The sequence below is a fragment of the Melozone crissalis genome, unplaced genomic scaffold (genome assembly GCF_028551555.1).
Source record: "Melozone crissalis strain CALT ecotype California unplaced genomic scaffold, PUWL_Pcris_2 ptg000041l_1, whole genome shotgun sequence".
NCBI classification, from domain to species: Eukaryota; Metazoa; Chordata; class Aves; order Passeriformes; family Passerellidae; genus Melozone; species Melozone crissalis.
The window spans coordinates 4,367,280-4,485,278 of NW_026535819.1; the positions used below are offsets into that span (position 1 = coordinate 4,367,280).

At 42.3% G+C, this 117,999-nt stretch overlaps 1 protein-coding gene across 1 annotated transcript; it reads left to right on the forward strand.

The window, feature by feature from the left end:
• The first annotated feature begins 3,665 nt into the window (after positions 1-3,665).
• On the forward strand, positions 3,666-88,838 carry MED27 (mediator complex subunit 27). Its single transcript, XM_054284212.1, has 8 exons — positions 3,666-3,880; positions 6,432-6,576; positions 36,594-36,724; positions 60,965-61,058; positions 71,151-71,258; positions 78,515-78,556; positions 85,605-85,682; positions 88,405-88,838. Exons 1-8 carry the CDS (start codon positions 3,675-3,677, stop codon positions 88,537-88,539), a joined length of 939 nt encoding a protein of 312 aa, XP_054140187.1. The 5' UTR covers positions 3,666-3,674; the 3' UTR covers positions 88,540-88,838.
• Positions 88,839-117,999: the final 29,161 nt, after the last annotated feature.

Consider the following 117,999-nt stretch of genomic DNA (forward strand, 5'->3'; position numbering starts at 1 on the left):
ATGTTCATCTTAATTACACACTCCCCCAGCCAAGCTTCTTCTTGAGAAGGGAGCTGAACTTCTCTTGCTGCATGTGATGCCAGGTTGGATTGTTACTTTTTACCCCTCCCTTCTCTCCAAGTGAGTTCAGAGCTTATGCATGATCCGAGACTGACAGTGCCCAAAATGAAATTCTCTCTTTAGCCACAGAACAGATCCAGACCTGGCAGCTCAGAGCAGCTTTCTCTCTCCCATCTTGTAGAGTCTCTGCTCGTGGAGCAGCACTGATGGGGAGAGCTGAGCTGGCTGGAGCATCACTGTGTTAGCACAGGGGTCTGCCACAGCTAATTAGCCAGGCTGAGACACAGGGTTAATTAATGTGGGCAGGATGCTGCACTAAGGGAGCACCTCTCCACATGACACCGAGTTGTGCCATGTTGATTTACCCCCTCTGCTTTAAATGTGATTTTTTTTTGGTGGGAGATCACCAGGTCCTTGAACTTCTGGTGGAGAGGATTAAAGATACCAGTTGTGTTACTTGCTCAGGTGAAACCTGCCCATATTGAGCCACCTAGGTAATTTTGCAGGAGCCCACTCAACAGCTGTCAGATAATAAGATTTTTGGATGTTCCGAACATCAGCTGGATTCTTGCTTTTATGTTTTATTAATGACTTTAAGGCAAGAAGATTTTTATCAGTACCTTGGAGATATCTTGGTTCCACATATTTTTTCTCCATAATGCCCCCTTACAATGCACCTATAATGAAGATGAAATGAACATACTGCCTTGGCTTGGGCAAGCTGCCAGTTAAGGAATTTTGCTTAAAAGAAACGAGCAACATCGGCACGGCAATGCCCTACAAATGAGCACACAAAATGATGCAGCCTTTTCCTTCTAGATGTGGCAGAACAGGAGGAGGAATAACAAGAGGAAAACGAGCTCCTGCTCTCTCCTTCAGCCATTATCTGTAGGTGTTGAAGCAGCGCCTGCCTTAACTCCCCACAGAGCCAGTGGAGCTCTGAGTGCTCTGAATTGCCTGTTGTCTGTTCAGGAGGACTTGGCTCCTCATTTATGCAAGAAAAAGCAGATCCCTGGAGCAAAAAATTGTGAATGCCCTCCTTTGAGTTTCTAAGGCAAAGCTATGTGGTGCACTTTGTTCTATAGGGGCAAGTTCCAAATGGTTCCTTATATATTTATGGGTTTGTTTTTAGGCCACTGTTTTGTCGTTTGTTTAAAAATAGTAAAACAACTGTCAAACCTTTTTTGCTGTTCCAGGTAGGATGTGAAATCAGAACTCCTTGCATTTGGGCACCACAATGACAGGGCTCTTGGAGATAATTAAAATAAATGCAGTATTGACATGTAGGAATATATGTTTTAAAATAGTAACTATTAAATGGAAAAGAATCATCCACTTCCAAGTAATAACACATAAAATAAGTTACAGACATCTGAAATGTGCACTGAGAGTCTGAACTTTGTTGGGAAGAAAAAAAATCAAGTCATGCAGGAATGATCTCTCAGCCTGCAAGTATTCCCTAATAACACAATACTTTCTTGATCAATCTATTTTAGTCCAAAGAAAGGAATTTTATGTTTAAAATAACTAGCATTACAGATCCATAAACAGTTTAGGTTGCTGGTCTGGCTGAGATAGTCCTGTCCTTTCTGCCTCTGGCTGCTTTTCTTTGATTCAGTATTTTTTAACACAAAGAACTATTCCTACCTTGTTCCTATTTACTTTACTAAGTGTGCTCAGTCTGTTGCTGATTCTTTGAAGCACACTGCTATGCATTTCCCTGGCTGTGTAGGCTGAACTCCATTGCTTCAGACTACATTGCTTCCAGGTTTGCTTTACCCCAGTGCTCAGATAGAACAGCATCCCTCAGCTCAAGAGGAACCGCAGCCCTTTCATTTTCTCATTCTTCATGCTAAGTAATAGGGCTTCACTTTCCAATACCTCACACGGTGCTCTGAGAACATTTAATTGATTGGGTACAATTTTCAGAATCCATCACTTGACAGACAGAAAGTGTCACTGAGTGGAGGGCGAAGCTTCGCTTCACTTGGCCACTGACACCTCGGCTGTTCCTTGTTGTATTCATTTCCATTTTACATACAGAAAAAGAAAGATCTCCCATGGCCGAAGAATCTGTGTGGATTTTACTGAATTTAATTAATACCTTTATGAAAGGAGTTGTTATTTACTTTAGAAGCTGAGAAAACAAAGGACCCATCCCTGTGCTGCAGTTTACTTTGTGTGGTGTGACTATTGGCCTGTGCAGTGCTTCATTTATTTTAGCTCTATTTATTTTAGCTGCATTCTGAGGGTGAAAAGAGCTGGCAGTGGCATGGGAAACACAAGCAGCTCCTACAAAATCAAACCAGTACTGTTCAGTGCTGTGAAAGCACTCCTGAAGGACCTGAAGGATGTGGAGCTGTGTCAGGGGAGGTTTAGATTGGATTTAGGAAAAGGTTCTTCCCCAGAGGGTGCTGGCACTGTCCAGGATCCCCAGGGAATGGGCACGGCCCCAGGGCTGCCAGAGCTCCAGGGTGTTTGGATAACATGGTGGGATTGTTGGAGTGTCCATGCAGGGCCAGGGGCTGGACTGGATGATCCTTGAGTCCCTTCCAGCTCAGGATATTCTGTGATTCCATGATTCTGTAATTTTGTGATTCCAGGCATCTGGACATGGCACGGGGCAGTGAGGTTTATGGTAGTAGTACTGGGTGGATGGTTAGAATTGATGATTTACAGATTCACAGAATATTCCGAACTGAAAAGGATAGAACTGACAAGGATCATCAAGTCCAACTCTCAAGTAAATGACCCACACAGGAACTCACAATCCTGGCATTATTAGCACCATGCTCTGTCCAATTGAGCTAATCCCATGATTTCACAGAGCTCTTCAAACCTTGCCAACTCCGTGATTGTTGACCTAAGTGTGAAAAAAGCCAGTTTTTAAAATTTTAAAAGTTTAATAGTGATAAAATGGTTATAAAAATAGTAATACAATCAGAGTAACAATAATTTGGACAACTCGAATTAGGACAATATGAGACAATAGAAACAAAGAGTTACGAACGTCCGGGTACCTTTTTCTGGGCTTGAAAAAGGACACATGTTAGCAGAGGATTAACCCTTAAAAACAACAGCTTGTTGCATATTCATACACCTCATACATGATGCATAAATTCCATTCAAACACAGGATTCTGTCTGGTCAGTGTCAATTTCTTCCTCTGAATCCTAATGGCGTCATCTTGCCCAAGCGAGGTGGGAAGAAGTTCGTTTCTCCTGATAATGGAGCAATAAATTCTCTTTCTCTGAAAGATGTAGGTGTGGTGTGACTGCTATCTCAGTGCGAGTCCTTTGTCTAGAAAAACAAGTATCCTACATAGCATAGTTTCTATTTTAACATTTTCTTATAACCTAAAACTATATTTAACCCACTACTTAAGAGAATTAACACAGCATTACTTTCTAACACCATACATATAACATTCATTTTAATATTTGCGAAAGGCCAATCATAAAATACACATTTTTCATATAAGCGATCCAGGAAAAGAGAAAATTTTTTAAAAATCGCTTCGTGGCGATCAACACCCGGCCGCCCCCACACACGCCGGGACTACATTTCCCAGCGTGCACCGCGGCGGCGCGGCGGGGCCGGCGGCGCCGGCCAAGATGGCGGACGGGGCGCTGAGCCCCGGCGTGAACCTGGAGGCGTTTTCGCAGGCCATCGCCGCCATCCAGGCGCTGCGCTCCAGCGTCACCAGGGTCTTCGACTGCCTCAAGGATGGGATGCGCAACAAGGAGACCCTGGAGGGCCGCGAGAAGGGCTTCGTGGCCGCCTTCCAGGAGAGCCTGCACTCCGTCAGCCGCGACCTGGGGTGAGCAGCGGCCCCGGCGGGGCAGCCCCGGTGGGCAGGGAGGGGGTCCCGGGCTGTCCTGGCTGCTCTCAGCGTCCGGCGGGGCCGTTCTCACTCCACGGCAAAGTTTTAGGCAAATAAATGCGAAAATGCTTCGGTTTGTTTCCCCCCCTGTACCGTACGCGTTAACCCCTTCGTGGGGTTCTGCTCCAGTCTCCAAAGGGTTCAATATACTCATAATATTTACCTGGTTTTGGTCCTGATTTTGTTTTCACGAAGGACCTGTCGGTGAGGTTGCATTGACAAGGTGAAGGTGTTCGGCTGCAGTGAGATTTATCTCTATATTTGAAGTTTTTCGTTAAAAATTAAGACACTTTCTAGGTGCAGATTACCCAGTAGCATCTAAGGGGTTCAGGAATGATCGTTTTATTACCCAAACTTGTCAGGCTGGAAAGTTATCCCAGGTAAGTGTAGCTGCTTAGTGCCAGCAGGTGTGTTTTGTGTAAGTAGAGACAAACTGCTGAGGCTGAAGACGAGGAGGAAAGTTATGAGCAGAAGAGAGAGGTGGACACACAGTTTCATTCAGCAATTTTGTGTATTTAAATTGAAAACTCCTACACAGACACAGGAACTGAGAACTTTGTGTACACTTAGGGACCAGGTTTAGTGGTGGACTCAGCAATGTGAGGTTTATGGTTGGACTTAACGATCATAAAGTGTCTTCCAACCTCACTGACTCAATGATTGTCCGTGTTGGTCCCACCACTGCGTTGGATTTGGTTGATTCTCCTGGGACCATCAGCACTGTCCAGGGAAGTGTCCCCAGGTGTTTAACCACCCTTTCCCAGGACATCTTCTGCTTCAGGGTCTCGTGTAAGAGAATTTCTTTCTTGTCAATTACAAGGCCTTGCTGATTTGAGAATTTCTTTCTTGTCAATTACAAGGCCTTGCTGATTTTTAGCTGTGAGAATTTCTTGTCAATTACAAGGCCTTGCTGATTTTTTAGCTGTGATCATGGTAGTGTAATTTGTTACCCACTTCTCTTCGGTTGGGAAAGGTGGTGGATAACCCTTCTCATGAATGATGCTGTACCCAGCTATAGAAGTAGGTGTTTTATCCCTTTGGTTTTCAGTTTTCAAGGCCTCACAGTTTGCTCCATGGAAGCTGAGCTATTCCTTTGGTTCTCCTTATTGCCTCTGTGGCCTCCTAAAGAGTAATCAGTATAACCCCAGAATCTCATTCCCAGACAATAATAAATAACAACTCAGGAGCTGGAATTGCATCCTTGTGGGTCCCTTCTACCCCAGGGTATTCCATGAACTGGCCTGGTCAAGGAGCAAGGGAATTCTCCAAGGTGTGCTGAAGTTAATATTACCAGTGCACTTTTATGTAGTGAAAATATTGACTGGTATCTCTGTTCAGCAAATCCTCAGTTATTATGCCTAGTCACACTTGTTTTATTGTATTCTTCTGTCATTTAGCAGCAAGTCATTTAGCAAATTAAGCAGATTTGCAAGTGTTCACAGCACCAGAGGATTGGAAAGAATGTAGGCCATGAAAACTTCAAGGAATGATGATTAATAAAGGAGAATTTTGTGTTAGTGAAGTCTGGAAGTCTTTTAACTGTCGGTTCCCTGATTGTTGGGAGTTTATTTTTGTAACCTTTCTTAAATGTAAATGGAGATATTTTGGATTTCTCTTTGCAGATGTTTTCATAAGCTGCCTTTTGAGTGCTGCATTTAATTTGGTGTAGCTTCTGAAGTTCAGGCTTGGGTGTAGCACTGGGCAGTCAAAAGGAAAAGCACTTTAGTCATGTCACTTGAAAAACTGCTTTTTATATCTGTGCAAAGTGGCCAGCCTTTCTTCTACAGCTGATTAATGCAAGTTTGAAAAATTGCTTAACTTTTGTTATGATTAAATGTTGTGTTTGACAAATGAGATATGAAGCAATGATAGATCATTTCACAGCGAGGGAGTTTTTCATGGGAAAATGGTGCTTATTATGCTTCATTTGAGTATTTTACACTACAGATATACAAATTGCTCATGCAAATCAGAAGATCCTGAAAACTTGGAAGGCAGATACTTGATTAGAGTGATCACAGCCTTTGCAGGATTGTCTCCAGGCTTAGGACTAATACCAGTTCTTGTGTGTATTTATATGAGGACAATGATAATTTGGAGTTTAATGAAATGATGAGGCATCTGTTTGCTTGGTGGGTAAAAAAATAACTTCTAGTATTTCAGGCAGTGCTGAAATCAGAATTTTGTGGTTTCTGAGGAGGTGCCCTGGGTTGTGAGTAGGACCTGCCATAGTCTGACTCTTCCCAGGTTGTTTTCAAAGACTCTTTGGCTTGTACTTTCTCTCCAAAGAAGAACTGAGCTTAACAACCAACAAACTGCTTCAAATTGCTTGGGTAATAAGAGAGATTATGTTTTAAATCAAATTTGGGACATATTTAAAACTCATTTAGCTACTAAAATAGAATTGGTGCGTGCTGCTGTCCGTGGAGGATTGCACATCTGTGATTCCCAGCTCTGACTCTGAAATTGCCCTTCTGCTTCCTCCCAGGGAACTGGAACGCCTGAGCAACCTCGTTGGGAAGCCCTCAGAGAACCATCCCCTGCACAACAGTGGGCTCCTGAGCCTTGACCCTGTGCAGGACAAAACCCCCCTGTACAGCCAGCTCCTGCAGGCCTACAAATGGTCAAACAAGGTAACAGAGCACACCTGGGTGACTGAGTTGTGAATTCCCATTGCATTGGCCAAACAGCTGACTTCTGAGTGTTAAGAGCTGAATTTTTTAGACTTGAGGAGCATAATGCATACCTAAATGTACTTTCAAGGATAAAATGTTGTTTTAATTAAGAGGAGACTTTTCTGTGATACCAAGGCGTGCCCTTGATCTCAAAGGGGGTATTAGCTCCCAAGCATTTCCACATTTAGCATCTTATGTAGATATAAATTAAAAGTATGTTGTGTCCTTGCATCTGGCAGCAAACACTGCAGTGGGATATTAGAACAGAGAATCAACAGCTTATGTCACCTCCAAATTATTTCTAGGAAAAAGTCCTCTAGGGAAGTTGTCATCATCAGAAATCTTGAAGCTTTTTCCCTACCATTTTCTGCCCATGGTCTCAAAAGCAGCTTTGTATTCAGCAGCTTTGGCATCCCTCCTGTTTTCATATCGTATATATGGCATTGAATTTTAAGTAGTGTAAAAGAAAAAGGCAGATCATATTAATGTAGCATGTTACATTTAAAAAATTTGTTTTTGCTGAAAAAAGCTTCTTTCTCAACAGCATAATTCAGTTTCATAAACCTGTATATTGAATATGTGTAGGATTTGGGCAGGTATGTTTCCTTTTGTACCCTGAACCAATCTACTTGTAGGTCAAAAAATACTCCTTTCCTCACCTAATTTTCTTGAGTAAGTAAACATGGTATTCCAATTATTGCTGGCCTCTGAGCACTGTTATATTTCAGGTTGCCTGTTCCCATCCTGATTTTTTTTGAGCATGCCTATTACTTTTTATAGAAGTATGAAGACGAGTAAGTATTTGAAAGCTTTCTTAAAGTTATGTTTGAAATACTGTAAGCTGTTAAGAAATATAAAAGATGGATTAATTTCTGTTACAATAATTATTAGTAGTAAGTGTAGTCAGAGTTGTAGCTTTTAATACCCTTATGCAAGACAGCAGGGGTAAGCAGGAATAATAAATCTGAAAATATTTAGAGCATTAAAAGAAACAGTTCCACTTTAAATTATTTATTATGATACGTGAGCCAGGAAGACTTTGAGAGTGCACAAATACTTTGTAGGCAAATTCTTGTTATACATTGAGCCAACCATTCTAATATTATTCAGATTGAAGACAGGATTCTGCAATAATGTTTGTATAAATACCACAGTAATATTGGTACAGTAATGGGTCAGAATACAAATATCTGTTTTTTAAAATCAGCAGGATTTGACATTGAGAGAAATTTGGTATGATTGGAAAAAAGGGGGACAGGAAAAATTTTTAAGTGGAGATTTAGTAATTGAGAAAATATTTCATGTTTGCTTGTATCCATTGCTGTTAGCAGCAGATCATTGGCGCTGAAGAAAGAATAATTAATTTGCTACTTTCAGCAAAAGTAAAAGTAGGAAAACTTATAAACTTGTAATACAGTTAAGTCCTCAGGGATTTAATTACTTCTTTAGGTCATTATCAGGGTAAACTCAGGCAGTAATGAAATAGCTTTACAGAGCTGTTCTAATGTAGTTTTTTATTAACTTAGAGTGTTATGGAGCTTTGAAGAGCATTTTTTGTAATCCTGGATTCTGATTTCAGAAAGCTGGAAGTTTCAGTATCCTGTGCACTCGTATTCACAATGAAATGTTGCAGGAGAAGAACAGTACCTTTTATTTTAGCTATGAAACTGAAGAAAGAGACAACAGAGAATAAAGAAAAACACTGGCTAAGTTGCAGGAAATGTGTTGCCTGTGTGAGGGTGTGAGCTGCTGGCTTTACCACCACAGATCCCTCTGTTCCTGCTTAATTCTTCATTGCTAAATACACTTCTGGAATAAGAGTTATTTCATTACTTCTTCTGGCTGCCTTCGATTCTTATTATGTGTCTCCTGTTTCCAGCTGCTTCTCAGGGATGGTTTCGAAGTGATGGTCTGTCAATACACTTTAGATCTGCCTGCATTTAATTTTTAATTTGTGACCCCTTTGTGGCTTGCCTGCTTGTATTTTTGATGAGCTGAGATAAGGGCATTTTCCTCTGCCTTTGATTGTTCATGCATTACTGATGGCATGAACAGCCCCATGGCTGCCAGGGGAGGAGACTTCTGGGGCTGTGGTGCCATTCCAAAAGAACATTCATGAAATACAAGGAAAATGAGTGCACAGCCTGTGCTGCATGTCTCAGTGCATTCTGCTTACTTTTAAGACATGAGGAGACTGTTAAAAGTCACTTTGAGGACAATAATCAGTAAAGTTGGTAATAACTGGGCTACCTATGAGAAGCAAATAAGTGTTCAGTATATCAAAGCACTGTCCTGTGGTTCATGAGGTACTGGATGTTAGAATAGCTGGTTCTTGCTGTTTGCAGCTCTGTTTTGATGCTGGGTCCAGCAAATGCCTGATTTTGTTCTGGTGTTGGATGCATGGACAAGTTTTTGGTTTAAGTAGCAGTACTGGATGTGAAATGGAGTGAAGATCATAGTCACAGACAGAAATGGAAAATGCTGTGTTTAAGATGTGAGTGTTGACATAGGAGGTGAGACTAAGCTGGCACTGGTTTGGTTTGTTTACCATGATGAATTCTTGTAGCTGTTATGTATTTGGAGAGGACCCTCTTCCAGGTGTAGATTTACTGACCCCTTTGGCTGAGGGCAGTAGAGATGAGTTGCATTTAATTGTGATTTCACAGCTTCTTGCCCTGAACCTTTTTTTACTGCTCCTGTGGTCACAGCACTGATTCCTCCATTTCTAATTGTGAGTTTACCTGCTCCAGGAGTAAGAAGTCATCCAGTGGGGAGAATGAAAAGTTCCCTTACAGAAGTGTGTTATCTTGGCAGCGTTTGTTATTTATGAGCACCTGCTCTCCTGATATTTACTTACTGTAGTTTATCCAATAGTTTTGCAGATGGTAAAGTTGTCTGTGTAATGGAAGCAGCTGTTTGGGAACACAACAGCTTGTCAAATGCATTAATTGCATACACACACAGCTGTAAAGGAACTTTCCTTTTTCAGGTGTTTAACAGCTCTCACCAAGCCATAACTGAAAAACACAGGAAGTTTATTTTATTGCAAGTAACGGCTAAGTGGGTTTTCTTCTTTGCTTTAACCTATTTTATGTATCAGTAGAAATCATGGAAGTGATTTACTTTGCTGCCTGTGGGGTGCATGGAGACATGGAGTAGCCATGGAACTGTATTTAGGTCTAGTTGATAAATTTCTTTTCCCCTCCTCTTCAATTTTATTTAAGAAAAGAAGTTATCTTTATTACAATTGAAGTGCTGTTTCCCAGAAGGATCCATATGTACCCTCTAATGTAATACTGAAGATATAATATTAGATAAGGTAAAAATGAGCTATCATTCTGCAAGGTTAATGCAGAGAGAGTATTATGGGTAAGGTAGGATGTGTGTAGATAGCAGTAGTTGTTTTTCTCATGGACTGTCTCTGTTGAGTCATTGCACTTGAATTCTGGGTTTAGGAGTTATGTACATCTTGGCAGTTGATTTTTTTTTTTTATTTTGTAATATACTGCTGTGTCTGAGCAGGAGCAATCTGAGCTGACAGCAGCAGCCAGGAGGGCTCCTGGTCAGGGTGTGTGAGCCCTGGTGCTGCCTGGAGCAGTCAGAGGGGGTCTGCAGAGGCTCTGCCTTGTCCCTCATTACCAGCTGCCTGCTCCTTGCATTATCTTGGAATTTATCACCAGGGAGCAGAAGGCATCAGCTAAGCTTAGACTAAAGGAAGTTTTGAAAGTCACTTTCTACACTGAAATACTGATTGAGTTTTGTTGGTTTTTTTTAAGAGATGTGATTTGTGGTAGATACTGCAAGAACTCTCTTCTCTTGCTCTTCAGGTCACTTTTGTGCCAGGGCTCTCGTGCCACCCTTCCCTGTTCCCAGTGCTGCTTGTTTCCTGCAGGAGATGAGACCACCAACTCATGAATATCAGCTTCCTTACTAATCAACTGCCTGTTTCTCCATATTTGTTCTCAATACTGGGCAACAAAGAGGTTTTGTAGGGGGAGAAGATGCTTGTTGGTGCTGTGATTAATCCAATGTCATACTTCCCCACACATGGAATGTTCACTGAAGCTTTTGGTGGTGTGGTCACTTATCCAGCTACAGTAATGCTGGTGGTCAGAGCAGGTTTTTAGACCCCAGGAGTGTCAGCTCATTCTTTGAGTGGTACAAACTGTGGATTTATCCATCTGCAGCTTCACTGAGGTTATTTATGGCCTGCAGTGTGCCCTGGCTCATCCTTTGTCCTTGGTGAAGTGTTCCATGCCCTCGCCCTGTGGGTGCCCGAGGCAGTGCCTGGTAAGGGGTTTCCACTGGAACAGAAAATAAATGTATTTTATGTCCACTGAGCAAGGCAAATGCTTTTTTGGGCAGGTTTCCCCTCTCTTGCTGGGATGCTGTTAAGTAGTTCATGCCCCACACTTGAGTTTTAACCACTATAGAGATTTTTTGCTTGTTTGTTTAGGTGAAGGGTGTGTGCAGATTGGATCAACTCCCAAACCAGAATTACTTTCACTAAAGGAAAGCTGTGTTTGCTGGAGAGCAGCAAACTCAGTCTCCCCTGCATTGCTGAGTGACAGCAGCATCAGCTGAGTTCACTTGCTCAAGTAAAAATAGTCTGCAAGTCATCTTTCCTTCTCCCCCTTCCTTTGCACTGAAGGGTTTGTGTTCAGACCTTCAAATTATTTTATTAACAGCAGTACAGGTGGGGAAATTGAGTGCAATTGTAGTCTTGAACAAGTGATGTTATTTTAAATTTTCTCCTTGATTTTTAACTTCACTGAAGTGCAGTGTTGTATCCCCTGCTGTTTCCAGAATTGCATTTATCCATGTGCTTTACTCCAGTTCCAACTCTTGTTGAACCCACGTGTGGGGGTGTGTGAGGGGTGGTGGTATTGTTTTATCTTCATGAGATGCTGCTTACAAAACGTGATAACCACGTGTTTGGGAAGGCTGTTTTCTACTGCTTCAAGCAGGAAGCAAAAAATCAACTTTTCTGACTTTGTAACTTTTTGGGAAAGTAGGATTTATATCAAATTATTTCATTTACTCATCTGTGAAAAGATTATTCTGGCAACTTGGATAAACTTTATAATATCTGCATTATAACTTTTCTAAATGAACACAACTGGACAGGAGTTGTCATAAATTTATTTGAAAGTAATATGCTGGCAATTACAAAATGAAAAAAAATTACTGTTGATCTGCATGTGGAAATAGGCTAAAAATATTTGGATTTAAATTTGTTGCTTCATAGCTTCCTCTTGTTTTTACATAAATTTAAAATCGAACTGTTAAGATTACCATTAATGAGTTAAAATGATTTTCTGTCACATGACTGAAGAGAAAAGGTATAGATAGGTTTTGTTTATTAAATTATTTTGGTATGTTCCCTGATAAATTATTTGTATAAACTGTGTTTATTGTAGGGCTCAAAAAAAATCAGTCAATAGAGCATGTAGAGAAAGACCAGACTTGTTACAGCTGCACTTGGTAGCTTAGTATTGATTAGACACAAATACTGAGTTTAATGACAATAAATGACATTAAATGTTAACCATGATAGTAGAGAAGCACGGCAGAACAGGAAAAAAAAATCACTTCATCTTGATTGGAAAAGGATGTGTTCATTGCAAGGAACATTAATTTTGAATTTTGTGTGTGCTCAAACATTGTGACTTCGATGTAGTTTTACAGCAGCATGGACAATGTAACTGGATTATTGTGTTGGTACTTCTTGGGAATTTCAGGCAGGTGGCCAAAATGTCCTTTCAGGACTTTTTTCCCTACAAAAATGCAGCATTGTAATACTGTGACATGTGTTGATCCTCAGATTGTGGTGGAATCTGATTTGTAAGAGCAGAATCAGAGCATCCTGGAGGGAGCTGCATAGGGAGCTCCAGCTGTGGGCTCCTTTCCTGTGCAGATCAGCCACAGGAATTGATATTCCTGTCACTGGAGTGCCACAGACGGGTGGGTTTTGTACACTGGACACAAAATAGGAGCTGGGCCACTTGGATTCTATTCCTGCTTTTCTCACTAATTGTTGTAACCTTGAACAGGACACGCTAATTTTTACTGTGCCTCATTTTTGGTGCAGATAAAAGAGGATAATATCACTTAACCTACTTCTTGGGAGAGGTTCTAGTCTAAATGTGTCCCAAGTGCATTGGGTTCTTTGGGCAGAAATGTTTTTCATGTGCCAAGTATTATATAGCCAGTGACTAATGTTGTTTGCCTGGCAGTCTGGAAAAATGTCCTTTATGGGCTTTTAATTCTGTGTGGTTTTGGGCAGATATTTGGTGAAATGCCCTTGCTGTTCAGAATTACATTAATGCATTAATGTTCAGATTTTTTTTTTTAATTTTTTTTAAAGTATGACTAGGAAACAGTTGGTTACCTCTGTGCTTCCAACTCTGCAATTATTAATTACTGCTCAGTTGTCTGCTTGGAGAATACTCACTTTTCTTATTGCAGGGTTGATTTTAGTGACCAGAGATGGAAAATTCAGGTAGTGTGGAATTGATCCTTGATATTATAATGATGGGGGGAAGAAGCACTGGAAAAGCTGTGAGGAGGATGAAAGTGCTTGCACCAAAATGCAATTTCAGTAGTCCACCTGTGTTATACTGGAGAAGGAAAAAGGTGGGACATGAAATTTTTCTGAGGGTCTTTGAGCTCTGCATTGATAGTTTAGAAAAAGAACGTGAATATAGTGAGAGGAGAAAATGCTGAAAACCATAAGGAAAACAGGGAAGCTTACAATAATAGGAACATAAAGGCAGAATCACCATCTACTGCTTGTTAGACAGGGCTTGTTTTCCCTGGAGATCCTGCCTCAAGCAGTGTCTGGGGCATTAGGGATGGATAGCATCAGTTTTGTCTTCTCTTTGGAAATGTATCTTCCCTCCTCAGCTGTGAGTTCGTGCAGTCTGCAGCTCTTGGGCTCTTTCTTTGCCTTTCATTTTTATGTTGCTTTCTGACAAAAGTTCAAGCCAGGGCTATTGTAACTATTTTATTGTCAGGTATAAAAGTGGTTTTGACACCTGATAATGTGGCTGAAAGGAAATGAAAGTTGCCAGTGTGGTTTTTTCCTTGCACTATGGAAAGTTATCATGGCAGGTGAGAATTTCCTGCATATGCTGACTTGTGCTAGTAGGGAAGTTAGTTGAATTTATTTGACATTTTAGTAGACTGAGGTTATTCTGTTTCTTCAGGAAGAGAAGAGTTATGAGGAGTAACTTGTTGCTTAAAAAATGAGAAATAATTAGCCATTGGTTCTGACTTATTTTTGCTGCATAGTTTGAATGTTTTATATCTGTGATCCTCCCAGAGTTATCATAGTAATAATTCACACCAGGATGCTGTTGTGAAATAAGGTTATGTGTCCAAGCAGAATTGCCTTTCTTGCTGAATTTTTTTTTTAGAATATTTTGTTTCAAATCTGAAGCAGCCTGAGAGCAATGTTATGGTGTTTTTCTATTGTTATGCCTAGTGTTTGTTATTATTCAACAGTATTTTTCAAGGCTCTGATCAAAATAATGCTGTAAGCAGTACCTGTCTCACTTTTCCTAATTATGGGAAGTGATCTATCAATAACACACTATTATAAATCACAGCCCCCTTGTCAGCTGGTGGGAATTATTTAATGCTTTGCAACACCTTTATTTGCTAATGAGTGGGTTTTTTCCCCTGTTCCTTTGATAAGTATTAATGTCCTAGCTGTTAGCCTATTTCAGGATGGAAATGATTGATGTGGCTCCGTTTTAACCAAAACACTTCTGCCCACTCCTGGTTCCTCCTCCCCGAACTCCTTTCCCTCTGCAAGAACTCCTCATACATTTCATGCTGGATGGCTCAAATATGTAATTTATAAGACAGTGATCACTTTTTCTTTCTAAGTTGTATAATGTGGCCATCAAATCAAATTAAAGCTGCCTTGCATTTATTGAGTTTGAGTGCAGCTAAGCCAGGCACAGACACAGAAATGTGGCCTGGGTAACTCAGTACAGCCAGCAGAGCAGCAGAAAGGGCTTTACTTGCACAATCTGAGGAGTACAACAAAGTAGAACTGGAAATCCATGTTGTCTGGGGATTAATTGATGAATATTCAGGACTGCAGAGCAAGAGCAGCTTTGAGAGAAAGCCTCAGCTTTGCTTTGAATTTCCAGTTCTGCCTCAGCTCTCCATGGCTCAGGCTGACTCTTGCTGGTGAACAAGCCTGACCATCTTGTGGATGGTGGCACCGTGAAAACACAAAAGAATGTTTTCAGAGACTCAGTGTCCTTTCTTGCTTTCTTTGAGGCAAATAAAAGTTGTTTGTAAAGCATTCTCTGACCTTCATATGAAGGGCATTCAAGGAATATGAACACTAATATAAAATAACTGATGCAGGTGATAAAAATCCCACAGGTATTCTTCATATGGAAAAGATTTTTTTGTAGCTTCTAGAGGAAATCAAATAAAATGGAAAATTTAATGATATCACCCTGTTGCTCTCTACTTTTGTTGTTGTCAGGTCTTTTATTGTGCCTGTTATTTGGGTTTTTTAATGCAGAAGTGTACTCATCTCTGTTCTTCTTTGAGTTCTCTTTTGAAGTTACTGAAGTTCCCCCCCCCCAGACAGTTCACAGTGAATTTATTTGCTTGAATTGCACATAAACAATGCTCAGTTCTTCCCCATTGTATCTTAATCTCATGCAGTTGATAATTGGGTAACAAAACATGGAGATGGTTTAATTGCTAATAAAATTGAGCTTAGTCTGTGTAAGGAACTGTGTAAGCATAAAATCAAAACTGCATTTCTGACCACTGGTTGCTGCTTTGTGGAAATGTGCATTTGCAGAAAGGTGCCCACAGTTTTTTGTTCAGCAGGAGCTAATACTGAGCTGCTGATGTTGGAGCTGTGCAAAGCAGAGGGTCTGTGGTGATCCTTGAATTCTCTTGGGGTCAATGAAAACTGATTTTTATTTTCCTGGGAGGGAAGAGTAATGCTGGCCTGGACAGAGGGTGGTGCTTTGTGGCTGTGTGACAGCTGAAAAATGTGAAATGGGCTTTTGAAGAAGAGGTATCTGAGAACAAGCAAATTCATGAGCATATAAAAAATGTACACCCCAAGAAATGCATTTTTAACTCTCTAGAAGAGCAGGCAATCATACAACTGCAGCCATGTGCCATTTCTCCTCTCAGATTGCTCACCCAGTCCAGATTTAGGCATTTTAACTCGAGGGCTTAAATTTTCAGCACACACAGTGCAGCTGAATGAGCAGGACAGACATCAGGACCATTGCTGGATAAGAGCTGCAGGCTGTGTAACTCTGTGCCTGCTCTCTGGCTTCTTGAGTAGTTCCAGAACCTGTCTTGGCTCTCCTGCAATCTCAGTGGTGCCATGGTTGGGATAGGAAAATAGAGAAGAGATCAGAATATGATCATTACACTCAGAGCTGCTTCACTCCCAACCCCATTTGCTGCTGGTGTATTTTCTTGGTGTGAGCTAGCATTTAAATCTACTAGAGCTGTCAAATCCTGAAGTTCTGGAAATAAAGACACTTATCAGTACATGTTATCATGTCCTTTGCTGATACAAGATTAGCCCAAGCATTTATAGCAGTTCATTTAATCTAATTTTAAAGTGCCTGAATGTAATGATTCTTGCAGAAGAAACAGAAAACATGAATAAATTTTTTAACCACTGACACTTGTTCGGTTACAGTGTGTATGGAAAAAGATGTCCTCTGAATTAATAAAAGAAGATTTAATGAAAGCTGATTGATTCTACCAGGTGCTAGTCTTTCACATTTTTGATCTTTTCGAAGAAAGATCAAAAGTTTCTGTATCCTGAGCAGCAGTTTCCTTGTTGTGCTCTTTTGTGAAGTTCTTGGCTTAGTGTGAAGCGTTCAGTGCTTTGGAGCTGCACTGTGTGTGCTGAAAATTTAAACCCTCGAGTTAAAATGCCTAAATCTGGACTGGGTGAGCAATCTGAGAGGAGAAATGGCACATGGCTGCTGTTGCATGATTGCCTGCTCTTCTAGAGAGTTAAAAATGCATTTCTTAGAGTGTACATTTTTTTATATGCTCATGAATTTGCTTGTTCTCAGATACCTCTTCTTCAAAAGCCCATCTGCTGACAAACTGACAGGAATAACTAATATCCTTATTAGATGGAATTAGCATGAATCATCATTATGAGAAGTAATGACCATGTTGAGATGCTGAGGGTGTTTTCAACATTACCTCAGGCTTGGTTGGCAAGCAGGGTATAATGGCTCCATCTTACAGCACATAATAAAATCACAGAGGTCTTTGATGTTCACAGTTGTGCTTTGCAACAAATAGTTCTAGTCAAAACCAGCAGAGTCTTGATTAATTTGGTTGTATCTGGATTCTCTAAGCTCCTGTAACTGGTAGTGGCAGAGTGTTAAGGTGCTCTGTGTACTGCATGGGCCATTAGACACAAAGGAATTGTTTCTTCATGTGACATTTTACAGTATAGTCTAAAATAGATGTATTTACTTCTCATTACATGAAACTGCAATTCCTAGGGAAATCAATATTGAAAATACCCACTGAAAACCTCCCAGGATCTGCAAGTATGCACAAAAAGGAGCTGGATGCATGTGCTATTACCCACAAGTGGTGGGTTAAAGTGAATTATTTTAATCTTTTCATGTCAACATCGATTCAGAGTATTTTCCTTATTGCACCAGCCTGTTACTGCAATTGAAGATGCAGAGAATGTGGACTGGAGCAGCAAGAGTCCTCAGGTGTCTTTAAACTGTTTTAAGCTGCCCATGGTTTGAAAATATTCAAGAATCTGTGATATGAGCTGTTTGACATTTTTCCTATTCCAAATGCTCAAAGGAATAAATCTACATAAAGAGTGTTAAAATGAGAGAGTCTTTGCCACAACGTCTGGATCTCAGAATGTTACTTTATTTCTCTTTTGGCTGACCACCACGATAAAACAGCTGAATCAAATACATTCTTTTATGTATAAAATATATTTTTTGGGTTTTGACAGCTTGTTTCCAGTTTTAGTCTAATTCAGTTTGAAACAGCTGTTCCTGATCTCTGCAAAACAGTTTTCTGATGGAAATCATGACATTCTCAACTACTGCAGCGTTACTGGGCTCTGTCTCATTTCAGATGGTGACTTTTCTTTCTGGAAAAAGAATTCCTCATTCAGAGAAAATGTCACTTTTGTATCAAATAAGCTGCAGTTAAAAAGATAATAATGGCTTCCTCCTCCCTCAAGGTTATCCCTCAGTGAGGGTGGATATATGTTTCTCTTCTGAGAAAAAACATCCCTGTGTGTTTTACCATTAGTTAGATTTTTATTCTAATGTTCCCTGCCCTACCCATCTGCTTTCAGTTGGGTTCTATTTAGAGTCTTCTCTGCAGTTGTCTCTGCACTCAGACTTAACAAGTTCTCTGCTTTGCCGTCTGCTTCAGTTTTACTCTGGAGTCAAATCTTGTATTTTCAGAATTTTCAGTGTAGCATTTTCAGTTTGCTCAGTGCCATCTTTTTTTTTTCATTTTCTTTTTTTTTTGGCTGCACTATTTGATGCTCCTTCCAAAGCTGTTTGTAGAAATATCATAGATCACGGAGCTGATCAGGTCTGTAAGCTCTCTGGTGCCTGATAAAGCACCAGCCAACCTTTCATTTCCAATTTTCTGGTTCTTTTGGGCACCCTGCATGTAATATGGAGTGAAGTTAATAACTTTTAGCTTAACAACTTGCTGTGTAGTTGACTCTGTGAACACGAGTGTGTGATGTGGATGTCCCAGAACACTTCTGGTGGGGAGGATTAAGATTTTGGGAGCAGCAGCATTGCCAAGTTTGTCATGGGACTGGAGAGATCCATCCTCCTCTTTCCTCTGGCCTTAACTTGCTGCATGAGTTTTCACAAGTGTCTTTGTTGTGCATGTCTTTTTCCATCTGTAAAGTATCTAACTATAAAATAAGGGTTGTGCTGCAGAGTGAGTGCTCAGAGAAATCTGAGGGAGATGCTGCACGTGAGCATCTTATTGCACCAAGCCCACTATGGACAAACACCATCCTGAAGTCTCTTTTGGGTTGTTTTTCCTTTTAAAGGACAATTTATCAGCTGAAATAAAACTCTCATCCAACACAACAGGAAAAAGCTTTAAAGCTTTACTTCCTAAAGAGCTGTTAAATATGTTTTCCGTTCCAAATTCAATGTTTTGCCTGGCAAATACTTTGGAGTGTTTGTAGTTTCCCTTGTATTTATTTTTTTCCCACAGTCTAAAAAAGCAGACTTGGGGCTGCATTAGGATTAAGTGAGATTAGAAACGTCTTCTTTCCATCCCTCTTGTGTGCCTCATATGGATACATCCTAATTGTATTGATATTGCATTCATCCTGCAAGAATCTAAGACCTTTAGTGTCTGCTGATGCTGCAGTTTTGATGGTGTGTTTTTCTTGCAAGTAAAATCAATTCAGACAAATCTTGGTAACTTTTACAACAAAATAAAATGACTATGCCAGGCAGGCACAGGAAGTTTTTTAAGCATGGGCATTGCTCTTAGATCACACACAGGGTTGTTCCAGCAGAATCGATTGGTTGATCTACTAGATTTAAAGGTCAACTGTAATCACATTTCAGGAAGATTGAAGAAGATATAAAATTGCTACTGTGCTTTTCTGGGTCACATACCTGCTTGTGGTGCTCTTTGCTTTTCCCCTGTACATCTTCATTTACTCAGCCAGGGCATCAATACAGAAAGGGCACAAGTCAATGCGCTCGCTTTCTGCTGTCGATGAGGGAGCTACTTAGTTGTTATTTCCTCCAAGCCAGTCCTTTCCCTCTGAAAGAGCTGAAGCACAGAGTTCACTGTACCTGATGGATTTGGAAGGAACAAATCTCTCTTCCAGGGAAGGGCTGTGAGGAGAGCTGCAGTCTGGCTGTCTTGTTAGATAATCCATGCAATTGCTTGAGCTGATGCATCCCAGGGAGGATTCTGTCCCTTCAAAGGGCAGCACAGGTGCACAGAGTCAGCAAAGCCCCTTTCAAGTGTGGGACCTTCAAAAGAACTTCTCATTGCTCCTGTTTTATGCTGCACTTGGCGTTGTACAGGTGTCCATAGAGACCAGGCAGCTTTGGAATATTCTGTTTTGTAAATATGGTGTTTCAAAGTGGTATTTCCATGTAATAGGCAACAATATCTACACACACAGGTGAATAAATTTCCTGCTAATTTTTTGCAAGAGCCCAAGTGAAACAACTGTGTTGTCGTAGAAGGTTGCATGAATTAAAAGCAGCCAGGACATGGAATATTCACCTGCTCAGGTGAAATTAATTTTCCCTGGAGAGTAAAAGAGTCTTGAAATGAAAAAGGGGTTGATGGGGAAAAATTTAGGTTGATAAACCAAAACACATTGCTGTTAAAGTTTGTTCCCTCATGAACCATATTCTTGCTATATCAATTTGATAGGACTTCATTAATGAAGTTTTTCTCTTTTCCTGTACTGATAAACTTCTGTGGATCTTCCATGGAACAAAAGAGAAGACGTTTAAAATGGAATAGACTTTATTGGCATAGGAGCTGTTCCTGAATCAGAGAGCGCAGCATTGCAGATACTTTTAGCTAATCTTCAAATAAATTTCAAAATAACTTTATGATTTTTTTTTTTTTTGTTGTGGCTAGTAAATGCATATTTGCTGATGGTCAGGCTATGAAAAGGGTTTTTTTGTGTTAGCAGAACATGGAAAGATGGTTCTCTTTGAGAGTCTCATTCCTTCAAAAAATCTGTTGTAGGTCGTGCTAACTATTTTACAAAGGTTATTTGGAGTAGAACTCTGTGAGCCTAAATGAACTCAGAGAGTACTGTCCTTAGTGCATTTTCATATGTGCTAACTTGCAAAATGCAGCAATTCCCAGATGGATGGAAATCAGGGTCTGTGGCTTTTCTCTAAGCATCCATGACCTGCTTTTAAAGCAGACATGGACATACAGCAGTGGCTGAAGGCTCTGCTTGAGTGGGCTGAGGAGACATTTATTGTGCATTTATTTAAGGTGCCCTTTTTCAGAGATTCTTGCTCTGCTGGCTGCCTAAATTCAGTCTGTGTTTTGCTTTGTCAGCCACTGTGAAGTCTGCAAAACTAATGTCTCATGTTCACTACTCTTATGGTAAAGATGGAAAGGGTTTTTTTCCTGAATAAATAATGGACCAGGGAAAGTTTTCAGAGCCTTGGATGATCAAACTGGAGCAGCAGCACGTCCTTTGTGGTTTTGTCAGTGGCTGATAAAGTCAAACATGCCTTGACTGAGTGATTTGCTTTTTCTTTTCTTGCAAGTTGCTTAAATCTATTTCTTTAACCTTTGTTGGTGTTTGTTTGTCTTCATTAAAAAAGTTCTTAGGGAAACAATGCATCTTGTAAAGGGCAGAAGTAGTTCAAGAAGGGTAGTGCAGATGTAGTTATTAATTTCATGTCTGCAGTTGGATGTCATCCTGACCAGTAGGTTAGAAAGATTCTTGCAGGAGCTTCAGAGAGGTTGAAAACAAAAATCTGTGACATGTTCATGAGGTTTTCTGGCTACAGGGAATTGTCAGGTTATAAAAGAATGCTTCTGTGTGAAAGGAAGTTTGCAAAGTCAGAAAAACCTGTCAGTGGGACTGTTAGTGTCATGTAAACTTTATGCCTATTTCTCTTCTTGTTTTTCCTTCAAATCACAGAGCTTTATATCCCTTCTTCAGTTTGGTAATTGTAGCAGCAGATGCTGTTTGGAATTGAAACAGTTTAATATATGATCCATCAGATGCCAGAATAAAATACCCATTAGAAAGGAGAAGAATAATCTTTTTGAATTATCAAAAGTGCTTGAACAAAGGTGTTTAATTAATATTTCCTTTCTTGAGAAGTGGCCACAGTCCTGGCAGGAGGGTGCTGGGACACTACACTGCAGGTTCTGTTCCAATTCTTGTACAATGTCTCAGGCTTAAGTCTGGAAAAATAAATATATCTGAAAGCATCTTCCTTAAAACGAACTTGCTTTGATTTTCTATTTGATTATTACTTTAAAGAACAATAATATTTGGTTACTCCCTGAGAGTGATGATAAACTTGTGCTTTTGAGTTTTACAAGCCTACCCCAAGTTCAGGCAGTTGTGTCCTCATGCTGAATTCTAAACCATTTGTAAAACTGTGTGCAGAGGCCTTTTACCAACATCAGCAACTGTGTCAGTGAGTTTTGATTTAAGAAAAATAATAGACAATATTCTACAGTACAACACTTGTTTTAGTGGATTCTTTTTGAATTAAAACAATCCTGTAGGTGAAACAGGAATATGTCAGCATAATCTGTAGCCGAACAGCATCACCTGTCATGGTGTGCAAGGCAAGATGATATTTTCTCTCCTAAATCCAGCTACTGAGCTTGCCCTTTAAACAACCTGATTTATCACAGGAAACTTGCAGAGGAAGAAGGATCTTATGCTTGGCTTTAAATTGAGGCTTTCACCTGTGCTCTGGTTCCACAGTGAGTATATATTTATTTTAAGAGGTTCTTACGGTCAAAGAGTTTATAATGTTTTGGCCTTTCTGAAAAGTTTTGTGCTAGATTTTTAGCTTATTTTAAGTCCTTGCATAACTGGTATATTGCTTAGTCACGATGGCCTTGAAATGCAATACTTGAAAAAAATGAGTCTGAGGTCCTTACGCATTTGTCAAGAACTCCTTCGCCCTCTCTTCCTGCGTTGATGTGTCTGTTGATGTGTTCCCTGCCATTGCCTCTGGGTTTGTCCTCAAGGCTCAAACAGGGCCATTTCCATTTGGAACCAGCTTCTTATCTCCTCCAGCACAGAGTTGGAAACTTCCTTTGGCAAATTTTGGGTTTGTTCCGTGTAAATAAATCTGCCAGCAAGAAAAGCAAACCCTACAACCCCCTCAGCTTGGTGATGCTGCCCGGTGCAGTCTGTGCCATCTCCATGGTTTTGAGCCTTCATTATGCAGCTTGCACTCCACACACTTTTTATTTAAAGCAGAGCTAAAAGTAGAACTAAATAGCTGACGTTCAGAGACGTTGGGTGTGATGCAGAATTCCTGGAGGGGGCCGGGACAGGAAGAGGAGCTGCTCTGGGTGGATGGAGCTCATTTATTTGCACAGAACTGTGTGTGCAGGACTCTTGGAAAAACTCTGGAGGAGCCCACGCTTTATCATGGAATATAGGCCAACTGTAATAAGAGCTTGTGTTTTCTTTTACTCTCGTTTACTTTTCTTTTGTTTTATCCTGTGAAATGATGGGATTTGCTTTGCTTTGCTGTTACAGCCAGGCAAACTATTGCTGCTGAGCTGTTGCAGCATCCCTGTGCTGACTGCTTTTCATGGAGCCATCTCCATATTGCAGAGCCATCTGTTTTCCTTACTGTCCAGGCATTGGGCTCAGTAGTATAAATTACTGACTGCTCCTCAGCTTTCAATTGTTCCTGTTTGTTCAGCGTGCCGCCAGCAAGGCTTCAGCTCTCCAGCACCATTTTTAAGTTTTTCTTGCTCTTTTATGTTTTTGTGAACGCCTCAGGCAAAAACTATAGTTGAGTGAATTGTCAGTTGTTCGTGTTGCTGAATTACTGGCTTGATAAAATAAACTTTGTGTTTATTTTGTGAGGTAGGTAGGTAGTGTCCTCATTAAAAAAGATTTTGTAGCTGGAGAAGTGATGGAAACAAGTTCAAAAATCCTAATTTGTGAGAAGCAGTGTCTGGCTCCCCCACCGCCCCAGTTTCCTTAAATGCACACCAGTTTGTCATATTGCTGGTGCTATGAGCTCATATAGAAAGATCCTTTTTGGTTGTGTAAGTACATGCACTGCTGAAGAGTTGAGAATACTTTTAGAAAACTTAATGCTGAATTTATCAGCTCATGTCTACTTCAAAATTGTATTTGTAATGGAAAATTCCAACTATAATGTAAGTTGCATCGGGTTTTTTTAATACAATTTCCTTTTCTGTTTTCAAGACCAAAAGATACAGGTTTGGGTTTTGTTTTCCTTTTTCTTACATGTATGATGCATTTTTACATTCCCACTTGCAGTGGTTCTCCAGTGTTCTGCACTGATAGGCACCGTGCTGTGCTCAGCTCCATAGGGAGTTTGCTCCTGGCCAGCTCAGAACTGGTGGAGAAGGAGTTACTTTGGGTTTTGAGGTGAAGAAAAGAAGAATAAGTTAGAATATAAGGTATTCTGTGGCTGTTCAGGACTGGCAAGCTTTGGAAAGTGGCAGACCGTATATATGGGATGTATTGAGGTCTTTATGGGAAGCAGTCAATAGGATGAATTTGAAACCAGTGCACAATAGGGTGGTGTTGAAATTTTGGTACCACACAAACCATGTCTAGGGAGGTCAGTGCTGTTTCCTGGAGCCAGCTGGACTTTTTGGAGTTACCCAGTTCAGGGATGGGTGTGATAACAGCTGTGAACTGGGTGATGCAGATGCAGGGAAGGAGAACCCTCTCAGAGCCTCACTGGTTCTTTCAAGGGATTAAAGAATATTGTGATGATTTTTTTTTACTTTCCTGCCTTTCATTTTTTCTTCATACTGGGGAATATTCAGAATAAAATGCCAGTAGTGTTCATTTCTTCTGTAGGGGCTTGTAGGCAGCATGGCCTTCAGCAGAGATGGGTGAAGTAATTAAAACATCACTGATAGTTGTTTATCTTAAGATTGAGGGAGAAAACACAGCCTTGGTTGAATGAAGCATTGTAGAAGCATTTTCTATTCAAATCCAATGTTATTCCCTCGCTTGTTATACTCTGGTCATTAGTGCTTTTAATTTACCTTCCAGTGAATGTGCCAGATGAGCCACTGTGAGCAGCCACATTCCTGTTTATTTTTCTGATGATGGCCATCTGAAGCAATAGATTGATGTCTGCAATTTTTACTTCATTAGTAATGAAGTCCACAGAGCAATGAGAGCAATGTGTGTTTACTTGGTGCCTTGAACTGAGCTACTGATAAACTGCTGGGCTTTGATCTGGTAGGATTTTCATAGTGATTATCAAGATACAGAAATAAGGTATGTCCAGGTTTAAATGAGGATCTGAAATGTCTGTGGGCTAGATGGGCAACATTTAAGTAGTAATTGGATTGTTGAAGAGTGCCTGCAAGACAGCCAGTGCAGGGAAAATCAAATATATGTCAGTCTCCTTTGAAATCCATGAAAAATAATAATTTCTATTTTCCTGTAGCTTTAACTGTGTCCCACAGCAACATAAAAATGCCTCAATCTCCAAGTCTTAAAACCCGGTGATAACACCAGTGCAAATTCCTGGCTAAGTAATGAATCCCAATGTTTGTAATTTCCAGAAAGTATTTTCCCAATTCTGTAGTGGCAGTCGGTGTTAGGAATCCTGTAGGGCTCGTGTGGGTGGGGACATTTTTTGCTCTGTACAGTGACAGCTGCAAGTCTGGTCTTCAGAAACCTGGGTTTGGCCCTGAGTTTGATTCTCCTTCCCCTCTGTTCCTATTTTGAGCCCAGTAAAAAGAAGCATATGTTTTCTTGCATCAGCTACCTCAGTGTTACCTTGTGAGGCATGACAAGGTCATGTGTTTGCATGGCAAAAGAGGAAATCTCAAATTGTCTTTGAGCTGTCTTAGAACTGCTTTTTTCTTGTGATCTATTAAAGATTTCCATGATGTACATGGTTAAATTTTGATTCATGTAGGTATGCATGTGTTGATGCTACAGTGCTGCTCCTGAAATTGGTACTGTTATATTATTAATATTGCAGATCATGCCAAGGAGGTGTCTTGCATTTGATACAGAACATAAGAAGGTTTGCCTACCCCATATGAAAATCTCAAATTGGAACTGAAGATGCTATAAAAATTTAAAAGGAACAAGGTCAGCCTGAAAATTGCATATTTTAAAAAGCAGAAAATCATCTATTTTTTACAGCAAATTTCCTTACCTGTTAGTACCTTTACTAATAACATTTTCAGTTATTAACACTTGAAAATTATTTTAAGCATCATTTTAATTGTAAAACTACCTAGTTACCATTTGTCTAGTGCTCATTAATATGGGGTTTTCTAGTTGAGAGATGTGAGAACTGAGCCAGGAGCATTTGGGTTCCTGTGCTCTTTCTGTATGATCAAACAAGTCAAGAAAGAAAAGATAATGGATGGGTCACCTGCTTTTTACCAACATCTACTGGGGGGAAAGTGGGTAAGAGGGTTCTTTATTATAGCAAGCAAAAAAAAATCAGTAATTGAAGATAAAAGTTTAACAAATCTGGACTGCTGCTGAGGTGGATGTTTTAAACACCTGTGGTAATTAAGCATGAGAAGAATTGGAGAGGAATAGTCTGGGACCTGCCTGAAAGTTGGTTAACTTACAATTTTTTAAACTTGATTACAGAGGATATCTGGCAGGATGTGCTTTTTTTCCAATTAGTGGCTGGTCCAGACAGAAAGTTACGATGGGCTGCTCCAGATTATTCCTTTATTTTTATAAGTGGGGATAGAGATTCCAACCTTGCCACGACCTGGTGAAAGCCTCCTCTAGCTGCTTCAAAGACTTGCTCAGCACCTGACTGCAGTCATTATCTATGGAAACTCTACTACAAACATAGTAAGTATGTAGTAAAAACATTTAGTGTTGTTAAAAATCTGAGATTTCCTCAGATCCACACCCAGCATGAATGGAATAAGAATTGTGAAGGTAAATTTAACAGTATTTGTAAAGAAGCAGAATAAAGCAGGAAAATATGGTAGAAGGCATCTGAGAGGAGAAGTGTGGGCATTGTGTGAGATGCTGCAAATAACATTCTGTGCATGAAAACGGTGCTGAGTAAATGCCTCTTCATCCATGAGATCCTGCAGGCTGTGCTTAATTTGAGGTCTGGAAAGAAGCACATAATGAAAGTCTGAATCCTTAGCACAGGCAGACTAATTTAGATTGCACAGGCATTATGAAGCATTTCCTCGTTACGGAATTCTTCATTTGTAACCTTAATTTTAATGTAATTTTTTTAGCATACCTAAAAATACATTAAAAATTACTACTTTTCTCCTCAAATACACAACGTTTCTCTGGTCAGCACAAAACCTCCCACCTCCCTGTAAAACGGTGTGTTATAAATCCCTAAATAAACACAATAAACAGCTTTTGGAGAGGATCTCTTCCTTTTGGTTCCAACAGGAGAGGAGTAAATAAAGTAATTGATGTGCCCTGTTAGCTGTGAGCAAGTTTCATGTCCAAGTTTCGTGTGGTGTCTTTCCTTTGGCATGCACAGAGAAGCAGAGGATTTTAGCACCTCGCCCACAGCATCCACCTCCTGACAGCAAAACTTGTCAATAGAGAAGCATTCAGCACTTCATTATTTCTACAACCTGAGCACATTTGCAAATTAATTGATGTGTGGGAGGAAAGGCATCTGCTATTGTAGAAGCCCTTAACTGTTGCAGCAAAACTAGAAATAAACTGGTTAGCTGTAGTGAGCTGATATGCTGCTGCAGGTGTTGGAGCCTCTAAAGTGGATCTTGTCCTTTTTTCTTTTTGTTTTTGGTATTAAAAAAACCCTCAGACAACCCAAACTTCTCACTGAATTGTGACCAGCATAGTAAAGGTAATACCTTGTATACTTCTATATGGTTGCTGGTAAGTAATTTCATATTTCTTGCTGGCTCAGCACCAAAAGAGAGTTTTAATTAGGCCTGTAATGAATGACTGGGAGCGTTTTAAAGGCTATTAATCTTGTGGTGTAATTGAGTTAATTATAATATCATTATAAGCTCCCATGAAAATAGGATGAAGTGTATTCCATTTGTTTTACTCTTTAAGTTATTTCTGAGGTCCCCCAGCTTCATCTCAAATGCTCCCACTGCAAGTCTCCAACAGAGAAAACTGTAAAAGCATTTAATGTGTCACTGCACCAAACCTTCTGCTGTGCATCATCCCAGTCCTGGGCTCTCTGAGCTGCCCCTTTTCTGTAGCTGCAGGTATCTCCTTGCAGTGCAGAATGCCTTTAATTTGCATTTCCCAGAGTAGTATTTCCTTGTTTTTCTGGTTTGCTATCAGTAACTCACCCGAGTGTGGCAGATGAGAGTAAGAATATGTGATCTATTTTCAGAAATAAAGATTACAGCAGCTTTCGAACTGTTACTCTTTGTGCTGTGGCAAAAAAATGTGTAGCAAAAGAGGTGTTTTTTTGCAAGGCATATGGCTCTTCACTCGTTCAGACTACTGTAAGTTTGGGATTTCGTTGTAAAACATCTCTGCGCTTTTTGCACTCTCTAGTCAGAGTGTGACATCTCCAACAGATGGACACATAAACTTTCCATAATCCACTTCTTTCCTTTCAGAAGAAGAGATGAGATTCTCATCTGTAAAATTTGTTGAGGGAAACCTAATCTGTTGAAATCTGTTGTGTGCATAGATGTGGGGATGTGAAGATGTGATGGATACACAGCTCAGCACTGGATTTCTGGGGCTCTCTGCAGTACAAAGCCCTGTTTTTGTACTTCAAACCCCCTTAGAGCATTGGCCAGGGAGGTTCAGGTTGGACATGAGGAAGGATTTCTCCACAGAAAAGCTGCTCAGACATTGGAAAGGGCTGATCAGGAAAGTGCAATCACCATCCCTGGACATGGTACTCAGTGCTCTGGTCTAGTTGTCACCAGATTTTGGCTGATAACTCTATACTGTTTGCTTTTTGCAGCCCTGCATTATCAGGATTGTCTTGGTTTAATGGTTTTAAACTCTACAGTCAAGAGTTTCCAACCCTTACCCTGCTGGGATGGCAGAAGTACCTTTTTTCTTTCAGGAACTTTGCTGGTCACAGTTTTGTGTTTTCCATCCTCTTGACTATAACAGATTTTGTAAATAGTTTAGAAATGCCATCTTGTGATGTATGGGCCTCTTTAACATTTCTTTGATTTATGTGCACTATGCTGGAAAAAAGCAGAGGAAGCATATTATTCTGGAAAAGAATGTTGCCAGTCTTCCATTTGTTCAGTCTTAGTTAAAAGCTACACTTTTATCAATCAAACCTGATAGATTCTTTTTGCATTCCCAAAAACATTCATAACTTAATTCTTTGATGTCTGAAGAGGTAATTTGCCTAAGACTTTTATAAATGTCTACTGATTTTTTGGATGTCTTACTTGAAATAGCTTTTAATCAGATTTTTCAGAATTTCCAGACACCTGGGGTGATTCCAGGGTTTGTCTCTGTAAAAGTCTCTGGTGTTACATGGGAAGGATGAGAGTTAAAACCTCTTAGTTTAATTAGTGATAATAATGATCTTAAATTTAAGATTTGCTCTTATTTGTGGATGAATATTTTCTGTGGGTTACTTCATAGTGTCTAGAAAAGATGGATAAGTCAATCTGGTCATGAATATCCTGCAGCTGTTGTAGGAATAGGGGAATAGGCCTCTTGCATTCTGTTCCAGAAGTCTCCAGCTTCAAGCTTTAATTGCTTGTCACTGGCAGGCTGGAAATCAGCATCCCCTGCAGCCTTGCTTCAGGATGCCTGCTGGATGTAAAGAAAGATATTAGCAAAAGTAACCATTTAAGGAAGAATTAGCTCCTAATTTGGCAACTTCAGCTCAGTTTAAACAATATTCCTTCAGCCCTTTCTGCTGTGCTGGTACAGTGGGGTGGTCACAGAAGAGAGTGGTGATGTCTGGTGTAGCTTGGCAGAGCCTTGGGATGGAGCCCGGAGTTGTGATCTTCCAATTTCCCCTTCAGGAAAGGCACAGGAGACTGAGGAAAGCCCTCAGCTGGGCTGTTGTCAGCCATTAGTATGGGTATCTGCCTAAAGTCTAAAGATATTGTGCATTTTAATTATTGTGCAAGTCACCAAAGCTAAGGAAAGGCATTCAGCAGAAGTTAAAATAATTAAATTGAATGAGTTAGGGAAAGAATAAATCAGCACAAGTACTGAGTGTTGTTATTACTGTTCCACTGCTTACCCACTAATGGATTTCCCTCATCTCTGCTTTGCCTGTCTCCCCTTTGTCTGATTGTGCACTGTACTGGTTGGATTTACATAACCTGTACCGTGTAGAAATTTTATTGAAGAGTATTAATTTCTTGATTTGTCTGTAAAGCACTTTGTTTGCTGTGGTAAATGCCCCCTCAGAGCTGCAAATCCTGGCAGGGTGCTGGACACTTTGGGGAATGTTTCTGTACCTGATTGCAGCCCTTTATTCTGCCATTTGAGCTTTATCTTCCCATTCCTTGTGTAAGCACCTGAGCACGCCCTGTCACAGAGGCAGCAGGTCATCCTTCATACTGACACAGCTGCCACCTGAGCCCCTGACACCAAAGATTTAGTCTTGGGCTTTAGAAAATACTAATTTTAGCAGGAGAGCAGTGTCTCCAGAGTCCTGGTGGCTGTTTAAGGGAGCACAGGGCTCTGGGGGAAGGCAGTAATTGTGTCCTTATCTTGGAGTTTAATGATGACTTTCCCCTGCTACAGATTGTTTGTCCTATACAATGATAATGCTTCTGTCAAAAAGGAATTAGGATTTTCTGTCAGCTATTGATCATGTGCACTTCTTGGGTCTTTAGACTTTAATGAAGTCCATTAAAGGAGCACACAATTGTGAATACACCTCACAGAGTGACATGAGACCATTTACCTATTCTGGAAAACCTCTGTACCCACCACCTGCCTTCAGGGTTACTCAAAAATAACCTGCTGCTGCTGTTTGTTACTGCACCTGGGTTTATTTTGTAATTTACATGCAGAACACAATGTAATAATTCTACTTTGCTTTTTGTAATTCTGTTATGTGTTCATGTTGTAGCTGCATATGCAGGGAAATAAATGCCAGTTCATTTAGTTATCTTTCAGTAAATATGTATGTTCAAACCCTTCAGAATACCTGGAGGTATAAACATTTGAAGCATAAAATACAGTTATTCTTCTAAAGAGTGCATAAAGTAGCTTGTAACCCCAGATTATGATTACTCTGCCTCTTTATCCATTTTCAACACTAGATCCCTTTCAAATCCATCCTGATGGCTGTGTAGTGTCCCTTCATGTTGACATTATCTGAAAAGCAAGAATATATCACTTCTGTAGCTCTTAAATGGGTTCCAGAACATTTTTTAAAAGGTGGAGGAGGAGGAGTGGCTTTTGCAGGGACTTTGAACAGTGCTGGTCATTTTATTGGCAGCAAGGATGCAGATGCTGAAGTTTTGACCAATTCCTTGAAGAAAGTGCCGTGAGATTTGCTATCTCTGCATGGTTAAAAGCCAAAGACTTGCAAGCAGTATTGGAGTGAGGGAGCATTCATCAGCAGTCATTCATCAGCAGAACCTCTGTGTTTTCAAAAGAAAAGTAGGAAGAACACACTTTAGGGCTGAAATCTGACACTAATTAAAACAGCACTCTCAGCAAAAATAGGAATTCAGAGACAATGGAATAAAACCTGTAGCAAAAACAAGGCATTAAAAGAAACAGGGATGTATATCAATGCATTTCCTACTATTGTGTCATTATAGATAGAAATAAATAAAAATGTCTCAGCTTGTTTTTGAACTCCCTAGGTCAGGGAGGGAGGGAGGAGAGAGCCCTAAGGGAGAACCCCTCTGCAGGGTGATGTTCCCAGCCTGCTCCATATCCCAGTTTATTGACCTGGCATCTCACAGCCCAGGCATGAGAGGGGACAATAAGAGAAGTGTGAGCTCATAATTGTCACATTTTAGTCAGATCAGGGTGTTTGGCAAAAGGGGCAATAACTTCCACAGGGATTTAAAAAAGAATGGGATGGGAGCAGCCTTTGTTCCTCTCATGGATAGATGTTTCTTGCTTAAATGTTGTTGTAAACTGGAAAGAGGGCATAAATGCTTTTTAAAAAATAGAATAAAATGTCCTAATTAAATAGTAAAATAGAGCAAAGACATGCTGTCTAGTTTTTCTGTTAATTGAAAAGCCTGCAACCCAGCTCAACAAGAGGAAAACCAATGAGTAAAGAAATTGGAGACTCTCCTTTTGGCTTATTGATGCTGTTTTGGTCAAGTCAAGAATTCAGCTGTCCTGAAATGATCAAACGTTGTTGGGAGAAAAAGAGAATTTCCAAACAGGCCTCATTATCTGAAAAAAGCTTAAAAATATCAATTAAGGTAGTATAATTTCTCTCTTGCCTGCTTTACTCTGCAGAGATGAAACTGTGGGAGTGTCCTGCTTGCTTGTTGGTTGCTCTTTCAAAAGAGCAAGTAGAGTTTTATCATAATAAACAAATCCCTTTTCATCTGCAAGGGAGAAGTTGTTTAATGATGAGGGGCAGAGCACTGTGCATCCTAAAGGAGGCAAATGTGCATCCCCAGGATTACAGTGAGTTTCTGTCAGCCACCTCTCTAAAAGGCATTCCTTGGAGGAATGGAAATAAACTTTACGTTATCTGGATCTGAGAAAACGCTTTTCTGTTTATATATATGATCACTAAGGATTTACATAAGAATGGAATAATAAATAACAGGGTAATGTGATTACAAAGAAAATTATTCTTCTGATTTCACTTTTAAAGTGTTGGTGCTTAGAAAGCTTTAATTAATAGCAAAATGTAAATGTAATGTGCAGCTGTAGCTGATGTGATCAGTTGCTAATGCTCCAATTGATTGCTTTTTTTCTTTTTTTTTTCCTTGATTCTTACCTTCTTTCAACCAATTTTTGCAACTTTGGATGGCCTTGTCAGTAAGTGCAGTGTGCTCACTTGTTTGGGCAGCAGTCAGCACATGCAAAATCTCCAGCCCATGAATTATTTAAACTCAAGACCTCTAGACCCAGCTTGATTCTAATGATGAAGCTTTAGTTTTCAAAGTTTTAAATGAGCACTGTGCCCATGTTTGTGGTTTCATAACATTCACTGCAAAGTAACCCTACAGGCTAAGATGGAAAGCTGTCACAATATGGTCAGTGCTGCTCAGCTGAACAAAGGGACCTTTCCTGCAGGGTTCTGGCTATAACAGAAGTTTTCTGTCTGCTCCAAATCTTAAAGATCATCTGCACAAGACAGGATTTTTGGGGGATGTAGAGATTCTTTTTGATTATTTTCATTGTTACCTTATTTCTGGTAAGAAGGGTCACTGGAGTAGAGTAAGGAAAAGATATGTGATTAAGTTCTTTAAAAATATTAATGCTTTCAGTGCTGAATCAGATCTGTAATTCTTTAATACACCTTTTTTTGTTTAAATAGTTCCTGTGAAAGCCAAAGACATCTTATGTAGATGAAGAAATTGCCCTCCTTACAATTCAGCTGTGAGAAAAGTAACTCCCAAGTGCTTTCACTGTTGATGCTTTTCACTTAGTGAGGAAGATTAAGAGCTGTTAATACAGAAATATAGTTTTAATATACTCATGAGCACTGAAAATGTGAAATATTAGTGATAGCATTTTGTGCTAGAAAATCTAGCCATGTGGCCATTAACGTAGAAAAATAATTAATCTTTAAAAGGTAATTTAAAGTAATCCAAGTTCTGTTTCTATTTAGCATCATGTAAAGCCTTTGTATGTATTGAAGTGTTACTTTCATTACCTTTCCTACATTCCTAAGCAGAATTCACACATCTGCTTGGAACTGCAGTTTTTAGAAAAATATCAGCTATCATGAGATTCATCATAAACCTGTACAAGTTGGCACTGGGGTTTATCCTGGCTGCTAAATGTTGTAAATTGATTTTGTTGTTGCTGGTTTTGATTTCTTGCTTTTCTGAAATAGATTTTCTGTTTCATCTGCATGTATTGGGGAAAACGGATCAATTTTATTGATATTATACAGAAAAATATTTCATTAGGGAAAGCTTAACCTCACACAAGCCAGGTGGAATTCCCCAAAGCTGGAAAACATGGGTGCTTGCAGTAGTGATGGGGAATTCCTTTGCAGCTGATAGGGGAATGATTTGCACGACTGCCTGGTGCAGTGCTCAATTCAGTGAGTATTCACCACTGGGCACAGGGGCCAGGAGCAGAGGGGAGGTTGTGGGGGACGTTGTGGGGAACGCTGTGGGGAACGTTGTGGGGAGCGCTGTGGGGAACGCTGTGGGGAACGTTGTGGGGAACGCTGTGGGGAGCGCTGTGGGGAACGCTGTGGGGAACGCTGTGGGGAGCGCTGTGGGGAGCGCTGTGGGGAACGCTGTGGGGAGCGCTGTGGGGAGCGCTGTGGGGAACGCTGTGGGGAACGCTGTGGGGAACGTTGTGGGGAACGCTGTGGGGAGCGCTGTGGGGAACGCTGTGGGGAGCGCTGTGGGGAACGCTGTGGGGAGCGCTGTGGGGAACGTTGTGGGGAACGCTGTGGGGAACGCTGTGGGGAACGCTGTGGGGAGCGCTGTGGGGAACGCTGTGGGGAGCGCTGTGGGGAACGCTGTGGGGAACGTTGTGGGGAGCGCTGTGGGGAACGCTGTGGGGAACGCTGTGGGGAACGCTGTGGGGAACGTTGTTGGGAATGCCCTGGGTAGGGCAGGTTTGACCATTGGCGTTTCCGCAATTTTTGGCCGTGGGGCCTCAAACCCCCCAGAGGTGCTGGAACACAGCAGCGCTGCTGCTCCAACCCAAGCTCTGTCACCTCCTGTCTCCATGTGCCCACAACCTTCTCCCCATATTCTTGCAGCCACCAGCATTCCCTGGATTCAGGACTCCTTGAGCTTCTGTGTGCTCATTAACCCCAAACAGGATTTGTGTCCCATGAGCTCCTCTCAGCCTCCCTGCCTGAGCCTTTTAGCACCCACAGCATCCTCTGACAGTGCATTTCAGCACTTTTCCCTAAAGTGGAGAGAATGTGTTTGGAAATGGCATTCTCTTGTTAGTAAGCAAAAATTTGCTGGGGGGGTTGGTGTGTTTTTAGCTGACATTTCTCTCATGGTTGGTGCTGGCAGACAAAGGTGTTGATTTTGTAAGAAGAAAAGGGAACTGAATGGTTCCTGTATTTTCTATCCATCAGACCATGAATCCCCTGGCCATAGTTCTGATACCTGTGGTCCTGCTTTGGCACTATTTTCAGTCTTGCTTCTGCTCCTCAGAAAAATGATTAAGAAACAATTTCCTGGTCCCTTCAGTGAACACCCCCTGTCCCCAAAAAGGAGAGCACTCTGTGCAGTACAGTGTGATGCTTTAATAATGTATAAATCAAGCTGGACAGAAGCTGCCTGTCAGTTTTATTAACTTTGACCTTTTCTCCCATTATAAAGATGGTTTGGTAAATATTTAATGGCCCTTACAGGTTTTGACAGTTGGACCTGCATTCCTAAGAGCAAAGGTAGATTAGGGAGAAATACTTATAATTAATAAAAATAACTTAATCACTTGGGAGTCAGTCTTGAAGGAAAAAATTTTGGTTTAGAATCTGTTTCTTTTTTTATTCCTTTAGTAGCTTTTTGGTTATTTTTTTAATGCCTGACCACTAAATGTCACTAGCTGGGAGGTTATGAAATGTTTTTAAGAGGTTACCTTTAAAATCCATCTCTGATTAGTATCAGTGATTACCTCCATCTCTGAGCAAGTGTCCAAATGATGTTGTTTACCTGAAACACCTGCACAGGGCACATCAGTGGATGGTGTCACCAGCACAAAAAGATACAGAAAGGAAAAGGAAAGGCATATTCCTGGAGTCAACAGGCTCTTCTGCCAGAGCTGTCTTTGCCTTTAATTCCCTGCATATTGCACTCCCTGCACATTCAGGTAGTGAAGATTGAAAACTAAGCCCTGACACTGAAACATGGCCTTTCAAACAGGGACCCTCCATCGCTCTCATTGATTTTTTTTCATTTCAGAAAACTGTCGGAAAAAAACAAATTTGAGCAGAATCCATTGGTTGGGGCAGTAAAATCCCCCCCTTCCCTGGCAGAGCACAGCTCCCTTCCCATTAGCAATGTGATGTGTCTTCATGTTGTGCCAGGCTGAGCTCACGTGGCGCAGCAGCCAAGGGAACCCAGAACCTGTTAAAAATCCTTCTGGATGTGCTGAGCAGGGACATCTGAGTCCAGCTGGTTCAGGGCATTGCTCCCCTCCTGTTCACAGGTGGTTTTGGGTACATCATTCCAAGCTTTTCATCCCCCTTTTTCACTCAGCCCCTGTAGAACAGCTTGGTCTAAGACCATTTCGTTTTCTGAACATTTTAAAATCATACTTTCCTGATGAACCCATTTTTTGTGTGCAGACCATGGAGTTAGAGGGGTTAACTGTGAAACAATTCATCTTTTTCAGACCAAATCTTGAGACAGTGTAGTGAACACATAGATCCAGGTACTGGAATGATGCAGGAAATAATATTTGTCTGACAATGAATCTTCCTCCCCCTTCCAGTTCAAAATTGGGGCACTCAGAATGTAATTGGAAGTGTTCAGAGGAGAACCTGTTGCACTTGGAGGTGGTTGCAGGACAGGCAGAGCCCTGTAGCTGTTCTTAAATCTGAGAGCTCAAAATCCTGCAGATTCATGTTATGTCCTTCAAAAATTTGTCTTTTATTGGCAAAGGAAAAGAGAAGTTTTGAGGAGAAAGCTGCTGAATGTGAATTGTTCTGCAGTGCTATGGAGATGTGCAAGCAGGTATTTTAAAAACAAGATTTTTCTTTACAGTGATAGAAACTCCTTTGCAAATGTTTTGTGGTTTTATGTTTAAGAAGAAAAAGATGAGTGTTATTTCTAAAAAGCTGGTTTATATTGTGAAAAGGTTGCATCTGTCTTCCTCTTATCTTCTTCCTAAAGAGAGAATGTTTATTCCCTAGAGAGGAGAAACAGTGTCAATGTTTAGAAGCAAGCCCAAGTTTCAAGAGACGTAGACTTGAGAGGAAGTCCTTGATTCACCATCCTACTTGCCCTAATGCTCCCATTTCACAGCAGACTTTTCCCATGTGCTTTTGTCCTTATTGTCTTCCACCCAGCAATATATCTGAAATACCACACACCAACTTCCTGACTGGCTGTAATTTGAATCGGGTGCCACAGGTAGCAGAGCTCTGACACAGACAGAGTACTGCAGAGGTGTGTATTTTAATATATATATGTTTTTTCTTATCCAGTTGCAGTACCATGCTGGGCTGGCATCTGGCCTTTTGAATCAGCAGTCTCTGAAACGTTCGGCCAACCAGATGGGAGTCTCTGCAAAGCGCAGACCCAAAGCCCAGCCAACAACTCTTGTCCTGCCTCCTCAGTAAGTAATGGAATATTTGGAAGAGTTTCCATGCTTGGGGGGGGTGAAATATTTCTTATTAACTTATTGGTTTTTTCGTTTAATTGTCAATCATAATAATAATTTCAGTCATCGTAATAAGCGACCTCGTGCTTGCGTTTTTGTTCCGTACACATTCTCTTTGTAGCAGGTCATTAAAAAACTTTTTGCAACACGAGCTTGTCATTGAGGAATGATGTTCACCTGATTGTTATGACTTGGAGCTTCAAGCAGGACTTTTCTGAAGGTCCTAAAAGACTGAAGCCAAAAAGTCTTTGGTGTGAGTACTTTCTCGGCAAACGTCTGTTCCGACTCCATCTGTTCACCATATGTTAATTTTGCATCGGATCTGAACCTCTTTTACAGGTGACAAGCAATTATGAGGACACTTAGAAACTGTTTGAGGACAGAGAGTATCAACACTTTGAGCAGCCTGTGTGTAGTGATGCCAGAAACACAGAGATGTGCACAACAAAGCTTATAAATTAATAAACTACCTGAAATATATTTAGTTACATGTAAGAAAATGATTATTATGTAGGAAATGAAGTGCTAAGCAATTGTTCATTGTGCTCAGCATCCTTGTAGTTTGTGGAAACTGCCTGCTTTTCTTCACAAAACAAGAGTCACTGATGTATAAACACTGTGCTACCAAAAACCTTGTAGCTGTAATAATAAAAGTCCCTGTTGTCACCAGATTTCACAGGTCAACATTTAGAGGGTTTCTTCTTACAGGAAATGTGAAAAAAATCAGAGTCAACAGAGCTTTCCCCTTGTATATTAACTTTAAAGTGCTGGTAATCCAAGAATCCATAAAATGCTCTATTGTTTTACCAATATATCAGCCAAAGGAGAATGGTTTGGAGGGGACTCCAGCAGTAGTTTCAAAACCAGATGTTGTTTCTCTGAGATGTGGGATGGAACAGGAGTATCTTGTGACAAACTGGCTGGTTAGTTTTCCTTCTTTGTTGGGGTATCTGGAACATCAAATGGATTTCCTTCTCCAGGAAGTCTATAAACTGGAATACTGATGTATCAATTAACACAGGTTTTTCAAAGGTCTTAAGGTATTTTTTTCTTTTATTTCTTAATCGTGGCATCTCTAATTACTAGATATGTGTATAAAGAGCTAACTTGTACTTTTGCATAGAAAAATCTGTTCCTTAACAGCTGCAGCTGTATAAATCTTAATGTGAGATACATAATATACATATTTAAAGGTATTATATGTCTTGTTATCTGTAGATGATTTTCCTTCAGTGGTGCATTTACCTAGGATCTGCAGATAGACTGAAATTTTAGTGTGGTAGCTAAACTTTAAGCAGTAGTTGAATTATGTTTCAGTATCTTATTACCTCTTCCAGCATTATTCACAGGGAAAATGTGTTTCTGCTGAGCTGGCCCTTTATCTGTCACTGGTTGCCTCCTCTCTGGCTCCTCTCTGACCTTTCCATATTTGTTCTTCTTTGCTATCTCAGTGTCTTAAGAGAATAATAGTGATATTAAGGCAAATCAAATACCTGTTGGGCTCAGTATCTTGTTTCCAGCACAGGACAGAAGGAGATTATGAAAAGACTTATTGAAATAGGCTTATGAAAAGTATTTAGAAGGAAGAAAAAAAAAAGGTGTGACAAATGGATTTTAATATCTTGATTTTGCTGTAGTTTCATGCAAATAGTGATGAATCATGCCGTGGGTTTTTTTCCCTTCATACTTTATAAAATGCAAAAGAAGAAAACATCCAGATGCAAAACTACAGATCTCCTTGAAAGGGCATCCTGCATCCTAATATTCCCATGGCAATTCAAGGATTTTTTTTTTAAGCTTTATTAATTCATCAAGAAAGGGATAACTATTTCTTGGTCTATTTTTGCTTTGATGTATGCTATTAAAATTAAGTTCAGTGACAAGTCATTGGGCTGAGTAACAATGAGTCAAGTGTTTATTAAATGTTGTTCAGAGCAGCTATATTATCTTGAGCTTTTCTTAAACAGAAGGAGTTGAAACCAGCTGTATGCCAAAATGTCATTTCAGGAGAGCAGGTTGGAGTGAATATCAACACTGCAGTAAATCCTCTCTGCCAGCAAAGGAGTGCAGGAAACACTTGCTCAGGAGGTATCAGAGGTGATGATTTGGGCAAAGAATCTCCTAAAACAAATTTATTTATATGGAGATTTTGCACATGGCTGGTTTACTAGTAAACATGTCTGTATTTGAGTTACAGGTGTTATTAGAGGGCAGGTTACTATCTGTTTATTTATGGTCCTGTTCCCTGAAGAAACTGCATGAGTAACTTTTGCAATTGCACTTCACGTTCTCCATGGCAGTGGTGCAAGCTGAGCAATTTTCTTGTTCATCCAGTCTTTGATCTGTGCTGCTGGGGTGAGACTTGGGTTGTATTCCACAAACTAAAACTTCCCAAATGGTGTTTCATCTCATAAAAGCAGAAAAATCAAGTTTTGTTCAATTCACTGTTCACTTGAGCCTTCAGTCTCTATCCCTGCTCTGCTTTTCTTCTTTGCCCTCCAAAATGCCATTTTTTTAAAGAAACCAATCAAGCAAAGCAAACCCAGGCCTGTCTTGGAGGCTCAGCCAGTTCTTCCTATTTTATGCTCACAGCAGGAGCTGGAGAAAGGGTTTTGGTGATGGCAAAAGTGATTCTTGGCAGGTCCTCACCCCTTTTCCTCCCCAGCCTCAGGCCATCCTCTGATGTGCTTTGGTTTGGAGGTAAGAGCCTCTAATTCTTCACTAGTAAATATCTGAAACAGAGCAACAATTTTGAATCCAAAAGGTGGTTTTGAAAATGGCAGTTCTCTGCCCTATGAGGAAAATCTGCATTTTCTCCCTGTTTATTTGAGGACTTGCAAGGGTGCTGAGCAGTTTTGAAGAGCGGCCTTTTGGCGTTGGGTTTTGCTTTTCAGTATTGGTTTTCCCTGGCTCTGAAAGCGTAGAAAGGAAGCCTGGATTGATGTGTGTCTCATTCCCAGCCAAATGATGTGTGTGAGAAAATGACTAACTGCTGGCTGCTTTCTCTGCCTGCTTTGTCCCTCCTTCTGTCTTCTATTAACAAGACATCTCCCTGTACGTGCTAATGGATGCATTCCCTCACATGCCTCTCATCTGGCTGCGGGTTCCTTCCTTCTGTTCAGGAATCTCAAGGCAGTGTTTGCTGGAGTGCTGAGAGCTGTCAGCTCCTCCCAGAGCCTGGGGAAGTGTCTGTGTGCAGCCCTGCTGAAAAGCGGGGTGGCTGCTCCTGCTTGGGAATCAATAAATAAAGACAATAGGAAATGATGGTGGGGCTTTTCTTTTCCTCTTGAAGTGTAGGAATTGGTGCAGTTAATTAATCTGGTATTATTTTGCTTGGCACCACAAATTTGCAGTTAGGAAGTTGTCCCTGAGACCCTGATGCAGCAGAATTCTCTGGGGAGTGCTGAGAGCAGGGAGTCCACAGGGTAATCCTGCTGCTGGACCACTGTCACTGTAGGACACCAAAGAACACAAGTGCAAACAGCTGTTCTCAAGGGGAAGAAAAAATAAAAGTTTATTTTCTGACTCTTAACATTTATAGTTTTCTAAAAGTGACAGTGGATTGGAGGGTGGCAGTGCCACCTCTCCAACGACACTGGACGAACTAACAGTCTATCAAATTTCTCTTCCTCCATAAAAGAATGCAAAACAGTGAGTTATTTACAGAAAGTGTGTGAGAAAGCTCGCTACAAAAATGTCAACATCAGAAGGCTTAGAAAATCTTAAAAAAATCAGGTGACAGACCACCCTGCTGGGATCCCAGGGAATCTGGTGTGTCACTGTCCAGCTGGAAAACAACAGCAGTGAGCCACTGTGAGCTGGGGAAGGAGGAAAAGAGGAAGCCCAGGATGCTCTCTGTATTCTTGCAGTCTAGTTCAGTGGCACACACAAGAGTCAGTCAGTTTTAATGGGAATTTTTAGGGGTCTCAGTTGGAAACCTTGTGATTTTGATAGCTGTGTTGTGTGGGGCTTTCTCAGTGCTCCCAGAATGATCATCTGTCTTCTCTGTCTGGAAGAAAATTGCCGGAACAAGAACTTGATCACCACAGAAGGTACTGAGACTCTTGCCCTTTATGGTGCCTTTTAGGGTCATTTGTTGTCACTTTGTGGTTTTGAAGAAATAAGCACACTATAAACAATAAACAAGTGGAAGTCTTGTTCTTGTTTGACAACTTCAGGCTCAATGAACAGAGAGGTTTGAGTAAAAGAGAGTCCAGTTTCTTTGTTTTAAGGCTCTTCAACTTGTCTTGTAAACCTCTTGTGGTCTGATGTATGCCCTGACTTGACAGTGAAAATACTGTAATAGATTGAGTAAAAATCTCTGTAAATTTGTACTCCATTGCTAGGAGCACACCAGCAAAATTACTTTTTTTTTTAATAAAGGAAAAGACAGTGCTGCCCATGATACTGTTCTAGATGAATGAGCAAAAAAGAAATCTGTGGAGATAACTTTTCTTTTAGGAGATAACAAAGACTTGAGGATGTAGAGACTCTGGATGGACACTGTTTCTACTCATTATTCTGGGTGAAATTGAGGTCTCTGATCTGTTCTCTACACCTCAGGATTCATCTGGATGATTCTTCTAAAGAAAAAGGATATATTCAAAAGAAATCCATATTTTCTGCATCCTTTGGAACTGCATTACTAAAGATGCTGTATAGTGAGTGGATTCCCTAAAAAGTTAATTTCCTGGCTCAGCAGGTATTTGTTCATCTGGATTTGGAACAGAACTGTACAGATATCCCAAACTCTGTGTTTATTGGAGCTTAATTTAATACCAGCATACTTAAAGTGTTGTTCTGTCGCAGCATTAATGTCTTATCTGTTCAATGGTTCTGTCATATAATTAGTACTGTCAGATTCCATTGGGTTTCATCAAGAGCCTTCTTCAGGAAATTCAAAATTACTTTTAAGGAAGGATATAGTATTAAATTTAAAAGTTGCTGGTTTTAACAGCTATATATATATATATATATATATATACACACACACACACACACTATACACCCAGTCATCAGATGATGTGCCAGAATAAATTCTTTGGAACTTAACTTGTATAATTTATCATTTTTGCATTAAGGAAAAATCCTGAGCCCTTTGCCAAGAGTTTTTTGGAGGAAAGCATTTTTTCAGCATTTTGTTTTATAAACAGCATCTAATTGCTTCCTAAGTTCAGGGATTTTCAGTATGTAAGAAAGAGGCAGGTTTTTCTGAAGGTAATGGCAAAACATGCTTAAGCCAATAAATGTTCATAAGTTTTGTAATTTTTAAGAGAACTTGTTTAATTATGCTGTGTTAGTCCTTTCCAACCCAAATTCAGTGGTGAATCTGATTCAGTTCAGTGTGACACAAGGTGTTGGGGTGAGGTTATTTAACAGCCAGTGTTGTTATTGCAATAATTTAAAATAATAATAATAGTAGTAATAATAATAATAATAATAATAGTAATAATAATATTGCTGCAGTAATTCAGTATCAGGACTCCAAGCTTTGGGCCTCCTCCTGGAGTGTTCAAGAGTAGAAGAGTGAAGTGTGTGCCTGTATTTTCTGTTTTGAGAAAAGTCATCAGAAGTTTTGTGCAGTTCTGAAATTCTTCTTTGCCTGTACTGGCAAAGCTGCATTAAGTATCAATATTCATTAAATACCACGGAGATGATAATGTAATAAAGCAATAATCCTCAGACCCACATCTGTACTTCTCTCCAGAAGAGCTGAGGTTGAGAATATAATTAAAGATTAAAACTCTGTTTGCATTCTGGAACATGGAGATATCTTTTTGTACATGATGGGGAATTGTATTAATAAGGAGGAGATCAGTTTCCAATAACTTTCAAGACTGGGAGCTCATTTCATATCCCTGTTCATGTTTAAGTTTCTCACTGAATTCTTTAGCTTGGTTTTAGCCAGACAGTGCAACAGGAACTGTAGAAGAACATGTTGCTGAAACATGTGACCCTTTTGCTCCATAAATTAATCCCCTTTTATATGAAAAAAAAAGATGAAAAATTAGTTCTTTATATTGTAAGACAATAATATTTACAAGAATAAGTTTAATTACTTTGCAGCCGTGTACCATGTCAATGGAACATTAATTTTAGTATTTGATGTCTTGTGCACAGTTTGGATCACATCATTGTGCTGTTTTCTTTTTATTTTGAGTCAATTGTTGAACTGCTGTTGCAGAGCTCCTCTGTGAAGCTGTTTCAGTGGGAGTTGCAGCGTGTTGCCATTTACCCCTCAATGCCACACTGATTTCAGTGTGTTCAGGGGTTGTGGGGCCAGATTTGGCATCCCAGAGCTGGGGAAGCATCTCCCTTGACTGAACCCACCTGTGTAAGAAATGATCAGGGTCAGTTCCAGGGTGATGACAAATCATTAACCTGCTTTGAGCTCAGTTTTCCAGGGAACAGCCCTTGGGTGGATGTTGCATGGTCCTTTATGAATTTCAGGTGTGACACAAGTGAGTTACCCAGCCCTTGTCATTTGGATGAGAGATGATTCTAAGCTTTTAAAGACAGATATTTTCCCTTCCCAGTTGCCCATATCAGCAGCAGAAACAAATGTTCCAGAGCTCTGTGAGTGGATGTTGTTTTGTCCTGCTGCTCTGGGTGTGTTTTGTTAAAATGTGATGAGGGGAAAGGGTCTGCTGTTCAATGTAATGGCAATCTGTCTCAGTTAAGTGGTATTTACTGTTGAGCACTCAGAATAATGTAGCTGGAAAGAAAAAACTCCACAGTACAGTTTTAATCAATGAAGGGTTTCATTAGGCAGCTCCAGTGAGATGAAATCCAGTAACACAGCAGGGATATAACAGTGGTCATCTCACAGCTTGCAGCCAAAGGTACTTTACCAAACTCTGCTCCAAAAAAGAGAGGAGGGGTAATCCAGTTGAAATTTTATTTCAGTGTAACAGGTAAATTTTAAAACAGGTGCTCTTAAATTGTCTGATTTCTGTGGTTTGTTTTCAGTGCTGTTCACTTGGGTTATGTATCATGTTAACTTTGGGACTTTACAGATGCTTTGTGACCTGTGTAGGTACCAAAGATACAGAACATGAGCTTTGCTGCTCTGTGCATCTTTAGAAACACAATTCTTTTGAACATTTTAATCTTGATTTAATCTTCTAATATGTTGATATATCTGACAGCAGGGGTTTCTGCAGTAATCTTCTTTGTTTTGTTATGCCAAATCAGTGCTTTTTTTCTTTGGCTGCAGTTATATGCTGAATTGAATTTAATTCCATTAAGTACTATACAGCTGCATATTTTCTTACAAAGTAATTACAAAAAACCAGCAGGCATTGATTAACATAGATTGTCTGAAGGAAATACTTTGACTGAAACGAAATGTTCCTTAAGATATTCATTAACTGGAGAATAATTTCTATCCATACAATACAAAAGGATCTTGGATGTTGCTTTATCCATAGTAAATTACTGAAATATGCATTATAGAATCCCAGAATGGCTTAGGGGGGAAGGGACCTTAAAGCTGATCCCATTCCACCCCTGCCATGTGCAGGGACACCTTGCACTGTCCCAGGGTGCTCCAAAACCTGTCCAGCCTGGCCTTGGGCACTGCCAGGGATCCAGGGGCAGCCACAGCTGCTCTGGGCAGGAAACATTAGGAGATAAAATACATTGGGAGTTAGGAGATAAAACTTCACAGTGTATTTTAACATGGAGGAAAAATCTGTTCTATTTATTCACTTTTCAACAGCTCTTACAACCAAGTACTGTGGAAAGAGAGTGCATGCAATTGAGATTTCACAATTCCTTTACTGTGCATGGAGCTTTTTCTGCAAGAGTGTTGTGAGCCACTGTGGACTGATGTGATGAGCTCTGTGCACGTGCCTGTCATGGAGACACGAGCCAAAAAGCACCTGGGGCTGGTGGTTGTCGATGTTTTGTTGTCATATTGCACAAATAATCCCCCTTACAGGATTGCTGTGTGATGTGGAGCCCTGTGTGACCAAGCACAGCAATTTGAAATCATTGCCATCCACTTTGGGGACGATTAACTGGAACACTGGATTTGGGAAGTGAAAAAGATGAATCTTGTTGGAGACTCTGGGCCGTGTAGCAGTGTTGATCTGCTGTTTCCAAAACATGCACAGATCCAGAGCAGAAGACCCTTAGCGAGTTTAGAATTACTGGGGACCTCAGCTCTGTTGTAAAAGAGCAAATTTCTGACTCTTTGATGTATGTTTGCCTTAAAGGTAATGTTTGTGTGAGAACTGTGCCATTAAAAGGTGGCAATTAATTAAAAGTTGTTCCACAGTCCCAACCATTAGAAGATGCCCTTGCAGCATTTAGAGCAGAACATTAATATTGCACTGTAGGGAATCCCTGTACTTTCTGTAAAAAAGAAAGTCAAGGATGAAGATTTTAATGTGTAATTAAAGACTGCAAATACTAGTTTAACTGCTTGTTTCTGTGTCAAAAAAAAAGTGGAAAAGAACACAAACTACGTGTGGTTGAACTAATTAAGACAATGAAGAACAAACTAGATAAGAGAGGAAATTTGTATGAACCTAATAATGATATCAAAGCTTTTGCTAAAGCTGTGATTTTATAATAAGACTGCTTTAACCCCCTCCCCATTTCCTTTTTTTTTAGCTTTGCTATTTGGGGGATGGGGATTTGAGGCTGCTTTACTGCAGCAGACAGTCAGTCTGAAAAGAATAAATTAAAACTACCTCTTGCCAAATTCAAAAATGTATTACAGCAAGTGTTTCCATCTGCATTGGTTGTATATTCCCTTGTCAGAGAGGAGGAGCAGAGCTGGAATAAGGTGGAATGAAAAGGTCTTTATATTTTGGTGGCTTAGCCAGACCAGCTTTATTGTATAATTGCATTGTGTAGGGTGGTATAAGCCTATTGTGAATGTATTAATTAATAACTTTATTTCTGCATCTCTACAAAATAACCTTAGTCTATCTGAGAGGAAAACTAAACAGTTACACTAGCAGGGGGATAAAAGTGCTTTCAAATGGGACTCCTGTACCCTTGAGAAAGAAGCTCTAGGTGTGTAGCACAGTAAAAAACTTAAAAAATGCAAATCTTACCTGGAAATAAAGAAATTAAAGTAATTTCAGCAGTAACTCTAGAAAGGGGAGGGTTTTCCCAAGTGCTGAACTGCACCATGGAGGTGTCCTGGGAGCTCAGGGGCTGTTCCCATCCCTGGGGCCGTGGTGGTGCCAGGCTCTGGCCATGCTCCTGACATGCAGGGTCTGAGAGGGTGCCTGGCTGTCCTTTCTAACTACACAGAACTGCTTTGCTCTGCTTTCTTTACCTGCTGTTAAAAATAACTGTTATTACTTTTTAATTTCACTTTAGGGCATTCTCTGGGTATTCATGTGTTTACAAGGAATCCTATGGATGATTTAAATGAAAAAAGCTTGGGGTAGCAAATTCCAGCTGATGACTTCATGGTTTTCTCCTCTAAATATAATCTTCACTTTAAATGATTTGAAGTATTTTGGTACTTATTTTCTAGTCCCATTTTCCCAACGCACAGTGGGAAAAAATAAATAAAATGGAACCATTAGAAGTTTCACTGGGTAAAGTGACTCAGTTTTCATCTCTTTATAGATGCTGCTTTACTGTTATTTCCATTCTTGATGGGTTAATTTTGGAAGGCACTTGCTCTGTGCTGTGCAGGTTTTGCCTGCACAGGAGTAACACCAGCCTTTCAGTTTCACTGATGTTACTCAGCAGTATGTGCATGTTATTGTGAAAATAAGTGTATTAATATTGTGATACACATTGCTAATTGACATATATTCACCTCATTATTTGTGTATTTGCCTGATTCTTACCTTTGCATGGGTAACACAGGGAGAAAACCGCACAGGAAGACCTTGTTAACATTGGAGACTTGGGTTGGCTTTTTTCTGTGGCTGCACACTGTCTTTATTGTCTGTGAGTCATGGCCAGGGGAATCCTGTAGTAAGCCCTCTAATTTTAGCAACAAAAAGCTCCATGCAGCAAGTTTTGCATTGAAATTAAATTTATGCTTTAGTGTTGCTCAGGATTGTTCTTTGAAACTCAGTTTTGGGAAGGTAAGTTTGGCACAGAGTTGGTGGTAAAGTAGTGAATCATTTATTTAACGTTTGCTGAGCTTACCTGGAATGAAATGAAATAAAAATTGCATTCTGTGTATGATCATTATGCTCCACTGTTGCCTGTAATGCTTTGACTCCATCCCTCACAAAATGTGATTGTGGAGTGTGTTCAGCATTTTCATTCTGTGCTATGTGTGTTTGGAAGCACTTCAAGATACAGAGACTCCTAAACTCCTTCTTGCAGAGCAAATTACTGTTTTGTTGAGTGGTTCTGTGCCTCAGTTTCCCCATGGGAATGGTGAGAATTTTATCATCTGGAGGCTGTGCAGGAATGCTGGGAGTGAATGGAGCAAGAAGGAATTAACCACAAAGCAGCTGCCTTCATCCAGGCAGAGAGTCTGGACTTTTACTTTTTATTTTTGCTTGTTCAAGACCAGGTAATATTTTTTAAAATCCAGACTCTGGGAATGACACATTGTGAGGAATGAAGGAATGACCAGATAATTCCTACTTGCAAGGCCTGATAGGAAGCTCTCAATATCCACTGCCAGCATTTGTTGTGATAAATGAGTGGTGATGGATTATCCTGTATCCTTTGTGTTCTTGCCTTTAGGTGCTCATTTCAGTGATGGAAGGCAAAGTGCCAGCACATGAAATAATTCCACACAAGCCTGGCTGCAGCCTGTCAGTCTGTGTCAAGCTGCTTAAACTTCTGTGGCCTCAAATTGTTGAACTCTTTTGCTGATTGTTGTATTCAGTGTTTGGTATTAAAATCAAATGTGCTGTAGGAGTGGCAAAAAATACCCTACTGTTTTGATGTGTTTTAAGTCAGAATGTAATATCTGTGTCCAAAATAGCCCTGTAAAGCTGAGCTCCCTTGAAGCCAAACCCAGGCTTTTCTCCTTCCCTGTTTTACATGCAGAACCTTCTTTCATTTTGGCTTTTTGCATTTTGACAGTTGCTCAGCAGAGATGATGCCTTTGCTCGTGACAGATTTGTGTGTGCCATGTAGACAGGTCTTAAAAAGAGCTGAGCCCACTTCTTGTGAACCTTGAGAAGGACAGTTTGAGGGCAGTGGCTGATGGAAGGAGAAAACAGATATTTTTGAAGAAATTACATTAAGTAATAATGTAGATTATTGTAACCTGCTTAAAAATCCCACTTAAAAATTAAATGAGTTAATTGAAAGGAGTGCTACAAGGAGTGCTTGGCATTTAAAGTAATAGTTGCATGGTTTTTTTTAAATCTGAAATTTGGCTTAAAAACAGTTTCTGTGTTGATGCTTCCATGATCTTTTCTAGTTTGAAAGTTGCTCTTCATTTAAACAAAAGGTTCCTTCTTCAACAAGCTGATTTTACAGCATAGCAGATGATAAGCAAATTTACTGATTTCTAATCTTAGGTATTCCTAGGGAAGTGAAATGGATTTCTTGACATGACAGAGCAATGGTGGCCCCTGTATCCCTCTTGTAAAATGAGCTTGTGGACAGAAAATGCCAGGTGGAACTATTTTAACATGTGATTATGCTTTTAAAATTAAAATTTATTTTCAGAGCAAAGATAGCAACTTTAACACCACAGACAGAAAATCAATTATAATTTTTGCTAGTACAACTAAAATATTATCTGCTGCTGCTAATTTCTTTTTGTTGTTCTACAATTTCTGTCTTCCCTCGGTTTTTTATTAAGTCATCAATAGGGATAAAGATTCTGATATTGAAGCCTGAGTGTTGTAATATCCTTCTTTCTGTCCTGGTCTTTTGCATCTCTCAGCAGTGCCATGATTAAATCATCTCTTTCTGTCCTGGTATGTATTAAAGCCAGTTAATTTTTGTTGTCTTAGGCATCACCCTCTACTAAAAGACTCTTAATTCCAGTGAACAGTTTGCTTTTGCATTAATTGCTGTGTTAAAGTGTCAGTAAGTAAATACTGGATCATAAAGGTCTGCATTTTGCAAGTCTTTCAAATACATTCTGCAGAAATTCTCAAGATATCTTAAAATGCTGGTGGGAGGAAAGTACACAGAGAACCTGGTTATTGGATGGTCCTCAGATTTTTCAGGTTGTTTCAAATATTTCTTCATCTCTTAACCTGCTCTGGTTTGTTTTGGAGAGTTTCAAGGATGAAGTTGTTTTCTTTCACATAAGGTCTCTCCACTGTTGACTCCTGGTGTTTTCAGATCCTAAATAAATTGTTCGTTCCTGCCTCCTGAGTGTGGAGGAGAGGATGTACTGAGGGAAGTTCAGCTCTGAGTGAGCAGAGCCTGTGCAGGTGTCAGGGAGCACTAACTGCTGAAATACTGGGTCATGTTTGTACACACATGTCCCTTGGGTTTGTTTTTTTTAAACCCTTGAAAAGAACAAAATGAGAGATTTGTTTTGTTTCCCGTGTTTGGTTTTTATTTTTGCTGTTGCTGACTTCTCGCCACTTGACTCGGCTGGTGGGATGGGGTGCAGGACACCAGGCAGAGCAGGGAAGGTCTCAGTGCTGGATGTAATTTCATTTGTTTTGTTCTCAGTTTGCATTCTCTTCCAGCTTTCCCATCATCCTTTTCAGAGTTGTTGTGCAGTGTTTGTCTCATTGTTTCTTTTGCCAAATTGCCAAAGGAGGCAAATATTTTGTCTTCTTTTTAAAAATGCCTATGAAGTGCTCTTAAGGATGGGTGCCATTAGAAGAATGCCAGTGTAGTTCATGTTTTGAATCTACAGGAAACTTGATGATGGCAATTAGGCAAAAAAGTGAAAATAATTAAATGGTGAAAGAGAAATCAAATACAGAAATCCATGTTGTGCACTGAGTAGTGAATACAAAGTGGGCATGGCTGGGGAGCTCCCTTCAAACATCTGCAAGCTCACTGATGTTTGGGATGTAACTGCAGGAAGATCTGTGCAGCCAGTAGCTACCATTGGGTGATATTTTATCTGTTTCTGTAGGGCATCAGTTTCAACTGGTTGACTCACAGTAGCTGTGTGGGAGCTAATTAATCATATAATTTGCTGTCATGTTACTGGGTGAACCTGTATCCTGGTAGCAGCATGAATTGGAGATAATGGTTTCCTAATGATTGAAACTGCCCTAATAGCTCTGGCCCTCATGCTTGACTTCCACGTTCCTCTGGTGGCTTTTAGAGGAATCTTTGATGTGAGGTTACCCTTAATGAACATTCTGTCTGCTCATACAGGTAGTTTGCAGCTGTGTGGATCAGATACAGATGAGCCTCTTTCTCTTCTTTACCCAGTATATTTTTAATTAAAACAGCATATTAATAACAATAATCATTGATATATAATGTGCATGTATTCAATATCAGTCTGTTCTGCAGGTTTTACTTCCTCATGAAGAAATTTGAGTTGTTTTGTTGGGTTTTTCTAATTTTTAATTGGGTATGGGTTTTCAGACCTTTTCTTAGGAAATTGTAGAGCTCTGTGTTGGGTGGAATAGTTCAGGTTTGCCCAGAGAGTTTTAATCAGAAAATTATTGAACTCTTTCACAAGAAACCTTTCAGCTTGGACACTATAAATGTGTAATGAAAACAGCTATCTCAAAGAAAGGAAAAATAGAAACAGGGAGTTTGAAACAGAAAGAAAACAAAAGTAACCTTGCTTTAAAAGACACTGTCATTTATCTCCATATTTAAAATTTAGTGTGTGTGCAGGGAATGTCTTTAGTCAGTGTAAAAATCTAATTAAATCTTCTCATGGCAGTGATTCAGAGCTGACCCTCTCTTCATTGTAGCATCTTATTAGAATAATAAACCACTCCCTGCTGAGAGCCCCTGGCATTGACAGACAGGCCAGACACCGGGGCTGCTGATCAGAAAGGGTTCAGCAGGCTCCTGTTGTCTGCACGGTCTGCAAGAAATGTTTTATTGGCCCTTCTCTAGCAGCACTTTGGAGATGTTTGGCAGAGTACAAACCCTGGCTTTTGGCCAAGTCCAGACCCTGGGACAGGTGGATTATTTTGTACCACTCAGTCACATTACAGTGGACAGGATTTAGTTTTTCTTTGTTTTATATAAGGGACTGTGGATGCATAGACTGTCCTTTTTTATTTTTTTAATCTGTATCTATTTACTATTAGAAATTATCTGACAACTTGGAATTTCTTTACTTTGAATAACCAACTTGACATGCCTTAAAGGAATTTGCTCTTCACAAGTTTTGAGCTCGATATTCATGAAGAGGATTGGGAAATGTATTTGGAGCTAAGCTAGGCAGTGTTAATGATAATATTTGTGCTTACCTTGGGAGATCTTCATTCCTTGGATTTCACTTGGGCACTTTCCTCTCTTAGTCTGCCTACATAAACAGAATCATTTTTTAGTAGGCTGAGCTTTTCTCCCAGATTGCACCAGACATGGTAATTTTGCAGGGCTTATTCTACTTTAGATATATTTGGCATTAATGCTAGCTTAGGTTTTATTTTTTAGTGAAGCTCTGCAGGTCATATCAAGCAATGCAGCTACAGGACTACACTTCTGAATTTCTGTATTTCTTACTCTGGGTTTAGTCCAGCTCTCAGCCCCATGAAAGACTTTAAACTCCAGCTCAGAGGCTCTAACATTTCAAAAGCCACAGTGAACTTCAAACCTGTGTGATCTCTGCTGGGGCTGCACGTGATCCTTGTGTGAATGGAAATAGCAAATGAGAGGAAATCTGATTACAGGAGTGGGGAAATGGCCAGAAAGGAGCAGTGAATTTCTGCTGTCACTTTGCTGCCATGTCTGCACTGTGCTCCCCAAGCCCAGCAGTTACAGCCATGAGGAGCCCTTTCCTTTAACCAACTTTCTTGTTCAAGGAGAGTTTTTCTCAGAGAGTTTCCTCCAGGGAATTCGCCCTCCTCCCCCATGCTGACTTTCAGCGGAAGCCATGCAATTAATTTCCATAAGCCCTATAAAAAATCCCAACCTAAGGAACAGCTTGTCATGCTGGAGGAAGAAGTGATGAAAGCATATTTTTTATAAAATAGTGTTTTGAAGGGCTTCTCTCTCCTAAATGTTTGTACTGGGAGAGTCTTGAGTTTATAAATGCCTAATTGTTCTTGTTATCTCCAGTTTTTCTGCTGAAGTGTGAAGATGACCTTGAAGGAGTCTTTTGATAAACCTCTGAGTTGTAAGATAGATTTTTATCTCTGTAGTATCACAGGCAGATCGAAGTACTTGGTCAGATCATCATTCTGAAGAGCTAAAAACCAAGACTAATTATGAAATTCCCTCAAGAAAACTTCAACTAAGTGATCACAAAAGTTGGAATGAGTAAAAGCTTGTGTAATAAATTGCAGTGGGCTGTGCAACGTTTATATCTCATCTCTTCTGCTTTTTTCTTCACCTTTGCTTCCCTCTTAATTACAGAACAAATTGATCTTAAGGATCCTTAAAGGCTGATATCAAGTATCTGAAGTACCCTTAGAACTAGTGATATTAAGACTTGCCTGTTTCTACCATAATTTATAATTTTAACAAAAGCTCTGGACCTTGAAGTGGATGATTTTTTTGGAGTGGCTGTTTGAACTCTATTGATGAGGCCTAAAATTTGAGTCTTCACATGCTAATTCTGTGTATTTTTAGTCCTGTGTATGAAATGCTCTACTCTGCTCTCCAGAGGGTTAGATCCCTAATCTTCCCTTCCTCCCAGCCTCTGGAATTTGTGATGCCTGCACTAAGTTCAGGGAGCTGATGTGCCTAAGAGAAGTTATCACTGAGATCCCTTCCTGCCAGCAGTGCCTGTCATGGTCAAGCCCAGAGTGTGAAAAGGTCTGACTGGGCACAACATTCTGTGTTTCCTGTTCATCACTCCCTGCACCCAAAGGTAAAATCTCTCTGCTTCCCATAAGTATAGAATAAATAATAGGTATCATGCATCATCTGTTGCTGTTCATAAAAGGAGGTAAGTGCTGTAATTTCTGCTCTGTTGAGGGAGAAATAAAGCACAAAGAAAGAGAGTGAGAAGGCTTTGCTGTTGCAGTAAATCTTCAATAGCAGAGCTGAAAATAACATGTTATAAAATAATGAATTCTAGCTTGAGAAGGCTGAACTCAAGTTCAGTGACAGTGGGGAGTGGCGCATGGTGTCAGGGTCCCTTCAGGGGGTCAGTGCACACAGTGGGGCCTTTCCCAGATGGGAAACAGCCCCACTCACTTCCCTTGGGAATCTGGCTGGCCAAGAAACATCCCAGCCCCTCATTTCCTCAAGGCAGGACTGAACTCTGTGCCTTCCTTTGAGGCCCAGGGTCTGGTGTTTACTGGGGTCAGCATCAGCTGCACCCCCTGTCCCTCCCTGCAGGATTTCACCTCCCAGCGCTGACCCTGCACCCCCAGGTGAGCCCCGAGAGGGTGAGGGCATTATCCAGCTTTGGAACACCATGGGCACAGCTCTGTCTGTGTGAAAATGCTCCTTTTCCTTTTTAAAGGACCCTGGGTGGGTTGGGTTTCTCCTGAAGAGTTCTGTCACAGCTATGCTGTATGGAAATGTGTGTGCACGTGCAAATTTAGGCTGATGTGTGGAGTTTCAAATTTCAAACTTTTCAAATTGCTTGAAAAGTTAGGAATAATTCAAGAACCATCTAATGCAATAATTCTAATTCTTACCCAGGCCCCTGAAAATTCCTCCTTTTAGCATTTATTGTTGATAATAACAGTATTATTATTGTTGTGGTGCAACGTCATGTTTCATGAAGTGGAAATATAAACAGTGCATTTGTGCTGTGGGATTTTGGCTCTGAAATGATTTTACCACTGATGCTGAATGGTTATGGGAGGGCTGGTTTCCCTCTCAAGGTGTGTGTAAAGGAGTTAATGCTTTTCTTTTTCATAAAGCACAGACCAGTGCAGGCTCAGGCAGGATCCTGGTGATGACTGTAAAGTAGATGCATGCTTGTTTTGTTAACCAGTTTTCACACATTCTAATATCCATATTCCTCTCGTGATTACTGCTGTGAATTAAAGGCATTTTGAAGAGCATTCCACATAAGTACAAAGAAAGCTATTTCAACACTATAATAAAATAGCCCTGGGAATTGGACTGCAAGGTCTCTATTTGTAACTTAAAGTTTTCCTTATTAAAGTTATGCTTTTTAAGCTGCTGCACTGGAATTCAGCATTGTGAAGAGATGTCTTTTTGCTCTGTATTAAAAAAAAAAGTATGCACTGATAAAGTGTGTTACAGAGTGTGTTACAGAGCTGTTTGTTCATATTTAATGTAAATGTGCAGATGCCCAGAGACTGTTTGATTCAGGAGCAGGTTTGCATTGCAGAGGCTTTCAGCAGGAGAACCTGTGTTCATTTGTGCCATCACTGTCAGCTCAGACCTTTGAGGGCATTCCAGGCAGGTCTGCACCACATCTCTTAGCAGTGGGCTCACGGTGGCACTGAAGAATTCAGAATTGTGTTTGCTGTATAAACAACGCCTCTTAAGTAACAACATTTTACCATAAACCAATATTTTATTGTTGTAATAGGACGACCCCAGTGTGCAGCAGTGCTGGCCCATGCTGTGTAGTGCCAGGAATTGTGTGTGCAGCCTCACAGGGAGTTGGATCATGAAACTGCTTTAGATTTAAACCAATACTTTTCTTTTTTCAGTTGTGAGCTCCAGCTCCTCCAGCACAGCACAGCTGAGGGGGCTGAATGCTGTGCAGGAGGGGATGTGTCAGTGCCTTATGTCACTATTGCTGCTGAAGCCTGAAAATTGTTGAATCACAGCCTCAGATTTCTAAATGTCTTTGCAAATCCAACCCTTAAACACTCTGTCATGGCTTCTGGAGAGCTGTCCAAACGATTCCACATGTGTCCTTAAGTGCTGTACCAGGTTTGGCCTTTTGTCAGTGAGAAGTGCAGATGGTGAGTGTTTGATACAGCTCTGTGTGCATATGCTTTTGCAGCAGACCACCCTGTGTTTATATGTAAACACTACTAGACTATTTAAGCACTTAACTTAATCTTTTGCATCCACTCAGTAATAAAGCATAATTCCTCTATGACCAAAATAACATTCATAGCAAAGTTGAAAAAAGGAGGATTTTTAAGAATCAGTGGAAGTCTGCCTTCTCTCAGGTTTGGATCTTAGAGTGCTTCCACCCCTCTGAAGGTGGAGTGGAGTTGGGCAAAAATTTTAGAAAATTTGTTCCATAGGACATTTCTTCAATTCCTTGCAGCCCACACATCCTGACTTCTTCCCACACCTGTGGATTCCTACTCTCCAGTGCTGAAACTCCCTCTTGCTCATTCTTTGTTTTAGCCCCAAGACTGAGGAAATGTGCACAACTCAGATTTGCTCCTTTTGCCCTCCCCTCACCTCCTGGTAGTTAGAAGTCAGTTCGTTATTTGAAAGACCATTTTTCCTTTCTGATGTGTCATGAATAAAGATTTTACAGCAGGAACAGAGGCATTGCAGGAGTAGCAGAGACCAAGTCAGTGTGCAGATGAGAAGGGAAGAGAAAGATGAGCCAAGAGGATCCTGGCTGGAATCTTCCACCACGAGAAACTTGGAAACTGGGTGAGAAGAGAGAGGAAACTGCTGAAGCAGTTTGTTAGAAAGGACAAGAGGACGGTGTTAACAACTGTGTGAGAAAACAGCCTGGCAAGGAAACTCATAGCTGGAGGAGAAGTTGCTCAAAACAAGAGAATTTAGTACAGGAGCCAGGAAACCGCGAGCATTTCATAGAGGTTCTGCAGAAGTGAAAAGCAAGAGCTTGTGTTAACAATAATTTTTAAAAAAACCCAACAGAACCTGTAGAATCTGGGAGAGGAGGCAGAGACTTCCAGGATTGTTGTACAGATGTCAGGGATGGTGCCAGCTGTCTAATTTAGTCCTGAGACGTGAAGTGGGTCTCTCAGCGTGAGTGGTGTTGGATTTCTTTTCACGCTCTTCATTGCCTATCCAAGCAGGAAGTGTCATCTCACCAGAGCTGGCAGAGGTCACTGTTTTAATAACTGTTGTTAATTGATGCTTCTGAAAAGCTTTCTATCAACTTGAATTTGCTACCTGCAGAGACTTGCCTAGCAGGTAGCTGAATCAAATTAAAACTTAAATTCTGTGATGAAAAAATCACACTAGAACTGTGATTACTCTCTATGTGTTAAAATATACTATTTTTCCAGTCATGCTGCCTGAAAACTATTACATTTCTTTGTAAGTTTATAATATTTTAAATTCTGCTGCTGTTAAAATGTTTAAGTTGTATTTGAGTCTTGATTCTGCCAAAAATAGCTGTTCTATAGGTCTTGGAATGAGTGCAGGCAAATGCTGTCCCCTGATGCCTCCATCAACCAACCCAACATGTGCAGCAGGGCCAGCTCATGCTTCTGAAATATCACACATGTGAAAAGAAATTATTAACTGGGTTGAAAATATTAACTGAAAGCCAAAAAAAAAAAAAAAAATCTGTGAGCAAGTAAATACTGTGCTAGTGAGAGGATGTGTGGAGAGTTTCCCCTGTTGCTCTCCAAAATATCATGAATCCAGATTTGACAGAATTGTAGAGTTTATTTTTGCCTTATGTGTGGTGTTTTCTGCTAAGTGTATAGGATAGATTAACTTCTTTCATATTACAAATCTGTATTTTTACCCCTTTTCTCTTTATCTCCATCTTCCCAAGATCACTTAGCAAAATTTTCTTTCTTCCAAAAGAAAATTATTATAAACCTATATTTCAAATTTTTAAATCATTGTATTGGGTGGAAAAAAATAACACCATGCAAGTGAAACACTGTGTGGGAAAAATGCTATTTAAGTCTTGTCTAAGCTGTTAAACATCACACTAACACTGGATTGCTGGATGTAATCCAGTAAAAATAAAAAAAAAAAATCAAAAAGAGAGGTCACATTAGAGAGTGAAGCCATCTGTCCAGTGTGGAATTGAAAGGCATTTATAATGAATTACTTTCCTATATTGCTGTCTTTTGGGGGGCCTTTATGTGAATCAAAGAGATGGTACAAACCCATTTATCTACAAAAATGGGTCCTGAATTATTTCTACATTGTCAACCTGATGTTTTAGCATGAAACTTCTCAGTGAGTGGTTTGCATAGATAATTAGGCCTTTCTAAACAGGATTTTCTAACTGGTTTCAAAGGTGTTTTCTGCATGTCCCAGGCATTGTTTCTGTAATAGGGACTAAAGGATTTATGTGTACATTTACTAGCAAAATAGCAGAGATTTTTCAACTAATATCTCTATTCCTTTATTCTATTTTTTTCCCTGCATGTTCATAACAAAGCTTCATTTGAAGTGTAATATTTTGAATTAATTTTAGTCATTGCTGATGTTCACGAAGTAGATTTGTTTTGACTTTTGTAGTATTAATCTGGCATGTTTGTGGAAAAAAGAACTCTTCTACATTAAAATAAAAATACTGATTTATAGTGTTGACAGCCTTTGAGAGCATTTGAGGGTCTGGCTGGCTCTGCACATTCAGATGCAAACTCCTGCATGACAATATTAGCTTTTTTTTAAGTAAAGATTTTGTATCTAAAATACAATTTTAATACCTCCTGAAAAATCATGAAGGAAAGAAGAAGAAAAAAAGGGAGGGGGAAGTTGGTACAAACCTGCTGTAGAAGATGTTTTAAAAATTTTCTCCCAGACCAGTGAAATTATATTAGGGAAATTGTTTTAGTACTTGATGAGGTGTAATGAGGTGAAGACCTGTTGGTTGAGTCTGTTCTTTTCTGAGTAGGATTTCAGGGATCTGGATTAGGAGGCACTTACGGGTCTGGATTAGGCTGCAGGTGTTGATGAAGTTACTTAAAGCTTTTTTCAATAAAATGGGACTAACTCTGGATGTTGCATTGAGAAGTTGTTAAATGTTTTTGAGACCTGGGATAGTTCATAATATGAAATTCTGTCTATGAAGAGTTAAAACTCTGTGCTGTAAAATGGGGATTATTGGGTACAATCTTTTGCAGTCTGGCTTCAGACCTTTTTGAACAACCTTTGCATCCCAGAGAAGCAATAGGGAATTTGTCTAGACACGCTCTTCAGCCCTTTGTAGGTGGAACAATGCCTGTTCTAGGACATGAAATTCCAGCTTGTATTTAATTCTGAGAATTCCATTAATTTCTTAAGATTAAAATAAGCCAAATGTCTGGACAAATCTATTGGCATTTGCTTTTCCCCACTTTGTGTTATTTCTTCTGGGTTTGTAAATGCTCCTTCCAACCATCATCTTTTATATGTAGGAGAAAACTGAGATGTGCAGAGGACGTCAGAAGTGCTTTTTGGCAAAGTAAAATTAGACTTTTCTCCATCCTCAAGTGCTTTTCTTCCCTGAGACTGGGCAAGAGGTTCTGTAACATAAATAGGAACCATCGTATTTTTGAGCTAAAACTGGACAGAGATGTGTAAATTTTGTAAGTGCTTGTTTTGGCAGGAAATGTCTGTATTTCAGTTCTACAAAATAAGTTCCAGACAGCAGCTTTTTCTCTGACCCTCTTTCCAAACAGCCTCAGGAGTGCACTTTATCTCTTCTTTAACATGTGTTCCTCAGCTTTCTCTGAAGTTATCACCAGTTACACTTTTACATTACTTCACTGCACCTGATTTCTCATGTTCATCCCTTTGCAAGATATTTAAACAAATGTCTTCTCAGAATGGCAAATCTACAGAATTTTGCCTTAGAAAAGGCTGTTTGTCAGTTTGTATTTGATACACAATCCAGTCGGGCTAATTGAGTAATTATATATGTATTTTTGGAAGAATCTTTGTTCTGATGAGTGCTCAGGAAAGCCTGATGACTACTTGAAAAAAGGCATGGGGGCAGAAGATGCTGCACACATCAGTGCATTTTCTCCTGTTGGTCTGGGATCTTCTCTGACATCCATTGATGGAGAAGAGAAGGAAAAGGTTCCCTGTGTGATGGTCTTGACAGAGCTGCCAAAATAAAACATTCCTGGAGCACGTGATTGTCATTTTCCTTCTTCTGTCAGCTGATCTATGAAAAGTGGTACAAAATTAACAGGCATCTAAGCCCAAAAAGTCACAGTAACTCACCTTGAAGTGCTTTCAGAAGGAAATTAGGAGATTTCTGCTTTGCTGGATGTGTGATTTCATTTAAAGGGAAGATTCCACAACCCTGTGAATTCCCTGTTCTGCCTTACACTGCTCACGTAGTACAAGGTGACGTTTGGGTTTGAGTCAGATTTTAAGCCTCGTGGTCAAGACAAGTTTTACATTTAAAAATAATCTTATCTGAGAAAGACTTTGAAGAATTGATTACCTCCAGCCAGCCTGGACCCCATTTTCAAAGGATGAGTGTACGTGTCCACTGGGATTTTCAGAAGGACGTAAGCAGATTAAGTGCCCATGTCCAACTGTTGTTCACATGATTTAAAATTACTTGAATTTTCCTTCCTTAATTGCATTGACTATGCCACTGTCTTGTTTTCTACAACTTTTTATTTTGTTTAACTTCTTCTTGCCTAAAGCTTGGCAAATTGCAAAACGTAAGCAATGCACAAATCTACATCACGACGTGTTCAGAGCCACAGGATTTCTGGTCATCCCTGGTCCTCCACAAGCGAGAGATTAATTTATTTGCAGAGCCTGGAGTAATGAAAGCATTTATGAAGCAGAATAAACTCTCCTGCTGGATGAAATCAGCCTGGGATTCAGCAGTGTTTGAAATGAGCTGGGTTTGGGCTGTCCATGTGTGGTTGATTCCTCCTGATGTGCCTCCTCTTCCCAGTGCTGAGGAAGTTCTTGGCTTTTGGATGGTTTTGGCTTTTCTTGTCAGCAGCAAGTGTTAATGAGTCATTGCAGTGAATGGGGGAACTTTTTTCTGTACAATGACAAGTGTGGATTAAGGTTTTTGTCCAAAATTGTCATAACTCATCTCATTCTTTGGTTACTTTTAAAAGCTGACTTTGCCAGCTGAGGAGGTGTAGCTTTCCTGATTTGATTTGATTTCTTTCTGGTTGTTTTAATCCTTTGCAAAGTAGCAATTGGAGCATAGCACTGTTGTTCAGGAGGTTTTAGCACTAACATTAGAAATTAATTACTTTGAAGAGCAAGAATTCAACATTTTTTCGCCATTATTTAAGCAGATTAAAGGGAAATAATAAGTTGGGGTTTTTTTCGTGGGGGTTTTTTTGAGTGTGGTTTTTTGGGATTTTTTTTTTTGTTTGTTTTGTTTTTTATTTTATTTTTGAGTTTTACTGTTAATCTAACTCAGGCAACCAATTTTCCTAAAGTTTTTTTTCAGAGCTAATATGTGGATTAACATAAAAACAGTTTTATTTATAAATTCATTCATGGGTCTGAGTTTGTAAATGGGGACACATCAGTGCACAGATGATACAGACTGTCCTGGGAACTCTGCTAAAGCAAATATTTGGATTTTAATGTGTCCAGAGGGGTGGTTGAAGTGGCATGTCCATGACTTGGGATGATGTGTCCTGGGAAATAAGGTCTCTGTAAGGCTCTTCTCAGTGTTAATGGAGGTCAGTTCTTCATTTGATCCCACGGAACAGGACAGCTGTGTGCCAGCTCACCTTGGCCTGCAGAAACAGGGATTACACCCAGCAGAAAGGATGTTGTGTTACCTTTGTGTTTGATTGCTCCAGAGAAACATCTGGAATTTACCAGCCAATTTCAGAGTCACCAGTGCATGAAATAAATTGGAAAGATTCAGGGGAAAAAAAAAACACCTCTAAGAATCATCCAAAGACTTTGATAAAACCTTTATCTGTTAAGTTTATCAAAGAGAGAGTAAGGACATGACAGCCTGTGAATTCCTGCACTGGAGGAGTAATTGTAATCATGTGTCCTTCAACCCTCCTGAGGAGAAAGTATAGAAATACCATGGCAGGAGTTTGAAGCTGACAGATTTGGACTGAAATTTAAGAGTGCATGTTTTTAAGGGCAGAGTAATTGATTTTCAAAACAACTTGCAGAGGGCTTTGGTTTGTTTCCTCTTATCAACAACTTTCTGAATTATCGCTTGCATGTGGTTTTGAAAAATACGCAGGTATCAGAGAGAAATTGATGCAGGAGAGTCCCATAAACAGGGTTAAAAAGGATAATTTTTAAAAGGAAAATTCCTAAAAAGGATAAGTGTTTTTTAAAAGCATAGTTTGTATAATCTGTGTGTGAGAGAGCCCCTGTGTTGATGGTGCTGTGTGCTTTGGTTGGTAGGTACGTTGATGATGTGATCAGTCGCATTGACAGGATGTTCCCTGAAATGTCCATCCAGCTCTCCCGGCCCAATGGAACCTCTGCAATGCTTCTGGTAAGCTGAAACATTTAATCCTTGAGTTGATTTTCTTCACAGGTTGAATTACTGTCCCAAAAATGCAGGGTGTTAAAGATTTTTTTTCCCCAGAAACATATCATTCTTCATTTGCCACAGCAATGCAGTGTCTTTCTTGCTCTTAGGCAAATAAGTGATAAAAATAATTTCCCCTTTAAACAGAAGATCTATTGCTGTATTGTTAAATGTGATTGTAGAAATAGGAGCACAAAACTCAAATACTCACTGTGGGTTTTGGCAGACTTGGCAATGAGTGAATCCTAATCATGATAATTAAGAAGGAGGAGAATGTTGTCAAGAAGAAAAGAAGAAGGAAACCAATATGATTTAAATTTGTTCACATTGCTCTTGGGTCAGTGAATTTCTGTTATATGATGAAGTTAAGAATTTGCCTTTGAAGTAAATGAGCAGTAAAGGCTGGATTTGAGATAAACAAGTGCAATACATTCAACTTATTTCTGCCTGACCAGGCAAGATTTCATTGCAGGGGAACCTATTGTTCACATCCATTTTTACAGGCAGCTGTTGTGCTTACAGCAAAAGAAGTCTTCAAAGCTCAAAGACTTTAGGTGGAAAAGGAGTCCATAGTGTGGCAGCTGGATGCTGATTTCCTTCTAGGAAAGGCAGAAGTCACATATTTTGCCAAATTTAAATAAAACTAGAAAATAGACCACATGCACAGATGAAGAACTGAGGCCAGTTCAGTTTTTTCCATCTCACATTTCTCATGGAAATTTCCCTATAGCAACTATTGCTGTAATTATTTTTAATTTTTAAGTATTTTAACTGTATTTAGTTTTAATTAATCAACTGTCTAACATGTAATTATTAACTTTCTTTGAACAGCCACAAATTCACAAGAGATTAACTGAGTCAGAGGTTAAAATAAACAGCTGGCATTAAAACATTTAATCTGCAATTGTTGGATTCACCAAGTGGAAAAATATATTCCAGAAAAGAATGGAATTCATCAGTGCAGTCTTAAGAAGTTATAAGTCTTAGAAGTTTTTGCATTTCCTCTTAAGCTGACTTTGTGTTTTATCTATTTTGCTGTAAAAAAATGTCTGGTTTTGCTTCCTTACTTTGAAATGCTTTCCATTTTCCTGGAGCCCTTCTTTGCATACTGAAATACCTTTCACTTTTGGTGTCTTTTTGAGGTGGTCAGGAAATAGATGATGTTTTTCAAGACTCAGGCACAATTAGGAAATAAGGTAAATTATCTTGGATGTGATGCCAAGGAACAAGGTTGGGTGGTAACTGAAGGAAGTGCCTTCCACCAGCAGCAGTAACAGAGTGAATTCCATGTGGCAGTTGCTCTCTAAATCAAGGACATCTTTGTTCCTACAAGATCCCAGCCCCATGTTAAACCAGTGGTGTGCATATTTTCCTTGGATCAGAGATCAAAAAAGATTGTTTTTAAAGTATTTTTGTGTGTGATTGTGTGATGGGTTTATCATTTTTGCTTTTAGCCAGGTTTTTCCCTCTTCCCCATCTGTCTCAGTTGATGTTGCCAGTATGGCACTTTCCATCTGGCCCTGACTGCTACAAAAGCTTTTGCTGTTTTCAGCCACAGATCCTTCAGTGGAAAAGGTGCTGAGGGATGGGCAGTGTGAAGAGCACCTCCCCCAGAAGGAGGGAGGTTTCTTCAGCACTTGTGATTTCTCACTCTGAACTGAGCCCAAGCTACATCTGGAGCTGCTCCCCTGCTGCAGTGTGGTTTACCTCAGTGCCAAAGGCTCCAGATAATGCTCATTTTATCAAAATATTTCACAGCCAAACTGGTTGCCCAGAGTTAATTAACTAACTGTATAATCTCAACCATGCTCATCCTTGGACTGTTCCTAGCACACCTGGATCTTAGCAAGGTCCTTGATGCAAAGATTTGGTTTTTACAGCATCTTTAAATACAGTTACTCCATCTACCAGAGAAAACCCTTGCATTCATCTTCAAAGGCACTGGTAAGCACTATACATATCTTAAAAATGTGTAAGTGATTGGAGGGAGATGGGAAAGAAGGGGAAAGGAAGTCTTGGAGACTCTTTGAAACTCAAGAAACATTGGAGCCTTTCCCAAACAAATTATCTTTAGGAAAAAGACCCAAGAGAGAAAGTTTCAGCCCCAGACTCTACAACTTCATGTGCACGTGGAAATCTGTTGCTGTCCTTAGCTGTAGAGGTGGGACTTGCACCACCAAGATTCATCTGATGGTTCAAGGAGATTTCTTTCTCTTCAAGAAGAGCAAGGAGCTGCTGGAGAGGGTCCTGTGGGGACACCCAGAGGATTTGGGGCTGGAGCAGCTCTCTGATGAGGAGACACTGCAGGAGCTGGGCTGGGTCACTCTGGAGAAGGGGAGAATGAGAGGGATCTCAGCAATCCATGTCAATACCTCCAAGAGGTGTCAAGTCAGTGCCAGACTCTCTTGAGTGGTGCCCAGTGGCAGGAGAAGGAGTTACAGCCATAAACTAAAAGAAACCACAAAAAGTTTCACCTCAGCATGAGGAAGAGCCCTGAGATGAGCTCCCTTGGTTAGGGCATGGTGCCAGTGGTGCCCGGTTTGTGGGTTTGATCTCCTTGTGGGCCATTCCCATTGATCCTTGTGGGTCCCTTCCAACAAGAATATTCTGTGATAAACTTCTTTCCATGGATGGTGGCAGAACCACCCAGGGAGGACGTGGAGTCTCCCTCTCTGGAGACATTCCAAACCCCCCAGGGTGTGTTCCTGTGTCACCTGCTCCAGGTGACCCTCCCTTGGGCAGGGGGTTGCATGAGATGATCTCCAGAAGTCCCTTCCAACCCAAACAATTCTGGAATTCTGGAATAATTAGGAGTTGTGTGAGCCTGTTGGTCGAGCTCTGCTGGCAAATAACCCTCGTGCTCAGCTGGGCTCTCCCTGACCAGAATCTGCAAATTCCTGTGAGAAAAATGAACCGCTGCCTCCAGACAATGAGGAGGTTTTTTGTGCTTCAGATTTATACACAGCAATTGTACCTCATTAAGCTGGATTTATGCTACACAGGCCAAACACATAAATAATTGAAACCTTTCAGAGCTGTGTGAGATCCTCAGCTGATTTTAAAAGCAGTTTGTTGTGGCATTTCAAGGTGCTGTTTAATCCCAGTCTTCACCAGTGATTTTTCAATTAATCTTTTAATAGCACTATGTAGAAAATAGACTAAACATAGAATTATATCAGCTCTAATAACTGTGTAATGCAAAATTAATTTCCAGCAGCAGCACAGGGAAATGTGGACTCCTTAAGGTTTTTTTGTGAGATTTTGTTGGTCAAATGCCAGGAATTGTAAATAGATAAACCTTATCTTGTGTATTAAGAAAACATTAACTAATTGTTTGTGAATGAAAATACCTAGTCTTTTTTTCTCAAATGATTAGTCATATTCCTAGCTATATTATTTTTCCTGCTGTATTAATCACATTATTTTGTATTTGTTTCACACACCTTGTTTCCATTACCAAAATTCAGAATATTTTTTGTGTGAAACAAATCCTGTGTACAATATATTCATTAATAACAGAAAGATTTTAGCCCTACTAACTTCAGCCCTACTTTTCCAGTTGAGAAATCTGAGTTCCTTTCCAGTCCTGCTTGGAGAAGAAGCTTATTTTCTTATCTATGTCTGCGAACTACTTTGTCTTTAAATTCTTTTTATTCTCAATATTTGTAAAGAACTACTACAGAAATTGCAAGCAGTGGTAAATATTTTTGCAGATAATGGAACTGTTTTCTGTAATTTGTGTTTCTAAAGCATAATGATATGTATAAGTAACTTCTAACCAAAAAACTGAATTGTTTCTGCCAGACTCAGGTCAGAAATCATGATTTTTTTCTTTCCAGGTTATCTTACAAAATTTTAAATTATTTTTTTATTAATTTATACTGCTGCCTAGAATTTTAATAGATCTGTCATATAAAAATACGAAGCAGGTTTTTATAGAGTTTTATTCCTTCTCCTTAAAACCAGACACATTTGCATTTGAACTTTCAGATCTTGTTCCCAGCATTTGCAGCAGGCTGATTGTGTGGCAGTGGGTTGTATTAATTGCAAATAGGCCAGACATCTGTTCCCTGAAACTGAATAATTCCTTGTGTCTCATTGTTGTTTATTAGTGTTTTACATAAAACCATTATTATTTTTATAAGGAAAATGGATGCTGAAATTTATTATTTGCCCATCAAGAAAGGCACCAGACTGATTTCTGTGCATGAGACCCTGATGTTGGAGATCTGGGAGGAGTGGGGAGGAATTTGCAAAGTGATTTGAAATCAGTATTGATGCTGTATTGATTGGAAGCAATTCAGTGCTGTTGTTTCTAAAACAATTTCATATTTCCAAAGTGCTTTGCAGTGTAATCTTCCTTCCTTCTTTCCTGTTGGGTGGTTTATCAGGAGAGCAGTGCTCAGGGATAAAAGCAGGCAGTTCATGGGAGGGATGTAGCTCTGCTGGTCACCTTTAGTGGCTTGGGCACCTGATTTTTAGGGCTATAGGATGAATATTCATTTAGGGATTTACTGCCTCGGAGGCAGTAGCTTGGTTTTGGTGTTGAAGGGAAGTCCTGGGATGGTGTTTAAGGAATCACTCCTGAGCTCACAGTGGGACTTGTGACTGCAGTGGCTTCACAGTTTGTGCCTTAAGATGGAGAACCAGCATTTAAAAAGCATCAAAATCAGCATTTAAGGGGCATTATTTGAGGTGACATGGGCAGGGGAAGGATGTCTTGAATTAACAAAGCACATGAACAAGAGTTGGCAAGTAAATTGGAAAGTGTTCTCTGCTCATCTAATGAAGGATGAGGAAGATGAGGAAGAGTCCTTTCCATTGGGAAAAGGGAAAAAAGTAGGAAAAAAGTAGATAAAGACTTGTGAGAAATGTCTTCAGCTTTGCTCCCTCCACAGGGTTGCTGTGCCCAAGCTCTCAGGTGTGTATTGATATTCCCACAGATTAATATTATGGAAGATCACACGTCATTTTCATCCTTGTAAAATTCCTGGTGTGCTTTAATTTAGAAAGGAAAAAAGAGACAAAATCCATTTCATCTTGTGTAGCAATGCTGGACTGGTGTGAGCGTTCCCTAAATGTGACTGGCCACTGGCAAAATCTGTCCTTGAACCTTTAAACAACATTCCTGTGCCAGTTTTTTTTTGCTTTATTAAGAGAAAAGGGAATGTTAGTGAGGGAAAAGAGCCAGCTCATCCTTCATATGGTGGGAGCACTTAAAGTCCTTCATTTATGTTGACTTTTTATCAGGCACTATTGCAATTAGGTTAGACTAATGAAAGGTAAATTCCAGCCCTTGCATAAAAAAAGAAATCCGTGTAAAGAACCTAATTAGTATGTTTGTTTATTTAGACTCTAATGGCTTAATTGCATCTTATCTTGCTATTTACAAATAGGCATCATTAAAGAATAATGAGCATTTGAGGGAAAAAGCAGCCATACCAGCAGCAGATGAGACATAAAAAATGAGAGGAAAAAAATCTAGTTGAAAGTCTGTGTGTTGGGTTTTTTTTTAAACTTTATTTTTAATCCAAAACCTTTTTTTTCCAGCATATCTGAATATGATTTCCATGCATTGTACTTATTAGTAAGAAGGATCTGTAAGTGGGAGGCTGAGCTTATGGCTGGTTCCATGGCAAGGAGCAGGTGTCTGGCCTTTTGCTGGAAATCTGTAGCTTGGTTACATCTCTGCTTGGATGTTGCCTTATTTCTGAGGTGAATAAAAAACCACACACACACTTGTGCTCCTTTTTATAGAAGTGGGGAGGTGCCCATGTTAACTGAAAATAATGTTTTCTTTCTTTTAGCTCTGCATTGCAGAGCATCTGCAGCTCAAATCAGCAGCAAATTCCCTGGAATGCTGAGGGGAAATCTGCAGCTTTGGGAATTTTTCATTTCACAAAGTATGGCAGCTCAGTGTTGTCAGCATACATTTTCCTGATATCAAACTTAAATAAATTTTAAGAAAGAACATTTGTTAATGTGTTGTTTAAATGGTTGATAAAAGGGCTTTTCACTTGATACTAGTTTCAGCGAGGAGGCAAAATTAAAGGGGAGAATTCAAACTGATTCCTCCAGGAAGAGTTCTGGCATGGTAAATTAATTTTGATCCTTTTCATTTTGTAAACTCATGTGGACCCTGATTTTGACTTACTTGGAAAGGTACTTTCTTCTTTTATAATTATAACTGGTGTTAAATGGGAACTTTTTTTAGCAGTCTTACAAGAAATTATCTAAGTCATTCTCCCTGATTATTCTGTTTCCCCCTCTCCCTTTCTTGGCATACTGTGTCTGTCAGATGCTCCTTGAGATTTATCTTGGTGGTAGACAAAATATTTTTAAAACTGGGATATTTCAAGAAGATTTTTATTTTATATGTCTTTGTCAGAAAAGCTGCATAATATTGCAGATTTCAATCAGCTGCCTGTCCTACCTTCTTCTTGGGCTTGCCATTTTAGGAAGCAGGGGATTTATGAATAACTTAACTGTCTGAATTTAGTATACTTTAGTTAAAAGGAAGTTAGAAGCATGTTGTTATTACACAGCCCAAAACAGAAGCTACAGAAGTATTTAACTTGCAACTGTTCCATTTTCAGCTCACAGAACTGTGGGGCATATTTTTTCATTCATATTAATTGAATTTTAAAGTGACCTTGTACATGTATTGATTTGAATTAAAATTTTCTACATCAAGGACGAGTTGGCATATATCCTTCAGGCAAAATATTAAAAAGCCAAGTGCTGTCTTAACAGGATATCGACAGGAGAAGTTGAAATTTAATAGGAAAACTTGGCTTAGAAGGGAAATTGTTGCCATTTTGTCACAATTGAAAGGTATCTTTTCTGAACAAGGAAGGAAATTTCTCTCGGTACCTGTGGAAATGCAGGGACATTTCAGTGCCCATTAAATAGGGACCATCTGGGTGAGTCTGGACCTTCAGGAGAGATCTGCACTTTTGGAGCTTGGAGTAGAACTATCAAATTTCTGGTTTACCAAAGGCATTAGTGTTTTATTAGCTTCTTTCGGGTGATCTGGAGGGACACAGCTGCATGACTGTAAATGTGAATTATGTTCCATACATAGATCTGTTCTGAACACAGCCTCCAAGCAGCCAAGTTGAGCAGGGATTGGAATAAAATGATCAGCTGAAAAACATGATTTGTAAAATACAGCAGAGTTGAACAAAAACATTAAGCCCTGGAAGTAGTTATGAATCTTGATTACAGGAGGAAAAAATAAAGGCTATTGCATTTGCTGTGTGTGCAATATGGAATGTGCTTCACCCTGGAAATAGCTGTGGAGCAGAGTTGTGGCTTCCACGTCTCACAGCATCCCCCAGTCTGGTGACAGGCTGTTGTTCATTCTTTGTACTACTACCCTCATTCTTTCAGTGCTCTCAAAACCATGAACTGTAATTTCTCTGAGCTGCTCTTTTACAAAACTCCTGCTTCTGTCAGACTTGACTAATGATCCAGTCCTACAGAAATAATCTCAATGTCTCGATCTCTCTCCCAGCCAGAGTAAAATCTGCAGGAATCTCTTGTCAAAACAAGAGTGGTACAAAAGAGGAAGTTTTTTGTTTCAGTGCCAGAGCACTGTAAGAGCTAATTCAGACAACCCAACCCAAGTTTGGATTTTCAGGGTGCCTGGGTGCCCCTGTAAAGGGAAGTGCAGCTCTAGGACCTTTCTCAGGAGCTCACTGAGGTACCCAGCTAGAGCTGGGTTTGCACAGCTCCTTACACATGTGGGAGACAGGAATTTTGAATTTCTGTGGTCAAGCAAGTGGCTGATCAAGGTCCTGTCCTGGACATTGTGCAGGATGTGACATTTCAGTGCTGTGATGGATTCTGGAAGTGGGGAGTGAACCACTGGAAGGGTGTTAAGTCAGATCACCTGGGAAAAGGCAGGAAGCTAATGCAGGAACATGTGTGCAGGTGAATCATGTGGGGAGGAGGTTTGAGGCCAGCAGTGAGTTCATTCCAGCAAGCTGGAGTGCCACACACAGGATTTTTCACTGTATTATGTTCCACTGTTCACTCTGAGGATTTTCAGGAACATCCCACACAAGCTTCAGATCAACCTCAGATTTATTTCTACCTGGCAGCAACGGGAGGTGCTGTGAATGCACAATGGAAAGAGAAAGAGGAAAGAAGGGAGCATCAGCTTAAGTGTGTGAAGGCAGTGAGGATAGGAAATACTATACAGAAATCTGGGTCTGGGTGTTTGTAGGGCAACCTTATCCTTCTTCCATTAAGATTTCTTTTTCTTTAAAATGTCTTCTTTTCTTCCTTTTAATTTTGTTATGTATGGTTGATGCCTAGTGTGAAGTTATAAATAAGAGTCAGTTTTCTCAGCAGACCAATATCCTACTGAAGTGCCAGTTTTAATAATGCAGAAAAATAAATTGAAAACTGTTAACTCTTAATGTACTGGCAACTTTTCTCAAAGTTGATTCTGTTAGCAATTATGACAACTCTGTGATTCCAGTGGTGATCAGCATCATAGCTTGGGCACCTCTGGGTAATGATTTTGCATTTATAACTTAATTAATTCAGTGCCAGGCGCTGAAATAACTCTGCCAGTTTTTTGTATATGAGGACCAACTAAACCGTGTTTAAGAGTACCCTGGCAAAATACTGCATTTAAACCAAAATTCACAGCACAATGTGGTGTTTCCATACATGTTCATGGTTCCTGGTATGTGCATCGCTCAGGCCCTGATACAGCTTCCTGTCCTTCAGCCTTTCACATTTTTTTCTTCACAAATTACCCATTCTTCTGACCCACTTTTTATGTTCTTGCAGTATTATGCCTGGCAGCCTGTCTGATGGCTGTCATTGTCTCCCCTTCCTGTTCCTCTGTCTTTTCTCTTGCTGTGAATTTGTCCTGCCCTGCTGGAGTTCTCCCTGTTCTATTCCAAAGGTTTGGCATCAGTTCTGTCCAGGGTTTGTGGCTCTGTCCTGCTCTGTGCTGATTAAATCAGCTCAGGCTGGGGCTGTTGGTGTTGGAACAAGGTGATGGGCAGCAGTCATTACCAGAAGTTACAAAGGAATAACATCCAACAGATCAATAAAGGTGCATATTGACTGGTTTCTTTAGGTGTGGATTTGTCTGCTGAGGTCAGCAGTAAAAACACATTTGTTTTAGTGGGTGTTAATCTATACAGGATGAAATGTTGGAACACTGGCAGAAAATGAGCTGCTGCTGGTTGGGAAATATTAAAATGAGCTAATTGTTTCTTTTTTATCTCAGTTTTATGCTTTTGTGGGTGAGGAAAAACTCTCTAATAATCTCTGCATAACAAAATACAAAGACAAGATCCTTGTTAGACACACATCTTAACGGTATTGAAGTACAACTTCATCTTTGAAATGTAAATTGATTTTTAGATTAAAATGCCTTCATTATTGCATTTTTGTCAATAATATAATTTAGGCTTGTTTCTGTTGTTATACTCTGACTGACCCTCTATATTTTCCATTATACTAGTTTTATTCTTTGCACTTTAACACTCTCACAGAAGGAAATGAAACCTTTGAAAATGTAACATTTTTACTTTAAGCTGTTGTTTCCTTTGAAATAATTTTACATTTTTATTGGACAGAAAATGTTTTCCATTAAACTCATGGTACGCTTTTACAAGCCAGCATTAGGAGAGTCCGATTCCTCTTTCAAATTGTTTTTCTCTAAGTGGACTTATATTGGAGAATATCAAATTCATCGAAAATAATCACATTTGTCCATTGTTTTTGACAAGTTATTGAGTTGTGGTGTTAATAAAATGGAGAGAATTGCTTGACAGTGCCATGTCTACACAAGGGAATTCTGTGAACTCATACATTTTCAGTTGCAAATGAATGTTTGTTTGTTCTGCACTTCATAGCATCTCTCCTCCTCATATCACACACTGCTTTTAGATCTTTTATTTTGGTCTCTCTATAAAATATTGAAAACTGAAATTGCATCAGCTTAAGCTGTTAACTCGCTGGTCTTAGAAATTCAGACGCCACCAGCTCACCCTGAGCCCATTTGTGTCCCTGTCCTGCTCTTGCCAGGTGACCTTGGGGAAGGTGCTGAAGGTGATCGTGGTGATGCGGAGCCTCTTCATCGACCGCACCATCGTCAAGGGCTACAGCGAGAACGTCTACACTGAGGATGGCAAGGTGGGGCATTCACAGGGTGGGGTGCTCACAAGATGGGGCACTGGGGCACTCACAGGATGGGGCACTCACAAGGTGGGACACTGGGGCACTCAGATCCTCTGAAAAATCCCTTCTGTAGAAGTGACGAGGGGTAGAGTGGTGGGGATGGACGGAGACAAGAGATCTCTGAGACCACGTGGTGAAACTTGGGGTTTATTGCAAAGGGCCTGGGTGCAGGGCCCTGCTGGGAGCTGCAGCCACAGAGAAGTAAAGAGAGAGAAGGCAAGAGTGTGGTAAAAATGATGAGAGAGTAAAAGAGGTAAAGAGTAAAAGAGGGTAAGAGAGCGAAGTTCCCCTTACAATACCATAAATCATCTTCTGTATTGAATATTCTGATTCTCACTAACCAATCTAGTATGAGACACAAATCCTATAGCATTTACATAAAGCCCATAAGAATCATTACATTACCATACTGGGTTACATTTTAAACCCTAAAAACTCCTCTTTGGGCCCCTTCTGCCAAGCTAGTGGGGTCTCCTCTGACCCTTGGGCCTGTCTGCAAGCAGAGAGTGTTGTTTCATCAACCTTCAGCTGGCCATACCATTGTTTTCCTGTTGTTCAGTAACTGAGGTATCTCAAAGCTTGCTTTCATTTCAGTCTTGTGTATAGTTTCCATATTCTCAAAATCTTTTGCCAGACAATCATATTTATAAGATTTTCCTGTTTCATCTTCCCCAACACCCTTCGCCCAGGATTTTTCTCCTGGGGAGCTGAGAAGCCTCAGAGAAAAAGGAAGACAAATTCTTATCTCATTTGCTTCTCCTGTGTTGTGCTCACATGTGGAATGTAAGATTGTTTTACCACAGGTGATTGTTTTATTGGTTTTTGCTGTGGGTTGTTTTCACTCTTTGGCAAAGCTGTGTCAGGACTCTGGAGAGAGTCAGGAGTTTTCATTATTATCTTTTTGGCATTGTGTAAGTATATTTTCTGTATTCTTTAGTATAGTTTAGTATAGCATTCTTTAATATCATATAGTATCATAAAATAATAAATTAGCCTTCAAGAACATGGAGTCAGATTCATCATTCCTTCCTGCCATGAGGGGCTCTGCAAATACAATAGGTCACAGCCTCTCCAGCAGCACTGCACTTCATTTCCATCTGTTTTCATGGCAGAAAATTGGGATCCCACTGCAGGCACACTGGAAATGCAAAACTGGCAAAGGACTTGGAATGTTTGCAGAACATTCCAGTTTAAATCTGTCTTGTTTTGCTTGGGTTTTGCATCCCCATATCTCTGAGTTCTTTGTAAGCTCTGAAGCCTTTGCTTGAATTTCTGATTTATCACCTTAGACCCCAGTTGCTGTGTTCATAGTGTCTGCTGAGAAAACATTTTTGCAGTGTACCAGCACATCAACAGCCCAAGGTTCAGCTTTCCCTCTTCTGAGAGCCATTGAGAAATCTTGGGCTGGTTTTTTTGCCTTGATAAACACAACAGAGAGGATCACTGGTAGGTGCTCCTCAAGAATTTGCTTGCCAGCAGCAGCACATCTTGAACAGCAGCTACTACAGCAAGTGTTACCTGTTTCCACAAGTGATTTATTTTGTGAACAGCTCACCCTGCTTGAACCCTGAGATTTCCTGTGCCTGCACACTCTCCATCTGGCTCTCCTCAGCACATCAGGAGATGTTAACAGGACCTGATGGCCTTGGCTCAGCTCAGGTCTCTTTCCAGGCTGGAAGGGTCTCTGTTCCTCAGACATCCACCAGGATTCTCTGTTCCAGCAACAGCACTAAATACCTCCATGTTTCACACTGTCTCTCTGGAGCTTTCTCTTCTGATTATGAAGCCTATTAAAATAAGAAGTTCATTATATCAAGATGAATATTTGGCACCCATAGGCCATGTTATAATGAGGTGAGACTTCTTTTCCTTTCAGAAGTGATAACTGTGTTTCAGCACACAGAAGCACGTTGTGTGCTGACCCAGAGTTCAGCAGCTCTGAGTCTGAACCTCTGTTCTCTGGGAAAGGCCAGGAGCTGAGCTGCTGAAGGAAATAGTGCAGCTCCATCTCCCAGGTGAGACATTCTTCCTCAAAGGGCGGAGGATTGGCCTAAGAAGTAGTAAAATAAAAATTGCTTAATTTTAATTTGCCTTTTTCATATAGGCAGGTTTAAATACCAGTTTGCAACAGAAGCAGCTGCTCTCTAGTCCCTGTATATTTGCATATAAATACAGAGCTCCAGCAGCAGCCCCTCTTCACCCCAGGTTTCTGCATGGAAGTGAAATGATGGTCTGCTGAGAGAGCACTGACAGTGTGTGATGGATTCCCATGTCACACTTCATTTGGGTGTGCTCGTTTTCTCTGATGAATCCAGTTTCCTTTGAAGCTCCCTTGAAATACAATAATGCTATATATGCTGAAAAGCTAAGTAAGGAGTTCCTTTCTGAAACTCAGCATCTGGCACTGGGATTCTGTTGAGCTCAAGGTGAACTCTCCTGGGAGCTGCACATTGTTCCTCTGCCATCGTTCGCTGCCAGGGGACAGCAGGACTTGCCAAGGCCAGCTCTGGGCACGGGGCACTAACCTTTGTTTGCTGTCAGTGGGGAGCAGCTCTGCTCCTCCAGAGCATTGCTGTTAACACCTGGCTCATTTCTTGCTTTAAGCCAGTCTGCAGGGGAGTCTGTTCTCTACTCATTTAACTTTGTGTCCAACCCTGGGCTGTGTGACTGCTCCTGCAAGGATGCACCAACCTGTGACCTTTACGTGGCACTTTGCAATTCCAGTGGGCATCCCAGAGATTTTGCAAACCTGAAGGTCTCTGTTTCAGGTATAAATAGGAACATTTCATTTGACTGAAGTAGAATTGGAGTTGGAGCCACTTAAATCATGAGCAAATTTGGCTTGGAAGATTAAATAAATGCGTAGTTTGCTAGTTTTGCCAACTGGAGCACATATTGACAAACAGTAAGCTCCTTTTTTTTTTGTCACTAATTAACTACTCTGGTAATTGGAGAATAAGAATTAAGATTGTGCTCTCACAGTGATTTGCTTTCCTTATTGTGCCTGCTGGGAATGAGCGATCGCAGTCAGTTAGGAACAGAGTCCATTGCAATTCCTTCCCTGTCACAACAGATGCTGTTGGGAAGGTACTTCAGTGAGGCTTCTACACCATTCTGCCTTCTCAGTTGCTAGCCTGATAGCATGAAAAATGCACCAGCATTAAGGAGAAACACACCAAAAAAGTAAGAAAAAGATCAGTGAGTATCATCCTTATTAAATAACAGAAATATGGAGAACCCTCAGGAACACAGTGGGCGGTGATAATTTTTCCAGGGAGCAGTTTACACAGTCATTGTTGACTTGGGACTTAGCTTATGTATTCCTAGGAAACATTTAATATTTGTAAACAACAGGGAGATGAGGAATTAGGTGCTAACATGCAATATGGCAATGCTGAAGTGCCTCTTTTCTGTAAGGCACACTGAAGAAGGGACACTGGATAAATCTTCTTTGCACTTAAATAACTGGATGAGGGTCTGTTGAGTCACCCTCCAAACTGCACACATTGGAAAGGCCTTTAAGTGCAAAAAGTGAAATTCAGTGGAAAAAGACTTTTTACAAGTAGAGAGGAGTTTGAGGCAACCAGATGTATTCAGTGGTATTTAAAAAAGGAGAATTGCCATCACTGGGAGACTGGTCACACAGACACTAAGTGAGAAATGGACTGTGCACAGAAGAGGCCAAAGATTTCCCCTCTGATCAGAGCAGTCATCATTTATTACTGAAAATACACTGGTTTTTAGCAAATTCTACATTGCTGGGGACATAAAAGGAAGAGACCAGTGCAAACAGCAGAGCTGTTGAGACTCCTCTGGTCCTTCAGTCAGTTAAGTCTGGCAAAAAAACCCCAAATCTGGGTTTTTCTCCTGGTGGTGGAGCTGCACAGTGACACACCAGCAGTTACCCAGGAAAGCTGACATGGCATTTTCCAGGTTGCTTTATCTTGCTGTGTGCTCACACATTGAGCTGTGCACGTTGACAGGTGCTTACATGAGAGCCTCACGTGGTCTCTGCTGAAGTCTCCCTAAATTGGGTTCTCCCTCTTATACATTTAAATCCTTTCAAAATTAAGGTGAAAGAGCAGAAGTTTTAAGCTTGCAGTGAGTAAAACAAGACCAGCCATTCTGGGGCTTTTTTTCAAGCTTTGCTTATACAGACAGAATCATTGCATTTCTTGAGTGCCTCGTGTACCTCTCTCGTGAATTATTCACAGACCCTGCAGAATTTCTTTGCCAAGCTGCCAGCTGCATAACTTGGACATTTTTGGTGCCACTTTGCAAAAACAATAAGTGAGATCTGGCAGGCTCTGACATGTCGTGGGTGCTGGACCTGCTCACAGTTGCTGTTGCTCACCATCCTAACCCTTCATGTCCACCACAGACTGATGCATTTTAATTACCCTCATGATTTTAGTGGTGGCACAGTGCCACCCTTAATTTCAGACTGTGACATGCTTGTTGTGCGTTGAAATTTAACCATGGATGGTAATTAATCACTAGTGTTTTCCTGATTCCTGACTAAATGAAGCTGTGCAGCTCATCTTCACAGGGCAGCTGAGTCATTGATCTGCCAACAAAAAAATCATATTGGGATTTTTTTGGCATGATGATACCATGATTTTCTTTTGATGCAGAGACCAAGAACCACCTTGACAGGGCATGTGGGCACTAGCCAAATTCCTATTTTGCATCCCTTAGACTTAACTAAAGAAACATAAGTGTCTCTGTTGAATTCTCATGTTCAGGAACTTGGGTTATGTTAATGCTGTGGCTTCATTAATTACCCCATATCAATAAGAAAAGGCAGCTTTTAGCCTCCTAGCGTAAGAGAGGAGAAGAAATAGTGGTATCAAAGGAAAGCTTCAAAGACAGGCAGAGCTGTCTCTGGGGTAATTTCTGATCCCTGCATTCTCACCACTTCAAAGCTGGCTGTGTGTGTGTTTGGGTGAAGGGGGGGTTGAATCTGATTTCTCTAATAAGTGTTGGCACCGGACCTGTTTGATATGGGATGCAGGGAACATTCGGGTTTGTTATCGCCTTTGAAATCGCTCCGCGACCTTCAGCAAACGGCCTCTTGTTCCAGCTGCTGGGGCTGGCTGGGGAGAGGGGCACTGGGGAGAGAAAGCCCCTGTTTAATTCACATGCAGAGGATGCCCCGAAATTGTGCTTTCAGCAGTTTTTTAGTTACAAATGTGTGTCTTGATTGAAAGTGAAAAGTTGAAGAATAATAGACCTATAATGATGCATTCTTTAATCTGCCTCTGCCTTAATCCTCAGTTTCAGGAGGGAGAGGTGGGCACTCATTTAGGATGTATGCATGGAGCAGGGGCTAGTGGCTTTTTCTTTCTTTCTTTTTTCTTTCTTCCTTTTTTAACATGGATAACATTACGTCTGTAAGACAGGCATTCATTACTTTTTCAGCTTTCCCATCTCCATGCCAACTAATGAACATTCAGAACCTGTTGGACTCATCTTAAAGCAGCATCTGAAGTGGACTTTTTTTTTTTTTGAGCCTAACTAGAGAGGATCACATACTTGGTTTGATCACTGGAGATTAGCAAACCATCTATACATTCCAATTACAGCAACTCTGCAGTCAAAGAAAAGCTGTAAATTACATTAAAACAGAGTGGGTTTTTTTTTAAATATACATTAATTTTTTATTTTCAAATGTAGGCCTTTCTAATCTGGTAGAGCAGTGCTGCTTTCCCAGGTGGGATAATAAATCAAGCTTGGGTCAAGGTCTGAATGCTGGTGTTCACAGAGGTTCTTGATCTCACCCCAAGAGCCAGGAAATGTTACCAGGTTTGCAGGGAGGTGCCTCAGGGTACTCCTGTCCCCATCCAGCCTGGAGAAGGCATTGGGACATTGGGACATCAGCTGCCTTTTGTCTCAGGGCAAGGTCAGCAGTGCTGAGCTGTGAAACATCGATCCTGGAGCAGCTTCTGAAGCTTTAGCATCATCCTGTCCCCTCTGAGCTCTGGGGACCCAGGAGTCACTGCTGGGCAGGATTTGGACATGGGCCGCTTCACGCTGCTGCTCCTGCAAGAGTGAGAGCTTTGAGCATTCTGACCATTTTTAGCATGGTGAATTAATCACTTGGACTCAGCATCCTTCCCCCTCGCTTCCCTCACCTCCCTCTAATGTGTTTTACTCACTTCACATGACTTCCTTCATTTCAGGCTCTTTTTGTGCCTTTGGAGAGTTGTACTGTCAGTTGGAATGTATGGGCACCTAAGGCAGAGCTGAAATAATGAGTTGTACCAGGAAAAGAGAGAACCCCCTTGTGAGAACACGTGTGGCCAACCCTGGTATCAGGCGCTAGAGGAGCTACTCCTGCTTCATAAATTCACTCAGAACTTCTTCTGTCTAGACTGAGATTCCTGAGATTAATGCTTTATCAGACACCTTTCCTGTGACAAGTTCTGTGCATACAGAATTGTTGAGTACACTGGGATCTGTTGGAAAAAAAAGTGATTTGCAAGTCTGGGATTGATGGAAGCTCCTCTTGTTTTTCCCTGCTGCTTTTCCTTGACAGAGTCTGAGCTGTTCCACAGGGCTGGCTAAGAGAGCATTGACATGTCAGTAGGAATTATTAAACACCAGAGCTAATAAACCTGAAATTCCAATTTTGTTCTTTTAGTTTGTGTGTAGCTGACCACACGTTTAAGTCATGGATGCATGCAGTTATCTACAACCTTAAATCTCTCTTAGTGTGATTTTTGTCTGCAAATGTAAATGCAGTTTCCTGAGGGATGTTTTATTTAGCCCCAGTAGACCCAAAGCTTTGGCTTAATTCAGCTAAATGCTCTTTGTGTCGTTTGTAACTGAATCACTTATTCAACACAAGACAAGCATAAACTTAATAAAAATGCCCTCATTTTGGAAACACACTCAAGCTGATGAATATTTGCATAGATCAGCCACAACCCCATACAAATGAAGATTTTGCTTTTTTAAAGAGAACTCATTAATTCAACAGGTCTTGTATGTATAATTTTTTTATTGAAACTCTGCTGAACTCTGTCCATTCTTCATTGCAATACAAAGGAAATCTTATGTTATTAATTCCCTTTCTTGGATTGCAACAGGTGAGGGCAAGGGGTCAAAAGAGTGAACTCAGAGATGCATCTTTGTTGATCCATTTTCTCTCCAAAGCTGCTTCTTTATCTGTAGTAATTTATAACTTTTTTCTTTTTTTCCTACTGTAGCTTGACATATGGTCTAAATCCAACTATCAAGTTTTTCAGAAGGTAAGTCTCACATCATTTCTCTCTACCTAAGGCACATATGTGGAATTGATTTTAAATATCTGGGCCTTTATGTTAAATAATTCAGAATTTATTCTTTGTCATCACAACTTGCAAATAGCAAACAATAATCTGTAATGATGGAAAACTGTGAGTAGAAAAGAAGATCACTTCTAGTGTTATTTAATTTGGATTTATTTCCCATCACAGTTCCAGCCCATGGTTTGGAATAGGAAATCAGAGATTATACTACACTAGTCTTAAAATTTCATGAGAAATCAGTTTAAATCTTTTGGGGGAGAAAGGTTACAGGTTCATTTGGATTTTGCTTGGTTGTTTTCATTGGGGTTTGTTCCCTCACATTCCTAAGAGCTTGAGTTTAATAAATCAGTGGAACCCCCTTTCCAGAATGAGTTTGGAAATATTTTCCATGGCATTATTTTTGCCTGCCCTTCTTCCCATGATGATGTAAGCGAGAGGAGGGACTTACTGGAATGAATGTTGTGCCATAAAGTAAGAGAAGCCTGATGAGAGAATGGCAGCAATAAAAGTAAAACTGCTAAGAGGGTTAAAGTGTATTTTAGAAAGATCTATATCTTGCTATTTTCAAGGAAGGGAAGATTTCTCTTTGAAGGCCTCTTGTCAGAATGCTGTAAGTTCACATTGATCCGAGTTTAAATTCCAGTTTCCCTTCCCTCAAGCCTCAGTTCAAGGAGCTGGAGCCTCCAGCTGCTGCTCTGGCTCCTTTCATCCTCCTTTGGAGTTTGTGAAGCAAATGGGGGTCAGGGACTCGAAAGGGCTTAAAAACAGGGGTCACAACTCTGGCATCTTGGCTGTGCTTGTGCAGCTCCCTTCCAGGATTTCAGAGGCAGGCAGGAGGGGAGGATGCTGACCTGGGATATTGCCCTGCTGCAGATCAAAGGCAGCTTTTGGGGAGCTGGGTTGCTCTCCCTTCTCTGCCTGGCATTAAAGCGAATTTTTGCTGCAGTTGGTTCTTTACCCCGGAGATTTAGTGGTTGAAATATTCTTTCTATTTTAGCATCAAGTAGGGTAATAGAGCAGGAAGTAAAACAGCATTTGTTTATTAGCCTGCTTTAAAGTGATTTTTGCAGTGGAATAAATGTAAGGTTATGGAATGACCTGCATCTTCTTCATTTCCCAGAGTGTGTGTTTGGTTGTACACTCATTTGGGCATAAAATTGTCCTCCTGGATGTTTTTGTTTAGAATAACTTGCTGAAATTTGTGTTAAATGATAATAAATAATCAGGTTTTGATGATATAATTGTCTATAGCAAGATAACAGAGTTCAGTAAATGTCCAGTTTGCTTAGATGTCCATGTTAAGGACTCAGGATGCATAAATAAGTGGAATAAATTTCCCTTCATGTCCAGGTGATACTTTCAGAGCAGAAGATGGAAGAGATCAGTGAGAAAACATAAAATACCCCTCTTCCTGCTGCCTCTGTGGCTGCAGTATGGATAAATGAGAATCTTTCTTCTCTTCCTAAGTTCCTGTTGTCCAGTTTTCTCTTGATAAATATCAAATTATTCATATTTACCAAAAAATAAATCCAACCCAGAAAGACTTCAGGGAAAGGGTGTTCTGTAACAGCTGAACAACTGTTTGTGGGGGGTTTTTATAGTAGTTTTATAGATTTTGTTGCTGGCTCTGTCACTGTGTTACCTTGGACACCTTCACCTCTCTTTGGCTGAGTTTCTCATCCCTCAGGCTGGGGTAATATTTGCTGACTTCACAGGAGCTCTCACTGAATTGGTTGCATAGAGCTCTCAGATTCTTGCCTGAGAAATGTGATAAAAATGGAAGGTGATGGCAGCTTTTAATCAATAGATGGTGCAGATTGAGCTGATAGTTGAAGAAGTTAAGGCTGAGACCCACGTCAAGTTTTCAAACAGGTGACAGAAAGTGCTGTGGTTCAGCATAGTAAATTCTCTGTGGTGCAGTGCTTGGTTTGATTTCCTCTTTATTCTCTAAAGCTGCACTTGTGTCTGTTTGCAATACCCAGGAGTAGTGATTTAGGAGTAGCAAAATGAAGGAAATAGATAAAATAGTGTTACAGAAACTATCACACTCTGTTACCAGGGTAGGATCTGTACTGCAGGATTTTCTGAACAAATGTTTTCATGCCACTAAAAAATCATGAGTAAATGTGTCAGAGCACATCTGAATGTTCTTGAAATGTGTTTCTCATGGCAGTCACCAGTATGGCAATGTGGAAAAAGGAAAAATAGGGATGAGTAACTGCTGCCCCCATGGAGGAGGCTGAGCAGCCCTTTCTGCTGCCTTTAAATGAACAGAAGGACAGGGCTGCTCCTCTTTAAAACCCCAGCCAAGTTCCCAAAATCTGTCTTCAATGATAACACAAATAAAACATCTGGAGCTCCCCAGATCCCTGCCTGGGGGAGCTGCAGTCCTGTCACATCCTCACAGGGTTGCAGCACAACTTTGTAGGACCAGAGACCTCTGATCTTCAATGCAGCCCTGTCAAACCAAGCTAAATTTGTCCTGACTTTTTGTTTGCAAACATTGGCTGTGTCAGCAAGGCTTTTCTCTCTCCTGTTTATTAGGCAGGAGACCTGGGTGTGTGTGATTTGATGGGGGGCAGCTCCTGGAGGGCCATTTCTGTTCCAGTGTACTCTCATTTTCCCAGTTCCCTGGGGACTTCCTGAATCTGCTCCTGGGGTGACCAAACCTTACAGGCACTGAATGCAGCAGCAGGGTTAGATCCAGAGAATGGAGCTGGGAAATAAGAGAGGGGAATGCTCAAAGGGCAGAAGCACAAGGAGCAAAGAAAAGGTTTTTCAGGCTGCCATGTTGGTGTGACATTTAAACTCCACAGGAAGAGCAGATGTTTTCATCTTAAACCTCCTAATTTTAACACCTTGTGCCTCTTGATCCACTAAAGCAAGAGGAGGAATAAAACAGGAAATAAGGAAAGATTCTGAGGCTTAAATCCTGGTATACATGAAGGCTGCATAATTCCAGTCATTGTGCAGAGAGTTCAAAATTCTAATTGTAAAGAATGGTGCAATGTTCATAACTTTGCATTCAAAAAATGAGGGAAGAACAGAATTTTGGAGCTGCTGTGAGGGGATCAAACTGGGAGATGGTGTCAAGCAGCTGCTCAGTTAAGAGCAGCAGAGCTGGTGTTGCTGGGTACTTTGAGCAGGTTGGCTGTTTAAATCATATGCAAAAGCTTTAAACCCATATATTTCATTCTGATCTTAGAGTCCCATCCTTATTTTCACCTAAACAGTGTAGGAATGCCACAAACTGGTTGTGATTTTGCTTGATCTTCTCCCCAAAGCAGATTTTCAGCAGACCTTGGAGAAGCTGTTTGTGAGCCCTGTGATCCCAAAGGGCTGGCATTTTCACCAGCACAAGGGCACATAAGTATTGTAATGTATGAAGATGTATTCCTGTCAATAATCTCAGAGTGAGATCACATGCAGGATGAATGCATGCATGAGACAGAGCGTGGGCTCTGCTGCTGCTGCTGCTGCTCAAGGAGAGGAGCTGGTGGCTCCAGGGTCACCTGGGCAGGACCAGCCCCTGCCTCTCCCCAGAGACCTCCTGGAGTGAAATAAAACCTCTGGCACCCAGTCCAAATTAGCAGAACAAGCAAAATCATAACTAAACATTGCAAGCTCTGAAAAGAACTGATAAATCCTGTGTTTCAGAGGAGTGTGGTGGTGCTTTCCTGAACTGGAAGTGGGGAAGGGTGTGCAGAGATTTTTGTGAGTTCCTCAGTGCCTGTTCCATCCATCATCCTTCCCAGCACCTCTCAGGCACCACATTCCCTCCAGAGAGACTCAGATCTGTTCCTGGAGAGAGAATTGAGTAATGGGAATCCTTGGAAATGAACAAAGGCATTGGTGCAGTTTTCCATGCTATAAAAGATCTAAACACTAATAAAATAACTTCCTTTTTTTTCCTTTCCCTCAGTGCTGTGATCAGCCTTCACAGCTCATTGCTACAGGCTACTGTTAAGGCCATGAACTTACAAGGGTTTGGGAAAAAAAAAATTAAAAACCTCTCAGGGGATTTAAAGAATCCCTTTATATTAGATGGAGTTGTCAGTGCCATGCTTGAGGGAATAAAGCAGTGAGTGGCAAGGAAAGTTGTGGCTCTTAAAGGAAGTTCTGCACTCACTTTTGAGAAGGATATTTCCTGGCAGTGAGATAAGATACATGGGGAGAGGGAAAGCTTTTATAATTCAGCCATGTGATTGTTTTTATTAGGCCAGGTGTAGCTGCATCCCCCTGGTCTGTGGTGGGGCAAAGCTGTGCCTTAGGTCTTTGTTTTTGTGCTGCTTTTCCCACTTACAGGAAGCACTTGCTCAGGCTTCTCCCCCTGTAAATGGTATAATTTAATTTTTTTAATGGCTTTTCCAGCTTTGGGAATGCTGTATGATTAACCAGTGTCATCAAAGCCCAATAAAGCCATTTTTGGATGTGTCACCTTTGGAAATCTCACTACTATTCCAATGCACTACAACTCTGCCTGTGAAAAATTGAGACTTTTTCCCAAATCTGTTTTTTCCATGTCACTGAAGTCTCTTTTCCTCAGTCTCCAAGTGCTTAGTTCAACAATGGCTATTTTATTCAGCAGAATTTTGCTGCAGGAGATAGCCTTGTTTTTCCTTTTTTTTTTAGACAAGAAACACAAGTGCTTTTCAATAGATGAATTGTGAAATATTGAGCTCTTCTGCAAGATCTCTTGAAAATCCATTTCAAGGTCCAGAGCAGAGCTATCCCAATCGATGTGTGCTCCCCTGAATATGTTTCCCTATTAAAAAAAAAAAAAAGAGAAATTAGAAAGTGACTGATAACTTAGAGAGCAGCAGGTAAGGCACAACGATAAAAGTGGAGTTAATAAAATAAAACCCTGAGATGTACAAAATATCATCCTACACCCAGAATAAATTAGTTTCTGATTCCAGCTTGGCTGGAAGAAGAAGTGTGTCCCTTAAGTGAGCTGGCACATCCACAGTTTGTTTTGCTTTGCTTTGGTGTGAAATTGTATTGCCATTAGGAAAGCTGGGTATTGATCTTCTGGGATTTTTTTTTTCTTTTCCCCCTCCTCTTTTTTTTTCCTTTTGCCTCTTCTTTTTTAATCTTGATCAGTTTGTGTTTTCTCTCATTGTCTCTTATCTTGGGGGGGTTAAATGATTTAAATTCTCCCTTTCTCCCATGCCCTGGGCAGTATATCCATGGCCCAGCTCTTTTCTGCTGGGTTGGGAAGGGGTGGGGAATCATTCCTTTACTTTTCTTCCTCAAATTTTACACCCACTTTCATCTTTTTTAGCTATCAGCTCTTGCTTAGGGTAGAAATTGCCTTCTTTTCGTGCAGAAGGCATTATTAGTGTTCCAGCAATGCTGGGATGGCTTTCATCTCCCCAAGGAATCTCATTATCTTTACATTACAATAGCAACAGCATATGGGCAACTTTGCCAAAGTAGCCAGTCAATTTAAATTTGTTAATAGCAGTATTTTTTAAGCAACTTCCTTCAGTGCCAAGAGAAAACAACTTTGTTGTTCAGGAGGAAGAAAAAAAAAGAAAAATAACAAACCACAGTTTGTTAGAAGTAGAAATACAGCAGAAGGAGAACGGCTGCTCATAAATATCTTCAGAACTTCCTATTCTTTGACATGTCTGCTACTATCCTATAAAAGCACCAGCTCAAAGAAAAATTCAGAAAGCTGGTGGGGCTTCTGAGCACTGCATGAGATGTGTTTAAAAGCAATGGCTGGTTTGAGTTATGCTGTGCTGTTAATGCACAGTTCATCACATTATTTCTCATATTTATTTTTACATGGTAACACAGGAATGGCTAAAACAGGCCGGGGTCCTTTTTGTGAATGTTTTTGCAAACTCACCAGGATGTGCAAAGTCCTGAAAGTTTTGCCTTCCAAATGTCAGAATCACATGTGAGTGAGGGAGCTGGGTGTGTGAGAATGGTGGGGAGCAGATCCTGGGTCTGAAATAGCAGAAAAGCTCAGAACTGGATTCAGACAGCCTGATGTGATGGAGAGCTCTGTGGAGGAAGTTTGTGTGGTGTGAATGAGAGCCTGGCTATACATGGATTTATTCAGGAATATATCTTTGGCAAAACCACCTCCCTGAATAGCTTCAAGCACGAGCCTCTCTTGTCTGCAGTGAAACTTGGAGTGCTCCAGCTCCCATTGCTGAATTGGACTGAACTGCAAATGGGGAGCAACTGGAGCTAGCTGGGAATAGCACTGGGAATTTCAGTTCTCACTTCCTCTTACTCCAACTTTGCTACAGTCTGTAGACTGGCCCTGAGAAGAGCTCCACTCCCATGCCAGAACTAGAAAATGCAATTAAATCACTCTCTGTAAAGTCATGTATTTTGTTGGAAGCTTTGACATTACTGATGGGGACCATTGAGATTCATGAGTTGAAATCTGTGAAAGAGCTCTTGTGGTTGTGTTGTTGTTGTTCTGAATTCTTTATTGTCCAGCATAAACAGTTTTCCCAGTAATTTCTTGCATTCAACATGGAATTTCTAAGAAGCAGTAAGCTCTTGACTGTGCTGATAACAGCTGACAGGCTGAATACTGCTAGAAAAGTGTATCATAACTGTCAGAAACTGCCCCTTCCAGAATAGTTTGAAAAAATGTACTTATTAAAAAAAAAAAAAGTCTTGTCAGCACTGGTTAGTTTTCCTGATTTTTCTTGTAATAATTCTTGTTATTATAAATACACATTTTATATGTATTGTGCCCATGTGCAATTCCCAAATGTGTGATCTTGCTATGGCTCTGTCTGGGAAATTAAAAAGCTTTTTATCAGAAATCTTTTAGTAATGCAAGTATTTATAAACCATAATCATATTAATTAATTCCTGATGTCAGAGGAAATGAAACTGAGTAATCCTTGTACTCCCTGGTTTGCTACCTCCCCGTGGAATTCATGGTTTTCCTGCAGGCTGACACTGCTCTGTGTGAAATGGGGAGTGAATAAAGATATAATAATAAAGGTATTTTTTCTGCTTTGGTCTGATGCAGGTGACAGATCATGCAACCACTGCCCTGCTGCACTACCAGCTGCCCCAGATGCCAGATGTGGTGGTCAGGTCTTTCATGGTAAGTGTGTTGTAAAACACCTTTTCCCAGCCCAGTTTGTGTGTTGGCAGTGATTGACACAGGCAGCTCTGGTGCAGTTGGAATTTCCCCAGAGACTGGGATCAAGATCTCATCCCCATTTCCCTGGGGGAATTGGTGTTGGAAACCTGAGCTGGGAATGGCTCTTCTGTCCAGGTCTCAGTGTTGGCCTGATGATTCCTGTCTGAAAAGGTCAGAACAGGAGGAAAAACTCCTTCAACCAAACTCTGTCCTTTGGCCCAGCCCTTGCACAGTTCTGCATCTACAAAATCTGCTCCACTGAAAGTTCCCTGGTAAGAGGAAATTGAAATTCCCAGAATTAGTGATCCAGGAGTTTAAACTGAGGAGTTTACCCAGTATGGGAAGTGATGGGCATTATTTACAGAAAGTTCCATTTTGTATCCAAACTTTGTTCCTGTGGGACTGTGTGTACTCACCCAGCTCAGCTGCAGGTGTTTGGAGAAGCAAGGAAATACTGGAGGATTCAGATCTTCTCTTACTGAATAAAATTAATCCAATACAATTCTACCTTGATGTACAGGTTTAAGTTTATCCCGTTTAATTCTTTTTGTATTTAGAATCCTATTTGTGAAATAAACTTGCATAAGAAGCAGCCGTGTTAATCAAAGGGTGAATACAAGGAATTAGGATTCAGGATTCCTTCTACCAAGATGAATTCTGGCAGTGGAAGCTCTTGCTGTTCTCTCTGCTGCAGTCAGAGGAGGATTTGGGGAGATTTTCTTTACAATTCAGGCTTTTTCCTCCACTTCCTTCCTTTATGTTGCCCCTTCCCCTGGAGCAATGCAGCTGAGACTATAAGAAACATAAATCTCATTTTGCTATTCACTGTCTTTAGGAGTATTTAGCACCAGTTTTTTTACATCTTTAATTTCCAGTGTGTAATTTCAGAGCAGTCAGGCTCTCCTCCCTGCTGTGCTGGATTGGTTGTTTAATAAAAAGGCCACTAAGATCAGAGATTTGCAAAGTGCATCTTAAAATAATCAGTTTTGAAAGGTGAAAGCAACCATTACTGGTCAGATCCATGTTCAACATAGTCCTGAAAATGAGTGTTGAGTAGAACAAGTGGTTTGTGTGAGCCAAGGCCCTGCTGTATTGATCAGAGAAAACACCAAAGCTTCCAACAAAGCAAAACCAGCACAAGTGTCAATATGTTGGGCCTTTCAGCTGTCACTTGTGCAATCCTCACGACAGGATCTTCTGGAGCCCTAATTTTCTGATGGGAATGAAGAACCCATTCCTTTCTTTACTGTCAACACATGTCTTAAGTGCACAATTTAACTTCATTTACCTATTTTTGTATGATGGCTCAGAAAATTCGATTTCTTAATAGTGCAAGCAAAGCCCATCCAAGCTGAAGTAAATAACAGCAATTTGCTTGTAGAGTTGTGCTGCCCTTGTTCCCGTATTTACTGCTCAACCCAGACAAGATCTGGTTCTTCTGGAGGAGAGTTATTGACAGCCCAAGGTTTGGTTGCTATAGAGAAGACTCTGATGAAGATGGAAGGATTTGTTTCAATAAACTCAGCTGACCTCTTCTTTAGAGAACAATTTTCTCCTATCGATGGAATTCAATAGGACTTTAAGTGACAAGATTCATGTGCATCCTTCACAGTATAAATCTGCTGGTCTAGGGCTTTTTTAGTTGTGTATCTCCTTGAGTGGGGAATTGGGTTATGCAATGCTCATTGCTGTGTGTGATGATGGGAACAACCCATTTCAGAGGCAGGAACTTTGTGAAAGAACATCTCAACTTACCCTGTGTTGTTCAGCACTACTTGTCACTGTCATATTTTCTGAAAAATCCCTTTGCCAGGATTTCTTCTCCTGGGAAGATAAGAAACCTCAGCTTCTCCATGTTTTGCTACTCTGGAATGTAGTCTGGAGATTGTTTATCCAAACATGTGAATTGTTTTAAATTAATCAATCACAGCCATGTTGGACTCTCTGAGTCAGTCACGAGTTTTTATTATTCATTCTTTGTATCCTTCTCTTTCTTTAATATAGTTTTAGTATAACATTCTTTGAATATAATATAATAATAAATCAGCCTTTTGAGAACATGGAGTCAGATTCTCATCTCTCACCTCATCCTGGAGACCTCACAAACACCACCACTACTGGCCTTTTATTTATTTTATATCTATGTAGTCATCAGTGTAATCAGGTTTAAAATGGCTCAGTGTTTTTATGAGCAGCGAGTATTGATCCTGAAATCGCATTAGAGAGGAAGTTCATTAGCTGGATGTGGGAGTCCTTCTGTCTTCAGCTCTGGAGAGCCCAGCCTGCAGTGGGAGTGCAGCAGGGAGTGATAGATCATGGCGAGGGACAAACCAATGCTCAGCTGGAGAAGGCACCACCAGGAGGAACAATTATATCCCAGTGAAAATGGGAGGCCTTGCAGCACTCGCCTCCCCTCACAGCTCTGGAGCTGCAAATGCCTCCTGCTCACAGGGCAGGAGTTTCTATTAATGAATTTGCTTAACTCACTAAAAAAGAGATGATTAATAAAGTGGGAATTCAGCTCTACAGTGACCTTGTAGTCTTCAGTGTGTTTATAAAAACACCTCACTGGGGCCTGGCCAAAGCACATCCTCTGTCCTTGCTGCTCCTGTTTGACAAGAGTAATGACAAAGGGGACCATCCACATCCAGTTTTCCTTAATTTCTCTCCCTTCTCCTTCTAGACCTGGTTAAGGAGTTACATAAAGCTGTTCCAGGCTCCGTGCCAGCGCTGTGGGAAGTTCCTGCAGGATGGCCTCCCACCCACGTGGAGGGACTTCCGAACCCTCGAGGCTTTCCACGACACCTGCAGGCAGTAGGAGCCCAGAGGAGGCAGCACTGGGCTTTGGGACAGCCCTGGTGGCTCCACTCTGAGCAGTGAGGTTGCACTGGAACATTTGACTCTGGAGCAGCAATCTGCGAGGCACGTGTGAGACTGATCCATCCTGGAGGAGAAGCTGTGTGTGTGTGATCTGAGATGATCTGCCTGGGAAGATCTGGCACTAATTATCATTACTCCAAAATTTAATGAAAATATCCATTGTACAGTTTGTGGTTTTTGACAGAATTTTCAATGCTGAGGATTTTTATAAGCTTGAAATAAATTTTGTATTGTCAAGATTTGTGCTGTTTGTTTCGCTGTTTGGTCAGCAAAACCTTTGGGTTTGGTGTGGATTTTTCAGTGCTGCTCTTTTCTTTAGGAAACATTTAAACGTGCTGAAATGTTGGGGGGGGGAATTGTTGCAAGGATGCTTATCTGAGTGCTGTGGAATTTTTGTGGAAGAGGAGATTATGGCATTGATTAAACACAGAATTTCAAAGGCATGTGGCAGCTTGGAAGATGCAGTCTAACTTTCTGAGGCGGGGGGGACCAGATGTTTCCTTTTACTGAAATTGTAATGAGAAATGTTAACAAAATCTGCATGTATTAAGTGGTTAGAAAACGTGTGATGAGCAGTGACAGTCGTGTTCTACAACTGAAATAATTCAGCCCTAAAGCAGAGTTTCTGCAGCACAGAGATCCAGCGTGTTTCCTAAATGATTTAAAATGTGCATGGAGCACGCTGGAGAAGAGCAGGATCCCTCCCAGCAATCCCTGAGCTTGGAAGGGATGGGAGAGTTCCATCCTCTGAGCCTTGGCTGCTTTTCCTTTCCGCAGACACAGGAAAAGGTCCCTGCTCCTGTCCCAGCCTGAGGGTGTCGTGGGTGAAGTCTCTCCTCTGGTATTTTGCTCTCCTGTGTCACCCCCTGACAGCCAGTTTGATTAATTCCACTCTCATTCCCACCTTTTGCTGCTGCAAACCACAAAGGCTTCAGTAATCAGCTGATCTGGGAGCTGGGAAGGGGAGCTCTGGAGGACCCTTGTCACTCCATTAAGTGTCAAATAAATTGACACTGCTGCAGAGTCATTTTTGAGGTCCCTTCTGCCTTTAGACAAGCTTCTGTTGCAGGACTGGGTCTTACGAAGGAGAAATTGAAGGAAAATCCACGTTTATGACCGTGGAGGCACAACATTGTGTGTGAAGGATGAGAGTGTGTGTTTAAGGATGTTAATAATCCGATCTAATTTTTTTCCCCCATATTATTACTAATAATAACATTCCTTGTCACCAAACAGAAGAATTACCATAGCAGTGGGATAATGGCCATTTCAAACCCAGCTGCAGTTGAATTACCTAATGAAAACTTTTTGTGCTGTTATTTGACCCAAGCAGCCTTCTCAGTCCAAAGATCAGCCAAGACAGAACAACGTTTGCATCTTGGATGAGCCCGAGCCTTGGAAATAATCAGTCCCACTCTCCATCCTGTTCCTGTGCTAATTAGAAGTTCTGGCTTTCTGATAGCATAAGCAATTTTTTTTTGTTACTATAAAGGTCATAATATGATATCCAACCTGCTTTAGGCATTGCTGGCTGCTCCCTTCTGTTTATGCTTAAATAATGGTGCAGAAAGCAAATCCTGAGGTTCACAAAAGTACCGTGTGTGGAATCGTGTCTTGGCATTTGGAGATAATTAGTTGCAGAAAACAGCGTTGTCCAGGTCTGTTAATTGAGCCTGAAATTTTAAACCTGTAACTGGGGATTCTGATGGAGAGTCACAGAATTCACTGTAAGTAGCTGAGTATACAAATAATTTGTTTTACTGAAGTGCAACACAAGCACCTTTGTCACATCCCTTCCCCCTGAACTGCAGCAGAGGGATCAGGATCTTGGAGTTCTGTCCCTGCAAGCTTTGAAGGGCAGCAGGTTGGAATATTTTCCAATATTTGGGGGAGTGAGACTCAGCTCAGGAGTTCCAGCAGTTTGGATTCATTCTGTGCAGTGCAGAGCCTGGTGGCAGTGCCTGGTTATCCCTGGGATGAGGATTCCCAAGGGAAGCAGAGGCTGCTCTCAGTGTGAGGGCTGGAAACTGGGTACAGAGTCACTCCTATGTACAGAGCCATTCTCACAGTCACAGAATTTCTGTGGTTTTTCTCGCCTTTACATACTGGACATCATAATTATTTTTGTCACCCTTAGAAAGGATGGGTGACCAAAACCAGTTTAATTGAAGAATTAATGATTTTGCTCTTTGCCACTGGAGTTTGTTGCAGGTATTTAAGCAGTCCCAATCTCTAAGGCAAACACCAAGGACTGTGATCCATAGGAGTGGTTGGCTCTCACCTCTTCCAGAGCATCTTCCAGGCCTGCACTTGTCCTTCTCCTCATTTCTGCAAGGGCGGCAGAACCAGGAGTGGCCAAACTGAGCACAGAAAGAGGAAAGTGATGCTCATGCAGAAACAGGAGCTGCTGTGGTGGCTCTGGCCATGACAGAGCTGAATCATCCCGGTGTGGTTGTTCCTGTGCAGGATCCATCCAGCTCCGTCCTGCTGCAGCCCCTGGCCCTGGCACTGTCACTCCGTGTCACCTCCCTGAGCCCAGCCTGCTCCTCTGGCAAGAAATCCCTTCTATTTTCCCTGTGCAAACCCTTCCTGCTCTGCTCGTGGTGCTGGCGAGTGCTAAAGGTTACAAAATCCATCTTTTTGCTAAGAAAGCAACTTAATTAATGTCCATGTTTCTGTGGTGAAGGGAACCCGCAGCAGATCCGCAGCCGCTCCCCTTTCCCTCCCCGCACCCCTCCCCAAACTGCTTTAATTTCTCTGCCAATATTGGACAAATGTAACAGGCTGACTTTTTAATTTTCTACTCCCAGGTCTCCCTTGTCCCCTCATGCATTTTTCATCACAGCTCATGGCTCCCTCCCCGCCTGCCCTGTGAAAAATATTGATCGACTGATTAAGCCATCAAGCCATGGCAAACAACTTTAATTTTCTAACCAAAGCCTTTTAGTTCTCTTTCCTTTCTTGTATATTTGTTGCCTTTTCCCAAAGTTTTTAACGCCTGCTCAGAAACAAATACATTTTTTACATTAGGCCCTGGGTTAATTGGTGCTGAGCAGCAGCCAGAGGAATCCACAGGGAAGTTTTTAGCCAGGAATGCAGTAAGGGAGTGAATGGTGTTGGTGTGTTCCCATTTCAAAGCTAAACCTTTTGGAGAAGGGCTTCAAGAACACGTGGGAAAGGTTTCCCTTTTCTCTTTGGCCTCTCCCAAACAGCTTTAAATTTTAAGAGTGATTGGAATCCCAGCGCAGCAGTGCAGCAGCGCTGGCCACACCAGCTGGGCTCTGGGTACCTGACAGGGCTCCTGCAGCTTCTCCAACCCCAAATTTACATCCTTCGCTAAACCCCCTGAAGGCTCACAGGTTTCACCCACCCCACGCTCAGAAAGCTGCAGCTCAGAGCTTCTGTTCCAAACTCACCTGGTGTCCTTCAGAGAAGGAGATTCGCTGCAGGTGAACGCAGGAAGGAAGGGGTGGCTTCAGCTGGGTTTCCTCATATCAGACAGCAGCTGTTTTTCCCATGCGTGTTCCCTGGTTGGAAGCAGCGGGGTAAGGAGGGAATTGGTTGTTTTGTGTCTCCTCTCTTCCTTTGAGGGACAGTGACTGCAATATCAGATAATTAGTTCCTATAAAGACATGTGTGTGTCGTGAACTTGCTGGAATTTGTGGGGTTGTCTTTCTTCTTCCTTTTTAAAGCAAATGATCAAAACAAGAGACATCTCCAGACTTGCTCCTTGTTAACACAAGGAGAGCAGTGACCCTCTGGAAGGGCAGGGGTGTGTCCCTGCAGCAAGCAGGATTTTTTATCAGCTGGCATTTTATCCTCTGTAAAGTTCAACAGCAGCACTAATACCTGATTGCTGGGTTTGTGTTATAAAAATGAAAGGGGGATTAAAAAAAAATGAAGTATGGCATAGGAATGTAAATGGGCTTTTATTGTCTTTTGAGTTGGGAGAACCCAGGGACAGCTGAGCATTTCTCATATTATTTACTTTTTTATGTTAATAAGGAGGCTAATTTAAAATGGGAGTCCTTGTAATAGACAGGGTTGTGCTGATTAAAAAGTTGCTCTGAAAACCAGAGGACCAGGATCAAGGACAGAGAAGTTTTGTTATTCAGGTGCTGAGAGTGAGCATTTTGGGTTTAAAGGTGCCCCACTCTGGTCTCCAACACCCCCAACAGTCCTGCAAATCAGCTCAGGAGTACTGCCAGAAAACAACAAATATGTGAAAAATATTAATGGTGAGATCATTTGGAATTCATGAGAACAAATATTTGCGTGGAGAACGTGGTTCTAAGGGACAGTAATGCAGGCTGGGATTTATGTACCCAATTACAATTAACCCGTGCTACCAACGTCTCGGCTACTAAGTTTCACAACAAGCTGCATCTGCCGGTGAAGAATTATGAGCAGGAAATTTCGGTGTAGCCTTGGTATAAAAATAAAGCTGATGGAGGGGAGCAGCAGCCTGTGCCGCGCTGCCGTGCCCTTGTCTCTCACCATCTGCAATTCCTCCCAGCCTTTTGGGTTTATTACGGTATTTTTTGCCCTTTTTCTTTCCTTATAGTTGACAATCCCTCTTTAAAATGCTGAAAAGAAAGCAGGAGGGCTTTTTTACAGCGTCACCAGCCGGGGCTCGGGGTGACAATGGGCTGTGGGCTCCCCTGGGTTGGGAACAATCCGGAGAGCAGCCACAGCAGAGGTGACCCGTGGGCACTGCTCATTTTCTGCTGGATGAAAAACTCTGCCAGCCATCGGCTCCTGGAGCTGGCGAGGCTGGAACCTGCTGGGGGACCTGAGGGGAAGGGAAATGTCACAGGAGAATGGGAGCTGGGAGGGAATAAAGGCTGGGGAGGGGACGGAGCATCCCGCCCGGGCAGGGCAAGCCAAAGCTGGGTGATGTCCTGAGATGCTGAATTTGAGCAAAAATTGCTAAACCACAGCCTTAACAGGAGGCTTAATTAGATTTTGTTTTCTTTCTCTGGGGTTTTACCCAGCTCTCCTATCAATCCTGCTCTCGTGATGAATTCTTCCGGAGCCAGGAGGTGACTCTGATGAAACGCTCGCGCTTCCAAAACCCTTCATCCTGAGCTTCCCAAACCTCGGGTTTCTGACAGAAATGTGCTCCCAGCTAAGGGGAGGGAGAGAAACCATGCTGCTCCTTCACATCAAGGTCTGTTCTGCTCAGGGCCTGTGTGGTTCCCTGAGCTTTTGGGTGTTTTTTCCCCCCTGGATGTGTGGATGAAGCAGCTGATGCTGCTGCAGGATGTGCTCCTGGCCTCGGGTGCCACCTGGGTCTGAGGCCCTGGAAGGTTATAGCCAAATTATTCATTGCATTAAGTACTTCTCTCCTACAGAAAAACATGAGGAAATTAATCCCAGAGTATTCAACAAAACAAGCCAAGAAGCAAAGCTGCCAAGCTCTCCTGGTTTGCTTTTTGTTTTCACTGAGCCCCTCGCTGTAATTACAAACATCCGTGAAATTAAAACTGCAAATTGCTGAGGTAGGAGAGTGGTAAGGCCGGGCTGGGAAACATTTAAATTGCTGTGACAGGACATTCTTCCAGCCTTAAAGCAGCAGTGGGGGATCCGGAAGGGAGTCCTGCCAAACTCACCTGACAGCCGTGTTGATTGTGCTGGAAAATACAGGTGAGCTCTCCAATATCAGCGCAGCTGGTCCCCACAGAGCTTTTGCAGATATGCAGGGGCTGCTGCCCTCTGCAAGGCAGAAATTCCCACATTTGTTCAAGAAGCTTTAAAACCCTGCATTTCCTCACAAATCTTTGGGAATCATCCTACATTTCACGCCTCAGTTTCCTGTTAAATCAGTTAAACTGGTTTATTTGCTTCTGTTAAAAATCCTTTTGATTGTTTTACTGTTACAAAACTCAGCAGAAAGGCTGGTATTTCGTTTTCATCTGTGACTATTTTTAAGGATTTTCTTGGGGGAGAAAGGGTGCTGCTTAAAAAACAGTCAAACATGGGCAGGCTGTGAACTAGAAAAGAGCTGAGTTATCTCTTTTTTAATACAAGCCACCTTCTAGCACGAGGTGGAGAAATCAATACAGCCTCACCCTGGTTATCAGAAGAGCTGCAAATATTCAACATTAAATAGTGGTGATATAAACAAAACCTAACACCTTCAGCCCTTGAGATGAAAAGTGGATTCACTTTATTTTTCCCAAGTCTGGTGCCACCGGGGCTCTGCACGAGCACGGTGTGAGAATTGCTGGATAGAGAAAGCAAAGCTTTTGAAGAGCATTCCAAAGGCAAAGTAATTAATGTTTTTAAAAACTGAAACAGAACAGAAACAAAAAACCCACCTTGAAGTCCCTGGTTTTTAAGCTGCACTTTAAATTTGTGGTGCCAAGCAGAACTTTTCTCCTGTAAGGCTCCTAGCACTGAGCAATGTGCTTTTGGTCTCCTTGGATGCCATTTGAGTTCTGTTGTTTTATCACCTTTAGATAAAACTGGTCCTTTTAATGCTCCTATTTCAAAGAAATAACTTTGGGATACCTAGCATTTTGTCCTCCACCCCTGTTATTTCAAGGAAGCTGCAAAAATAAGAGTTTCTGTCTTTAGTTTATTGCACTCCAAGGCCATTGGGGCTGGAGAGGCTCCTGGCTTGAAGCATCCTTCAGCCTGAGTTCTGAGGAGCTTTTGGCACATGTGCTCCTCTCTGTCCTCCAGGTCTGCACTCAGATTTCAGCAGCTTTCCCCCTCCTTGTGCTCAGTGTCTCCTGAAATCAGGAGAACAACCTCCTGAGTTTCAGCACAACAAGCAGTGCTGGGTTTTTACTGATCGTGGAAAGCTGCGTTTCTTTAAAAAGTAAATTTTGAAAAGGAGTTATGTTTATATCTTTCATCCCTCAGGTATCACAGGCTTTACAGCCTCTGTTTAATCATGGATTGATTGATGCCCATGAAAGTTTTCCGCTGGCTTCCATGGATCTTGGACAGGTCCCAGGGTGCAGCAATGCAACAGGGGATGCAGCAGCTCCACAAAATGCTGGAAATCATCCAGAGCATCACCCAAGGGTTACTGAACACCAGGATTTCACACACATGGGGCTGGCAGGTACCTGCTCACACACAGCCCTGCATGAAGAACTGATGGATTTTCTTCCAGAAATCTAAAATCCAAGGGGTGAGGCCCTGAAAGAGGTTTCAAAGCCACCACCCTCCTGTCACACGTGTTCTCAGTGCAGGAGCAGATGGAATTGTCACAACCTTCCTCTGCTCCCTCTCATTCCCAGCTCTGCTCCAGGACCTGTGCACAAAGGTAACTCCTCCACGTCCTCTGCTCATCTTGCTCTGAACTATTCAGCTTTTTCTTCTGAGCTCGGTGCTAAAAATACTTTAAAGGTAAACCCTGGGGTGGCTCCTTCCACTCTGCTCCTCCTTCCCCTGCAATTCCCCCACAGCCGAGCTGGCCCTTTTATCCCAGTGGAAACGTGGTATTGATCTCACAATTTACAAAGGGAGGGCAAACACGGCCCCTTTCATCCTCTCCTTGCACAGACTGATCTCCTTATCAAAATGGGAGGGTTTTAATCCAAAAGGATTGGAAATCTTTGCCTTATCAAAGAATCCCCCAGCTCAGCCTCAGATGGGGCTGCAGCTGCAGCGAGCAGGTGGAAAAAGAGGGAAGCAAAGGGGATGCACAGCTCAGGAGCCAGTGTGGTATTTTCTGAGTCCTTCATCGTTGGGAGGAATGATTGAATCTGACTCCATGTTCTTAAAAGTAAAATTTATATTATATTATATTATATTATATTATATTATATTATATTATATTATATTATATTATATTATACTAAAACTATACTAAAGAATAGAGAAAGGATATTATTCAATTATTTCAATTACAGAAGGTTAACAAGATACTAATGAAAAACTCATTACTCTCTCCTCAGAGTCTGACACAGTGATTGGTCATTAACTTAAAACAATTCACATGAAACCAATGAAACAATGACCAGTTGTTACACAATGTCCAAACCACATTCCAAAGCAGCAAAACACAGTAGAAGCAATCAGGTAATTGTTGTTTTCATTTTTCTCTGAGGCTTCTCAGCTTCCCAGGAGAAGAAATCCTGCAAAGGGAATTTTCAGAGAATGTGATGGTGACAAACCAGCCCCAGGTGTTTGTGAGGATGGGACAGAAACCCTTGTGGGGATGGCACCAGCCAGGGCTCCAGGTGAAACCCAAACTCTGTCTCTGTGCAATTCCCCCCCTCCCTCCCAGTTCTTCATTAACTCGGTTGTTTTTAAGCGTGAACACCGGGGCTGTAAATCTGAGGCCATTTCGCAGGTTAGGTGAACTGTGAAAAGCAGATTTGCACAATTTGCAGATTGCTTGTTGAGGTGAGAGCTAATGCTGCTGACTCACGAGCTGAGCTGATGCTCTTGGCAATGCTTCCCCTCTCTCCAGCTATTTCTACGCAGCCCTTCACCCCTCTGGGGCTTTGGCAGCATCCAAAGTTTACTCCAGGAACAGAAGTTTTCTGAATCCAGCAAAACCACCTGTTTTTCCCCGGAATGATGCAAATGCACTGCAGTCTCTTCCACACCCTGGCCCCAAACACGCTTTTAAGCAGTCTCAGCTCAGACCAGCAATTAGTATTCAGGCAGGAGAGCCTTGGGAGCGGCAGGAATGCCTCCTCTCCATCTTTATTCATCATCCAAAGGCTGTTTGCTCTCCAGCTGCAGTGCTGGAGCAGCCTGAGCCCCACAGGACCTCTCAGGTGCTCCAAGGCTCTGTTGGTTTTCAGCATTTCTGGATCATTTCTGAGCTCAGGCTCTCGCCTGGCCCCAGAGGAGCAGAGAGCTCACAGGGGGAAATGCTCGGGCTGAGGGGCAGCAGCATCTCCTGCTGTGTCTGCCTGGCTTTCTGTGCCCATCACAGCCATCCCTGTGCCCCTCATCTCCTCTGACACAGAGCTGTGCTTGCATGGATCACTTGGAATCCTGCAGCAGGGCAGGGGAGAAAGGTTTTCCTGTCCTGAGCATTGCTCCCACTGACCCTGCAGCTCCAGGGCCTCCAAAACTGGGCAAAACCACTTGTTCTTCCAGGGCTTTTAGACTGGCATTTGTGCAGAATGGGGATTTCTTTAATTTTGGCTCCTCGCTGCGGTTTGCATCCTCCTCCCAGTGGATAACTGGGAGTTTAGCAGTATCTCCCAGCACCTGCTGTGCCCCTGGGCTGGGATTTTCTGGGAGGAAAGGGTGAGATGCGATGCTTTTGAGGAGCAAATTTGGATCTCTCAGTGTCCTGAGCTGCCACAAAACACCTCCCAGGCTCTGTCCTGCACTGCCCAGGGAGAGGCAGTGATAGATTAATCTGAACAAAGATTGATCAATAATTTATGCTGGTGTTCTCCCTCACCTGGGGCTCAGACAGACTTTGATATGATCTGATGGGGTCGGACCCACCCTGCTTTAATTAAACATGATGCCGAAAATTAAAAGGAAAACCTATTGGCTACTGGAAGTGCAATCAATCTGTGATCAGTAACAAGAGACTGATTAAAGAGGTGATGCCCGGCAAGGAACAGGCAGGTTCAGCAGACGCTTCCTGAAGGCGAGATTAGCGGCACCTATTGAATGTAAATACAGCTATTGGCATTTTGTCACGGCGTGGCCTTTAGCAGCCGCGCTGTTTGTGTGCCTTGATGAATGGCTTTGCACCAGGGGAGGTGCTGCGGGAATTCGGGATGCTGGAGGCTCTCCCGGAGCATCGGAGGGGGTGGGATGGGGACAGGGAGCAGAGCTGAGCCCCCTGTGCCCACCGCGAGGTTTGGTTTTATGGCAGGGAGTGCCCACCTTTGGTTGTGCAGGGGATGGGGCATGGCAGGGGTGGGGATTTGGTGTCCTGGGTGTGTCCCTGCCTTTCCCTGTGCCCGGCAGGGATGGGGATTTGGTGTCCTGGGTGTGTCCCTGCCTTTCCCTGTGCCCGGCAGGGATGGAGATTTGGTGTCCTGGGTGTGTCCCTGCCTTTCCCTGTGCCCGGCAGGGATGGGGATTTGGTGTCCTGGGTGTGTCCCTGCCTTTCCCTGTGCCCAGCAGGGATGGGGATTTGGTGTCCTGGGTGTGTTCCTGCCCTTCCCTGTGCCCAGCAGGGATGGGGATTTGGTGTCCTGGGTGTGTCCCTGCCTTTCCCTGTGCCCGGCAGGGATGGGGATTTGGTGTCCTGGGTGTGTTCCTGCCTTTCCCTGTGCCCAGCAGGGATGGGGATTTGGTGTCCTGGGTGTGTTCCTGCCTTTCCCTGTGCCCAGCAGGGATGGGGATTTGGTGTCCTGGGTGTGTTCCTGCCCTTCCCTGTGCCCAGCAGGGATGGGGATTTGGTGTCCTGGGTGTGTCCCTGCCTTTCCCTGTGCCCAGCAGGGATGGGGGTTTATGTCCCAGGTGTGTTCCTGCCTTTCCCTCTGCATGGCAGGGATGGGGTTTTGCTGTCCCGGGTGTGTTTCTGCCTCTGCCCGGCAGGGATGGGGATTTGATGTCCTGAGTGTATCCCTGCCTTTTTCTCTGCATGGCAGGGATGGGGATTTGGTGTTCCAGGTGTGTTCCTGCCCTTCCCTTTGCATGGCAGGGATGGGGATTTGGTGTTCCAGGTGTGTTCCTGCCTTTCCCTGTGCCCGGCAGGGATGGGGATTTATGTCCCAAGTGTGTTCCTGCCTTTCCCTTTGCATGGCAGGGATGGGGATTTGGTGTCCTGGGTGTCCCTGCGTTTTCCTCTGCCCATCAGGGATGGGGATTTGGTATCCCGGGTGTTCCTGCCTTTTCCTGAGCCGGGCTGGGCTGTGCAGGAGCGGAGCTGCAGCTGGAGGGAGCTCCGGACCGCAGTTAATGAGGAGCCGGCGCTAATTAAGCAGCGCTGCGTTCACCCAGGGATACGGAGATGCTCCAGGAGGAGCGGAGGTGATGCAGGAACCGGAGCTGACAGCAGGAAACTCGGGATGTGGGAAAATCAGAGACCAAACTCACTCAGTGCTTTCACTGAGAGATCCTCACCCTGGAAGGGGGCAGAGCTTCAGGTGCCCATTCCAGGGTCACCCTTCAGATTCCCCATTCCAGGATCGTCCTTCAGGTGTCCCATTCCAGGCTCACCCTTCAGGTGCTCCATTCCAGGATCATCCTTTAGATTCCCCATTCCAGGGTCATCTTTCAAGTGCCCCATTCCAGGGTCACCCTTCAGATTCCCCATTCTAGGGTCCCCCTTCAGGTGCCCATTCCATGGTTATCCTAGGTGCCCATTCCAGGGTCCCCCTTCATGTGCCCATTCCAGGGTCACCCTTCAAGTCCCCCATTCCAGGGTCATCCCTGCTGCTCTCACTGGTGTGACTGGGAAAGATCCTGGGAGCAGCCCCAGTCCCAGCTCAGGTCCTGGAGCAGCCCTGGGGACACCGGTGGGACATTGCCACCTCTCTTTGCAGGGCGGATTTTTCACCTGAAAAGCAAAGAGGAAAAGAAGCCGAAAGGTTCCCTCTGATTCCAACCCAGCCTCTCTGCTGTTCCACACCAGACAGGGTGGACAAATGAGAGATTTTCCAGCCCTTGTGTGTCCCTGTCCTTTGGTCTCCTCTGCATGTGCAGCTCCTGACAGACAGACAGACAGACCCTGGATAGACAGGACAGGGATGGGGACAGGAGCACGGGTGGTTCCTTCCCTCAGCTGCTGCAAATCCTCTTTTTTTTTAACTTCCCGACCAGTTTTACAAGAGAAAAGAGGCTGTGGGGGACAGACCCAGGATTTTCAGGGTTTCAGAGGGTGCAGGCAGGAGGCAGAGCTGAGGATAAAGCACCCTTGGGCTGAGCTGTGAGAAACTGCTGCACTTGGGGATGAGGGGGAGAAACCTCCCTATGTTCCTTGGAATAAACCTTTGCCATCAATTTTATTTCAGTTTATAATTTAAATTTTCAGTTTACGATTTAAATTATTTCAATTTATAATTTGTGTGAGATGGGCACCATTGGGACAGGGATGGGGCAGCAGGAGAGCTGAGGGAGCTGCTGGTCACTCAGGGAGTTTGGAAGCTGCTTCCTCACCTGCCTGCCTTGTTGGGGCTTTGATTCCTCACTGACAGCCCGCTGAAGGATTGATCTGAGCGGGGATAAATAATTCATGAGCTTTTTTGGGTTTTTTGAGCAGCTGTGAATTCTGAGACGTGAGCTCTGCACAGCAGACGCTGTTGGGACTAAAAGAACAGTTTGAGGAGAAAGCTGGATATTTTTGTTGCTGTTTTGTTGTCGGTTGCCGTTTATAATTTTTAATCTCCTTTCTCTTTTCCTCCTTTATTTTTTTTTTTATTTTTTTGTTCATTATTTTCTCCCCATACACAAGGTTGATGTGTTCCTGAGGCTCTCAGCAGGGGCTGTGTCCCACAGTGAGGGGATGGCTCCACCAGCTGAAGGCACCGGGTGGATCTGCAGGGAGATGCTGCCCCAAGGTGTTCCCTGCTCTCAGGTGCACCCCAAATCCCCCTCTGGAGCCTGTGCTGCTCCCAGCCCTGCAGATGAGAATCCTGACTCCATGTTTCAGAAGGCTGATTTATTATTTTATTATATATATTATATTAAAAGAAAATTATATATTATAACTATATTTAGGGGGGGTTGGATGATGATGCCTTGATTCCTGTCTCACCATCAGGGGGAAAATGAGAGTGGGAGCAGAGCCTGGAGGGGAGAGGGGATGAGGAGCTTTCTTTGGGGTGTTTGGGCACAGGGCTTCACACTGTGTAGGTGTTCTCCTTCTTTATGAAATTAGGATTGGCCAGATTTAGTTGGCTGGTTGGCAAAGCAGCATCTGCCCATCCTGGGCTGCCAAAACTGCCCCCAGCCCTGGGTGAAACCTCTGTGACAACAGACAGGTGATTAAATGGTATATAATGATTATATATATATAATGGTATTTAATTAAATGGTATTTAATGTTTCCCAGGTTATCTGGTAGCATTTGTTAGCTGAGAACCCTCCTAAATCTTTGCCATCAGTTTAAAACCGACTGTGCAAAGTTGGGAGGAGAATTTCCAGCTTAACCCCCTGATTCCACTGAACACCCACGGGCTGGCTCCAAGAGATCCCAGGAAGGGAGAATGGGGTTCAAAATATTTCATAAGGCAAAATTAATGATGAAAATATTCTCTTGCAAGTCAGCCAGAAGTTTTGTAGCTGGTTCCCAGCAGAGGCAGTGCAGGGAGGCAGCTGCAGCCACATCTGGGGGGAATCTGCTCATGCCAGCACGAGTCAGTGTGGAAAAATCTTGGCTGTGGAGAAGTTTATTTAGGAAAACAAGAGCAAGAGGCAGCCCCTGCAGTGCTGAGAGCTCTGTGGAGCTGCCTGGGAGCCCTGAGAGCAGCAGGCACTGCTGCTGCCATCAGCCTGGCACTGAGGGCAGAAGGGGGTGAGGCAGGAGCTCTTTGCCTTCCTGCCCCCCAAACCACCCCAGGTGCTGCTGTCTGAGCCCACAGTGCCCTTCCTGGGGTGCAGGTTTGCAGCTGAGCTGCTGGGGGGCTTCTGCAGCCCCTGGGGAGGGAAAAACTGAGATTGGACACGTGTCCCTCATGCTCTGCATGGCCAAAGTCTTCTCCAGGGCACAGGGACAGACCCTCACCGTGTTCTAGGAAAAGCCACCTCAGTGTTGGTGTGTGCAGGGGTCCCAGGATGAGGGAAGAAATGAGAATCCTGACTCCAGAAGGCTGATTTATTATTTTATTATATAGATTATATTAAAATAATATCTATTATTTTAATATATTATATATCATAAAATGTATATTATAGCCATAATATATATAACCAAAATTATATATTATATATATTATATATATTATATTTTAATATATATTATAACCAATTTTTTTATATATATATATATATATATATATATATATATATATATATATATATAACCAAAATTATATATTATAACCATATTAAAAGAATAGAATAAAGGATTTCATCAGAAGGCTTGAAAGGAATAGAAAGGAATGAAATTATAAAATCTTGTGACTGACCAGAGAGTCCGAGCCAGCGGGACTGTGATTGGCCATTGATTAGAAACAACCACATGAGACCAATCACAGATGCAGCTGTTGCATTGCACAGCAGCAGATAATTATTGTTCACATTTCATTTGTGAGGCCTCTCAGCTTCTCAGGAGAAAAGATCCTATCCTAGCAAAAGGATTTTTCATGAAATATCATGGTTACACACCTCGGTGGCCTCACAGGGGCCCAGGTTTATGGCTTTGATTCCAGCTTTCTTTTATGGGCTTTTCTTTTTCTCTCTTGTTGGCCAGAGCAGCAGAAGTGGTGCAGAAGGTTGATGGGGATGTGGCCATGCCCCAGGGAGGGGAGGAAGGTGTTCTGGAGGGTTCTCACCACATCCCCTGACTCCTCCAGGATTTCACTTGTTTGCTGTGGCAAACCTTGGGCCTGGGAGGAAATTTCAGGGATTTTGGGGTGACCATTCCCAGCAGATCCTGGGCTCCCAGGACATCTCACTGCTGGGGAGAGGAGAGGATCCCACCCTGATGGGCACTTTGGCCTGAATCTCATCAGCCACGAGCGGTTTCAGGCTGATGAAAATTATTCATGAACTTGTGCTGAATTAGATGAGGACTTGATGAATGGGGGGGTTGGGTTTTTGTGTCAAAATGTTTCTTCATAATCCTTAAAAGATGGAGTATCTCGACTCTTTGTTTTGAAATGATGTGAAAATAACTAAATTTGGCCAACACTAATTTCATAAAGAAGGAGAACACCTACACAGCGTGAAGCATTAGGTTTGGTGGCAAAACATTCTCCATATTTTTTTTCATTTGCTTATCTTGACGAGGGAATGAAAGAGGAAGCTTGAGGGGATTTGGTTTGAGGTTTTTTATTTTTCCTGAAGGCCACAGCAGTTTTTCTATCCCTGCCTTTTGCTGGGTGGGTGGAGGTGCTCGGGAACAGTAAAGCAATATTGGTTATTTAATTTTTGGCCTGTTACAGAGAGGAGGAGGAAGATACTTCAGCAATAGTAAGTTATCTCCAACACAGGGTCTGTTCTCCTTGTTCTCTGCACCTCAGTGAGCACATCTGCCTTCTTCTCTGGTGAGAAAAGCAGCAGAGGAGCCCCTTGGGTTGGACACATAGGTGGTTAATCAGCCAATTAATTAATCAGTCTCTGGGATCCAGCTGCCAACACAGTTTTTACTGGGTTTTGTTCCCCTTTGGTGGCTTCATGATGCTCACAACACCTTTTCCTTTGGAGCAGGCTATGGACCTGCAGCAGCAAAAACTTGACCCCAAGAGCTTGATCTGCCCATTCCCACCCGAGGAGGAGCAGCTGTGCCAAGCAGAGGAGATACACACTTGAAATTTGGGATGAAGGAGGCTCCAAACATCTCTGCTGCCTGCAAAATAGGTTTGTGTTCCCTGAAAGCCACAGGGATCACAGGGAGGCGCTGGGAACAGGTGGAAATGTGCAGTGAGACATTCCTTATTCATGGAATAATGTGTAATCATCATCCTGTGAAGGGCTGGGCTGGGGAGGGTCACTGTAATCCGGGTGGGTCCTGCTCACAGGATTTTCTCATTTTCCGTGTTGGGGTGGTGGAAGAGGGGCAGTGGGACACTCAGGTTTCCTGCAGATGGGAAAGCTCAGGAGAGGTTTTTTGGAAAACACTGCTTGGAACGTGGTTCCTGCTGAAGAGCAGCTCTGCCCCAGTGCAGAAGAAGGCAGTGAGCCCCTCAGAGCTGTGTCCTTGAGGGAGTGCAGCATCACCCCGATGCTGGCTGTGACTGGGATGCCTCAGAGAGGCTCAGCAGCCAAAAAGCAGGAGGGAACAGGCTCTGTCCCACATTCCCAGAGGTCCTGCAGGGGCTGAGGGATGCTGCAGGATGCCCACATCCCTGGATGTGCTCCTCTCTCCCGCTACCACTGTGATCTGGATAAATTGTTCCTCTTCAGAAATTGCATTAAAAAATGAGAAAGGAGTGGGGAAACAAGTTGGAAAGGAGTGGGGAAAAAAGTGGGAAAGGAGTGGGGAAAAAAGTGGGAAAGGAGGCCTGGTGTGGGAAGGAAAACCAGCTCTGTTCATCGATAGGAGATGAGATGCTCACAGCCGGTGCAATTACGGTGATGAGATGCGCGGGTAGTTAGCACATCGCTGCTAATTAATTAATTCTCTGTGTTACAGGAGCTGGCAAAGGGCTGCCGGCGCCGAGACTCCGGCAATAATTCACCCAGCAGAGAAAATGAACCATAATGAGAGCTGATGGACAGCTTCAACAGGCAGGACTGCATCCATCCCGTGTAGGAACAGCACTGGAGCTTCCCACTGTCCCAGACACCAGAGCGGAAGGAAGGAAATTCCTTTTTTTTTTTTAGCCAAATCTGTGCTGATTTATTTGGGAAACCAGAATTTATTTGCTGTTAGCACCTTTTACTTTAAAAATGCCTCATAAAGCTGAACAGCACCCCCAGCACAGGGACACCTCCACCCTGCAGGTGAGGGGGAATGATGCTGGAGGTGGCATCCCCACATCCCATCACACACCAAGGGAAGGGGCCTGTAGGGCACCCTGTGTCCTCTTGATGTTGTCCAGGCCACGCCATGTGATGTTTGTGATGTGGTCAGCAGAGATGGGCACAGGGTGTCCGTGCCTGGATGTCACCTGAGCTGTGTGAGGTCACCTGTGCTGCACCCGTGGTCCTCGAGCATTCCACAGATGACACATCAGGTAATTAAAAATTTTTAAAAAAATTTAAAAAACAAAAAAAACCCAGGAGAGATCTGGTCCTGGATGCTCAAAGGATGTTTGGGAGCAGACAAACTGCCCTTGCATGCCTGGCCATGACATCTCTGGGGCTCCTGTCCTGGCTGGGACCCGGGGCTGGCTCTGCCTCCTCCTGAATGGCTCAAGGCCTTGGACAAGAGCCCTGCTCCTGCCTGGAGCCACTCACAAGGGGAAATTCAGGCTGGACAGGGCCTCTGGAGCAGCCCAGGCTCCTCTTCCCTTCTTTTGCGTGCAAAACTGATAAGGAAAAAAAATAATCAAACCCCAACCATAAAACCAAATCAAACCCAACCACTTCTTCAGCTTTATTTGGATGGAGGCCCAAAGCACAGTCTGGCATGGCACAGATGGAAATCCTATCTGGGGCTACTGACTCACAGCACTAAAATAAAACCTGTTAGTCAACGTTCAAAAGGGCTGGAGCTCCTGGAGAAACCCTCCATGGTGCCCAGGGGGATGCTCCACTGGGGCTGCCATGGGCAGGGCAGCGTTCCCTGGAGCTGCATCCCCTGGGATGCTCCAGGGGTGGTGGTGCTGAGCACTGGAGAACTCAGCAGGGCAATGCTGTGGATGTTATCGACCAGGATCCTCACCTCCCCCTCTGCTCTTCACTGATTCCCATCCCTCCCCAGTGCATTGGGTTCTTTAATCCATCCAGGTCATGGCCTGCTTGAGTGGGGCCAGCCATGGGGTCAGTGCTAACGATATGCTAATGAGGCTGGGGCAATCAATTCCCCCTAATCAGGCAATCGATCCCCACTGCAGGTGCATCTGATCTAGGGCTGTGCAGGAGCAGCAGCTGATTTGATTATTGAGGGGTTCTTTCATGCTGTTTGTCACAGCAGAAACAGACTTGGAGGAGACTTATAATAAAAAAAATAATTAAAAAAATTAAAAAGAAGGTTTGGGGATTGGAGCATCCTTTTGAATCCAAGGGCTGTTTTGCTGGAGGTGCTATAAAACAGTGGGGCTTATTGGGGTTTTGGTCTCCTGTCTGCTGTTGTAGCCACAAGCAGATGCACAGGAGCGAGCAGGAACAGGATTTTTGATCCTCTGTAATTTGTGTGAGCCCTCTGATAGATTTTAGTGTCAACTATTTTTAGCTTAGGGAATTTCCTGAGCCTGGTGTTGTTTGCCCCATCTCACTGAGCTCCTCCTTCACTCTCCTCTTCAGGATTTTTCCCACCCTTGAATAAGAATTTCAGCAGCTCAGATGATGTGGGGAAACCCATTTAACCACCTCTAGTCCCTGCACAAGGAAAGAGGAATTAAAATCCCCTGGTGACCTCCATTTAACCACCTCTAGTCCCTGCACAAGGAAAGAGGAATTAAAATCCCCTGGTGACCTCCATTTAACCACCTCTAGTCCCTGCACTGGGAAAGGGGAATTAAAATCCCCTGGTGACTTGAGCACCTGGAAAAGGAGGAGGTGTTGGGGAAGGTGCCTCTGCAAAGCCTGCACACACAAGTTTATTCTCTAACTTTAACATTCGTAGTTTTCTAAAAGTAACAGTGGATTGGAGGGTGAAAGTATTACCCTCTGCAATGACACTGGGCAAACCAACAGTCTATCAAATTTCTCCTCTTCTAGAAAAGAATGCAAAGCAATAAGTTATTTACAGAAAGTAGGGAAGTTCATTACAAAAATGTAAACATCAGAAGGCTTAGGAAATATTAAAAAAATCAAAGCAACAATGGAGGAGTACCGTGGTGGGTGGCAGAGGTGGAGGCAGCTCTCGGGGTGCCCTGAAAGTCACAGGAATGCCCACGGTGCCAGCAGTGTTTGCCCTGCTGGGGCAGATGGGGACAGGTTTGTGTTTGAATCTTGTTGGACACATCTGCTGGCAGGTCAATTAATTCTGCACCTTTTCTCCCCTGATCAACCTGTCAGTTCCAATATTATCATTAATTAGAAGACATGTCCAGAGTCAGCTAATGTGCTGTGAGCTGTGTGAAAAACGCCAATCACTTGTTTTTAAAATTTTAAAAATTTAATAGTAATAAAATGGTTATAAAAAAGGTAATACAATTAGAGTAATAACAATTTGAATGAGGACAATATGAGACAATAGAAACAAAGAGTTTTGGATGTCTGGCACTTTTTCTAGGCAGCACAAGCCTGAAAAAGGACCCATGTTAACAGAGGATTAACCCTTAAAAACAATAACCTGTTGGATATTCATACACCTCATACATGATACAGAAATTCCATTCAAACACAGGATTCTGGCTGGTCAGTGTCAGCTTCTTCCTCTGAATCCTGACAGCGCCTTCGAGGCGGGAAGAAGTTCGTTTCTTCTGATAATGTAGCAATTAATTCTCTTTCTCTGAAAGATTCAGGTGTCCTGTGGCTGCTATCTCACTGTGAGTCCTTTCTTTAAAAAAGTATCCTACACAGCATAGTTTCTATTTTAACATTTCTTATAACCTAAAACTATATTTAACACACTAAGAGAATTAATACAGCATTACTTTCTAACACAACACATATAATATTAATTTTAATATTTGCGAAAAGCCAATCATAAAATACTAATTTTTCACATCTAAAACTATATTTAACACACTACTTAAGAGAATTAATACAGCATTACTTTCTAACAAAGCACATATAATATTCATTTTAATATTTGCAAAAAGCCAATCATAAAAATACGAATTTTTCACAGCTGTGCCCTGTGCCATCCCTGGCTGGTCCAGCCCCACATCCCTGATCTCTCTGCAGCTTGTCATTGTCACCAGTTGCAGCCAGAGCTGGCATCACCTCTCTCAAGGTCGGGAGGAGCTTTGGGGTTATCTCTGTGCTCTCCCCAGGCTCCACTTTCCCACCACCAGGCTCCCTTCATCAGCAAGAAAACTGTCTTTTCCTAACACTTATTAAGCCCTAATTTTCATCTTATTCATTACTACCGAGTCATTAAGCTGGCAAGGAATTAAATGAGGTGAAATGAAAAGAATTGAAAGAGACCAAAGAGTTTGGGGCGGTTGGGTTATTTTTTAAAAGAGACCAGAAAATAATCTCCCAGGATTAAGCAGGTGAGAGCAACTCACCCTGTGGAAGGGCATGTAAGACTCAGAGACGAGGTTTCTAATTAAAAAGAGGCACTGGAGAACCCCGGGGGGGATCTGCCTGCTCCTCCTGCTCCACCAGGTGACAATGAGGACACCGGGCACTCCAGGATGGTGAAACGACTCCTGCTTAACTTCAGTGGAGCTCAAATAAAAGCTGATGGAATGGGGATTTCAGGGGACATTGTGAGGCTTCCAAAACCAGCCTCTGCTAAAGCCTGTCAGTGCCAAACTACAGCCCTGAGCTTTTATATGTATATACACACACATGTATATGGGGGGAAGATTTGGGGATTTTATTTAATATATTGATATGTTAGGTATAAATAATATACTATTATTATTATATTAAATTATATTTTATTATTATATATCATATACACATATGACATATATATGAGATATATATATGTATATATATGTATTATATATATGTGCATATATATCATATCAATATATTGATATGTTATGTAGAAATAATATTAATATATTAATATGTAAAAATATGTTTGAGATATAATGAGATATATATACATATATATGTATTTATATGTGTTTATATATATGTATTATATATATACATATATATGTGTGTATATATATATCATATCAATATATTGTTATGTTATGCATAAATAATATTAATATATTAATATGTAAAAATAGATTTAAATATATGTCTGTATGTACAAAGCCATTGCTTCCAGGAAACAATCCTCCACCTCCAGGGCTATGGAATGGCCCTTGCTGGGTGTTTGCTCCAAGGATGGCTCTGGAGGGTTCACGTGGCATTCATGGAATGCTTTGAAATCCAGTGTGGGAAGTGTCCATCTCTCTGTCCTTCCTCTCCAAGATCTGACCTCAGCTGCCTGTGTGTCCCCAGGGCTCCTGGCACAGACCTGGATCATCAGGAGGTGCTCCCAGCCCGGCTCTGGGGTGACCTGAGCATCCCACCCCTCGATGGCTCCATACCACCCCCATTCCCACCCCATCTCCCACCCAGGCTCCCCAGCCACCAGGCAAACCAGCATCAGCTGCTGCCTGGGCATGCACACCAGTCTGTGGCTTTTTTTCCCCATTTTTATTGTTGTTTCCTCTGACTGAATTAAAATAACAGTTCTACAGAGCAATGTCAGAGCTGCCAGAGGAATCCCATCTCTCTGGTGACTTCATTAGCACCAGTGCCTGCAGTCAGCAAAGTCACAGGGCTTTATTAGTGCCTGGTGGCTTTTTTTTCTCCTGCCCTCACATGCAGAACCCTCATTAGTGGGAAGATGGAGCACTAAAGAGCCCCGTTAAGTTTCCATCCAGATCTGTTTCATCTCCTCCTTTCCTGACACAGAGTCCCTGTCACCTCCAGCTCCACCAGCAGCAGGAGCATGGGCACATCTCTCATCAGCACACCTCTCCTCCTGGTGTCACTGGTATTAAACACACCTGGGCAGGGAGGTGGGAGTTCCTGGAGCCCTGATTCAGCCACACCCTGAATGTGTGGCTGGGGTTTGTTTCCAGCCCTGCTTCACATTCCACACAGCCCCGGGTGAGTTGTGGCCCTGCCGGTCGTTCGTTCATTTTTGATGCATTCAGGATCGTAAGGAGCTGTTATTTTATGATGGATTAACGATGCTGTATTTGCTTTTAGCCTGTTTTATGGTGTCCCAAGTGCCTTGGCTGTAACTCTTCTGTTTATTTGTTTTATTATCCCACAGGCTGCTCATGGGAACACCTACTGTCCTCAGCACGGGCTGAGAGAGGATGGAGGAGATGTTCCAGCCCAGGTAAGGCTCAGCTCACCTGGGGCGGGGAAATGTGGATTTGGAGCTGGACTTGGGGGGATCAGATGTGATTGAGAGGTGGGGGCTGACAGGGAAGGGGAAGGGAGCAATATCTGCTTTAATTCAGTGACTCTCTCAGTGCATCCCCCCACCGTGTGCAGTACTCTGGAGCCAGAGGAGCTGCAACAAGGAGCCAAGGGCTGAGGAGAGGAAGAGAGGAGCTGTCCCAGCTGCAGGTCACATCCCCACAGCTGGAACCCTTCTCCATGCTGGCCTGGGTGCAGGTGAGTTGCTCCTGACATCAGCCAGGTAAGGTTTGAAAGGCAAACACAGCCTCGGGGTTCTCCCCATCTTTGGGGTCATCCCATTAAAAATGGGACCACACTCCCAGTAGAGTTTCTAACCAATCTTTAACAATCCCATTGTCCTACCTCCCCTCTACCTTCCCTCCCCTCCCCAGGGGCTGGTACATTTGCAGAGAGGTAACCAGTGCTAATAATCCACATTAACACTTCGGGCTGGTGGATGCCAGCACCAAGGGCCAGACTGCATTTTTTAAAAGAGACCAGACAAGCCCAAAAGCCTGGAAATTTCCAGTAAAAGCCTGGAAAATTCCAGTAGCAATTTCTAGCTAATTTTCTCCCTAATTTCCAGTAGCAAAGATCAGCTGGGAGCTTCAGGGATCAGAGCAGTGGGTTGGAGGGTGAAATGAGAAATGAAAGAGGAAAAATAAACATAAAAGTAATACAAAACAAATAGCTGGCAGTAATTCCATTAAATCAGATGTTTTTAAAAGGAAATATTAAAATATTAACTATGTAATTAAGTATTTATTAATTAAAAGAGAAGCCAAGCCACATTAAGCTGAGCAAGGCCCGAATCATATGCTGGTTCTTGTTAAGCTCAGCTGCCAACTCAATGGACCTTGGCTGCGTCTCAGGTCTGTGGAAGGGACAGGGAAGCAGATTCCTGAAGTTAGAAGAGCAAAATTTCCATTTTCCTGCCCTCCCAAGGTAAGAGCTGTCCATGTTGGCTTTCACAGTGTCTCCTTCCTGCAGAAGCCCAGAGCTGCCTGTGGAGCTGGGCTGGCAGAGGCCCCAGGGCTGCTTTCCCTGGCTGTGCATGGCTGTCACTCCTCCTCTGGTGACATCCAAGGTGCTGGGACGCCTGTGCTGCTGTCCTGGAGCCCCTGGGTGTGGAATTGGATCACCAACGACATAAACAAGGCAGGAGACTTGTGATCAGCTCAAGGCTGCAAGGCCCAACAAATCCACAGCCGCCATCGTCATTCCCTGGCTAACTCAGAGAGAAGGAAAAACATACAGCTTTGTCCACTAAGAGCAGAACTGGAGGTCCCACCCTCATGAAAACAATGGGTTTATACCCCGTGTTTCAACTTTTAGAGCTTTCCAGGCTTGGTGTCTTGGTTCTAGCTGAGGTCTTTGTCAGGGCGAGGGGCAACAAAGGTTTTCAGCATCTCTGCAGGCCCAGTACTTTGTTCCTCACGTCTAGACATCACTCTGATCTCTTAATTCCATGTTGGCTCGTTGTTTTTGGGGTCCTTTCAGTAAGCTACCCCACCAAACTTTCAGTAAGTTTGGTGGGGTAGCTTCCCATGGCATGGTGGTCCTGAGGTTATTTTGCATTCTGTCTGATGCCACCCCCCATGTCCCCTCCTCTCACCGTCTGGGGAGAAGGAGAACTTAGCCTCAGGTAGGGCCTTACCAATATAAAAGGAGCAATTAACCAACCGGTGATTACAATGACAAACAGGTAGAACTTCACCTTGGCAGCAACTGGTTTGACTGGTTCACTCTACAACCCTTTTTTCCAAAAAAAAATTGGCCGAATTTTTTACTTATAACAACCAAGGCACAGAGTGGGATGTCTCAGCATCTGCTCTGGGAGAGTCCTCGGTGTCCCCCTGGTGTCACCAGGCCTGGAGCTGGTGCCAGGGTCACATTGAGCTCTCCCAGCCCAGTGCAGGGAGCAGGAGCTGTCTGGTGCCTGTGACAAACTCATCTGTCACCGAGTGAGGGCCACGGGCTGCGAGACACTGCAGAAGAGAGAGAATTAAAGAGGGAGAGAGAAAGAGCAATCAATACATTATTTAGCAGCAGGAATGCAAATGACAAAAAATTAATGAGGCCTCTCACCCCCCCCAGCACCCTTCCCCCAGCCCTCCTTTGCTGTAAGATTGCTGACAAATTCTCTGGAAAATATCAAAACAGCCGGAGGGTGTAACCTGCCAGAGTGATGCACCATTATCTATTATTGATGGAAACCTTGACAAGTTCCCTTTAAAAAAGGAGAGAGAAAGGCAGGGAGAGAGGGGAGGAAAAAAACTGCATCTAATCTTTGTTTTAAAGCTACAGTTGCTCATTTTCTCTTCCCCGAGGGCGGCTGAGGAACAGAAGTGGTGTCACTGTGGTGATGCTCCCTGAGCCCCAGCCTGGCCGGGAGCCTCCGGGCTGGGCTGGGCTGGCAGGGAATCCACGGGTGCACAGGGAGGAGGAATGTTTGTTTCTTTCCCTGTAAAGAGCCTTTTAAACCTCGTTTAAAGATGAAATAGGGCTGAGCTGGCTGAGAGCACTGGGGATTGTATCTGGGGAGAAGCTGGGGGCTTGGGGTAAGAGGGAAGGAGAAGATGATCAAAGCAAATTGTGTGGTAGATCCAGGAGGAGAGAGCGGCTGTGGGACAGGAGGAAGAGAAGGTAGAAAAAGTGACTGGGGGGAAAAATATCCAACAAGTCCCTGAAGCATAGCAAACCCTGTCCTGAGCAGCAGAGAGGTGAGAAACCATGGTAGCCAGCACAGAGGCACTATCAAACAGGCTGGGGAGATACACACTGCAGGGATCAATACTTAATAAATGTCACTGGCCTCCTGACAGCTCCTCTGCCTTGGTCTCTTGCAGCAACCCAGCAAACCCCTCCAAACAAACCATGAGGAGCAGCTGATCCAGGTGCCAGGGGTGCCCTGTCCCTCCTCCTGCAGGTGCCACCATCCCAGGGGACAGCTGGGCTGTGCTGGCTGCAGACCCCCTGTCCCACCCAGCCTGGGGAGGCTGCAGGGCAGGGGGACAAACCAACCCAGCTGATGCTACAGGAGCCCCCCAGATCCTTCCCTGCATCCCCCTGAGCCTCCTTGAGCACCCACTCTGAATTTATAACCTGCTTTCCTTTCTCTGTGTGTGCAGCTCTGGGAGGGAGAGCTGTGGCTGCAATGTGGGCAGGAGCCACCTGTGTCATCGTGCCTCAGTTTCCCCAGGCACAGGCTCTCACTCTGAGGTCCAAGATGAAGGACACCTTGTAGATGACGGTAATTATTCACTGTTGCTTTTTCTTTAGGTCCTCTAAAGGATTTCTCTCAATCCCTCAAGGATGCTCGTGGGATCTATTGCAGGCAGATGCTGAGATGCAGCTCCTGTTTGCCCATCAGTAGCTCTAGGCCTGTCCTCGGGCTATTTAACATGGAAGGTACAAGAATTACCCCCAGGGGTTTATATCCCCACCCCAGTGTCCTGTCTTCAGCAGAGTCCATGCCAGAGACCCCAGAGGTACAAAATCCTGGGCAAGACAGTTTGTAGCTTGTTAAATTTAATCCTGGCCAACACCACTGTTGTTCCAGTTTGTTCTGAGTTTGGAGATCCTGCTGAACTCCACTGTGAATTTTCATGGCAGGGCACCCTGCAGCTCTGCCTGCTCTTGGTTTGGAAGGTACCCTCCTCTAACTGCATTGAAAGTCTCCTGTTTTGGTGCTGCAGAGGCCAATTTGTGCTCCTCTACCTCAGTCAATGCTTTGTATGCCTCTGCCTTCCTTGTCCTCACCTCTATCCCATCCCCTCTTCTTCTAAAACTAAGTAGCCTTAAGTCTTTTTAATCTCTTCTCATGGATTATTGATACTATTTGTTGCAATTCTTTGGATCTTTTCCATTTCTGCTCTGAGCTGGCAGAGATGACGGGGTGATGAGCAGACTCTGCTGAAGGTGACGTTTATAAAGTCACAGCAGCTCTGCCGCCTCTCCCTGCTCTGTCCAAACTTTGGCAAGGGGCAGCTGCTCCCCATCACACTCCCTGCTCCTGGAGCTCCCTGCTGCAGTGCCAGGCTGCTTCCCTGTGGTTTTCTCTCTCAGGAGGAGCCCCCATCCAGCAGCAGAAGGATCTGTAGTTTTCTCTCTGTGTGTTTTGTTGCAGTTGAGATCTGCAGTTGCGTTTCCCAGCCCCGGCTCCTTTTTTGGGTTCTTGACTGCTCAGCCACTGCTGGGACTCACTGAGCTGTTCTGATCCCCTCCAGGCCTTGTTGCTGCAGGGTCCAGAGCCTCTCTGGACCCCCCAAACACAGAGGTGCTGCTGCTGCTCCCCATTATCCCTTAGCAGCATCCCTGTGTAACAGGGAGCAATCCTGTTCCCCTTCCTGACTCTCTCCAGTTCTCTCCCATCCACAGCCTCAGCAGCTCCTTGTGTTTGCACATCCAAACCCACCAGGGGGTGATGCAGGCAGTGCACAGGCTCCTCTTTAACTGGGGAGGTGGCCCACTTTTTACAGAATTATTTGTGGCCAAGGGCTGCCAGGTAGGGCTCCCCACTGCCTTCTCCTTGTGTCCTGCTCTTGGGGGTCTCGGGGGCAGAAAGACAAAGGGTTCTCCCCACTCATCCAGCTCACCTGGATACTTATTAGTTAAATATTATTATTAGTTAAATATTATAATTATTAGTTAAGTCAGTTTTTTGTTTGGTTTGGTTTGTTTTTCTTGGTTTTGTTTGTTTGTGAGGTTTTGAATTTTTTTGTTGTTGGAAGGCAACCAGGCTGAATCCCTGATTTTATTCCCTGGGTTTCCTTCAAGTTTGGCTTTTACTGCTTTTCCACTTTGCTGAGGGGTTATCTCACTCCTGTTTCAGCAACAAGGAAATGAGTCTTGATGTCCATCTGAAATGTGCTGGGTGCATGCTGGGTTTTCTGCCATCCCGACCACAGCAGTGTCAACTTTATCAGAAGCTGAGCTAAACCCTGCCCACCTTTAAGCTGGGGGGAAAACAGGATTTGGTCTCATGCTAATTGTACTGAAGGCTGAGTGACTTTTTTACTCTTTTCTTATTCCCTGGTTAACTCCAGCTGCCCCCATAGCAGTCAGGAACCATCCCCCAAACACCAAAACCTGCAGGGAAGCACTGAAGGCCAAAACAAGGTAACAAACCTGCTAAGAGCAATTGGAGAGGAGATTGCTGAGATTTCTGCCAAAGAATTGAAAAGCTCCAGTTCCTGCAGTGGGACCCCCCAGCCCAGGTAGGCAGGCTCTCAGCTGACATGAAAATCAGAATTTTATGGAGCTGAAGGTCACCCTTGGGCCAGCTGTGGGGGGACAGAGAGCAGCAACGTGGTCACCATGGTGCTGGAAATGTCATGTCCAGCCAGAGCATTTGTTTTGCTTTCCTATTGTCTGCTGTGCTAAAGAAAGCTTTGTTGGCAAATAGACTTCATGGGAAGTTTTTCTCCCTGCTGCTGACTTTGTGCAAAGAAAAATAAAAAAAAAAAAAAAAAAGAAAGAAAGAAAGTAATAATAAAAAGAAAAACATAAATTCCCGGGAGGAATCAGGAGGTCAAGTTTAAAAAAAAAATAAAATAAAGGAAGGAAGGAAAAAAAACTGCACTAAACAAGCCATCAGCACCAGCTTGAGGATGAAGAGAAATGCTGTGGGCTGAGGAATAATGGTTTGAGGTTTGCATCGTTATTAGAGGGATGTGCCCCACATTTACAATGCTCTCTGAAATGTATCAGGGCTTGTGCAGCATAATGGGAGAAACTTGGGGGTCGGTCAGACCATCCTTCAAGACCAGGAGGGCCAAAATGAAGATTTGCATGAGGCATTGCAGCCTGTCACCCTGCAGGAGAGAAACCTTGGAGGGGCTGGGTGAGAATCACTGGCTCATGTTCATACCTGTGTTTGTTAATGAGGTCCAGAGGTGTCTGTGCCTCCCCTGTCTAATTGCAAAGGTGAAAGAGCCATTTTGCAAAAGGGGAAACTGAGGCACACAGAGGCTGGCCTTGCCCAAGTTGCCTTTTTGCACTGAAAGCAAACACGTTCCCTCTCCTCTGTGCACATCCCCGCGCTAGTGCTGCCTTTCCCAAGGCTGGATCTCGTGCAGCCCTCAGGATTATTCAGCACATCTCCCTCCTGACCTGCCACAGGCTCCTTTATTCCCCGCTGGGCTCCCCAGGTGGATTTGCCAGCACAGCTCATTCCTGCCCTGCAGGACCTCTGCTATTTCAGGCCAGGCTGCCTGCAGCTCCCCCAGGTTTCTCTCCTCCATCCTCCCTCCCTGCAGCTGCTGACAGCTGTACAGACCCTGTGGAGCTCCAGCAGCATGGCCAGGTGACACCTTGGCTTGGGCACAAGGTCTCCCCACCTGGGATTGGCAGGGAGGGGAAATCTAAGCTGTCACGTCCAATTATATTTTTCCCTGGGTGACCTTTGTTTCCATAACACAATTTTTATTATTTGACTTTGTAATATTGATTTTGATTTCCTTTTTTGATTCATTTTCCTTTCACTCTCTTCCTGCAGGGAGTGACTTGGTTCACCTTCAGCATCTGCTTGCTCTGTGGTGTGAGGCAGGAAGGGTCACTTGTCCATGGAAAATGACCTGGAAGAAAAGCAAGGTTTTAAAGAGGGCTTTGTGTATGAGCTGGGCTTGCTTCTGGTGCCTAAATTGGTCCATCCTGAACACCCCTTGGCTTCATGGTGAGTTGTCTCCCTCATCCAGAGGTGGATGGGAACTGCATTGCAATAAGCAGCTCTGGATGTGGAGCTCCTCCAGTCTTTGCTGGCAGCAGGAGCATCTTCTGCTTGGAAGGGAGAGTTTTCCACAGAAATGTGTCCATCTCCTTGTGCTCCCTCTTCAGCAGTGACCAGTAATGATGCTTCAGATGAAGGAAGAACTCAGTTGCAGCAGGCAGAGTCTAAAGTGCATTTCCTACAATCCTGGTGTGTCCAGCAGCCTGTGCCACGAGATGACAAAGTGACAAAATTACAAACTTTCCTCTCCTCTGCCTGCTCAGTGCCCTGAGGTCTGTGATGCAGTGTGGCACTAGGTGGTGCCCAAGCCATCCAATGGATTTGGGACCATCTGTGTCTCTGGGAAGATGCCCTCATTATCTGCAAGGGGAAAGCACTGCCCCAGATATCCTGTTCCCTTCCTCTGAAAGAAGCAGGGCCTTCCCTCCAGTTCTGTCCCCCAGAAGGGTCAGGGCAGGCTTCAGAGCCCCTGCTCAGAGCTGCTTTTGCTCTTCAGGGACAGCATAGATGGACCATGATGTGGTCAGCAAAGTCAGCAGCTGAGCTCCAGCCATGCACAGCAAAGATCTTTATTCAATTATCTGCCAGGATGCCAATAAGCCCAGGAGGATGAGCCATCGATGTGAACCCCTCGTGTGGGGGGTGAAGGGACAGCCAGACGTCTGAGCACTGAGAATTGCTGACAGAAACACCTGGGAGTGCCAGACACCTCGTTAGCCAGTGAATCCTGTGCTGGTGATTCACACAATTTTGTTTCCACTGTGAAATATCGTCCCCACTAGAGGGAAAAGATTAAACCAGAGAAAGAACCTTTACAGCCTTTTCTCCCACCACCCTCACCTTCCTAATTATTTTAAATGTACAAAGGGCTTGTCATAAGCTGTTTAATCTCTCTCTCAGTTTTTTTCTTTTTAATAATCCCAGGGCCTGGGGTTCTTCTCAGCATCCTTCTCAGATCCAGCCCATCCTCCT

Coding starts and splice junctions, on each gene's coding strand:
- MED27 (XM_054284212.1), top strand. CDS start 3,675: ATGGCGGACGGGGCGCTGAGCCCCGGCGTGAACCTGGAGGCGTTTTCG. Junction 6,577..36,593: donor CCTACAAATGGTCAAACAAG/GTAACAGAGCAC, acceptor TTTCTTATCCAG/TTGCAGTACCATGCTGGGCT. Junction 85,683..88,404: donor TGGTGGTCAGGTCTTTCATG/GTAAGTGTGTTG, acceptor TTCTCCTTCTAG/ACCTGGTTAAGGAGTTACAT.